Raw genomic sequence first — 138,057 nt, forward strand, 5'->3', positions numbered from 1 at the left:
TCATAGGACTAACAGCACTGACAATAAGGAAAAGGATCCAAATAGTTTCTCCTCACACTAAATTAATTTGCAAGCCCATTGGGCTTCCTGTTATCTCAGGGAAACGGCAGTAAGGTACTGCAGCTCCACCTAAGCTCTTCATACCCCATACAAGTCAAAGGCTGTCTTGGGCTTAGGGATCATGAAATGAGAGAGCTCCCCCTTCCTACTTGGTGAAGTAAGGAGGGGGGTCAGGAAAACTGCTACCATGGGCTTTCCAAGGGCAGACTTTGGACTGTTCAGGACACTGCTTAAGAGTGTCTCTTGGGAGACAGTCCTGAGGGACAAAGGGGTTCAGGAAGGCTGGACCTTCTAGAAGGAAGTCTTGGAGGTACAGGGACAGGCTGTCCCCATGTGTCATAAAATGAACTGTCAGGAAGATGCCTGGCCTGGCTGAACAGGGAACTCCTGCAGGGGCTCAGGAACAAAAGGAGAGTTGACCACCCTTGGAAAGAGGGGCAGGCAACTCAAGAAGAGTACAGGGATCTAGTTAAGTCATGCAGAGAGAACATCAGGAAGGCAAAAGCCCAACTAGAACTCACTCTCAATGGTTTTAAAGGTCTTTTCCAGCCTTAATGACTCTCTGACTACTTGGGAGGTTTACTCAAGTGATGGTCCCAGTATGCTTCAGTGTAGGTCAGAGCTTACTTTGCTAGGTCACCTTCAAGATAAAATCCAAGCTGCTAGCTTTTCAAGCAGGATTTGTGTCTTAACTATGCCTTTCTGCAGGCCTATTTTACTCTGCAAGAATATTTCCATCTTGCAGAAGAGCAGCACATTTTACTCCTGGGCACATCTGTTTCCTACTCTTGAAGCACACACTTCACATGCACTAAAAGTGCTATCAATTGAATTTATGAAACACTTAGGCACACTAAGTACCTATGTACATCTCTACTCAGCCCTTTAACAGGAAAGGGTACTTCATGAGAAACAGGGAGGGAGCTGAGTAGCAAAGCAGCTCTGAGAACCTCAAATGTCAGTCTCATGTAAAAAAAGAGCCGACACTGTCTCACTTCTAAGTGACATTAATAGAAGGCAAGATGAATTTTTAGAAACTTTTATTATACAAAAGATGATCCAAACCTAGAAGAGCTCTGCTACAGCTCTAAGTTTTGTCCTGTAACTTGTACCTCCACACATGCTTTTGCAAAAAGCCAAATAAAAGCCTCCTTAGTCCCACTTTCTTCTTACCAAGTGCTGATAAAACCCCAAAGCACCAAACCGTAGCTGCCATCAAAATCTGTCATTCTTTGTACTCCAAGAATTGCTGAAGTCTTTTCTTGTGTTCTGCAGACACTTGCACTGCACTACAAACAACAAATGAAGAACAGAAGGGTTTACATTAGAATAGCACACCACAAAAATAAAGCCTTGTGCCAAAATTAAGGCTACATTGAAATCAACAATTGCACTGCAGCTGATTTTTAGAAAACAGCTGCATGGAAAACCTACATTTCCAGGACAAAAGAAAAAAAAAGTACATTAACCCTTAAAGCCATCAATTCTTAACCAAAACAGCTTCTACTACTAAAAGGCACCTGTTCTAAGAAACCCACCCCATTTCCTTTCAATCCACAAAAGCAATTGTTTTACTTGCAAGAATAGCTTAGGTAAGACAGAATCCCTGAAAGCCATCTCTCCTGTGTATGGAGCACTTCCAGACTGACATTTCAGCCCTGCAGGAAGTTCCAGGCTCACATATTCAGGGCCCAAATATGAAAGTCTGCCTGCTGCAGCAGTAGCTGAGAAAGAGGCATCAGACAAGCAAGCAGCAAGAGAACTGGATTATTTGGACCCTTCCTAGGATTCTCAGGACAGACAATTGTCTCTACTTGATTTACTTTCTTTTCAAGAGATTTATTAAACAAGTGGTATTCATGGACTGCTTCTAAAGAGAATCACAAAATATTAGGGGTTGAAAGGGACCTCAAAAGCTCATCCAGTCCAACCCCGCTGCCAGAGCAGGATCACCTGTACCAGGTCACACAGGAACACATCCAGGCAGGTCTTGAATATCTCCAGAGAGGGAGACTCCACAACCCCCCTGGGCAGCCTCTTCCAGTGTTCTGTCACCCTCACAGGGAAAAATTTTTCCTCATGTTTCCATGGAGATTCCTATACCTCAACTTCCACCATTGCCCCTTGAGCTGGCATTGGGCATCACGCAGCAGAGCCTGGCTCCAGCCTCTTGGCACTCACCCTGCACATCTTTATCAACAGCAATGAGGTCACCTCTCAGGCTCCTCCTCTCCAAGCTAAAGAGCCTCAGCTCCCTCAGGCTCTCCTCATAAGGAAGATGTTCCACTCCCTTCATCATCTTTGTGGCTCTGTGCTGGACTCTTTCAGCAGTTCCCTGAGGTCCTTCTTGAACTGAGGGGCCCAGAACTGGACACAGTATTCCAGAAGCAGCCTCACCAGGGCAGAGTAGAAGGGGAGGAGAACCTCTCTGGATCTACTAACCACAGCCCTTCTAGTACACCCCAGGATGCCATTGGCCTTCTTGGCCACAAGGGCTCATTGCTGGCTCATGGTCAACCTCTTATCCACTAGGACCCCCAGGTCCTTTTCCCCTTCACTGCTCTCCAACAGCTCAGTCCCCAGCCTATCCTGCTCCATGGGGTTGTTCTATCCCAACTCTACACTTGCCCTTGTTGAATTTCATTCCACTTGTCCCTGTCCAGGTCTCCAGCCTAAGCCTAACTGAAGTGCAGCACATCACTCCTGTCTCAGCCACTCCTCCCAGTTTTGTGTCCTCAGCAAACTTTCTGACAGTGCACTCTGTGCCCTCATCCAGGTTGTTGATGAGTTCATGACAAGTCACTAAGAAAAACAGTCCAGAAATCTGTGAGCTTTCTGCCCAGAAACCTTTATAAGGGGGACCATATATCTAGGCAAGAATTTAAGGCTCCACAAATCAAAACCTAAAACAGCAGGTTAGAATAGTGACTCAAAAGGATTTCTGCCCAGACCTCCTTTTCACAGGTCCTACAATAATTAACAAGAAAGCAATAACTCAAACTGAATTTAGTAAGCAAGGAATGGTGGAATTCTTACTTCAGATGCTCTCCAAAGACAGTGGTTATCCGGTACAGGGCTGTTTTCAGAGCTGCTCGGAGTGCAAACCGTAGTGTTTTGTAGGATGTGTCCACCAGGCTGCCTGAAACCCTGGGGGGTTTGCTAGAAACGTGAGGCAGTTTGAAATGTCTGTCTACAACCTGATGGAGAAACACAGAAATGAAGTGTTCAGCTGTTTCCTCATGACACTAGCAACATGTTTGAAGACAGCAAAGAGAAAGCACTAAGCTCAGGAATTCCACCAAGACACAAAAATGTATTGGGAGACTGGGTCTGGCCTTGCATTTCCTGGCTATCAACAGGAACACAGAACCAAGCTCTGGGAAATGAGTTCTCTGCTAAGCACAGCACATGCTGCAGCACAAACACGAATCTGTCCTGTGTGATGACTTGTTTCTTTCACCAACAAGGGTGTTGGCTGTCGGTACCCCCAGCTCCTGTTCTTGGAATAACTGATTTGCCCTGGAGGGCTTTAAGAACCTCTAGATTCTTTCCAAGAATCTTCATTATAGCAGTGCAAAAACCAACCAACCAAAAAGTCAAAGTGCTTGCAAGGTTCTGCATCTGGGTCCAGCCAATCCCAGCACAAATCCAGGCTGTGTGCAAAGTCAGGTGAAAGTAGCCCTGAAGAAAGAGACTTGGGGGTGTTGGTTGCTGAGAAGCTCCCCAGGAGCCAGCAGTGCCCTCATGCAGCCCAGAAGGCAGCTGTGTGCTGGGCTGCAGCAAGAGGAGTGTAGGCAGCAGGGCAAGAGAGGGGATTCTGCCCCTTGACTCTGCTCTGCTGAGACCCCACCTCCAATCCTGCCTCCAGTTCTGGTGTCCCCAGCATAAGGACACAGAGCTGTTGGAGTGAGTCCAGAGAAGGCCACAAAGATGATCCAAGGGCTGAAGGACCTCTGCTATGAGGATAGGGTGAGGGAGCTGGGGGTGTTCAGCCTGGAGAAGACTCCAGCAGGACCCTTAGAGCTGCCTTCCAATACCTAAAGGGATCCTACAGGAAGACTGCAGAAGGATTTTTCATGAAGGTGTCTTGAGACAGGACAAGGGGGAATGGTTTGAAGCTGAGGGAGAGCAGGGTTAGACTGGATCTTAGGAACAAGTTCTTCAGTAGGAGCGTGGTGGGATTCTGGAATAGGCTGCCCAGGGAGGTTGTGGATACCTCCTCCAGGGTGTTGAAGGCCAGGTTGGATGAGGCCTTGAGCAGCTGAGCATAGTTGAGAGGTGTCCCTGCCCATGGCAGGGTGGTTGGAGTAGATGACCTGTGAGGTCCCTTCCAACCTGAGCCATTCTAGGAGTCTATGAACATGATTATGTCACTAGGAAATGTGTAGCCTTGGAAACAAATCTGGATTTAAAAAATACTCATTACACAAATAGCAGTCATTTGAGAGTAATTGTCAGTACCAGTAGAGAAACACTCCAGGGATCTTATCTGCTGTGATTTGCAGCATTTCCAAATGTTCCAGGTTGCACAAGGCAAATAAAGATTAAGTCCTAACTATGTCTCAAATATGGTACTGTAATTGCTGCATCCCTGAAATAATGTCTTGAACTGTACACATAGATCCACTGTGTTAAATGAAAGATTGCATTAAAAACCTGCTTTTCACTTCAACATTTAAAAACTCCAAAGTAACAAGGTTTTTATGCAACTCTTTCATATAGTGGCAAGTAGCTCTGTTATTTAGGTTAACTGCACAAGAGTTGTTGCAGTGTAACTTGTATGTTATGGCTGGCCAGCAAAGTCAAAACATCAAACTAACAAACTCCTCCTCTTCTAAATTCCTTCTCTAGTAAGCAAAAGTGAACAGGTTTTACCTCCTGAAGTGTCAGTAAAGTATTCAGGATAGCTGGCAGTGTAGTTTGGACAACTCCAAAATGGTCTTCAGTAAAGGAGGCTGCTACCAAATGAGACAGACCTTTAAGGAAAAGAAAGAAAGAAAGTTTGCTACAGCTACTGAATCCTCAGCTTCTGAAGTTGTATTAACCAAGAGCATCGTTTACCCTGAAGATTCTACTGATGTGGTGGAATTTTTCAGGATTTACTGCAAGCAGATGACAGCTTTGGCTTGCTCCAAGGACTAAAGCAATCACTGCTTTAACAGGTGTACAACAGATTGAGGCTGACAAGGCAAGAGACATTATACAGAAAATGAATTTGAAGAACGCATTGCCTCACTTCCCACTGCTCTGCTCAGAGCTGTACTTGACAGGACCTATTTCACAATTCTAGCCATAAACATTTTCAGATCACTTAACTTTCTTTGCTCAGCTTCTATGAGAACCCTCTGCTACTTCAAAGGAAACCTTGATTTAGCTTTAAATCCCTTCTCAGTTTGCTGATATATTTTACAATGACAGCCTAGCCCTCTGCCCTTGGATAAACCACCAAAATATATCTGACTTTTGCAGACTCTGTGCATGAATCCCACGTCCTGACTCTCTATGTCCCAACTTATGCCAGGCTGTGTCAGTTTGAAGGGGAGAAAGAGTCAGAGAGTCACAGAATCATTTTGGTTGGAAAAGACCTTTAAGATCATCAAGTCCAACCATTCTCTAAATCTACCAAGGCTGGTGCTAAACCATGTCCCTCATCACCACATCACTCTGCTTCTTTTCAACACCTCCAGGGATGGGAATTCAACTACCTCCATGGGCTTCTTGTCCCAGTGGTTGAGAACCCTTTCAAGGAAGAAGTTTCTGCTCATCCAACCTAACCCTTCACTCATGAAACTTGAGGCCACCTCCTCTTGTCCTCTCACTCGTTCCTAGGGAGAAAAGACCAACCCCCACTTCATTCCAACCTCCTTTCAGGGAGTTGTAGAGCTAAATGAGGTCTCCCCTCAGGCCTCCTTTTCTCCAGACTAAACACCATCAGCTCCCTCAGCTGCTCCTCACAAAGACCTGTTCTCCAGACCCTAGTTTCAGTAGCCTGTTGTAGCTCTATGCTTCAGTAGCACTTTACTAATGATGGAATCTGCCCATAAAACACCTAACCTAGAAGAAAGATCAGCTTCACATTCAAACCTCATAAAAGTTTTTATCAGTACTGCTATTTGCTCATGAATTTGAAACAAACAAGACAATCCCACAGCACAAGAACATAGAGTCCTTGTTAATTCTCTGCAGCCCAGCTTTTTCCATTGAAATTTTAACTGGGTGCCTCCCTTAACTCTCTGTGATTAACAGAGAAAGCCTCAGAGACTTCAGTCAGAAAACCTGCTGCAAGAAGACACCATCAATGTGTTACCGAAAACAATGTGAAAGTGCTGCATGGGTTCACATGGGAGCAGAGCAACAGAAATCAGGCTCAGCAATCCCTACAGAACACAAACCAAGAGGTTTCATGTGGGATCTCACACCCAACAAGCGACTGACACCTTTGTGCACGTTGGTATCTGAAATGCAGGCAGGTTTTTGTCAAAACAGATTGAAAGATTTTTCTTCTGCCACATTTATAAAGCACAGAGTCCCAGAAACCTGGAATCAGATCTTCAGTTGTTGTGGTTCCACGGAGCAAACAGAGTGGATTGTTTGGGAACAGAAATTGCTTACCTTCCAAAGCCCAGATGTGCATTTGGGCATCAGAGAAGACAGCTTGGATGGAGGCTTCTGTGTGCTGAGAAGAAATCAAAGCATTCTGAGTGCACTTTATAAACATCACCAAAACTGCAGGTTTCGATCAAGGCATTTTACATTTGATAGGGTGATGTCCCTCCCCTGCAAGGCTTACAGATCTCAGGGAATACCCAGATCTTTCAGGAAACTGGAAATCTTTTGGAACAGGAGGTGCTCACAAAGCTATAATTTGGACTTAAAAAGAAAAAAAAATATTAGCTAGGCAGTTTTCAAAGGCCATAGGATCACAGGGTGTTAGGGGTTGAAAGGGATCTCTGGAGATCATTGAGTCCAACCTCCCTGCCAGAGCAGGGCCATAGAATCTAGTGCAGGTCACACAGAAACACATCCAGATGGGTCTTGAAAGTCTCCAGAGGAGGAGACTCCACAACCTCTCTGGGGAGCCTGTTCCAGTGCTCTGTCACCCTTACAGTAAAGAAGTTCCTCCTTATGTTGAGGTGGGACCTCTTGTGCTGTAGTTTATATCCACTGCCCCTTGTCCTATCACAGGGTGTAAGTGAACAGAGCCTGTCCCTTCCTTCCTGACACCCAGTCCTCAGATATTTATAGACATTTATTAGATCCCCTCTCAGTCTTCTCCTCTGCAGACTACACAGCCCCAGGGCTCTCAGTCTCTCCTCATCAGGCAGTGCTCCAGTCCCTTCAGCATCCTTGTAGCCTTCTCTTGGACTCTCTCCAGCGGGCTCCCATGTATATACACAGGAGAATTCTGCTAGGAAATTCACAGCATGTACAAAGCTTATGGAAAGCCCTAGATCAAAATAAGGGTTTCTAAACCATTACTATAAATGAAAGGTACAGAGTGCCACTGCAGAACCTCTGCACTCAGGCATTTCCGGTCCATGCTGCTCAGTCACAAAAAATACAATCAGTTACCTTGCTGAAGAAGTACATTATCAGTACTCGTCTGGACAGGAAGTTCTTGATCTAAAAAACAACAAACAAACAAAAACTACATACCAAAACCCCAGAAAGATTGAAATCATCGTCTGTATTTATCCAAGGTACATATGCTTGGCCCTCCTCTGCCCACCATCTTCTCACAGCATCAAGAGATAGAGATAAGGGGGGTGGAAGAAAGGATTTTTAGGTCAGCTAACTGGAGAGGAAAGAGTTCATTCTAAAAAAATGGGAAGTTCTTCCAGAAGAGAGAAGACCTAAGGTGCACTGGCTGTAATCTACCTGCAATGCAACTCTTACTCTACCTGTTCTTGCTTGTTCTGAAACCATGTGTAAATAAATCTTGGCTGTACTGCCTCACTTCCAGCTCTTGGAGCAGAGAGCACTGAGCTGGATTCGTGGTGGGAACCATTCATTTGCAGATCTGCAAGAGAAATACCATGGCTTTTGAAAAAACTGCCTGCTGGCACTTGGATCCTCAAGACACAGATCTCCCCATGGTGGGGAGCTTGGAGTAAATGATCTCTAAGGCCCCTTCCAACCTGACCCATTCTAGGATTCCCTACTACACACGACTACAAGCCTGAAGACAGTGCTGGGGGAAGAAGTCTCTACCTGAACCTGACGTCCACAGTTTTGGTCCCCTTCTCACAACATGAGGGCTTTGGCCTGAGCCATGCCAAGAAGAGTTTACATCCAGAGTTCCCATCTTGGAGTTTAAAGCAGGTGAGCTGAAAGGTGAACCAACATTAGAGCCAGGCGATGTCTTTAAGGGCATCAGGGGTGATTTAACCAGCGAAGACATGGAGGCTCTGAGAACAACATGAGATCTCTGGGACTGGAAGGACACGAGTTCTGGCACAAGGGCCCCTAAAGGCAAAGAACACACTACATGAGGACAAGCAGGCTGGCACATGTAAGATAAGAGACTGTCATTTGATTGCTATTTCAACTACTACTGTATCATCCCAGCTTTCATTAGAGGACATTGTGTCCACTGTGGTCTTGCAAAGTACAAATCGAGATGAGTATGGGAAGTTTGAATAGTTCAGCAGTTTGAAAACACCAAGTGATGAGAAGAATCCTTGTGGATTTGGTTTCCTCCTTTTGCTAGCCACTTACTACACCCTGGTACACAGCAAGGGAAAATGTGCTTTTAGGTTTAAGTACCATAAAAAAGGCTACCTAGAGAAGAATGGCAATTCTGATTCTGCTTACTACACAGGAGAAGACATGGCAGTCTCAAAGGCCAAGAACAGCAGCACAGAAGGAATTCAGCTGTGACATAACCAGCAGTCCCCCAGCTGTTCCTCTTGTATCCTAGGCACTGGCTGCCAAGAGATTCCATTACCTGGCACCCCTTGTGCTAACACAGCTCTGCTGCCAGGAATGATGCCCAAGCCTGGCTCGTGAAACACTAAAATGTTTGCAGGCTGCACACAGCTGAAGAGCCAGGCTGGCTTTTGGAATTCTACACTGGTATTAAGGAATGGCACAAACACATTCAAAGATGCCACAACAACAAAACCCAAACCTGATTTTACCATCCTGAACTAATCCTGACAACAGTGATGCAAGTTACAGAGCATCTCTTGGCAAGGCTGAAGTTCTCCCTGGACTAGATTCATCCACTTACTGAAGTTAAGAGTCTCTCAATTTGTGCAAGTGTGGAAAAAACACTGTATTTAACATAACACTATGCAAAGTAAAGAAAGTAAACCTCATCTTTCCAAGTTTTCTAGCTCTTTTGGGACTGTTTCAACAAGAATACCTAAAACGAAATTGAGGGAGAGACTTTTTTTGTTTGCATTTAGGTGCAGAAACCCCCATGACTGGTTTTCCCCATACAACTGAATTCAGAGTATGTAATCTGTTGGTATTTTCATGCTTTACAAACTATTATGAGCATTTCCTCACATACCTGGAGTCTGTGGAGATACTTTCAGCTCCCCCGCTGGCTGCTTTGCTCTGCCATTTGCTGCAGCAGCTTCCTGCTGTGCAATCAGCCTCTGGGTCAGATCACTCAGAAGACTCAAGCACTCCCTTGATATTGCAGTCCAGTTGTGTGGGTGCCCACCTGGCAGTGTGCACACAAAAAAAAAAAGGAAATGCAGCAGGCGTGTTTAACCCAGGTGCTCATCCTTCTCTCTGTTCTGACAGCACCTCTGTCTCTCAGCATAAGCTTCAGAGCTTACAGAACCACTCCAATTATGCAAAGCCACAGTGCATTTCCACTGTGCCATCTTATTTGTACTGAGGGGAAGATGAAAACACAGGCAGACTCTGTTCTCCCATCAATATCACAGTATATCAGAGGCTGGAAGGGATCTCAAGAGATCATCAGGTCCAACCCCCCTGCCAGAGCAGGATCACTTAGGGTAGTCCACACAGGAACGCATCCAGGTGGGTTTTGAAAGTCTCCAGAGAAAGAGACTCCACAGCACCCCTGGGCAGCTTGTTCCAGTGCTCCATCACCCTCACTGTAAAGAGGTTTCTCCTCATGTTGAGGTAAACTCTTATATGGTATCTTCAATAGGTAACTCTAAAAAAAAAAAATCAGTGAAACCCACTAAGCAAGTGGGAAAACCACAGGCAGCTCAGCTAATCAGATCTGAAACCACTGAACTTAAATGAACAATGCAGCAGCAATGGTTTGGTAAACAGTTCACAGGATCACAGGGTGTCAGGGGTTGAAAGGGACCCAAAGAGATCAAGTCCAATCTCCCTGCCAGAGCAGGACCATACAGTCTAGCTCAGGTCACAGAGGAACACATCCAGCTGGGCCTTGAAAGTCTCCAAAGGAGACTCCACAACCTCTCTGGGGAGCCTGTTCCATTGCTCTGTCACCCTTACAGTAAAGAAGTTCCCCCTTGTGTTGAGGTGGGACCTCCTGTGCTGCAGCTTACATCCATTGCTCCTTGTCCTATCACAGGGAGCAAGTGAGCAGAGCCTGTCCCCTACCTCCTGACCCCCAGCCCTCAGGTATTTACAGACATTTATTAAATCCCCTCTAGGTCTTCTCTTCTCCAGACTAAAAAGCTCCAGGTCCCTCAGCCTCTCCTCATCAGGCAGTGCTCCAGTCCCCTAATCATCCTTGTAGCCCTCTGCTGGACTCTCTCCAGCAGGTCCCTGTCCCTCCTAAACTGGTGAGCCCAAAACTGAATGCAGTACTCAAGATGAGGTCTCACCAGGGCAGAGTAGAGGGGGAGGAGAACCTCCCTGGATCTGCTGGACACACTCCTCTGAATGCACCCCAGGATCCCCTTGGCCTTCTTGGCCACAATGGCACATTGCTGTCCCATGCAGAACTTGTTATCTACCAGGACCCCCAGGTCCCTCTCCCCAGGGCTGCTCTCCAGCACATCACCTCCCAACCTGTACTGGTGCAGTTTATTATTCCTCCTGGAGTTCCTGAGGAGGGGTACCAAGAACTTCCTAAGCAGTTTTAATCGACCTTCTCTGCCGTATGTTTATATCCAGTAAGAGCCTTGAATACAAGTTGAAATTACAGCCATTGTTGGCTTTCACAGCTCCAGCAGTGCCTTTATGATTGATTTCACCTCACTAGCATCTCAACATCAGGCTTCACACCCATCTGTTGAGATGGCTCAGTTGGGATCATTTGACTGGAGGTGTCCAGAGGATCCTGCTTTCCATACCCTAAGACCTGTGTTTCCTTGTGGCTGCCGCTTAAAATCAAACGACAGGCACCAGAGTTTGATGAGTTCCATAGATGAAACAATGTGAATAGAGATCATAGAATGGCTCAGGTTGGAAGGGACATCACAGATCACCTACTTCAACCTCCCCACCACAGGCAGGGACACCTCTCAACTACGCTCAGCTGCTCAAGGCCTCATTCAACCTCGCCTTCAACACTCCACAAAGGAGGCAGCCACAGCCTCCCTGGGCAGCATAGTCCAGAGTCTCACCATCCTTGTATTTAAGAACTTTTTCCTCAGATCCAGTCTAACTCTGCTCTCCCTCAGCTTCAAACCATTCTCCCTTGTCCTGTCTCTAGACACCATCATGAAAAGTCCCTCTGCAGCCTTCCTGCAGGATCTCTTCAGCTATTGGAAGGCAGCTCTAAGGTCCCCCAGAGTCTTCTCCAGGCTGAACACCCCCAGCTCCCTCACCCTATCCTCATAGCAGAGGTGCTCCAGTCCTTGGATCATCTTTGTGGCCTCCTCTGGACTCTCTCCACCAGCTCTGTGTCCTTCTTATGCTGGGGACACCAGAATTGGAGGCAGGATTGGAGGTGGGGTCTCAGCAGAGCAGAGTCAAGGGGCAGAATCCCCTCTCTTGTCCTGCTGCCCACACTCCTCTTGCTGCAGCCCAGCACACAGCTGCCTTCTGGGCTGCATGAGGGCACTGCTGGCTCCTGGGGAGCTTCTCACCACCCAACACCCCAAAGTCTCTTTCTTCAGGGTTACTTTCACCTGACTTTGCACCCATTGTCTTGAAAAAGGCATCCTAGGGATACTTATACCAATGAGGCCTTCTGCCTTATGTAGCACAAGCCACAGCATGGAATAGTTTATAACAGCATTTGAGTGACACTTAAAAAATATCACCATGAAACAGTTTTTATCGTTACCTGGCTGACTAAGGCTAAAGACTTCCTGTCGTCGAACAGGAGAGTACTGGGAAAGTAACATCAAGTCTTGTAAGGCTAAAAACTGCAAAGAAAGGAAAATGTCTTGGTGCATGCCAAGTGCAGTGCATTCCTCAAACAAATGCGGGAATATGCAACACTCTTGAATGAGTTCACATAGACTAACAGCAGACACACAACAGAAAAAGGAAGCAAGCAAAGGACTGCACACAGCTCTAGAATCACTCTGGATGGTGCTGCTGAGCTCCTGAGAGCTTCAGAGAACTTCACTGCCAAGTCATTTCTTTGGAGTTAAGAAGATATAACACCATTTTTTATCGTAACAGCTCAGCTAGAAAGGATCTAGGACACTGAACAGTCTAAGGGCAGAACTGTTTTTCAAGGCAGAGCTCAGCTCCCCAGTGTGCCATGGAGTACCAGACACAGCCCTGCTTTTTCATGGCACTGAGTAGTTCATGTGACAAACCAAAACCAACCCTCTGCTTCCCACTGTGCAAAGTACCATTATAAATGACACACTTCAGTAAGGGCTAGGATTGTAAATTAGAGTTCCTCTGCCTTTACCTGTGCTCAGCTCTTCCCCACCCACCCTTTGATACTGCAGCAAAGCTTCGAAAAGGATTCAAATGAATTGCAGCCTCATCAGAGATCTGAAGAAGCAGTAAATGTGCATTTCACAGATGCAGGAGAATATCCTTACCCTTATTTACATAACACTTCTTATGTGAGCTCTCCAATTTCTAATTATTATCATCAGTAAATCCCACTAATGATTACCATAGCCAGGCCAAAATTACTCTCCTTTACTCACAGACTTTCAGTAGCTTTTTAGTAGTGTCTGTTTTAAAGAAGAAATCCAAGTTCCAGCACAAGTATGTAAACAATTTGTTAATTTCAAGGGAGAACACACACCTAAGAACTCCCATGTAAGTAGCAGGACCAAAGTATTAAGAGCATACAAAGATATGAAACAGCTGTTAAACTCCAAGCTGAAAGAGCTAAAAGAGCTGAATGTCAGAAACCTTCTGTTTTGGCATCAGCAGCACTAAGGTGTTTCTGCTGCAGACAAACAGATCTTGCCTCAAGCTAAATCAGTCTGCCTTCAGCTCAAGCTCCACAGTGTGGTAAGCACCAGCAGATGTCACTAGTCAACAAATTATGTGCAATGGCTTCCTGAGTGCTCTGACGCAGCTATTTCTACAGAACTACAGCCCTCAAAAAATCACTCAGTCCAACCCTGCTGCCAGAGCAGCATCACCTAGGGTAGGCCACACAGAAACACATCTAGGTGGGTTTTGAATGTCTCCAAAAAAGAAGCTGGCATCACAGTTACAGTAACTGGCACCTAGAAGATCTGATGACATGCTTGGAGAAACACTCTCTCAGCACACACACCTAGCTGGAGGATGGTGGGTATTCAGTTACCTTTATAATGAGGGGAGGGTTGCTGTTCAGGATTTTAGGCAGGCACTGGTCTGTTTCCTCAGCAAAAGTTGGCTGGACCGGAAAGTGATGTGTCTGAAGAGAAACAACAGAGGCTGTGTTACACAGAGCAAAACAAGAGGACTTCATGAAAGACCACACCCAAGTTGTTACTTGGCACGTGAATGATGGACAGCAAAAACCCAAACCCCCTGCTTCAACTGACTGTACACTAACCTGAAAATTTTCACACAGAAACAACAAGACTTTACTCTTTGCATTTAAAATTGAGAGATCTTAGAAAACCCAGAGATCTTCATCTTCATATACCTTCCAGGTATAATTTGGAGCTAAAGACATCATTGTAGAATCATCATAGCATGGCTGAGGTTGGAAGATATCATCTACTCCAACCTCCCCACCATGGGCAGGGACACCTCTTAACTAGACTCAGCTGCTCAAGGCCTCACCCAACCTGGCCTTCAACACCCCCAGGGAGGAAGCAGCCATAGCCTCCCTGGACACCCTATTCCAGAGTCTCACCACCCTCCTACTGAACAACTTCTTCCTAAGCTCCAGTCTAACCCTGCTCTCCCTCAGCTTCAAACCATTCCCCCTTGTCCTGTCTCTAGACACCCTTAGGAAAAGTCCCTCTGCAGCCTTCCTGTAGGATCCCTTCAGGGATAAATTCCTCTAACCACATACCTGGGAAAAATTAGTGACACCATCACCAGAAGCATGACTGAAATCTAAACTGTATTGTCTCTTGCTAACTCTGGTGAAGAACTGAGGGTTCTTTTCCCAATGAATTAAAGATGCTTTAATTTCTTTTGCACTGCTTTACTGCTAAATCAATGAATTCTGATACTCATATTCTGTGTTTTCATACAATTTCTGTTCTTGTGCCTACCATATTTAAGCTGTAAATAGCAGTACTTACATTGTAGCTTACTAATTCTATTGAACACAAACCAGTTTGGGCACAGCTTTACCTGTCAGTCTTATGTTACTGCACTCATTTTACTTATCATTGCTTTATTCTCCTCTGTTTCCAATTGCAAAATTGAAATTTGAGGTAGCAATTGCTATTAAAGTGTTAATAAAATGACTTCATGTGGACTAAGCTTACAGTTTCATTCCTGACTTTTCAGTTAATACTATGCAAATACTTGCAAACAGCTTTGGAAGGTTTCAGTTGTTTTTTTTTCAACTCATAAAAAATATTTATGAATAAACAAATCTTTTGATCAACAGCCAAAAGGGGAAAGTCCACTTTATACCTTCAGAACTGGATGTTTCTTTTGTCTTCCATTTTAGAAGCAATACAATAATTGCAGCCAGTAATAACTGCAGACAGGAATTAGTGGTCACTGGTGCTTCAAATATTGTCCTTTGAAATAGGCTCTTCACACCCCAGAGCTGTTGATGGAGCCACAGGTTCTGACACATCATTGCATCAGCCATACTTGACTTATTGTCCATCTTTTGTCCATGCAGACACAACAGGACCAGCCCTTTTTCATTGAAGCTAACACTCCAGCAAGCACTGTCTGCCCTTTCATTCCATCAGAGTGCCTTGGTGCAAAGCACTGATTCAGCAGCTACCATTGCCTTTTTTTTTCCTAGTTACCTGCAGCCTAGAAACATCTGGGTTTGGTTTGGTTTTCTTTTTAAACAGCAGGTTAGATGAACAATTTCTTCCTCTGTATTCTCACAATGACACATCAGGACCTGTCAAAGATCAAGTCTTCTCCAATTCTTTGATGGCAACACTTTTTCTCTCTCTCTTCAATCATGGTCTCACATTCATTATGATGGGATTCATTACATATTTAAATGGGATGGGTTTAGCCATATGAATTTGTACACTTCTTAATTCTGTTCTAAAATTACAAGTATTTTAAGTCCCAGGATTGCTGAAGTCTGTTTTAATACTATAGCCTGAATGACATGGCTGTGCTTGCAGAACTCTGTACTTCCCTGGTTAGCCTGAAAATTGACAGCATTTTGCCCTCTTTCTTATTGTAAAACTGGATTGAGAGCCATACAGTTTCTGGTATTATCTCCCTAAGTTTTCAGCTACTCTCACACTCATACAAAGCCTTTGCATGGACACACATGCAGAGACCAAGCTCATCAGACATGTACGGATCCTGTCCTGGCTCACCCGTCTTCACACCTGAAAATGACAAAGAACAAACTGCAAACTCCTTGAAGCACAAAGTTCATCTTTGTTAGGATGGGTGGCCCCAACAGCCTCTGCACAGACTTAGCATTGTACAGAAGGGGGACACGACAAAAGAGAGGTGGCAAGAACGAAGCATTAATGTTGTAAGCAGCACAGGCTTGTCTTGCTGTGAGATGAGAAACGAGGGTCAGTTATTGCTCAGCCTTCTCTCATCTGTTCAGTCATCAGGGATTATCTGTAGTGCATGCTTTGAAAATGCAAAAATTCAGTTAATTCCTAGTAAAACTGCTTTTGAAAAGACATCTATTATCTGTGAAACACTGATGGTAGCCCTTTAGCACCATCACCAAGTACTAACCTCTGTAGCATAGATTTTGAAGAGCAACCAGGCAATGTGCCAGGTAATCAGAAGGAAGATGCCACATAACCAAGCATGGTAAAACAAGGAGAGATCCAATAATCCAGACAGAGCGTCAAGAGGATGTAATTTACTGCAAAGAAAACAACCAAGACGACAGAGGTATTTTTGTTACGGGTGATGTCTACAGTAAGCTGTTACAGCAGCAACGATTACCAAGAATAAAGTTGTGTGTTTTGCAAAAGCAGGTTCCCAAAGATCTTTGAGACACCAGTTCTGTGATTTTTCAGCAACTGATAAAATGAAATTAAGAAATAGGACATAAGTAACAATGATTAATACTTTAATTTACTAAAATGGTAAGACTTCAGCTTCCCTATCTTACAACAAATGGCAAAACAGAAAGGTAAAGATAAAAGCAAATTAAAAACAAAGCAAAGCAGATTAAATCACAGAGGTACACCATTTGGAGAGACTGGCCTTTCTAATGCTTGGGAGACATTCGCAGGTGACAGAGAGGCTTCTTAGTGGTCCCTTCAAGGGGATGTTGGTGTCTCTTGGATCCATTTCAGAAGCACTCAATGCTCCCCACATTCTGGATGGTGAGGCCAAGTGCTACCCCACACAACCAACCAGCTGCTAAGCTGGACTTCAGCAAAGGGAGCTGTCAGCAATATTCTCCTGAGAGTTTTCAACTCCTACCTGTCTGTATGAAGATCCATTGTGGTACTTATCCATGCCTTTGGGATATAACCTAGGGGATCAAAAAACAAATAGGTCACTGCAAAATGCGCAGACAACAGGGCAAAAAGAAACCAGTGGAATTCCTGTATAGAATTCCTGTATAGACAAGAGACTGCTCTTTTAACCCAGGAGCACCAGGAGGCAACTGACATTGGGGTTGGTTTGTTGTTTTTTTTTTTCTGTTTGCATTTCTGGGTTTTGGTCAGTTGGGTTTTCTCTTTCTAAGAAATAGAAGCAAGAGAATAAATCCTGGAACGGCTTAAGTTGGAGACCTCAGGAACCATGTACTCCAACTTCCTCACCATGGGCAGGGACACCTCTCAACTAGACTCAGCTGCTCAAGGCCTCACCCAACCTGGCCTTCAACACTACCACAAAGGAGGCAGCCACAACCTCCCCGGGCAGCCTATTCCAGAGTCTCACCACCCTCCTACTGAACAACTTCTTCCTAAGATCCAGTCTAACCCTGCTCTCCCTCAGCTTCAAACTATTCCCCCCTGTCCTGTCTTTAGACACCCTTAGGAAAAGTCCCTCTGCAGCCTTCCTGTAGGATCCCTTCAGCTATTGGAAGGCAGCTCTAAGGTCCCCCTGGTCTTCTCTCCTCCATGCTGAACACCCCCAGCTCCCTCAGTCTATCCTCATAGCAGAGGTGCTCCAGTCCTTGGAGCCTCCTCTGGACTCTCTCCAGCAGCTCTGTGTCCTTATGCTGGGGACACCAGAACTGGAGGCAGTATTGGAGTTGGGGTCTCAGCAGAGCAGAGTCAAGGGGCAGAATCCCCTCTCCTGGCCTGCTGCCCACACTCCTCTTGCTACAGCCCAGCACACAGCTGCCTTCTGGGCTGCATGAGGGCACTGCTGGCTCCTGGGGAGCTTCTCAGCAACCAACACCCCAAAGTCTCTTTCTTCAGAGCTACTCTCAACCCACTCTTCACGCAGCCTGGATTTGTGCTGGGGTTGGCCAGACCCAGATGCTGGACCTTGCCAGCTACAGGCCAGCAGTTCTCTGTTTTGCTATGCAGGCCATTTCTTATTGCTAACACTGAGTTATTTGTGTTCCTAACAAGAGGGTTAACAGCAATTTAATATTAATTTTCACTACAGCTCAGGCAGCAGCAAAGTGCTTTTAAAGACTTAATGGAAACTAATAGAGAACCACCACACCTCTTATTTATTCCCAAATGTAAACAGAGTGGAAGCAATTCTGGCATATTTTGACATCCTTTAGGAGCATAATTACAACCATAACAACAACCAAAAAAAAAAAATCCTGATTTTTAAAAAGCCCAGTGCAATCAGCATAATTTTAAACACCAAACTTCCCTTTCATATGGGAGGGAGCCTTTGTCTCCTCAGCTCCCTCCAAATACTATAAAGGGCACTTGAGAATAAAGCTCAAGTGCTGATTTTTCCCTTTTAAAACAGTGAAAATAAAGCAATATTCCATATACTGAAGTCATGCCCACTGCTGGTATGTCAGGTTCAGCTCTGTGATGCTGCATTTCCAGCAGCAGGCAATGGAAGGAACAGTTCATGGCACAGAGATGTTTACCCAAGTTTATAAAAAAAAAATTACAAAATTGGGAATATTTAAAGGAAAAATGGAACATAAATTCCAGACTATAACAAATTTATTTTTTTTAATTGCATTCTGTTTTCAGGTTTATCATCTTTTTGCCACAAATCAAGACAGGTATGTACACTGTAGCCCAAAGCATCAGGTTTACCACCAGCTGATTGGAATTTGGGCAGCTCCTTTTACATGCTGGTCACTTTACAGCTGCCTGTAACAACATCACAATATCACAGTCTCACAGTATCACAGAGGTTGGAAGGGACCTCAACAGATCATCAGGTCCAACCACCCTGCCAGAGCAGGATCACCCAGGGGAGTCTGCACAGGAATGCATCCAGGTGGGTTTGGAAAGTCTCCAGAGAAGGAGACTCCACAACCTCCCTGAGCAGCCTGTTCCAGGGCTCAGTCACCCTCACTGTAAAGAAGTTTCTCCTTATATTGAGGTGAAATCTTCTCTGTTCAAGTTTGAACCCATTGTTCCTTGTCTTATCACTGTGAACCACCCAAAAGAGCCTGGCCCCCTCCACTTGATACCCACCCCTCAGATGTTGATAGACATTGCTCAGATCCCCTCTCAGCCTTCTCTTCTCCAGACTAAACAGCCCCAGGGCTCTCAGTCTCTCTTCATACGGGGGAGATGCTCAAGTTCCCTAAGCATCCTTGTGGCTCTCCAGCAGGTCTCTCTTTCTCTTGAACTGGGGAGCCCCAAACTGGACACAGTATTCCACGTGTGGTCTTACCAGGGCAGAGTAGAGGGGGAGAAGAACTTCCCTAGCCCTGCTGGACACACCTTTCTTGATACATCCCAGAATCCCATTGGCTCTCTTTGCCACAAGAGCACATTGTTGTTCCATGGGGAACTTGCTCTGCATCAGCACTCCAAGGTCTTTCTGCACGGAGCTGCTTTCCAGCAGGGCAGCCTCTAACCTGTACTGGTGCCTGTTATTATTTCTCCCCAGATGTAGGACCCTGCACTTGTCCTTATTAAACTTCATGAGGTTTGCCTGCACCCAGCTCTCCAGCCTGTCCAGGTCACACTGGATGGCTGCACAGCCTGACAGGCATCAGCCAGCCTCCAGTTTTGCATCATCAGCGATCTCCTGCATAGATCACCAGAGACAATAATCTGTGTTGATACAGCGAGCAAACACAGACCTCAGGTTAGAAAACTACCACTCCCTTCTCATTAGAATATTGTGATCTTGGTATAATGTTATCAGCCAAACAGATTTTTTTTTTTTTTACAGCTGTTAATCTCTTTGGGGAAGAGATAATTCCATGTACTAAAGAAGCACGTGTGAGGCTGTAAGGACTGCCATCACACAACTAGTGCTGTACAAAGCCTGTGCCTTTTCTTACTGATTATAGAGATGTTAAATACCTTTCTTTGTTTAAACATGTCTGTCTTCAGCAAGTCACCTGGAAGGCTTTAAAACTGTATAAACAGCCTGTTTATGATTAGAGTTTTCAAAACACAGGAATTAGAAAAATAGAAAAAGGAAGAGAAACCCTTACCAAAAAAGTAGTATGTGACACAGAAGTTCCTAACAAAATAGAGGGATTCCACACAACTGTGTTTAACCAGCAGAGGCAAAGATCTTCTGAAACGCAGGTACTTGTATTGCTGAAAACAAACACACACCACCTTAGGATTCTGCATTAAGTCATAGAACCATAGAATTGAGGGTTGGAAGGGACCTCAAGGATCATCTAGTCCCAACCCCCCTGCCACATGCAGGGACACCTCACACTAGATCAGGTTGCTCAGAGCCACATCCAGTCTGCCCTTAAAAACCTCCAGGGATGAGGCTTCCACTACCTCCTTGAGCAACCTGTTCCAGTGTCTCACCACCCTCACGGGGAAGAATTGCTTCCTGACATCCAATCTGAATCTACCCACTTCTAGTTTTGCTCCATTCCCCCCAGTCCTATCACTACTGACACCCTAAAAAGTCCCTCCCCAGCTTTCTTGTAACCCCCTTCAGATACTGGAAGGCCACAAGAAGGTCTCCTCAGAGTCTTCTCTTCAGACTGAACAGCCTCAACTCTCTCAATCTGTCTCCATAACAGAGGAGCTCCAGCCCTCTGATCATCCTTGTGGCCCTTCTCTGGACACCTTCCAGCATGTCCAGATCTTTCTTGTAATAGGGGTTCCAGAACTGGACAAAGCACTTAAATGGTAAAAGAAAGGACAAGGTATTCAAAAACCTGAAATCTAGACAAACCTTTAAAAATTAAACTACATATTTTCCTGGTGTCTTTGTGCCATTTCATAATAATCCCCAGTTATCCCTTTTCCTACTTGTAGCAATGGAGGATGGAGTAAATTGATGCTATACACAGGGGAACAAACTAGAAGAATGCTGTCTAATGTCAAATAAACAAAACAAAAGAACACCCCAAGAGGGCTTATTTAATCTACTAGTGTTCATTTAGAAGTGCAGCATTAAAATCTAGGGTAAATGCAGACAAGCATGAGGCAGGCAGCAATCCTCCAAGCAGCAAAACCAGTGCAACACTGACAGCTTTCTCCACGCAAACAAGTTACAGGTAATTCCAAACAGCTAAAACAACCGATCTGACACTATAAGCAAATAAACCCAAAGTAGTTTCATTTTTCACTGGCTTAATTGCATTTTAAAGAAGGCATAATTAACAATATTCAAATTATGTTACTTTAATTACTACAGCTACAGCACTGCTCAAACGATGCTTGGATTGCTGATAAATGGAGTGGTAACAGGATCACAGGATGTTAGGAGTTGGAAGGGGCCTCCAGAGATCTTCCAGTCTAACCCCCTCACCAGAGCAGGACCATAGAATCTAGTGCTGATCACACAGGAACATATCCAGACAGGGCTTCAAAGTCTCTAGAGGAGACTCCACAACCTCTCTGGTGAGCCTGTTCCAGTGCTCTGGTACCCTTACAATAAAGAAGTTCTTCCTCATGTTGAGGTGGAACTTCCTGTGCCATACTTTACATCCATTACCCCTTGTCCTATCACAGGGCACAAGTGAGCAGTGGCTGTCCCCTCCCTCTTGACCCCCAGCCCTCAGATACTTATAGACATTTATTAGATCCCCTCTCAGTCTTCTCCTCTCCTGACTAAACAGCCCCAGGGCTCTCAGCCTTTCTTCATCAGGCAGTGCTCCAGTCCCTTCAGCATCCTTGCAACCCTCTTTCAAGCAGATCCCTGTCCCTCCTGAACTGGGGAGCCCAGAACTGGATGCAATATTCTAGGTGGTGCCTCACTAGGGCAGAGTAGAGGGGAGGAGAACCTGTTTTCCACTACTACAAACAGCTTTGTTGGAAGACACCTTTTGTACCTCCTCACCGTTTCACACCAGTACAGCTTTCTGTAGTGCTGTTAGAGGCCCCTCCGAAGCAACTAATGGAAGTTCAGTCTCCATACACACAGGAACCAGCTTTGGATGTTGAATTTTAAGCAAGCTTTAATATGCTGTTTAGATTTTGGGACGCAAGCTTTAATGTGCTGTTTAGATTTTGGGTGAGCTGGTTAGTCAGTTACAACTGATGGTGTGCTTTATGTTTTTAAACTCCCAAGATCTGCAGCTTTTAGGTGACCCTTATCAGTTTCAGGAGTTAATATTCAGTTTATGGACATTGCCTCTTTCCTGTAGCTGACACTTTCTGCAATGAGCCACTTCAGCCAGCTTATAGCATGCATCAGAAAGGTGCAAATTTTATAGTCACAGCATTTCTGTGTTCATTTGAAAGGAGCTGAGCAGGAGGGAAGAGGATGAACACTCCCAGCATTTAAAGCTGAGTGTATGCTTCATCTGCCTTCATGCCAACAGACAACAGCTGCTGCTATGTTCAAAAATACAAACAACCAAGGCTTTTTTTATCACAGCTTTACTCAGCCATGCCTTTCTGCAACGGTGTTTATGCTTCTTACCTGTATGATTGGAAATGGCAAATAATTCATATTATTAATAAAATAGAAAAGGCTGTAACTGTATCCCATGAAGGCTCCAGAAAGAAGAAAAAAGAGGTGATATTCATTTAGGCACATCTGAGGGACAACATCATCTAGGCTAAAACAGAAAACACAGAATTAATTCTGAGTTTAAAGAAATTAAAATCATTCCCAGCCTCAGGAAGTTGAAAGCAGAGGTTTGATTCTACTTTCCTGATCAGCAGATGTGATGACATCTCAGTGAGATTTTTCTGTAGTTACAAGCTCACAGGATATTATGTGTTGGAAGGAACCTCCAGAGATCTTCCAGTCCAACCTGCTCACCAGAGCAGGACCATAGAATCTAGTGCTGATCACACAGGAACACATCCAGACAGGGCTTCAAAGTCTCCAGAGGAGACTCCACAACCTCTCTGGGGAGCCTGTTCCAGTGCTCTGGTAGCCTTACAGTAAAGAAGTTCTTCCTCATGTTGAGGTGGAACTTCCTGTGCTGTAGTTTACATCCATTGCCCCTTGTCCTATCACAGAGCACAAGTGAGCAGAGGCTGTCCCTTCCTACCTGACCCCCAGCCCTCAGATATTTATAGACATTTATTAGATCCCCTCTCAATTTTCTCTTCTCCAGACTAACCAGCCCCAGGTCTCTCAGCCTTTCACAGAATCAATAAGGTTGGAAAAGACCTCAAGGATCATCAAGACCTCAAGACTACTAAACCATGTCACCAAGTGCCATGTCCAATCCCTCTTGAACACCTCCAGGGATGGTGACTCGACCACCTCCCTGGGCAACACATTCCAATGTCTAACAACTGTCTCTGTGAAGGGCTTTCTCCTCACCTCGAGCCTAAACCTCCCCTGGCGCAGCTTGAGACTGTGTCCTCTTGTTCTGCTGCTGACTGCCTGGGAGAAGAGACCAACCACCTCCTGGCTACAACCTCCCTTCAGGTAGCTGTAGACAGCAATCACAGGGCAGTGCTCCAGTCCCTTCACCATCCTGTAGCCCTCCATTGGACTCTCTCAAGCAGTCCCACCACCTATTTTTTTTTTCTTTATGCATGAGAATGCTTCTGGTATTTATGAAGTATTTCACATGAACCAGAAGATCGAGACCTAGTTCCAGTGACAATCAATTTGTCATCTTTTGGTTTTCCATTAACAATCCTGGCAATTTAGTTTTTCTGGCCCATTGATTTCTCTGTGCATTGTAACATTTACAACAGAGAGTGCTTCTTGTCCTTTAATGAGGGTTATCAACACAGAATTTTTGACAGAACTCAGATTTTAGCCACCAGTAAATGCATTTTACAATAGAACTTCTTCGCATAATTCCTCATAACACACAAGAGAAATAATTACCTGTCTGAGGGTGTGCAGGGCACAGTGAGAAACTGGAACCTTCCTTTTGTCATCACTGCAGCACACCATGCAAACAAGATCCCCATTGCAGCATGAACAATTGAATGGATAACTTGATGAGGGTGAATAATCTTTCCAATCAGTGCTAATCGAGAGCAGGGTATTGATGGCACAACTGTCAATAAAAGCTGAAAGTGAATTTTCATTTCTTGGGGGATAAAACCTTTCATTTAAAAATAAAAAAAAAGGAAGGGAAAAAAAAAAGAAAACCCCAACACTGTCACCAAAGAACTTTTCGCAGTTTGAGTCAGTCATTTATTGATAAAATAATCAATCAATGAAGAGATTCAGCTAAGAAGGTCTCAGGCAGAAAGTAAGCAGGAATCTAGGATCATTCATTTAAGAATAAGCTTTGTATATTGTCTACATTAATTTTAAAGTATATTCAATACAGACCTCTTTAAAGGCTCATCCTATTTAATCAGGTACCACAGTTCAGTTCAGTAATTTACATAACTCACCTGCATAAAATTCAGCATTGAAGATGCTTATTACCAGTAGCACCAGAGACATCAGGAAGATGCAGAAGATGACATAGGAGCTATATAAATCATTGACAGAATCTAAAACAGAAAAAATATTGTTGCTCAGAAGACTGCAGTGACACATTAAGTAACAGAAAAGAACGCTCAGGCAGTTAGCAATAATCCACTAAGTGGATTAATGTGAAATGGACTCTAATCTCCTACCAGATCTGACCAGCTGCACAACACTGCTGCATAAAAGCAGATTCACGTTTCACAGAAACTATTTTACAACCTTGTAACTGCTTTTCTTATAAGTGAGGACTGGGAATTTTGCTTAAACCATATATTTCAAAGGGAATTAAACTAATAAAGCTTCCTTTCACTTAATAAAAGCTGCAGCCACACAGCCCCACTTAAAAGGTAAGACATTCCTCGCCAAGTGAATTGCTTTTGAATATATAAAAGCCTGAAAGAACCAATCAAAGGGGTTAAGGATTCAAGTCTCCCTCTAAATGATCACAGGTATCAAGCTTACATCTGAACATCACACTAGAAGAAAAGCCATTCTCACCATACAGAGAGCCTATCTCAGGAATTTAACTTGTGATTTAATGCACCAAAATTAGAGGAAACTTAACTTAATTAGAGGAAACTCTTTATGCAAACCACAGCTGCAGAGGGGAAAAGAGAAGTGTGCCCAAGCACTTAGAACAAACAACTAAGTGGCTGCAATTATTGTATTGCTTCTAAAATGGAAGACAAAAGAAACATCCAGTTCTGAAGGTATAAAGTGGACTTTCCCCTTTTGGCTATTGATCAAAAGATTTGTTTATTCATAAATAATTTTTTTATGAGTTGAAAAAAAAACTAAAACCTTCCAAAGCTGTTTGCAAATACTTGCATAATGCTAACTGAAAAGTCAGGAACGAAACTGTAAGCTTAGTCCACATGAAGTCACTTTATTAACACTTCAATAGCAATTGCTACCTCACTGAAGTCACTGAACCTAATTTTTTTTCTCTGAAGGATAAACTTATGTGAGTTTGCAACAGTTGGTTCTACCTAGGGAGAATTGTGGCTATTATAAAAACTCACATTTCAAAGCCTGAAGACCAGTTAGAAACACACAAAGTAGAAATTTAATACAATGCCACAGTCACTCCTTGTTATCTGAGACTGAGCCCAAAACAACAGATAAAGGGGAAAATCTGCAAATAAAAACACGTGACTGTAAAAACACAAAGCCATCAAGGAGCACCTTGTCAAGCAGACATTGTTTTATTTTGTAAACGGGATAAAAATAATATCGCGTCACTGCATGTAACAAAGCACTAAATACTCTTTGCTGTCGTCACCGGCAGATCTGAAAGGCAAACGGAAGTTCGCACCCACGCTCTTCTGGGCCCTGCTATCCCAGACACACAGTTCTCTCCGAGAGCCCCTCAGCAGACAAGGCCCAGGCTGCTTCCCGCCCACCTCCACAGCTACAGCTTATAGCACGGTGCGCACCGCATTTCACGGTCCCCAGCCACAGAACACCTACTCGAGATCCAGCGCACCGGGTGGAAGGGGTCGAGGCCGCTGAGGACGATGAAGGCAGCGGTACAGACGGGAAGCAGCACCACGGACCAAGCGACGGCAGCCGCCACTCTCCAGCCCAGCACCTGAAGGGGAGCAGAGTATAAGGGGCCGCGGGGAACGGAGGAGGACGGAGACCACTACAGCCCCTCCTCAGCCTCTTCACTCACCTGGCGGAGCAGAGTCCGCTGCCGGCCCGCTCCCACCTCCATTAGCCGCGGCCCACCCGCAGGCCCTCAGTGCCGTTCAAAGTCTGCGCCGTTCAACAGCCACCCCCGAAGGCCTCACGCCACTTCCGCAGCACGCCGGGCGGACTAGCCGCCAGCAGCCAATGGGAGATGTGAACTCCGGTTGTCCCGCCCCCCCAGCGGAAGTGGCGTCACCACTGGCGTAGTGGGAACACAAGTCCCGGCGCGGCTGCTCCTCCGGCTCCCTGTGCAGTAGGAGGGGGCCAGCAGCTCCTAAGTGCCGGTCTGAGGGACAAGGGACGACGTTACACAGCCCCAGGAACAGGTGACTGAGAACAGAGAGCGCAGCCTGAGCTAGGAAAGCAGCGAGGACGGCGTGAAATGCTCTCAGGGTGGCATTTGCTGCCGGAAACGCTCAGTTACTGCACCAACCTGCCCTGAGGTGGGTTCAACAGTACCGTGGCAAAAATCTTCTCTCACCTCTGCCCCACCTTCATGCCTCTTACCAAACCCTCCCACCAGCTCTGGAGAAAGAGTGTGAGATGTTTCATGCACAAATTGCCTTCAGAATACTTTATTCAGAGGCAAAATAGTGTGTTGAGCATGGTAAAACTTAAATAACTGCTGTGTAGGGATTAAGATCAAATGTTTGCTCTCCTTACAGAACCAGTCAGTCTCCAGGGAGCATGGAGATGTCTGTATGCCCATGGGACATCGCTGTCCTTTCTTCCACAAGAAAAAAAAAATAACCAAAAACATCTCCTGTTCTTGCGCTTTTCATGGCATTCAGTGAAAAAATAATCCAAAATAGCATTACTGTACAGACGGAGAGATCTGTGCAGATGGCACTGTGATCTGAAAGAGACAAATAACTCCTTTGAGTGTCACAGCTCCTCACCAGCATCAGAGGACACAATAAAGCACATATGTCTACCTAAACACTAATATTCATCACTACCATATTGAATCTCAGGAGGCACCTGGGACAAGAAACTGATTTTGCAGAAGGCAAGCTTCTAAAATCGATCTGCATGATTAGATTGTGTCACAACTAGTAATTTTTTATGATCATTTTTGTTATGCATATTTGGCCATTATGTTTTGGGGTGTTTTCAATCTAATACAGCTTCTGGTCAGTAAATGCTCTGATTTCCACATACAGGCTTGTGGCTCGTGTACTTTTAGACTACATCTTAGGAAGTTCTTCAGTAGAAGGGTGGTGAGACTCTGGAATAGACTGCCCAAGGAGCCTGGGGATGCCTTCTCCCTGGGGGTGTTCAAGGCCAGGCTGGATGAAGCCTTGAGCAGCTGAGTCTAGCTGAGGTGTCCCTGCCCATGGTGGGAAGGTTGGAGCAGATGATCTCTGAGGTCCCTTCCAGCCTAAGCCATTCTAGGATTCTACTTGCAGTGGCCTGGCCTCTGTGTGTCTGTCAGCCTTATCCTGGACCTGCTCCCTGTCCCCTCCCTCCAGCAGTATTCAGATGTCATCTGCTGCTGGCAGCACTCCCAGCTACCAGGAAGCAAATCCTCAAACCATCCCACACAAGGAATGTGGTCGGTCAATAGGGATGGTGCAGGCTCTGAGTCAGCCCTGCTCAAATGTCCTATATACAGAGCTGCAGCTGTGAAACACATTGTCACAAATAGCATGGGGGAAAAATAAAATCCAAGTTACTTTTAATATTAAAATGAAAGGAAAATAAGAGGGTAATAGTTTATTGTTTAAGTTTGATGTGTGCAGTACAAATTCTAACACTCTTAGGCTTTTGTAAGAGATTGGGGGGAAAAAAAAAATCTTGGAAATGACCTATGAGACTGAGTAGATTACTTAAATGTGTATTTCTTCACCAAGAGTAAATCCCAGAGAAAAGAACAATACAACATCTTTGTCCTCAATCTCTTATGGTTCTATGGCTATACTGGAAACTTTTAACTGGAAAAGAAGGTAATAAATGAGATTTTTATACAGGCATCATGTGGCAAAATTGGTCTGGTAAATCCGTTTCCACTCAACCATAGTAATGGGGACAGGCTTCAAGATCTTTCTGGTATTTACAGAGGAATGATCAGTTTGGGTTCTTACCTTATTTACTGACTCTTTGTTATTACTGTTCCATTTTGAGCAGGGATAATAGGTGCAGGGACATCCACTTCAGGAGCATCAAAAAAGTATGCCTACATGTATTACAGAGGAGAAAAAGCTTGTTTAGAGTGAAACAAACAGGCCTCATCCTAGCTCTTTCTTTCCATGCCCACTGTTCACAAGGTACAAGCACAGCAGTGAAATGGCAAATTTGGGTCTTTTTCTGTTCCTATCAGATTAGAAATGATGCTCTAACTGTGCTTTAAATATATCAGCAGCTAGGGCTTTTGAGAAAGATCCATCCTAGAAGGGACTGGGCTGCAGGTATTCATTTGACAGTCTGCTGTGTTCACTGATGAAATTCCTGACCATTTCCACTGACAGAAGCCCCACTGAAGTCAGCTGCACATCTCCTCCTAACCCAAGAGTTTTTCCTCCACCTCCCTGCATGCTAAGCTATGGGAAACCAAATCTATCTTCTATCTACTCTCAAAGCTGGGGAGAACCAGAACTGAAGCCTGGATGACATCACTCTGCCCGCTGCAACAAAGACAACTTAAATACTCCTCATTACGTATTTCTGTAGCACTAATGTTTTCATAATGTTGAGGTTTTTAGGAAGTCCTAGCAGGTTTACATTTTTTATAATGTTGAGGTTTTTAGGAAGTCCTAGCAGGTTTACATTTTTTATAATGTTGAGGTTTTTAGGAAGTCCTAGCAGGTTTACATTTTTTATAATGTTGAGGTTTTTAGGAAGTCCTAGCAGGTTTACATTTTTTATAATGTTGAGGTTTTTAGGAAGTCCTAGCAGGTTTACATTTTTTATAATGTTGAGGTTTTTAGGAAGTCCTAGCAGGTTTACATTTTTTATAATGTTGAGGTTTTTAGGAAGTCCTAGCAGGTTTACATTTTTTATAATGTTGAGGTTTTTAGGAAGTCCTAGCAGGTTTACATTTTTTATAATGTTGAGGTTTTTAGGAAGTCCTAGCAGGTTTACATTTTTTATAATGTTGAGGTTTTTAGGAAGTCCTAGCAGGTTTACATTTTTTATAATGTTGAGGTTTTTAGGAAGTCCTAGCAGGTTTACATTTTTTATAATGTTGAGGTTTTTAGGAAGTCCTAGCAGGTTTACATTTTTTATAATGTTGAGGTTTTTAGGAAGTCCTAGCAGGTTTACATTTTTTATAATGTTGAGGTTTTTAGGAAGTCCTAGCAGGTTTACATTTTTTATAATGCTGAGATTTTAGGAAGTCCTAGCAGGTTTACATTTTTTATAATGCTGAAATTTTACAAAGTTATAGCAGATTCATATTTTCATACACAAAACTCATAATCATACACTATATATGGAACCTTCAGTCATTTTAAAGAAACAACTAAGCACAGTACTCATTGGAATAAGCTGTGAGTGGATACACCTTGCTGATCCTGTGATGAATTCCAGATGAATTCAAACTGCTTTGTGAGTGATTTTGTGCTATTTATTACTGAGTGTGTTGCCAGCACTGTCAAAAGTCAGACCAGCATCAATTTTTTCTGTGTTTGAAATAACTGGAACTTTTAGTTTGGAGGTTTTGCTGTATGATTTGTTCATAACAGGTCAAATAAAAGGCGAGGAGGTGTCATACCAAGCAGCCCACAGACAGCAGGGTATGCAGCAGAACAATGGTCCCCACAGTGACCAGCGCAACCCTCCGGTTGTCATCTCGGACAGCAGGCCAAAAGGTCATCACCAAAACAGAGCCCGAGAGGCAGAGGGAGAAGATCATCAGCACCCAGCGCACCACTTCTTGTGGAATGATCCACAAAATCTGTGAGAGGGAGTAAAACCATCGTTAAAGAGACTGGGAAACATGTATTCCTTTATGTCACCTTTTATTCTCTGGCATTTCCTCACTTCCAGACAATTTGTGCAGTAATTAACTCACACCTTATCTGTCTGTTATCTGAGGAAAGAATAACAGCAGTCGCAGATGTAACAAGAGCATGTCCCTCCAAGGCCTACTCCTCATCAGAGTGACCCAGGATGGTCCCTGCCAGAGAAGCTTGTCCCTGGAGCCATCAGCATTGCCATCCCACACACCACTGCCTGGACCCTAGGGATGTGTGGTGGGTTGAAAACTCCCCCCAACATTAAACTTCCAGACCAGCCCAGTTGGAAGCAACTGAAGCTATATTTACAAGCAAAACTACAATCTACAATGAAATGCAACGAATATGTACAAAATATACAATATTTACAGGTATTTACAATTTATAAACAGCACAAGAACCCCTCTGGCCAAAAAACAGGAAAGCTGCTACTAGCTTCCCACACCCTGCCCCAGTCCTTATCCCGTTGGACACAAAGGGACAAGAGAAGAGAGCAGACAGTTATTTTGTTATACTCAGCCACAACAAAGAACACAGCCAAGGGCAGCAAAGCCAAGCAGAAGCCAGAGCCTAGTTTCTGCTAGAGCAAGGAAGTCAAAAAGAGAAAGAGTAGCCTACACAACCATGTTTGTAATCTGTCCAATGGGACTGTTTAGAACATATCATTATTTTCCTTTTTACTCCCAATAGTGATTTGTTTACATTCTAGCACTTTCTGTTCAAGATCTGCAGAAAATTTTCCAGGCAAAGCCTGAAACTACTACAGGACATGATTTCTGAAGTTGGCTCAGCTGCCTGCCTGCCAGGCTTGCCAGCAGCAGCGTTGTTTGCATTTGCAGCCCCTGGGGAAATGTCCCTGGGCTTTTCCAGGATCCATCAGAGGTCTCTACACCAGACAAGTCAAGTAAAAGGAGCATATGATTTGCCCAGCCCAAACTTTGGAGTAATCAACAAGAAACAGCCAACTTTCTAAGCCAGCAGCTTTTCCGAGGGCATGCCCTCAGGGTGCGCTCTCCAGGCCATACTTACCGCTGTGGGGACGTAGATAAAGAGGGAGTAGCCATACACACACACGATCTCCAGGAACGAGTAGGAGACAATGTTCATAACTTTGCTGTTCCTCCACATCAGGAATCCCCAGAGAGCAAGGGGGACAAGCCAAGCATAGGCATAAATCGTTGTGGCTGCTATGGACACTATAGAAATGGGACAAAAGAGAGAAGTGCGGCCAGCAGGTCGAGAGAGGTGATTCTCCCCCTCTATACCACTCTCATGAGACCCCCCCCCGGAGTACTGTGCCCAGTTCTGGAGCCCCTATTACAAGAAAGATCTGGAACATGTCCAGTGAAGGGCCACAAGGATGAACAGAGGGCTGGAGCTCCTCTGCTGTGAGGGCAGGCTGAGGGAGTTGGGGTTGTTCAGTCTGAAGAGAAGGATCTGAGGAGACCTTATTGTGGCCTGCCAGTATCTGAAGGGGGCCTACAAGAAAGCTGGTGAAGGACTTTTTAGGGTGTTGGGTTGTGACAGGACTGGGGGGAATGCATCCAAGCTAGAGGAAGGGAGATTTAGATTAGACATGAGGAAGAAGGTCTTCACCATAACAGTGGTGAGACACTGGAACAGGTTGCCCAGGGAGGTGGTGGAAGCCTCATCCCTGGGTGTTTAAGGCCAGGCTGGACGTGGCTCTGAGCAACCTGATCTAGTGGAAGGTGTCCCTGCCCATGGCAGACGATCCTTGAGGTCCCTTCCAACCCTGACAATTCTGTGATATGTCTAACTTGGAATACCAGCCAGAATCAAACATGTAGAAGTTCTTAGCTACTATTTTGCCAACACTCCAAGCTAGTTTAAAAGTAAAGACTCCAAAAAGGATCCTTACGATATTTTAAATTCATTTCTTCTACCTGTGTACAAAATGCTCTTGGTTTCAGTGTGAAAGGAAGAGCCACAGAGGAAAGAAAAACTTAGTTAAAAATACAGAATTGGCTACTAACAGCTACTGAAAATTGAGAACAGAATGCAGATGTGCTGAAAAAATTGCAAGGGAGCACAGAGATGAGTGTCAAATCTGACATTAATCAAGTGATTGGATTCCCAAGTGGCAGTGTTCCCCTGAGCAGGCTGTGGATTTTGGAGACAAAGAATAGCCATGTTCCTCTGCAAGGAAAGCAGGCTCCTTTATACTACAAAGGTAGGTATAGACGACTGGCTCCTCACTCTGAGTTCTTTAGAGCGTGTATCAGCTGAGCATCTTTTGCTTATTTTTTTGTTTGCCAGAAGGTGACAACTTACAAACCTCAGTGGGTGTTGAGAGTAATACTTTAATGGAGTCATTTTCTGTCTGGGGCCTGCAGGCTCCTAGGAGGCCACAGATCCAGAAAGGTACCTATAAAAGCACCACAGTGGCCACTGCTTGGCTTTCACTCTCTGCCCAAGGGGGCATTCACTAAGGCTGGAGAAATAACTGCTCCTGCTTGCTCTACTAAAATCCTGTAATTATGCTCTGGAGTTCTGCAGTTACAGCCCACTTCACAAACTCATTTCACATCTCAAAAAAGGTATAGAGAGCAATCCCTCAAAAGACTCTGCTAAATCTAAGATGTGACCTGTTTTTACATTACTTCTACATTACTTCACTGGAAAAAACAAACAAAAAACCCCAACAACCTCCAAACACACAAACACAGGACTGTATCAACGACTTACAAACCTTTTCTGAACTCGGGCACGTAGTGGTACGTTGGTTTGCCGAGGTGGATGAAGAAATTGGAGAGATTGCCACTAACAGCAATGGTAAAGACAAGCGTGGCACATATCCAAAAAGGACCTTAAAAGGAAACAAACAAGTTCAGTAGTAACTCCTCTGCACTCTTGGGTTTTTGGTCTTTTTTTTTTTTTTTTTAAGGCCAGGAAGTAAAAAGAAATACAAATGTGAAACTTTTAGCACAGAACTTCTTACACCTTTTACATACCATAAAGGTCAGGATTGCTGCGGATGTACAGCCTTACAAAGTTCTTCCCCGGCACTGGGAATACTGAGCCTTTGATTCTGTCCAGGACCTGTGAAAACACACAGATCTGTCTGAGTGAAAGTGCAAAAAGCAAAAAACCTCAGTGTCTGGCTGAGGCAGAGCTCAGACAACAGCTTTCCTCTGAAGTGAAGTATTAACCTGGTAGGTGTCCACATCAAAGAATGTCTGGTAGTAGTCGAATGTCCAGAAAGGGGCACTTCTCTTCTGTCCTGCGAGCAACTGCACAGTGGGAAAGGCAACGTGGAAAATGTTACAAGCACGAAATTTGTGCACTATTAGTTCCTTTACACAAGAGTTAAGTGGTATCTGTACCTGGAGAGAAAACAAACCTAACCAGGTGGTGCTTACTACGTATTATTTAACGTTTTCCCTTTCCTTGTCTAGTATTTGTTAGCAGCAGCTCATCTTTTACCTCAAGCTGAATGTTTGTCTAGGGTTCTGAAGAGCAGCCTGACACCACCTTCCTTCATATCACTAATGGCTACGTTCACTGAACCATTCAGACAAGCCCTGGCCCTTCCAAAGTTTCCTGCTCTTCTGCCAGAGTCACCAACCCCACATCAGAACCAGCAGAAACAAGCACAGTGATGAGTTTGCAGCTGCTGCTGCCACACTCATCTCCGGGCACATTTGCTTAGTTTAAATCTCTACCATTTCAGGACCATTTCCTAGACTGCAAACCACAACAGCTGAGAGCCAACAAACAATTGCTCCCTGCCAGCTCTGCCAATGAGACAGGTAACCTGTGACAGAGAAGCAGCGGAGTTTTAAGTCACCCAGCATAAATTCCTGGTGTCCTCTAGAAATACTTCGGTGCTGTTAGCACCATTTGTCTATGTGCTGATGGAGGCAGCATGGGTGTTAAGCACCTTACCTCTGTTTTATCGGAGTCATCTGTCCCCAGTAGTTCATCATCCTCCTCTCTCCCTGGCTCCTGCAGGCGGCTGTGCTGATTCTTGGGGATTTCGACTGGCTCATCGATGCTTATTGTGGTAGCATCAGGATTTGCTGCAAGCAAATTAGCTGCATCGTCAAATTCTGCAAATAAGTACATTGCAAGATGGGCTATGATCGAGTTACCAACAGTTTTGTTCTTGTGGCTCAAAAAACTACATTAAGACACTGCCCAAGAAAAGGTAACTCAATAGGTTAGGCTTGTTAAATATGAGCTGGTTTGTAAAACTCAAGGAGACGCAGCTGAAGCTCAACATTTCGTTATTTCATCAAATGTGAGGCCCTTTTTCCTGCTTATCTGCCTGCATTAAGGTACACCAGCACCACTGAATCTGCCTTTCCTTCCTGTGATCAACCCCGACCCAAGGGCCAGCATGGGCTGGGGGAAGCTACCTATCTGAAGAGTATGTAGAAATGGGTAATTCTAATTTTCTCCAGGAATTAAATTTTTTCAGACCTGAATTCACGTATTGAAAATTAATGAATTCTGAAACCACAGCCCATTCTGCCTGCTTTCAGCTTCCTCTTCCCACCACACAGGATTTCGGTCAGCAGTGGTTTTAGTTCACCAACACGAAAATTTCATCTCAGGAAACAGAGGCTATTCCTGAAACTAGTCGCAGAACTTCGAAGGAAGCGGCTACTGCGAGAAAGCCCAGAAATGCTTGGAAGGCTCCACACGGCTGACGGCTCCATCAGCTGGGCCCCAAGCCCCAGGGCTACCCCGGCGACATGCGCCTTTACCTTGAAATTTCAGGTCATCCGCAGCCGCCATTCATCCGCTTGGTCGAAAGACAGGTCCCCGAGGCCCGGACCCTCCTGAAAGAGCAGCACCGCTAATCCCACACACCCCACGCCGATCGCTTCCCCTTGCGCCAGCCACGCTGCCGCTGCCCCCACTCGCCTCTGCCGCTTCACGTCCCTCGGGCCGCCCCCTTCACCCCGCCCAGAGCTGGCCGAGGCTCCGGTGCCGGACTAGGAAAGCCCCCGCACCTCCGAGTCCCGCAGCCCAACCGCTCCCGGCAGCAGCCGCTCCGCTCCCTTAAAGACCAGCAGACGCCGCGCAGCGACAGCCAATCAGCAGTTCCGCTACTCCCCTCTTCCCCCCGGCCCTACGGCTCCTAGGATACGTACAGGCCACGCGTCGTGCACCGGCCAATGAGCGGCCACGCGGCACGTCGTCTTCCGCCTCCACCCCGCCCCCGTAAAGAGCCAGCGGCGAGCCGGCGCGGCCCGCGGCTGCTCGCCCCGGAGTCCCGAGCCCTGCGCGGCCGCCGGCGCCGGAACGGGGCAGCGGCTCCTGCCGTTTTAAGTGCTACATATACATGCTGGGGAAGGATCTAGGCCCCAAGTCCTGTGAGGAAACGGCCCCAAGTTGTGCTACAGGAGGTTTAGGTTGGTTATTAGGAAAAATTTCTTCCCCAGAAGGGGTGTCAAAGCTCTGGAAGGGGGTGCCCAGGGAGGTAGTGGAGTCACCATCCCTGGAGAGATTTTACAGATGTGTAGAGGGGGTGCTAAGGAACATTGTTTAGAGGACAGGGTGGTGCTGGGTTAATGGCTGGAATTGATTTGGATTCTATATGCATCAACCCAAGGCCCTGAGCATCAGCACTGATGGTCCTGTGCAAAAACGTGCAAGCTCCTAGCCTTGCATGCACAGGGTCTAAATGTGTGACTGCTGGCAGCATCACACCCTTTGATACTGCTGGTAGAATACTTACTTTTAGAATCAGTCATTTTGGTTGGAAAAGACCTTTAAGGTCATCAAATCTTACTGCTAACTCAGCACTACCACGTCACCACTAAACCATGTCCCTCAGCACCACATCTACACACTTAAATACTTCCAAGGATGGTGACTCCATAACTTCCCTGGGCAGACTGTTCCAGGGCTTGACAACCCTTTTAGTGAAGAAATTTTTTTCTAATATCCAGCCTACATCTTTCCTGGCACAACTTGAGGTCTTGCTCTTGTCCTATCAGTTTTTACTTGAAGAAGAGTCCAACATCCACCTGACATCAGCCTCCAGGGAGCTGTAGAGCATTTAGTCTGCAGTTCAGACAAAACATCCTGATTCACCTCCTCTCATTAGTAAAATATATATTTGTGAATAAACCTTAGCACTGTGCAATTAGCACTAAAAATTTGTCCATTAATGCCTTTGGTGCAGATGGAGCTGGTGAGGCTGACAGGCTCCTTGCTCACACAGAAAGGTGACAGCATGCAAGGCAGGGCAAAAATTCAACCAAACACGTGATAATTTTTCCTCCTCCCCTAATCCTCTACCTTTGCCCCTGCTGTTGTGCTGCATTCCCACCAGAAGCAGTCAGACCTCCTCCACCACCATGTATTCCTACAAAAACTCCTGCGAACATTGTTGTGGGCAAAACACTGCTGATACTGTTCCCCAACGCCATGAAAAGATACATCCTAAAACTGGGTGAAAAGAGCAAAATGAACAAGAACCCAAAGTTCAGCTATGAAAACTGGGGTCCTACCTTTTTTAGTTTCAAATATTTGCTCTTTGTGCTGAAGGTGAAGTGGAAGAGGCTGGAGGATGAAGCCTGCTCCCAACACACCAGTGGTGACTTCAAACGGGGAAGTTTGTCACCTCTTGGATTTCATGCGAGGTGAGTCAGTCAGCTGTATGGATGGGTTTGGCTTGCTGAGATGAGATATGAGAAGAAGCTGCTGAGGGAACAGGAACAAACAGCTGGCAGGAGGGAGGACAACATGGCAGAGAAAACTCACAGCCAGCCTCATTTGAAGGGAAAGACACAGCACATTCTGTCTGCCCCTTGATTTTCAAAAACAACCTGTGTTTATCATCCTGGCTACAGTATCTCTTCACACCAATAAGCTTGGGAACCTCTTGCAAAAGCTGGCTCTGCCTGGAAATATAAAGCCAAGGTAACTTTAGGGAGAAAAGACTCAGAATCAGAGCCATGGGTAGTGATTCACAAGTGCAGGTTGTCACTCCCTCCCTGTACATACAGAACATCCCCACCAGCTCTCTTCACCAGCCTAAAGCCTAGAAAGCACACAGTGGTTTCTCCAGACTGAAAGTGACTAGAAATCAAGCAGGGGAAAAAAAAGCTGCTGCTTTGTACTTTGCCCCCTGCCTCCCACTGATATCTCTGTAGAAGGTGGAATTAATCATTAAGCTGCAGTAGTCCTGACCCCCACGGGAGGGATTTTGTGCTTCTCCAACTCTGCTCTCCTAATTACATTTACATTTATGTAGAAAACAGGATGCAAATTTGGCAAAGAGAAATAGGAGATCTACAGGAAGGGCCCCCCTTTATTAGATCCTTTAGGATGTAGATCTATGTTAGTAGAAGGTTCTGAAGTTAAGCCCAGCCAGAAGGAAGATGTTGAACAAATTTCAGGTAATTTAGTATAACCAGAGATTAAAAGAGATGCTTTAAAGTCCTGCAGGTTCTCTTAAATGGAGGCCTTGCAAACAGATGCTAACACCTGGGGGCACATCCTGTGCTGATTTATAAGCAACTGCATAAACACTTTTGCCAGAGGCTTGTGCAACATTAGTTTGATAAATAATAATATGTAACCCTGGTTCTGTTTGGACAGGAAATTGCAGAAGCACACTGAAAGTATGTGATGCATGACTGAAGAGTCTGCGGCTTCCCCTCAGCTCAGCTAGAACCTGAACCTCTGACAAAAAAAAAACATCAAGACATGGCCACTAGGTTAATGAAAAGGCACCAGGACTCTTTGTTTCCCTGTCCATCCCTCAACTACTGTCCTCCACAAAACTTTGCAGACAATCATGATTAGCTTTTCTGAGGATTCTTAAGGATCTTGGCAAGGGTGTGATATGCTACACGCTGTATATCCATCGTTTCCCTATCCCCCACTGTTGGTAACTTCACAACTGGTGAGGACAGGAGAGACCTGCATGATGCCTCCTGCCTTTACTGAGCTCTACAAAGGGAAGAGTCTCCCTCAGTGAAGCCCATGGATGGATGTGGCACAGGAGAGAGCCAGGCTAGGAAAAACAAAGCATCTTTATGCCTGTTTTGCATAGCTGCAGATGTTCTACTACCTATTTTGATGTCCTAAGAAGAAAGTCATGGGGCTCCCAAAGAAACTGTGACAGAGGCTCAAGTCAGTGCATTCATTCACTCCTGTTCTCCCTCCCACCACTGAGTTAACCACAAACTGTCCTGTTTTTTCCAGATAACAGACCTTTAATCCTGAATTTTGGAAGTTGCACCTGACCTTCATTTATGTTCAAATTTGATGAGTTCAAGAAGATCATCAGAGATTTCAGTTCCATAGCAGATTTCCTTATCATCTACATTGAAGAAGTTCATGCAGAAGGTACAGTACAAACATTCCAGTGATGCCTACCAAAACCTCAGACGTGTGTCATTACCTTCAGGAAGGAAAGTAGCTTGGGAAAAGAGAGCACTGCAAAGGGGAAAGAAATTTGCCTCAAATCAGAAGTGGCAACATCAAATCTGGGCACTAGTTTCTGTCTCTAATTCTCCAAAGATTTAACTCACACATCTGACCCTACACCAAGGTACTGAAAATCCCTGAAGGTGAAGGAGTAGAATCACAGCATCCTAGAATGGCTGAGGATGAAAGCGACCTACTCAGGTTGGAAGCACTGCTGGGCATCTCAGGGTGTGCTGCTCCTCAGCTCAGGAGCTTGTTCTCCTAGCACTGGAGCCTGGCTACTTAAAATTGGAAGAGAGGCTAACACAGCAAATGCTCTCTCCTGTGCTGATGTGCATAAAGAGGTGGCTTCATTCACTGACAAAAGCTCAAGTGACTGACCTTAAGCAGACTTAAGAGAAATCTTCCTTTCATTAATAACTGCATCTCCACTACGGCTTCAACTGCTGTTCCTTAAAAAGAGCTATGAGTCTCCCATGGAGTGTTAGAGCCTCTCCATCTACAAGCTGAGGCTATTTAGAGTCACAAGGATGATTAGGGGACTTGAGCATCTCCCCTATGAGGAGAGCCCTGGGTATGTGGTCTGGAGAAGAGAAGACTGAGAGGGGATCTCATAAATGTCTATCAATATCTGAGGGGTGGATGTCAAGTGGAGGGGGCCAAGCTCCTTTGGGTGGTGCACAGTGATAAGACAAGGAACAATGGATACAAACTTGAACATAGAAGGTTTCACCACAACGTGAGGAGAACTTCTTTACAGTGAGGGTGACAGAGCCCTGGAACAGGCTGCTCAGAAAGGTTGTGGAGTCTCCTTTTCTGGAGACTTTCCAAATATACCTGGATGCATTGCTGTGCAGACTCCCCTGGGTGATCCTGCTCTGGCAAGGTGGTTGGACTCAATGATCTCTGGAGGTCTCTTCCAACCTCTAACATTCTGTGATTCTGTGACTTCAGAGATCATCTCCTCCAACCTCCCCACCAAGGGCAGGGACACCTCTCAACTAGACTCAGCTGCTCAAGGGCTCATCCAACCTGGCCTTCAACACCCCCACGGAGGAGGCATCCAGAGCCCCCTGGGCAGCCTATTCCAGAGTCCCCCCAATAATTGCAGTATTCTCTTAAGATAGTTTGGGGATATGACACACACTATACATCTCCACCTTTAACGACTATTCAACATATTCCTTGCTAAACCCCCTTCTTATGTGTTTCAGATGGATGGACTTTCAAAAACAACATTGTTATTAAAGATCACAGACACCTCGAAGACAGAAAAATGGCAGCCCAACTACTTCAGCAGAATAATCCTTTATGTCCAGTGGTTTTAGACACTATGGACAACCTGAGCAGTTCCAAATATGCTGCACTGCCTGAACAACTCTATCTGCTTCAAGGAGGGAAAGTCATCTACAAGGTACAACAAAATCACTAAGCACTGAGAGGTTTATCCTTCAGAATAACTTCAGGCTGCTTTGCATGTGTCAATATTTCATTGTTTGAGAGCTAAGCATTTCACAGTTCACTCTAACTGTGGAGAGAAATAGACCTGCAGTAAAACCAGCCCGGGCCTTTATAATGTGCCTATCTGAGGCACACCTCAGCCTTGCTCAAATATTTATCTTCTGCCTCACTAGGAAACCTGGAACTGTGAGATCCAGAAACGCTTTCCAGCTCCAAGATGCAGAAGTTGTCCCTGTCCCAGTGACACAAGCAGGGTCAAGCTGTGTACACACCATCTCCCACGCGATGGCTGTTGCACAAAGGAAGCCCAAGCACACCTGCCCACACTGCTGTGCTCTAACAGGACTTGTGCCCTGTCTGCTTGAGCCTCACTGTATCATTTTATTGCCTTTGCAGGGAGGAGTGGGGCCTTGGAATTATCACCCACAGGAGATACATGCTATCCTGGAAAAAATGAACTAGAAAAAGGACTTTGGAGTCAAGACTACCTGGATTTAAAAAGTTCAGTCATTAACTTTTCATAGGCATAACTGTAAGAGGAAAGAAAAAAAAAAACCAAACACAAAACAAACCAAGAATTTAACAGCAGAGACAAGAAGAATAATGCACGTGTATCCAGCGAACATCTGTGATATGTTCATTACCTGTTATTTGCAAAAGGCAGCTGGCACACAAAGCAGCCAATTTCACACCATTAGGATTCTCTTGCACACAGACAATTTTCCTAACTGTTCACTTTGACTTCAGAAGGCTTCTGAGCAGGACAATCTCTTTCAACATTGGACAGTCACAGCCTAAAGCACAGAGGGCTGTGGCCTGATTGGAGACTGTATTTATAGAAACAAGGGATTGATCTGCAGTTATTAAAAAAATTCTATCGGAGCACTTCAGATGGCTTCAGGTTATTTCCCTCCCCATCCTGCCTCTCTCCCCACTGGCTTATTCCTAAGCATTAATAAATGTTTATATTCAGCCTATTAACCTCAAACAGTTGAGAAAGTTACTAATTCAAGAACTCTTCAAGGGCCTGTTTGACAGCAAGAAGTAGTATCTCCTATTTAAGCATTTCATACTTTTTTTTTCTATTGAAATTCAAGGGCAAGGGAAACATTTTAGAGGAAATCAAGTTCTAATTCCTATATTAAGGAAGTCTGATATAACTATACTAGTTGAAATGGACTTGAGTTATGTTCAAGAGTTCTAGGGCAACAGTCTTAAGTTATAGAGCTGGAATGCTGTTACTGCAGTTAACAAGAGTACTGCACCACACATGGGCTCCATGACCTTAAAGGTCTTTTCCAACCTTAATGGTTCTCTTCTAGTTGAAGATCACAGAATCACTAGGGCTGGGAAAGACCTTTAAGCTCATTGAGTTTAGCCATACTACTACCATGACCACTAAATTATGTTCTGAAGCACCACAGCTACAGCTTCTTGAGTACCTCTAGGGATGGTGACTCCACCACCTCCCTGGGCAGCCTGTTCCAACTCCTCACCTTGCTCTCACTAAAGAGGTTTTTCCCAGTGTCCAATCTAAACCTCCCCTGGTACAACTCAAACCCATTTCCTCTCATCCTGTTGCTGGTTACAGGAGAAGAGACCAACATCAGCCTCACTCCAGCCTCCTTTCAGGTAGCTATAGAGAGCAATAATACCTCCCCTCAGCCTTCTCTTCTCCAGATTAAACAACCCCAGCTCCCTCAGCCTCTCCTTATATGGTGCCCTCCAAACCCCTCACCAGCCTCATTGCTCATCTCTGGACATGCTCCAGCACCTCAATGTCTTTCCTATCCTGTGGCACCCAGAACTGAAACCAAAATATGACCCCAGCAGGGCCCAGTACAAGGGGCCCCATCATTTCTCTGCTCTTGCTGGCCACACTGGTTTTGATCCAGTCCAGGATGCCATTGGCCTTCTTAGCACACTGCTGGTTCATGTTCAGCCACCCATCAGCACCCCCAGATCCTTTTCCACCAGGCTGCTTTCCAGTCACTCTGCCCCAAGCCTGCAGCATTGCTTGGAGCTGTTGTGACCAAAGTACAGAACCCAGCACTTGGCCTTGTTAAACTCCATCCCATTGACCTCAACCCATCCATTGAACCTGTCCAGATCTCCCTGCAGAGCCTTCCTCCTCTTGAGCAGCTCAACACTGCTGCTCAATTTAGTGTCGTCTGCAAACCTGCTGATGGTGCCCTCGATCCCCTCATTCAAATTAGTAATAAAGATATTAAATCATAGAATCATAGAATTGTTAGGGGTGGAAGGGACCTCAAGGATCATCCAGTTCCAACCTCCGGGCCATGGGCAGGGACACCTCACACTAGAGCAGGTTGCCCAGAGCCACATCCAGTCTGCCCTTAAAAACCTCCAGGGATGAGGCTTCTACCACCTTCCTGGGCAACCTGTTCCAGTGTCTCACCATCCTCAAGGGGAAGAATTTCCTCTTAACACCCATATGAATCTAACCATTTCTAGTTTTTTTCCATTCCCCCTAGTCCTATCATTACTTGACACCCTAAAAAGTCCCTCCCCAGCTTTTCTGTAGCCTCCTTCAGATACTGGAAGGCCACAAGAAGGTCTCCTCAGAGCCTTCTCTTCTCCAGACTGCACAACCCCAACTCTTTCAGTCTGTCTCCATAGCAGAGGAGCTCCAGCCCTCTGATCATCCTCGTGGCCCTTCTCTGGACACATTCCAGCACGTCCAGATCCTTCTTGTAATAGGGGCTCCAGAACTGGATGCAGTACTCCAGGTGGGGTCTCAACAGAGCGGAGGAGAGGGGGAGAATCACCTCCCTCGACCTGCTGGCTATAAATAGAACTGTCACAAACACCACTTGTGACCAGCCACTAGCTGGACTGAACTCCCTTTATCACAACTCTTTGGGCCCATCCAGCCAGATGTCCCTACTCTCTGCAGGGAGGTTGAACCTTCCAGGGTCTGTTCCAACCCAGTGCATTCCATGATTCTGTTCCACATATTAAATCAGTGGGGAATACATACCACCTCCATACCTTCCAAAAACAATTTAATACATGCTCTTCGTAATAAATATTCTCTGCACTACAGGTATCAAAAAGTAACTTCCTTACTTAAAAAAAAAAGTGACATACAAATTGAAGCTGGATTTAAGTGGTGCCTGCTGTGCCCTCTGCCATCACCTGGTGCACCGACACAAAATGATCAAAGCCAGATTTGATGATGAAACGCAAGTAAGTGGCTTGGGAATCAGGAAGCTGTAGAAGGAAAAGAAAAATTACTGCACCCTCTGTAGGAACTAACACAAGTACCAGTTACTGCACCCTCTGTAGCAACTAACACAAGTACCAGTTACTGCACCCTCTGTAGCAACTAACACAAGTACCAGTTACTGCACCCTCTGTAGTAATTAACACAAGTACCAGTTACTGCACCCTCTGTAGTAACTAACCCAACTACCAGTTACTGAATCCTCTGTAGTAACTAACAAGTGCCAGGTACTGCATCCTCTGTAGTAACTAACACAAGTACCAGCTACTGCACCCTCTGTAGTAACTAACCCAACTACCAGTTACTGAATCCTCTGTAGTAACTAACAAGTACCAGCTATTGCATCCTCTGTAGTAACTAACACAAGTACCAGTTACTTCACCCTCTGTAGTAACTAGTACAAGTACCAGTTACTAAATCCTCTGTAGTAACTAACAAGTACCAGGTACTGCATCCTCTCTGTAGTAACTGTTGTAGATTAAGGGAAACTAAGAGTGAATTGGTATAACCATAAAGTCCTCCAGAGGCTAGAGAGTCCCAGGGGGACAGGTGGCTTGTCCCAGGATATTGTAATCTGTTACTCTGTTCCATTTCCCTGTAACTCTCTATTTAAGGCACTGTACAGCCAATTCTCTCTCTCTCTTCTCTCCATCCCAGGCCATGTGCTGTTATCTTTATGGTTTGTGGGGAAAGGCTTTCTCCTGGCCTTGGCTGGCAGGGAATTTCCAGCTACACCACTGGGCCTGTTGAAGCCTTCGTAGACCTGGGGCTAGTGGGGTCAGTTTGGCTGCCCTTGGGCCTGCTGAGGCTGAGGGGGGTGGAGGTTTTTGGAAGGCTCTGGAAGGTTTTGGCCTGGTAAGCCTAATTTGTGAATGTACTCCTTTCACCTGAATGCCTTTTGTATATATTTGTAAACAGAAATTCTATTTAAACTTCCAATCCAGTGTGGAGCATTTTTATTTCACTCCTTGGGAAGTGATAAAATATCTTTTCTGTCCTTTTGCCCTGGGCAGCTTGTGGCTCAAAACTAGGACAGTAACACAAGTTCCAAACAACATTTGCAGAGGTTTGTTAAACAGATGGATCTAGGTATTTATTTGTCTGTTCAAATTACACACCAATCAAGCTCTTTTAATACATCTAGCCAGCTTCAGAGTTCCTTTAGATGACAGGAAATCATAAAAAATCCCATCCCTGCCAAATACTGCAGCCTTAACACACTTTTCACACAGTTAGGAGCAGTAAGCAGGTGCAACTTCATGCCATCAGCTACAAAGCAGCAGTTGAGAAGTGCAATTTTCATGCTGCAATCTACAAATCCCTGTACCTAGCATCAACTTAGCTCTAAGTGTAAATACAGACATGTTTTAGTTCCTCATGCTTTCTCTCCAGTTAAGTCTAGACACTCCATTTCATGAACCACTACTGATGGCCACTGGAAATACTCACTGGAAATTCTTCCATTTGGAGCTGTCCTTCTGTGTGTTGCAAATCTAGAAAATACATTTTAAAGCAAACAATGAAGAACAAGTGCAATGCTGTGAAAAGTTTTCACTGGGCTTCAGAGTTGAAGACAGTTTAAGAACCATGAGTTTACACTGCATACAGAAATAGTTTTTTGTTACAAAGTGGTTTAAGATAATACTTCTTGCAAGATCTCAGGGTATATGAACCCCACTCATCAGATTGTTTCCTAAATTGTGACCCAAGAGGCATTAACAAAGAACAAATAAATCCCCACCCACCAAACCAATGCAGGAAATGGCACTTTATTATACAATTATACTTGGTTTCACACTATCACAGTATATCAGAGGTTGGAAGGGACCTCAAGAGATCATCAGGTCCAACCACCCTGCCAGAGCAGAATCACCCAGGGTAGTCTGCACAGCAATGCATCCAGGTGGGTTTGGAAAGTCTCCAGAGAAGCAGACTCCACAACCCCCCTGGGCAGCCTGTTCAGTGCTCTGTCACCATCACTGTAAAGAAGTTTCTCGTCATATTGAGGTGAACTCTTCTATGTTCAAGTTTGAACCCATTGTTCCTTATCACTGTGAACCACCAAAAAGATCCTGCCCCCCTCCACTTGACACCCACCCCTCAGATATTTATAGACATTGATCAGATCCCCCCTCAGTCTTTTCAAGACTAAATAGCCCCAGGGATCTCAGTCTCTCTTCATAGGGGAACATTTTAATTTTTGGAACATAAAATTAAGGGCACAAATAGTGCTTTTAGCTCTTACATAGCATTTTGTATCTTCAAATTGGTCCAGCTCTTGATTTAAACGTGATTATTACAATAATGTCTAATAAAACAATCTTCAAGCCAGATTTGACCACTCAGCAAACAGACATGGGGTTAAAATGCCTCCCTGAAAAAGATCCAATATTATTCTCACAAGATTTCTGCTGCTTCAGGTGCAGAATCTTACCTTTTTCAATGCACTGCTCAAAATCTACTGGGTCTTTGGATACACTTCTTTCAATTCTTAAGGTCCGCACTAAAATACAGACATTTAAAATATCAAGAGAGATTATGACTCTTCAATAACATTGATAGCTTTGTATGGTATTTTTATTGATCATGATATTTATCAATCACTTTTCATTTATAAAGCCCTTTAAAAGCATTAACTAACCCATTCTTCCTTTAACTTCTGGGATAGGACTGTCATATACCCACCATCCTCATGTGCCAGGCTGGACAAAAAACGTTTCCATGGTCAAGCTCCTGTCTCCATGCTCTGACCTTGTAACAGTCCTTTCTGGCTTAGAATTGTTATTTTCCTTCACATCATTTAAACAAAAAGTAAGGATAAGATAGTTCTGCCCTACAAAATTATGAAAATCAATAAATAATTGAAAGCCTAAGTACTGTAATCCTGTCCATTGCCTTAGAACAGTCATTCGTGTGCAAGAGAATGGTGAATTATAAGCTCAGCACAAGGTGCTGCAAGAAGAGAATGAGTGCAGGTGGGGGTAGATTTCCCATCTTTTTCTGATTTATCTATGAAAACCTTTTGATGTAGAGGGCAGCTACATGAAGCTTATGATAGGCTGTGTGTCTGTTATAAGAAACTACCTCCAGAATCACAGGATGTTATGGGTTGGAAGGGACCTCCAGAGATCTTCCAGTCCAACCCTGCTGCCAGAGCAGGACCACAGAATCTAGTGCAGGTCACACAGGAACACATCCAGACAGGGCTTCAAAGTCTCCTGAGAAGGAGACTCCACAACCTCCCTGGGGAGCCTGTTCCAGTGCTCTGTCACCCTTACAGTAAAGAAGTTCCTCCTCATGTTGAGGTGGAACTTCCTGTGCTGTAGTTTACATCCATTGCCCCTTGTCCTATCACAAGGTGCAACTGAGCAGAGCCTGTCCCTTCCTTCCTGACACCCAGCACTCAGATATTTATAGACATTTATTAGACCTCCTCACAGTCTTCTCTCCAAATTAAACAGCCCTAGGTCTCTCAGCTTTTCCTCATAAGGCAGTGCTCCAGTCCCTTAATCTTCCTTGTAGCCCTCCATTGAACTCTCTTGTGTAGATCCCTGTCTCTCCTGAACTAAGGAGCCCAAAACTGAATGAGGTGAGGTCTCTCTAGGGTAGAGGGGGAGAAGAACCTCCCTTGATCTGCTGGACACACTCTTCTTAATGCACCATTAGCCTTTCTTGGCCACAAGGGCACGTTGCTGTCCCATGGATAACTTCTTGTGCACCAGGACTCCCAGGTCCTTCTCCACAGAGCGCTCTCCAGCAGATCACCTCGCAGCCTGTACTGGTGCAATTTATTATTCCTCCCCAGATGCAGAATGTGACACTGGTGTGAGAATTTACACAAAAGACACAAGCATACATTTTTAACATGTTACATACTCCAGACCACCATACATGAAGCCTTACCCAAGTAACACTGGATTGCCACTTTGCTGATTGCTACACACTCAGGAAAACCAATAATAAATTCTTGGGGGAACATGCCTGTCGTTGTCCAAAACGTTTCTGAACTTCTGTGAAGAGAACAGGACAAAACCCTCACCTGCAGCTCTCCAGCTACAACTCTCTTAAAACAAATTTATCACAAAACAACGAAAAAGCCGCTGGGGGGTATTTTAAGCAAAGCCCTGACATTGGAGATGGTCTCTGGAGACATATGTTCAGGCTCTGTACCCGAGCAGGACCACGGTGGGGGTCACAGAAACAGATTTCAACACGAACGGAAAGGCAAAAGACCGCGCCAAAGGGGGCAGGCTACGGTTAAGGGCCGCACCGAGCTGGATATCCAGGGACAGCGGCCGCCCCAGAGGAGCCGCTCCCGCCGGGACCTGCGCCCCGCTCCCGGCCCCTCAGCGCCCTGCTCACCCGTCCGCCATGTTCTCGGCAGGGTGCTGCTCGTCACTGGAGGTGGCCAGGACGACGGCAGCCCCCGCGGAGCTCAGGCACCAGTCGGTGGCCCTCATCTCAGTGCAGCGGCCGGCAACGGAGCAACGGGGAGGGGGAAGCCGAGCCTGCCGCTACCAGGCAACGGCGTCCCCACCAAACCCGGCCGCTCCCGCCGTTCCTCCCGCGGTAACTGCGCCGTGCTTTGCGCGTCAGCCTCAGCCTGAGCGCGGGGCAGCCAGAGCCCTTCACAGCCCCGCTGCCCCTCCTTCTTGGCCGGTGCCGTAGCCTCCTAAGAGTCCCACACCCAGGCCTCCCTCACAGGAGGTCTGGGAGCGGGGGACTTTCCCCAACGAGAGCGGGAGAGGTTAACGAAGCCCTAGCGCACGCCGCCACCCCTCAGCGACACCTCTGCTCCCGGCATGCCCCGCGCCGCCCCGGCCCGGTCCCCGCCCCCGGCGCGGCGCCGCCCGCGGGCGCTGCGGGACGGGCGGCGGGAGCGCCGAGCCGCGGGCTCGCTGAGGGCGCGTCGAGGCGGCCCCTCTCGGGGCAGGTAGGTGGAGACCGGGCCGGTGGCCCCAGTGGGGCACGGGCAGCGGGGCGCTCGCCTGCATGCCTCCTGGCCGGGGCGGGGACCTCTCCCCTTGCGCCCCTCGGGGCTGCGCCCGGTCACGGCGCGCTCAGCCCCCGGCCAGGGCCTGAACCCCTCTCCCGCCCCCGCGTAACTAGAGCTGGTATCCCCGGTCCCTCTCTTGCCGGATAGCGCCCGATCCCTTACCACGCTCTTTCCCCCTCAGGCAGAGCCTGATCCCCTCCGGCTCCGCCGGACCGGAGCCCCGAGCTCCTCAGGACCCCGTGCCTCTCCTGCGTGCTGCCATGGCAGGGTCTGCACCCTCCTGCCCCACGCCAAGACTCCCGCTCACCAGCCAAAACCCCCTGGAACCGGCCGGTCTAGGCTGGGGAAGGGACACTGGGACCCTGTTCATTCTTCCAGGGAGGGAAATTCTGGGGGAGGCTCCCTCGCCCTGCTGCAGTCAGCCATTTGCCCTCCTGCTCGTTCCCTACGCCAGCAGCAGGGACAGGCCAAGCTGTGGGGACACTTGCCACACAGCAGTCCCAGGGGCCCTCCCGCTTCCCGTGCCTGTGGCGGCCTGGGATCCAGCCCCAGGCCTCTGATGGACACCAGGCACGGAGTGGCAGGGCCCTGCCAGGGCAAAGGCCCTTCAGCTCTGCCAGCCCTGGGTTCAGTTCTCACCCGAGGGGTGTTTGTAGGTTGGTGGCAGACAGCGCACACCCCTGCGTCGTGCAGCCTGCCCCATCCTCACACTGCAGGGTTATGTGACTGGCTCAGGACACTGAGGAGAGCTGCCAGTGTTTGGGGTCTTTGCTGAATGGTGTTTTCCTCAGTGGTTATTCTTTACCTGTCTATGGTTTGTTGTTGCAGAACCGCACGAGGGGAATGTCTTACTGTCTCCACTCAGAAAGCCATGTGGATACTGGGCCAATATATGTGCGTGAAAATGGGAAGCTGCATTTGGTAAATCAGGCTGCAGGCAGCATACACAATGTCGCTCCAACAACAAGACCCTTCAGGCTGTTTTCCAGAGAGTTTTCCGTGGAGCTTTGTATGAACAGGGAGGACGACAGGGCAAGGAGGCAGAGGACTGATCATTTCATCTTCACCTACACGAGGGAGGGCAATCTCCGGTACTCGGCCAAGTCTCTCTTCAGCCTGGTGCTGGGTTACATTTCTGACAATGTTGACCACATTGACTCGTTGATTGGGTTCCCAGAGCAGATTGCTGAAAAGCTCTTTTCAGCTGCAGAAGCAAGACAGAAGTTCACGGAACCAGTGACAGGACTGAGAGCTCTGCAGAAGTTTACTGAAGCTTATGGGGGTTTGGTGCTGTGCTCCTTATGCTTGCGAAATAGGTGAGTGAGTTCAGTAACAAATGCCACCATCACCTCTAGTGCCTTTTGCTAGCACACTTGAAGGTTCCCTTGAATTATTTTTGTTCTCTTGGCTTCGTGACACCACCTAATTCTAATGAAATTACCTGGGGCTTCTCTCACTCTTCTGTTTGCTTCCTTGTGTCCCATCCTTTCTTACAAGTGCAGCTTCTGGTTTCAGACTAAGACAGTAACCATAACACAAGTAACAGACTACATCTCTGTTAACTGACTGGATTTTATGTGAAGGATTAAACCTCCAACTAGTTTTAAACAATAAGAGTCAGCTCTTCCATGCAATCTGTGTGTTCAGTGCCTTCTCAGGTATTTCAGGGGATGTTTTTGTAATTGCTGTTCATAAGCATTTGACCACTTAGCTGACTGTAACAGATAAAAATACACTCTTGCAACCTGTCTAGTCTTATTTACTATAAGTTTGCTATATCCTTTCATTTTGGGGGCTCAGAAGATCCAGTCTTGTGGGTAAGCTACAGGCTTTGAAGTCAGGTAGGTTTTCTCTTAAGTTATTGTGGTTCCCATCCTTGAGTGTACTTTAAGGAGGTTCTAATCAGTCCAGCACCAGTTTTCCATCTTCTCAATGTTGTCTTTCACTGAAAGAGAGTCTTGCCAAGCTTAAACCTGGATTATGTTTCTAAAGCCTTACTCCTACTTAAGCAGGAATTAGTAATATAAGCAGTCTACCTTCTGGAAAAAAAAGATGGTTTTCCAGTTTAAAATCAAAGTACAGGCACATTCATCTGAAGTGCCAAGGATCTTCTGAGCACAGTAGGAATGCTTGACTAGAGGTCGATCGTCCTTTGTTTTATCTTTTAAACCCCCTGCCTTTTTATGTCTGGTACAGACACTGTTATGGGCTTCATTCAGAAATGAACTCTCTCCTATCTTTTGCCATCATAGAAAGCTGAGTTAAGTATGGAGTCTTTGAAATCCAGGAAGATGTTAAAGCATTTCCTGATGAATCTTACTTCTAAAAGAGCCTACTCTTTTCTACACACCTGCCCTGAGCTAGCAGCGTGTCTCGAGCTGGCTTGTGCTCTGCTGTATCTACTGCCTTCCACAGAGCTGAACTGCATGGCAGAGGGATCTGCTGGGATGGTCTCATAGGGATAATCATAGTGGGAGGGTACTAAGGCCCTCTTATTTGCATGGCCAGAGAGGTGTTCCTTCAGGGCTCAAATTACTGAGCACCCCTCATTTCAGCAGTGAAGGTGCTGACCTTGGGGTTTGTCATGCTTTGGGGAACACATTCAGGAGAGCTCAGTGAATTTGGGGCTTGAGTTGCCTCAGGGAAAAACAAACGAATGCAGGGGAGATGGGGGAGGTAACGACTGCTCCGTGCTCATTACTGCATATTTATGCATGCCATTCTTCAGTGGCTTGTTCCCATCTCTAAACCTCCTACTGACTAGTTCCAGCACAGATGTTTGCATGGCTGCAGAGGGAATGAGATCAGGGAACCAGTGCAGCTGAAAAAAATAACTCACTGTGTAACTGCTGCCTGGGCTGTAGTCACAACCCTAGCTGGAGTCCTGTGGGTGTCCTGTAGGACTTTTATTATCTCTAGTGACGTATTTTATTTACATAAATGAAAAGTAAAATGTTACCATTTGACAAGCCATCCTGATATATTTGAAGTAGATTTTTAAACCTGCATGAATGTGGGTTTGTCTCCACACATCCCAGCTTCTGAGGAAGAGCAGTGAGTGAAGCTGATTTACAGTAGACTATAATATGGGGTATGTATTATTCTGAAATAACAGGATAAGAAGTCCCTAACAAGTCTCTAACTATGTTTGCAAGTTGAAGTCTTCATTGTTAGTCCAACATTTTGAACTATACATAATAAGGTAGTTTGGACAGCTGGCCAGTTAATTCCTGTTAGTTTCCACAGAAGTACTCGAAAGAAACAACTGCATTAAGCCTGTGACATCTGAGGACAGAGGTGCTGCCTCATGTGCCTGAGCAGTGGCATTTGATTTGTTTTTCTTTCCCCTCTTTGCAGGTACTTGGTTATCTCTGAAAAGCTAGAAGAAATCAAGTCTTTCCGGGAGCTGACATGTTTGGATCTCTCCTGTTGTAAACTTGGAGACGAACATGAGCTGCTGGAACACCTCACCAAAGAGGCTCTGTCTAGGTACCCATTTCTTGGCACATAACCAAAAATGACACTTTCTTGGGTTTTTTTTAACCTGCAGTTGAAAGAATGAGCCTGTGACTTAAAAGTTTCACAGGCACCAACATGTCAAGTTTGAAGATTTTGGTTGTTCATAAAACCCATTGCTGAGGTATCAGTATCAGAGAACATTAGAGGTTGGAAGAGACCTCCAGAGATCATTGAGTCCCCCCCACACACCCCACCAAAGCAAGATCACCTAAGGTAGTCTGCACAGGAATGCATCCAGGCTGGTTTTGAATGTGTCCAGAGAAGGAAGACTCCACAACTTCTCTGGGCAGCCTGTTCCAGTGCTCTGTCACCCTCACTGTGACTGGAGATCTGGGAGTAGCTGCTCACAGAAATGCTCCTGTTGAGCTAGGAGGGGGGATGCAAGAACATTTGTTAGTCCTCCTAGGCCAGGTTTCTTCCTTGCTGCTTTTCACTACAGTGAATAAAGCAGACAGAAGGGTTGGCGCAGGAAGACCTTGGCCCTCCCAACAGCATTAGGAGATTTTGCAGAGCTGTTTAAAATGATGACCCTGAGCTGTGTGTTTGTATCTCTGCTGCCAGCATCAAGCGGCTTCTCCTGAAGGACAACTCTCTGTCAGACGCAGGCCTGCGCAGGATGACGGCACCGGTCCGGGTGCTGAAAAGGGGACTTGAGAACCTCATGATGCTAGACTTGTCTTGTAAGTACTTCATGGCTGAATACCAGCAGGAACCTGTGTCCTTTCTGATAAAGAGCTTATCCTCCTTAAGTACAATTAATGTGATGATTCCTGCGAGCCAAGTACTCACCCTCAGATTTCACCAGCAATCTTCCAGAAGGCACAGGTCATGCCTGAAGTCTCAGCCTTGTTACTTACATTAAGATTTATAATAGCTTGAGGATTGGTACTGTAAATACTTGTATTTTGATCATTAGAGGGAATCACAGAATGGTAGGGGTTAGAAGGGACCTCCAGAGGTCATCAAATCCAGCCCCCCTGCCAAAGCAGGATCACCCAGGGCAGGCCAACAGGAGTGAGGTGGGGGTTGGACTCTTCTCCTTAGTATCAGGTGATAGAATAAGAGGAAATGGCCTCAAGTTGCAGCAGGGAAGGTTTAGGCTGGAGGTTAGGAACAATTTCTTTCCTGAAAAGAGTGGTCAGGCATTGGAACAGGCTGCCCAGGGAGGTAAAGTCACTGTCCCTGGAGGTGTTCAATAAATACATGGACATGGCACCTGAGGACACAGTTTAATGGCCATGGTGGTGTTAGGGTAGAAACCTTAAGTTGAAAGTTAGAAAAATCGTTTTTGACTCACTTTCAGCACATAAAAGCATACTACAGAAAAAGGCTTCCTTCTCCTTGTTCCAGTGGTAACTTTTGGAACCAGTATTTTCCTGGCCTTCTGACCATCTTTCTCCTCAGACTGCAATTTAACTTCACTTGACCTTACAGGTAACCCTAAAATCACTGATGTGGGAATTGGATACCTTCTTTCTTTCAAGAAACTGAATTGTTTGGACATTTCTGGGAGTGGTCTGAAGGTAAAAATGCATCTGTCTAAGTTTAGTGGGCAAGGATAAGGAGCTGTTCTTCCCTTCATTGCTTCCTTTCCCTTGTCCCCAGGACGTTGATGCTGTCATTAAGCGGATCCAAACACAAATTGGCCTGGTTCACTCACAAGTGCCTCTGAAAGAGTTTGATCATAGCAACTGCAGAACAGAGGGATGGGCAGAGCAGGTAGGGGGAGCTGAAGTCTGGTTTACTCTCTAGAAACTGTCCTCAGAGACTATTAAATCACCAGATAAGAAAGAACAAGGGACAGAGAGTTGCTTCTGTCCATTTTACAAGACCCATTTTAATCCCTTGAACTGTTGTTGCAGACAGTTCTGCAGTGGGAGCAGGCAGTTATGGAAGCCACCAAGCCACAGGACAACTTGAGATCCAGCACAGCAGCTCTGCGCTTCTGTATGTAACTCCATGGACACCATGCAGCTTATTTTCTTTAAACAAGTAGGAAAATATTCCTTGTAGCAAAGTACAAGCAGCATCTCAGGTGTGCAATTGAAGCCATTTGTGTAACTGCATTGCTGTGAGTTTCTTCATTTGTTAACTATGCTGGCTGACTCTAAACCACAGCCTAGCAGCATGCTCAGGGTAACATATAATTACTGAGTTTTCTCCTGCAAATTCTGAGTCCAAAATAGAAATGTTCTCTTTCCTGTGCACTTTTCAGCAAGGCAGAGTCAGTATTCCAAGTTGGCTTGGCCAAAACAATTTATAACACAAGTACGCATTTCACAGCATGATCCTGGTTTTACCAAAGCCTAAACTGACTTCTTTTTTTTCCTCCCGCTGTAGATGGCAAGACACACAGAATAGAGGAAGCAGCCAAATGCAAACCAGTGGAAGCAGACACAAAAGCATCAGGGAACTTGCAGTTTTATAAGGAAAAAGTTCAGAATTGCCATTTCCCTTTGAAAAAGGAGGTTTCAGGCAGCCATGAATTAAAGAACCATAAAAAAAGAGCTTTGGCTGAACAAGAGAGGGAAAGGACTTCCAAACAGAAACATCTGTGCCTTACGGTGGAGGACTGGGATCTGTTAAATACCTACTGAGTCAGGAAGAAGTAGGCCTTGGGTTTGTTGTTTTCTTGCTGCTGACATGGAGAGGGAGGAGAGCAGAACTGTTGGATCTGTCTGCTGTGATGTGCTTGTGGGTTAGCCTATGCTTGGGGAGGGGGAGAGCCAAGGAGAAGGGTGAGGATGCTATTGTATATTTTCAATACATAATGATTTTTTCAAATAAAGTTTCTGTTGTCATCCTTGGCTCATTCCTCTGACAGAGATCATTCACAGAAGGAGCTGGCCCTCTCCATCCTCCTGTCTTGCCTCCTGAGGGACAGAAGACTGATCACTGCAGCTCGTCTGAAACAAAGCTACACTGTGCTTGTCAAGAGCCCTGGGACTTTAATAATGCTGGTAGAACATAAACCTCAGCCTGTAAGCACAAGGCTGTGCTGACAGAGCTCTGACAAAGGCAGGAAGCAAAGAGGATAAGCACAGGCCGCAGGGGAGGAAGGCAGAGAGGCAATAACCCCTCAGTAACAGTTACTGCAGAAATCCAGAGCAGAAGTCCCCAGTCTCCCTCATTTTAGCCCAGGAAATGAAAGCTGAAATTGGGTTATGGGAGAGATTAGACTCTCCGTGTAATATATTTTCCCTTACAAACACATTCATACAATCCCAGAATGTTAGGGGTTGGAAGGGACCTCCAGAGACCATTCAGTCCAACCCCCCTGCCAGAGCAGGATCACCCAGGGCAGGTCACACAGGAACACATCGAGGCAGGTTTTGAAAGTCTCCAGAGAAAGAGACTCCACAACCTCTCTGGGCAGCCTGCTCCAGGGCTCTGGCAACCTCACAGTGAAAAAGTTTTCTGTTCCCATGGAACCTCTACTCCAGCTTGCACCCATTGCCCCTGATCCTGTCACTGGACATCCCTGAGCAGAGCCTGGCTCCATCCTCCTGACACTGCCCTGCACATCTTTATGAACAAATGAGGTCACCCCTCAGGCTCCTCTGCTCCAAGCAGAGCCCCAGCTCTCTCAGCCTTTCCTCAGCAGGGAGATGTTTCACTGCCTTCAGCACCACTGTAGCTCTACGCTAGACTCTCTCAAATAGTTCCCTGAGATCCTTCTTGAACTGAGGGGCCCAGACCTGGACACAGTATTCCAGATGCAGAGCAGAGGGGCATGAGAACCTCAACAGCCACCCCAGATTTCTTCAGTAGCCCTCTAGCACTGTGGAGCTCTGCTGACCTGCCCATGTAAGATGCAGGCCTGGGAGAACTGTGCACTCCTTTCCTTAAATTTCTTCCTGGCCAGCAGACTCCCTCTGTCAAACACACCACTATGTAAATTCTGTCCTAGGAGGACTCAGACGCACCACTAAGTCCTCAACCCACTAGCCCTGCTCATTGCTCTCCCTCCATGAGGCACACAGCCTCATGGAACAGGGCAGGGACCAGGAACAGGGCAAAAAAAGAAAACTGCAGGAGGTGACTCACTCTGAAAGAGATGGGCTCAGCCAAGCCCCTGCTTGAACTGCCCACAGTGTCCCTGGCTGTTTCCAGGCTGCTTTCTGAGTCTTGCTGCCCATGGACTGCTACTTCCCACCTCTCTCTTGGCTGCTGTCTTCCCAGGTGTAAATGCAGAGCAGGATGAGTCCACAGTTCCTCTTTCCTAACCTGAGGCTATCAGTCACAGCTCTGGCGTCCCAGGAGCACAACTGCTACAGAGACATCACCCAGAGAGCAACCCTGAGCTCTACCCTGCAGGTACCCAGTGGGTCAGTTCCCCAGACACCAGTAAACATTACTGGCTAGCTTAGATGCAGAGGCCACATTCCTGACCCCATTTCTTTGTGGTTCAACTAATTACAAAGCTAAGTGATGCCAGAAAGGGAGAGGAATATTGTGTGGGGCTTCCTCTTTGCAGACAGGGATGTCCTCCATGTGCCCTAAGCCTGCCTCTGTTTCCTCCCCCTCCTGCTGAAGGACATAGAAGGTGGCACAATAACCTTTCCTGCCTTGGGCCAGACATTTGCCTTCTTTATCACATCTCACAATAACGTTAACAATTCCTAGATCTCACCATCGTCCCAATTGCTATCTCCTGCTTTCTGCTGCAGTGGAGAAGCATCAGCATTCCACACAGCAAACAAGCACCCAGCTCCCTACTCTCACACACTGCATGTCCTCACCCTTTCCTCTTCACCCTCACCAGCATCTTGAAACTTGGCAGAGGGGAGTTGTGGTGAAGATCTACAAATATTGGATGGGAGACGGAGCAGCTGCCATACAGGTCAGCCTAACCAGCATCTTCTTCCCAACCACAGCAGACATCAGGGGCTCCAGAAGTTCTTGGCTGCCCCAATCTCTTTGATACAGAGCAAATGTTTTTCTTTACCCACCACATCAGCTGGCTCTGTGCTCTGAGGGTTTCTGTATTTTTGAACAGCTGTTCAGTTCAGTCCTTACCAACTACAGTTGTTCTGTTATTCATACACAGCTCCCATCATGAAGGATAAGATTATCCTTGCCTTCCTTTCCCACCTTTTTTTGACCACTGCCCTGTAGAAGTCAGCAGCAGTTGTAGCCCACCTGCCCCTTTCCCTGTGAAGGGAGCTTTTGTTGCACATCCTCCCACTTCAAAGCCAAGGAACAAGCAAACAGACCATGACTAGAGACAACTGGGACCAGAAAGAAGCTCTTCTTCCCCAGGAGGTGAGGTTGACCCAGCAGCACTGCCTCTGAATCACCCCTTCTTGAGCAACTCCTACACAATGCTGCAAGACTTCCTTGCTGGTTGCCCTAGAATGTATTTTAGGGTAACAAGAGGAACAACAGCAACTACAGTAAGCCAGGCTTTATTCACCAGCCCCAGCCCAGCCTTGTTGAAGTGTCAGCTGTCTGTGACTGCAGTACAAACCTGCATCTCCACTTCAGGCTTTGGCTGAGACTGGAAGGTGGCAAGTGAGAAATGTTTACCTACAAGACTCTTAATCTCTCTTCCCAGATGCAGCACTGAATGCTCTGCAGTAATGTTTTACAGGCACAGAGAAAGCAACCATCCATCCCAGGCAGGCCTGGAGAAGGACAGGTTGTTCAATTCAGCTTTCAAAGTTTCCTGTAGTACCAGTTCCACTGTGCAGAATTTGCCATCTCACTGCAGGTGAAGGATGAGTCACAACACTGCAAAGCTACTTAGGAAAGATCTCCCAGATCCACAGCTGTAGCCCAGGAACAAATTAGAGCAAACATTCTCCACTGATACAAATCATGGTGGCAGGCAGAGCTGCACATACAGGGTAGAGAGAAAATGAGTGAATAGGGGTTTGTTTTTAAAGATCTGTGACTTGGGATGGTGGTGGAAAGATCACCTGAGGTTCATTTTGGGCCTAAAAAAGGAAGTGCCCTCACTGTAAATGTGGGGTTATTTTTCAGAGATGATGTTTTAGACACAGAGCAGACTTTCAAAGGAGCAGAGAAAGAGCACATCTTTCTGAATTTCAGTGGCACATCTGTAGCTGCATCCTGAGCAGTGCTTTGAAGGTTTATCTGCCTGATCCTGCTTGGGTGGCAGAAGAACAAAACCAGCAAGAAGCAGAACCTGTGTCACCCCACACTGCCTTGGGAGCAGCACTTGTTTTTTCTGCTGCTCTCTCCTCCAAGGCTGCAATGTTTTTTTGCCAATTTCAGTACAAATACATGACAGCCCTGTGGCTGTTCTCAGGCTGCTCAGCTGCTACTCCAAAACTGCACAGCCCTGAGAGAAGTGCATTTTACATACATGCTGCTTTCCTGCCCTGGCTTGCAGGGACAGCTGCGTGGTCACAGGGACCAGTCGTTTATTCCACAAACCCTGAACCATCTCCACTTCAGTCTTCCTTGCCATTATGCTCCTCTGCATTGGCCTTCAGGGTTTGAGAGCAGCACAGGGAATGGCCTCTGTAGCAGCTCCCCATAGTGTCATCTCAGCACAGCTGAGATTTCCAGGGAAGCGTCTTGGGAGCATCAATGTAGAGCCTTCAAAGCCACTGCTGAAACCATCTGCAGATGTGCTCTGAACACAAACACAAGCTTCTGCTCCTGCTTGTGAAGATCAGGAGTGTGAAGATGTGTTAGAGGGAAGTGCTAACCTCACTCAGCTCCTATTCTTTAGGGTAGTCCTCAGTGTACCTTCACCTGTCTGCCTGCAAAGGCATCAGCATGTCCATGCATGAGAAGCCCTTTGCCCAGGGTTGGTCAGACATGGTGTCTGTGTTGGCAGCAGCTGGTGAACGTACCCAGCAGCCTGCACACAATCCATCAAAGCAAGCTCCAAGACAGGCAGGTCATCCTGGGAGGAACAACTAGGTGTCATCTATTTGTTTTAAGAAGCTACTCTAGAGAAAGGTGCTGATGGGCAGGTCTTGCCTGAGGTTCAAAACCAGGGGAGTGACTTAGGAGCAAACTTCAGGCTCATTTTAGCAGGAGAAGGACCTGGATGTCTCTGAAGCTGCTGAGGCTTGCTTAGTCCCCTCAGCTCAGAGACAGACCCACCTCCTGACCAGCAGCCAAAGCCACTTTGAAAGATTACTGCTACCCACACCCAGCAAGCCACAGAGAGGAAGCAACTTTTGAGGCTGGGAGCAAAGCATGGAGCATTTCCCCTCTTGGTCATCACCAGAGGCCTTGGCAGCTGATGGGATGGAGCCCACGCAGTTGAAAAGTTCTCTGCCCAAGCAGAGAAGACTCCCCCTTGCATGAGAGGAGAACTCTTGAAGTTGTCCCACAGCCAGCACCTAGCCTGCAGCATGGGCTGCAGTTTGCACCTCAGCCTTGCCCAGTGTCACCGCATGGCAGTCTGAGTACTGCTGCTGCTGAGGGTCTGCTGGGGCTGGAGCTTCCGAAGCAGGTGGCAGAAGGAGGAGGACACAAAGGCTTCAAGACGACAATGCAGGAAGCACCCTGCTGTCTCCAGTGCTGCTGGGTGCCTAGAGTTCAGGGTGTGCAGAGATACTCATCAGACGAGCCGAGGCAGTGCTGAATGCCGTCCCGGCACAGCCTCCTGGGGACGCAGGAGCAGTACTCATAGAACACTGAGCTGCAGCTCCACCACTGCAACCTGCACGGCGGGCAGGCGGCCACTGGATGGAAAACAGGCAACAGAAATGCTTCTGACTCACCCTTTCTTACCTGGGCAGCTACCCTTCCACCCCCAGCAGCCTCTGCAAAGTCACTGGTGTCTGTGAAGCCACCAAAGAGGACACTCGCTTGGTGCTACTTGTGGGAGACAGCCACAGAGCATGAGATTGGGATGACCTTCATGACAAGTCATCCTGGGAGGAACAACTAGCTGTCATTTATTGGTTTTAAGAAGCTACTCTAGAGAAAGGTGCTGATGGGCAGGTCTTGCCTGAGGTTCAAAACCAGGGGAATGACTTAGGAGCAAACTTTAGGCTCATTTTAGCAGGAGAAGGACCTGGATGTCTCTGAAGCTGCTGAGTCTTGCTTAGTCCCCTCAGCTCAGAGACAGACTCACCTCCTGGCCAGCAGCCAAAGCCAGTTTGAAAGATTACTGCTGCCTACAGCTAGGCAGCACAATGAAACTGGCCCACACCCAGCAAGCCACAAAGAGGAAGCAACTTCTGAGGCTGGGAGCAAAGCATGGAGCATTTCCCATCTTGGTCACCACTAGAGGCCTTGGCAGCTGATGGGATGGAGCCCACACAGTTCAAAAGCCCTATCCCAGCTACTCTGTGGTTCAGTGGAGGATCCCAGCCTCCAGGTGTTTCCAGCAGCAGCAGTGAGCACCATGCCTGTACAAACTGCTTCAGACCATGAGCAGAAAATGCCTTTTGCCCAACAGCAGCCAGAGGAGACACTTACAGCTGCCCCTCTCATCAGAGCAGTCCCCGCAGTCGTTCATCCCATCACACCTCTGATCAGCATAGACCCAGGACCTGGGGTCACTGCAGTGGAAGACCAGGAATTCTGGGAGGCTGTGGGGCAGGTCCCCTGCAAGGACAGACACACAGGACATGCTCAGCAACACCAAGCAGGTGCACCAGCTAAAATGGGGGTGGCAGCCAAAGGCTGCTGTCATAGGGAGTCATAGTATCACAGCACATTAGAGTTTGAATCATTGGCTCCATCCCCCCTGCCAAAGCAGCATCACTCAGGGTAGTCTGCACAGGAATGCATCCAGGGTTTGGAAAGTCTCCAGAGGAGACTCCACAACCTCTCTGGGCAGCCTGTTCCAGTGCTCTGTCACCCTCACTGTAAAGAAGTTTCTCCTCATGTTGAGGTGAAACCTTCCATGTTGAAGCTTGAACCTGTTGTTTCTTGTCTTATTACTATGCAGCACCCAAAAGATCTTGGCGCCCTCCACCTGACACCCACCCCTCAGAGTCCTTTGGTCCTACCCTGTGTGGTGTCGGGGTATGAATGACACCACAGATGGGGAAGGGATGCTCATGGCTGAGCTGAATGCCCTGGGCTTCTGCTTTAATGACTTTTTATTTTTCCAGGGTAACTGGACAATAATTTACCCATGTAACCATCCAGCTTAACTAGCAGAGGAACACTGCATCATGGTTTAAAGAAACCATGGGAAGATCAGAGGAGCTTGGAGTCTTGGATTCCTGCCACTCCTGCTGCTTTTTGGGCAGTGCCATCTCTCAGCATCTGCCCTACAAAGGCTCTGCCAGGTTGATCTGCTCACATAGATGGCCAGAAGCATGGAGGAAGATCAGAGGGACACCAGCTGCTCTGCCTCACAACAGGGGAGGGGGAGAGTCACAACCAAACCACTCACCACAGAGTTTCTCCTGCTCATCCTCCCCATGCCTGCAGTTGCTGATGCTGTCACAGACCTGGCTGGCTGCGATGCAGGTCTCTCTGTCATTGCACAAGAAGCCTGTCTGGTTGCTGGAGGCTGTACAGAAGCGGTTCACTGAAGGGAAAGCAACAAACACTTCATTGCTCAGCATTCTCACAGCATGAGGGACAGATCAAGGGGAAGAAAGGGAGATTTCTTAAATTCCTTTGTTCTACAAATAACCGGGATTAATCTCTGGTGGGATCATGGCAGAGTTTGAAAACTGCACTAGTAGTCTGAAGTGTGACCATGCCACCCAGAGTTACCACAGCCCTATGGAGCAGGACAGTGAAACCAAGGAACAGTTTGGTGCAAGGCTGGCACAGCCTTGCATCACCCTGATGAGCCATTTCCTTCCTCCCAGTCTGCACTGGGAAGCACCACTTCACCCATGGTGAAGGCTGGATGTGGCTCTGGGCAACCTGATCTAGTGGGAGATGTCCCAGCCCATGACAGGGGCGTTGGAACTAGATGATCCTTGAGGTCCCTTCCAATCCTAACAATTCTATGATTCCATGGACAACTTGAAAGCTTTTCTCAGAAACATCATTTTCTGCCTCCCTTACCAAAAAAAACCCTGACTCCTGGGATACCAACCTGGCACCTGCAGCAGGAGTCCCAGTGCCACGGCCAAGGCCACGGCAGCAGTGAGGACAAGCAGTATGGTGGCAGAGATGCAGACACACTTCCATGTGCAGCACACCTGGGCACTGCATGGCTGCCAGTGGTCTGTTGGGAGGCAAGAGTGAGAGGTGAGAGGCTGGGGATGGGTCTGGCAGGGCTGCCTGGGGTGTTTTGGAGGGGAATGGCATGAAGCCACAGAATCACAGACTGGTAGGGGTTGGAAGGGATCTCTAGAGATCATTGAGTCCAACCCCCCTGCTAGAGCAGATTGCACAGGATCATGTCTAGGTAGATTTTGGAAGTCTCCAGAGAAGACTCCACAGCCTCTCTGAGCAGCCTGCTCCAGCACCCTGAAAGTAAAGCTACTTCTCCTTAAGTTCAAGAAAAAGCTCCTGTGCTCTAGTTCGTACCCACTGCCCCTGCTTCAGCTGCTCTGGATGCTAGTAGAGGGCTGCTGGGGCTCAGGGGCTGATAGCTGAGTTTTAGTAGCCAAACCCCAACGTTAAACAGGAAATCTCACTGCTTGCAGCACAGCAGAACCCCTGCTGCAGCTGCAGAGCACTGACAGCCAACAGCACAAATGCCGCATCTCCATCAGACCTCACCTGACACACAGAGTGGAAGGGAGAAGGCGGCCAAGCCTTTGCCCACTCTGTAGAACAGCACTGCCCTTATCATGGAGCAGCCAAAAGACAGAGGAGGGCAGTGTAAGGCTGGGAAAAGTGCCCTCCCAGAGCCCACAGCAAAATTCCAAGAGATAAAATTGCATTTACAGCACTTCAGGCTTTCAGCCTGACCAGGACTTTAACTCTCCCACCAAACAAGACTGAATTACCATCTCAAAACGGTAAGAACTGGCCAAAGAGCAGCCCCTGCCCTCCCTAAAGACATCTCCAGGAAACTAAAGGCAGTGACCTTCCAGGGACTGCAGCTTTCAGAAAGTCAGGTACATAAACCCAACCAAATCAGGAAGCTAAGGGCCAAGCCCAGAGCCATTGCACCACAGCAGCAGCACAGCAAGAGCAACACCAATCAGCTGCCCTCAGCTCACCACTGCTTTGTCTCTAAACCAAGAGGCTATTTTCTTGCATTCCGTCCTATCTCCAGACCAACAGATAGAAAAGTTAAAGTGATCACATGAGGAACACATAAGCAGTCACTAAAGACAGCCGTGTATCACTGGATTTTGGTGCTGCTGAACTTAAAGAGCTTTGATGGAAAAGTTAGAACTTGTCTTAGCTGTGCTTCCTATTCACTTGGTTGTTGTACAAACACAAGTCACAGCCTTTGCTCAATGGCAAAGGGATCCTGGCTGCAGAAACCACTCCCTTGGTCATGTCTGAGCAGGAATGAAAGGCAGAACATTTCAGCTTCAAAGCCAAGTGGTGAATTGCAGCATGTCTGTGTCTGCAGGACAGCAGCACCTCTGACCAGAAAGCACCACAGCTGCAAACAGACATGAGCATAAAATAATGGTGGGGATGAAATGGTGCTGCAACCTGATCTACAGGTTTGCTATTGATTCTGTCTGACCTCACCTTCTCCCTTCTTAGTATGGGCAAGGCTTGCTGAAGCTTGGCTCTTAAAACATATAGAAAGCCTGTAGCAAGCTCATGAGGAGCTCTTCTGTGACAGGCAAGGATTTCCTCTCAGGCTACTATATCACAAGACTGCCAACTCCAGGCCAGCAAAGAACAGCTTCAGTTCATTAGTTTTATAGTCTGGAAGTTTCATTACACAGAAAAGGGGGAGAAAAGAGAAATCAGTCTCAACAGGCCATAAATACTGTCTGTATTTTATATTACATGGATAGTTTCCATTGATGTATGCTTTAATAATAAATGCATTAAGCTCTGCATTTTCCTGGTTACCTCTTTCTTCAGAGGAGGACTTGGTTGCATCAAAAGTAGCTACAGTACCATTTCTCTAAAAGGAAAGGAACAAAAGATGGTTTACAGAAGCAGCACACAGTAATCACCACCCAAGGGATGCCTTCGCAGCTCCCATCCCATCTTACCCTCCAATACAGACCTCATTCCTTTATTTTTTACACATGGGCAAAAAATTGGCCCAAGTGGAAATGTGGCCCAGACTGAGCTCAGAAAGCCATCCAGCAGATCACCTTTTCAATCTTAGCTACCCATTTGTAAAACAAACAGCAGTGCAAGCCCAGAGCTTTATATCAACACTTCCCTTTTGTATCAAATGAGGTTAAGTAGCAAGGACTGGAAACGTCACAGCCAGCAGTGATAAAGCAGTGATAAAGAGGCCAAGCAAACAGCACTATCAAGAACAGGTGTACTTTAGGAAACAGCTGCACTTAAGAGCTTTCCCAAGGGGACTGTACCTGGGGGTGAGTTTTGTTCATGCTTCTCAGAGCTGCAGCCTTCACAGCAACTCAAAGGATCACAGGGAGCTTTCTGCTCCTTCACAGGAGTGATGTTACCAGGATACAAACCCCAACAGAGGGAGGAGAGCAAGGAGTGTGCTGCTGCCTGGGCACACAAGCAGGAGAGGACAGGGAAGGCAGCACCAAGCCTGTGCTCCAGCTCTGGCTGAAAGTGGTGTTCCCGGTTTGCCTCTCATTCCTCCTGCCTCCATCTTGGTTTCCTAACAGGATATTAATCGAATCATTGAGGACAAAGAGATTCTGGATGCCAAGAACCCTGATGCCAGTTCAGAAGATGAACACTGATCTCTGGCTCTCACCAACTGCATTTACCCCAGTGCTGGTCAAGGAGAATCCTCCTTTGTGATGGAAGCTGGAGGGAACAGGTTTAGACTGATGTTAGGAAGAAATTCTTCACAGAAAGAGAGACTGGCCATTGGAATGTGCTGCCCAGGGAGGTGGTGGAGTCACCATCCCTGGAAGTGTTTAATGTAAGACTGGATGAGGCTCTTAGTGCCATAGTTTAGTTGATTAGATGGTGTTGGGTAATAGGTTGGACTTGATGATCTCAAAGGTCTTTTCCAACCTGTCGAATTTTGTGATTTCTTCCTACAAGCCTCCTTTCTCCTCACCTCCTTCAAGACAGAATTGACCACTGACTTCATAGCAGCCTGCAGGACAACTAGATCTCAGCAGAGCTGTGCAGGATACAGCCCTCTGGAATAGCTTCCTTGCCCAAGCAATGAGCATGGGCAGAGCAAACCCTCCAGGGTCCTCTTTTACTCACATACTTGAGTTCCCAGCCCTGCAGTGAGCCTTATCAGCTCAACCTGCAGCTGACATGAACTTACAAACAGCTCACAGTCTTCTAAACCTGCTGCAGGTCTCAGCACAGTACACACAGAGTGTTTTGCAGCAGGATAAAATGCCATGAATAGGCAGCTTTGCCGTGGGGGTAGGAAGGAGAAAAAGCACTGGCATGAAATGCTTGAGCAGCTTATATGTTTCTTGCTTGCAGGAGGGTCCACAGGGCACAGAATCCTAGGATGGCTCAGGTTGGAAGGGATCTTAGAGATCATTTACTTCAACCTCTCCACCACGGGTAGGGACACCTCTCAGCTAGGCTCAAGGCCTCATCCAGCCTGGCCTTGAACACCTCTAGGAAGGAGGCATCCACGACCTCCCTGGGCAGGCTATTCTAGAGTCTCACCACTCTTGTACTGAAGAACCTCTTCCTAAGATCCAGTCTAACCCTGTTCTCCCTCAGCTTCAAGCCATCTCCTTTTGTCCTACTGCTAGACACGCTTATGACTCAAGTGCCTCCAAACCTCCTAGTTGCCACTTCACAGATCACAATCCCTCCCCCAAGTACTACCAAAACTTACCAGGGCTTCAAAGGAGAAGCTGGCAGCTCTGTTGTCTAGAAGTTGGCACTGAGACAGCTGCCTCAAACTGATTCAAAGCACCAAATAGTACCTGACATGGAGGAACAACAGCTGCTTCCCTCTCCAGCCCCACACACCCAACTCATTCCCCATTACAGTGAGTTAACAGACACCTCTTGACAAGAGCTTCTGCCAACTCTGCACTCACCTGTTCACACACTACCCAGAAGCTCCACCTTTGGCATGGCAACACCAATTTGGCCAAAGCAGAAGCTTCTCACAGGTACTAGGTTCAACTTGATGCTAGAAAGTTGAACTTGATGCTAGAAAGTTGTTCTAGCATGGGGAGGGAAACAGGCAGCAAACAGTCTACAAGTCTGGACAGCTGCTACAACATGGAAGTAGGACTGACTAAGGGTTAAAACCTGCCCATCTTAACTGCTGGATCTGTTTCTCTTTAAAGAGGAAGTTTTAGTTCCTAATCAGAATGGATAGAGAAGGACTATTTTGAACATTCAAGAAGCTTATTAGGTGATTGTGAGTCTGCCAAGAGCCAGGTCAAGCAGGCCAGCTGTGCATATCCTAATGGAACAATCGATGATGGAAATGTTTAAAACATGGAGCAAACCCACTCTGTGATGCAAACACCCCTAAGAACTGACATCTATCACCACTTATTTCCTACTCCAAGATTATCCAGGCAGCTGGTTTTAGAGCAGTTACTCCACATCAAACAGAATGCGGGGGGGAAAAAAAAAGGTTGATGAAAATGAGATAACAAACCCAAGCAAGCCCTCCTGGGGTCAAAACAACAGAAAAAAATCTTTGCCAAAGATCAGACAAGCTGAAGAGTGAACACAGATCAAGACATCCAGTATGATACGAGGCTACTGTTAATTCAAGCACCTGGAAAAAAAAAAAACCAAAACAAAGAAAAAACCACCCCCCAGCCCCCCTGAGTATGCCCTGGCTGTTTCTGCCAGCAACGAACTGCACACCCTTGAGAAGGCTGCTTCATTTGTGTCAGGATGATTCCATTTAAAATCTGACACAAGCTCAGCTGAAGACATGCCTAAAGAGACTGGAAAATGCTTTCCTCCTGCAGCTTCAATAATTTAAGGCTCTTCATTTAAACAGTGGCCTCAGGCAGAGCTCAAACCCAAATTGCAGCCTCTGATAATGAAGACGTTGGGCAGGCAAACATTTAACCAGATCTGAGCAGGACAAGCTGCTTTGCAAAGCCAAATGCCAAGCTTGCTTAAAGAGCCCATTTAGATCCAAAATCCTCATAAACAGCTCAATTACTGCAGCCCAGCCAGGATCTGCTTTTACTGAGGGAAGATACTTTGACAGGAGCTCACAAGTACACCACTTAAATTCCCCAGACTCTGGGCCTCTCTAGAAACAGCAGTGCCAAGTGACAGACTGCCACAGGCACAGGGCTGCCCCAAGACCCAACAGCATTCCTGAATCCTGGCTTCACTGCACAAATCACTTAACTGAAATGTCATTAAAAGACAAACAAGAGAGGAAAACCTTGTGTGGAGTCTTATGAACAAAAGACAAAGCAGGGAAGGAGGACACAGAGCTGTTGGAGAGAGGCCACTGGAGGCCACAAACATGACCCAAGGGCTGGAGCACCTCTGCTATGAGGATAGGCTGAGGGAGCTGGAGGTATGCAGTCTGGAGAAGAGAAGACTCTGGGGGAGCGAAACCTTAGAGCTGCCTTCCAATACCTGAAGGGATCCTACAGAAAGGCTGCAGAGGGAATTTCCATAAGGGTGTCTAGAGACAGGACAAGAGGAAGCTGAGGGAGAGCAGGGTTAGACTGGAGCTTAGGAAGAAGTTCTTCAGTAGGAGGGTGGTGAGACTCTGGACTAGGCTGCCCAGGGAGGTTGTGGATGCCTCTTCCCTGGGGGTGTTCAAGGTCAGAGTGGATGAGGCCTTGAGCAGCTGAGTCTAGTTGAGAGGTGTCCCTGCCCATGGCAGGGAGGTTGGAGCAGATGATCTCTGAGGTCCCTTCCAGCCTGAACCATTCTGTGATTCTGAGTTTTCACCCTTCCTTGTAGGCAAATGCAACACCAAATGAAAGCAGAAGCTGTTGAACTCAGAGCTAGAACATAAGCAATAAAGTCAAATGTTTTGAAAGTTCAATGAAATCAAACCACTAAGCTGACAGAGGTTGTGCTCTATACACTTGGAACAGGCAAGCAGCCTTGTTTTCAGGAAGCTGTTGCTGCAGCTGCTGCAGCTAGACACAGCAATAAAGAAATCAACATTTCAACAGAACTGAAAACATTTCCCTGCCAGCAATTCAGTCAGAAAACCTGGGATTGCTGAAGTCTCTTTTGGGAAGACAATCTCAGCCACCAGTGCTGAGGGGACAGGCAATGCCCAGTGAAGTAACCCCCTTGGTTACAAGCACATGTAAACACCTGCTGCACAAATGCCATCTAGTACTGCTTCAAGGGGAACCCTGGCACCCAGCACCAAAACAGGGCTGCATCCTGAGGTTTGCACCACCTGAGCACATCCTAACTGAATCATACTGCTGCAAACAGAGGGATTCTCACTCCTGAGATCCTACAAAGCTCCAAACACACCACACCAGCAACCCCCACAACAAGCCCTTTCCAGCAATGCCACCTACACACAAACATACTTGCCAATGGCTGCTGGCACCCAAATTGCTGGGATTTGATGTTGTCCCACTGAAGAATTTAGCCTGAAGAGGTACCACCAATTTAAGACTTCAAATAGCAATTCCTGCAACAGAAGCAGCGTGCTTAAACCAACATCTCTTCACACTCAACTCGTTGGCAGAAAACCCACTCCAGTGCTTCCAGGTTTCGGTTCTCAGCTGCGCTGCAAGATCACTCTGCAGGCACATTCCTGCTTGGTGGCCCTTCCAAAGCTCCATCAGCTGTAGTTACACAACCACCAGCTTAAAGCCCAATTAAGAATGTTCACTGAACCAGTCTGAACCAGTTTTAAGTGAGGGAACACCATCCTGCACCCTCCAGGACCTCTAGGGCTCTCACTAGAATTCGAAGCCTGAAGGGGTGTTGGGGTTTGTCTGTTTTAAACCTTCAGAGGAGTTTGTGTAATCAACATGAGGAGCTGGAGATCATGTACCCCAGCCAGCTTTCAAACACTTAGAGAGACCCAAACCAAACCACTCACATCCCCAACTTGTCAGTGCAATGGGAACCAGCATGTGGCCATCTCCTCTAAGGAGAGAGCTGCAAAAGAAGTATTAGAGCCATAGAATCATAGTTATAGAACAGCCTAGGCTGGACAAGACCTTAGAGATCATCTAATCCAATCTCCCTGCCATGGGCAGGGACACCTCTCAACTAGACCAGGTTACTCAAGTCCCCATCCAACCTGGCCTTGAACATCTCCAGGGAGGGGGCATCCACATCCTCTCTGGACAATCCATTCTGGAGTCTTGCCACCCTCATAGTGAAGAATTTCTTCCTAAGATCCAATCTAAACCTATTCTCCTTCAATTTAAACCCATTTCCCCTTGGACACTCTTGTAAAAAGTGCCTCTGCAGCCTTCCTGTAGGTTCCCTTCAGGTACTGGAAGGCAGCTCTAAGGTCCCCCTGGAGTCTTCTCTGCTCCAGGCTGAACAACCCCAGCTTCCTCAGCCTATCCTCATAGCAGAGGTGTTCCAGCCTCTGGATCGTCTTCGTGGCCCTCCTCTGGTCTTGTTCCAACAGAGCCATGTCCCTCTTTGCAGTGGGGGACACCAGAACGGGACACAGAAATATGAGGACATTGCTATGGTGAAGCCAATCATGCAGCAAACCCAAGTCACGCTGCCAAGGAGAGGAATGCTACAGGCAGGCTTTCAAGCAGAGCCTGCTGTGGGCAATGAAGAACCACAGTCAAAAAGCTCTATAGCCAACATTTTCTATACAGTCGATTTTATTTGTCCTCATTTTCTCAGGAATCAACTTGTTTCTGTAAAATGAAGTTACAAGACTAGAGCAAGTTAATCAGGAACAGAAAGCAGAATTTCTTCAGGGAACACAGGTGCTAACTTCACAAGCAAGTTAAGAGGTAAAGGCTAAAAATGGTTGACAAAAGAACTGACCATGTTACGCTCCTTGTGTGAAGGGATATGTCCAGAAGCTTTTAACAAAGTTTCCATCTTTCACAAACTGAGCTCTAGCCTGCAGTACCTCACAAAATCTTTCCCACCTTGGATATTGCCACACTGTAGGAAAAAAAAAAAAATATTTCTCTCTTTTGTTTGTTTTGTTTGTGCATGGGCATTAACAAGTACAAAAAAAAAAATCAGCAGATAATTTTATAATATTTTCTTTTAACTACAACAGAAAGTGCAACACTAAAAAGACATCTCCTGCCTACTTAAAATTTCATCTACCTTTACCTTTACAAAGCTAACTCTGAATGTACACATTACATCCTAGAACACACAAATCAGTCTGAAAGTGTCCTGGCAGAAGTATGGGAAGCATGCTTACAGCTCTGGTAAGCAAAAAGACACATAGCAAACACCAGTGAGAAGTGATTATGTCTGGAAACAAACAGAAATTCAAGAGGCCTGAATCTTCACTACTGGTTGAAAACAAAATCCCATGACATCTGTTGATTCTGCAGCTTTATTTGCATTGAAGGACTGTCTGCTAAGCTGCTTATCTGAAGAACCACCACAAACAATCAGGAGCTGCTAGCTCTGTTAGAATCAGTCTATTGGATCCACAGAAGACCTATTTCTTAAATTGCTGATTGAGCCAGATTGACTTTTGTAGGAAGAGGTCCTGCTTCTTCGTGCTCTTCACTCTTGCATCTAACCACCACAAGTGCAGAGGAGGGGTATCTGTTCAGTTTTTGTTCATTCATGTATTCCAAATCTCCATAGATGCTCAGCTTCTGAAACATTCAAACAATTGACTTTAAGACAAAGACTCTCCATACTGTGAATAAAACACAACTCGTTACATGGCTGCACTCCTGATGGCTGCAGCCCTTCAGCACAAGCTAACTCAGGCTTTCTGTATTTCTGAATTTCTGAAATTCATGGCTGGCACTAGATTGGAGTTAAAAGAAATGTATTAAATCCCCCAGAACTCCAGCAGGTAGAGTGCTTGTACTGTGCAGGTACTCTGAGAGCCTTGCCTGTGGCAGAAGTGCAGGGACCTCTCTGGGCACGGATGTCAGTTCAAACAGTCTCCCTCTGATCAGACTCTCTTGTGTGCGCTTCTCATTACTGATTCACCTGGATCAAACCTATAATGGATTCCACCTTCCCCATTCCACTCTCAGTATGGTTTTACTCTCAAAGAAATTAGAAACAGGCTGTATTTGTTCTGAGTAATCTGAAGGATGTCAAGAACAGAACACTACCAACCAAAAGAGATAGTATCTGGGCTGAGGAAGGCTCAAAGCACCAACTGGACCCAGGAATAAGGAAGTTGCCTACCTCTAAAATCATCATTTAAATAACTAGTTGGATAGCTACATCCACAAAATAAAGCCCCTCTTTCTAGCTGAACCTCCCCCCAAAATGTTCCTTAGTCTCTAGAAGGCTGCAGCAGAACAGTAAAATAATGAATACAAAATCGCCTGAGTCAGAAAGCAGCCTTACCTCCGAGGGAACATACTGCTCCACAGCTGTGGCTACCGTGGCACAGCAGATCCACAGCAGCACCAACACTGACAGCACCAGCGTGGTGGTTAATATCCAACTGGAATTTCTGAAAGGAAGAGAATGTTACTGGATTTCATATACTGAGTACAAGACAACAGTCTAAAAACTTCAGCTCCATTTTCAGTGTATTTCCTGCTGATTCACCCATCTCCAGCTCTTCCAGCTATACAGCCCCCTTCAGACTCCTGGGTACTTGAAGGCCTTATTATTATCTGACTTGAAAGACACAAAAGACTTGCTGGATTCTATTTATTTGCCATCAGCATCCTCCAATTCAGTTACCAACACAGACTTTTTTTTGTCTTTTATTTGGGCTGCAGTTCACTGATCCTTCAGGTGTAAACTTTTAAAGGAGATAGTAATCAGAACAAGGGAAAGAATTCCTTTGCTCTGCTGAGACCCCACCTCCAATACTGCTTCTAGTTCTGGTGTCCCCAGCATAAGTGAGACCAGAGGAGGGCCACAAAGATGATCCAAGGACTGCAGCACCTCTGCTATGAGGATAGGCTGGGGGAGCTGGGGTTTTTCACCCTAGAGAAGTCTCTGGGGGGACTTTAGAGTTGCCTTCCAATAGCTGAAGGGATCCTACAGGAAGGCTATAGAGGAACTTATCATTAGGGTGTCTAGAGACAGGACAAGGGGGAATGGTTTGAAGCTGAGGGAGAGCAGGGTTAGACTGGAGCTTAGGAAGAAGTTGTTCAGCATTAGGGTGGTGAGACTCTGGCATAGGCTGCCAAGGGAGGTCGTGGATGCTTCCTCCCTGGGGGTGTTGAAGGCCAAGTTGGATGAGGCCAAGTCTGAACCTGACAGATTTGTAGCACCTTACAACACAGCAAGGGCCACTATGCAGAACGTTGTTTTCAGTTCTGGGCCCCTCAGTTTAAGAAGGGCCTCAGGAAACTGCTTGAGTCCAGGGCAGAGCCACAAAGATGCTGAAGGCAGTGAAACATCTCCCTGCTGAGGAAAGGCTGAGGCAGCTGAGGTTCTTTAGATTGGAGCAGAGGAGCGTGAGGGGTGACCTCATTAATGTTTATAAAGATGTGCAGGGCAGTGTCAGGAGGACAGAGCCAGGCTCTGCTCAGGCATGTCCAACGATAGCACAAAGGGCAGTGGGTGCAAGCTGGAGAAGAGGAGATTCCACAGGAACAGAAGGGAAACCTTTTTCCACTGTGAGGGTGCCAGAGCCCTGAAATAGGCTGTCCAGAGAGGCTGTGGAGTCTCCTTCTCTGGAGACATTCAAAACTTGCCTGGATGCATTCCTGTGTGACCTGCCCTGGCAAGGGGGTTGGACTGGATGATCTTTTGAGGCCCCTTTCCCACCCCTAACAATCTGTGTGTGATGCTAATTCTCCTCCTCAGCAGGTACTGCCAAGCTAGAACATACATACGTGGAAAGACACTTGAAAAAGCTGTCGGTTTCTCGCTCTTCAAAGAGGCCTCTGTAGGGCTGGGAACTCCCTGGGCGCAGGTCTGCTGAAATACAACAGCAGAAAGAGCAGTCAGGAAAGCACAAGAGAAGACCCAAACACCACACAGTTTGTCAACACAGATAGGCCAAGAGGAAGTTTTTCAATGGCTCTAGCTTGCATTTCCAGCGAGCCAGACTTTGCTGTACAGCCTGCACAGCGAACAATTATATTTCAGCTTGCTAAAAACCTGCTTCCACATGCCACCTGCAACTGCTTGCTTTACTTTCCCTTGCACTTTTGCATTTGCTCTTCCAAAGCACAAAGAACAACTTACAGGCTGTTTTACCCAGTGACAAGGATCCTCTTGAATATGCAGTTTCCTGCTCAAGCTGTGGAACGTACTGTACTTCTGGCTTTGACTAAAACAAAAGGAGGAGTTAGGAGATGCTGCCTGCAAGATTCCACTCATCTCAATAATTTCCACTTTCCAGAGCTAATATGGAAGTTATTCTGGAGTATATTAGAAGGGCTGTGGTTAGTAGGTCAAGAGAGGTCCTCTTCCCTCTCTATTCTGCCCCAGTGAGGCTACATCTGGAATATTGTGTCCGGTTCCAGGCTCCTCAGTTCAAGAAGGACCTCAGGGAACTGCTTGAAAGAATCCAGCACAGAGCCATAAAAATGATTAGGGGAGTGGCACATTTTCCTTATGAGGAGAGCCTGAGTTTGCTGGAGCCCTTTAGCTTGGAGAGGAGGAACCTGAGAGGTGACCTCATTCATGTTTACAAAGATGTAAAGGCTGAGTGCCAAGAGGATGGAGCCAGGCTCTGTTGGGTGATGCCCAACGACAGCACAAGGGGCAATGATGGAAGTTGAGGCACAGGAAGTTCCATGTGAACATGAGGAAAAATAATTTTCACTGTGTGATAGAACACAGGAACAGGCTGCCTAGGGGGGTTGTGGAGTCTCCCTCTCTGGAGATATTCAAAACACACCTGTCTGTGATCTGCTCTAGGTGATCCTGCTCTGGCAGGGCAGTTGGACTGGATGAGCTTTCCAGGTCCCTTCCAATCCCTAACATTCTGTGATTCTGTGAAGTTAATCTTAAGACATGCACCATTTTCTCAAGTTTGATTCACCACCTCCCTTAGTCCTAAAGGTAGTGAAGCACTAGCAAAAGTGAAACACTTCTGACTGTTTACAGTCCAGTATTTTCTGTGACTGGAAGGAATAGAGTTAACCATTTAGCAGCCACAACACCTTAACCTCAATCAAAAAAGCAGGCACCTGGAATATGACAATTTTGCCATCATCTGCTTGAAGGTAGAAAGTCCATGAAGATGTTATGAAGCTCTGAGCTGAATCCATCATGTCACTCCAGAAAGACCTCACCAGTGTCAAAGGAAAGAGGAGATGAATTCTTGGCATCAGGGACATTAACTGCAAGCACAACAGTCACAGGTTTTCCATTTGATTTAGGTGGAAAGGACAGAAGTCACATTCTTGCTCACCCCTCACCCCATGCATAGATTTCAGTCCTTGGGAAGGAAGATCCATTTTCCATTTGCAGAAATGTAAGAAGAGAGAAGACATGCTGAACAGAAAACAAGTGGGTGGTATTTGAAAAACATGTCAGCTACTTACTTGCTCCTGCCTTAACTCAGCAAATGGCAACTGGTTCTGGCATCCAAGATGGCAAGCATATTGTTCATCAGATTGGGAGTATGCTTCAGTACAGGCTGCAAGGGAGAAGTTCCCCAAATAAGATAAATTCTGCACTTCAGTTAAGAAAACATTTTCAGTAAAAGCTGGAACAGAAACAAAGCAGCAGCCAAAGGACTGGCAGTTCCTTTTTGTAGGGAAAGGCACAGCAATCACTCCAAAGGCAGCACTTGCTTGGAGGACTAAGGAAGGTTAAGGAATCAGAGCTCAAGACAGATCAGCTGGATGAAAACTGAAAGCAACCAGAGCAAGTAATCTGGCCAAACTCAGGGATACAAATTTTCAGTCATCCTCCCACTACCACTTCAGTTTTCTCTCTACATATCAGATAAAATATTCTTTTTTACCTCAGAGAACAGAGATGGAATCCCAAAAGGAAGGACCATTAATCCATTAAACACCTCTGAGGTCACAGCATCACAGGAAAACCAAAGGAGAATCTTCCTACTAGTGTGAGGAGCACATAAACTGCGCTGAAAGTATTATAGAATATTGTTTTTTAATGAAAAATTAAGCCAATTCTGTTTTACAGGTAGCTTCTATGACTTGTTCTCTAAAGATCAGAAAGACCAAGAAATCTGAGTTATTCAGAGAGAAAAATGTAGATTATACTGCTCATGGAGAAATCAGGCAGACAAGACATGGGCATAGCTCTTCCTCAAAACTCTAGAGCTGAGGTGGACAATGCTGCAGCTGTACCTGAGCTAAAGAATCAAACTGAGTAGCAGCACAGAGGACAGCAGCTCTCCCAGCTTTCCATCACCATAAAGGCCACAGAGCTGGCATGAAGCATGGCATCAGCAGCTAAACATTTGAGTATTGAGCTCAGCACCTGAACAGCAATTCCATGGTAAAATTGCCACCAAACTAATGTTTGTAGGTATAAAGAAGCATCAGAAGACAGAACTGAGATGATCAGCCAAGATGCATCTTGCCAAGCACAGAATACTTAGTCAGGGCACCAAGCAGTCTAACAGATTACAGAACATAAGCCAGCAGACGACAACAGCCTCAGGAAGGAGGGTTAGAATAGAAAGTAAGCAACTGTTCAATTACCTCTACATGTGCTCTAGTGCTTCATTACCCTTCTTATGGCACTGTTTCCTGCCTGGTTTGACAACTAGACTGACATGCTGTATCACAGCTACACACAGTGTATGACAGACTACAGCATTAGCCCATTCCTGGAGTATTTAGTGAAGTTTTGTGTCACATCAGCATCTTTGCGTGTCAGGCTCTCTACTTGCCAACCTTCCCTCAGCTCTCTGAGCTAGCCCTAGCTACTGAGAGGATGAAAGCCTCCTTTGAATGATGGCTTGGCACTTAATTGTAGTGAAAATACAGACAGAGAGCTCCTGCCTTTCCTGTTTTGGGTGGTTATGTCCCAATTACTCTCTGAATAAAACTGAATCAGCTGCCTCAATATTAGATGAAAGCTCTATACAATTCCAGCCCCAGTATTAACTGGCCTATGGTGCACAGAGCTCATCTTCACTGTGACATTTCTGCTCTAACCCAGATAATCTGAGAAAATTAGTCACCAGGATTTAATGACCTACTTCAAGAAAAACACATACCTCATTCCCAAGAGTTTAGCTGAAGGTAATCCTCAGGAGACCACAAGTTACAAGGCAGACTGCACATTAGGATGTGTTCTTATTCTGTTTGAAGAATTCCCTTCTATACAGCAGTTTGTCAGGAATTGTAAATGGGACTGATTGCCACATGCAATTATTAAAGGAAAACTGTGAACCTGACTGCATTTTCCCCGAGCCATTTTGTGTTTCCTATGACAAACTACAGTACAGTGAAGCATTTCCTGTTTATTTACAGAGATTGATGATACTTCAAGAGCACAGGAGAATGGTAACACTGAGGATCAGGAAAGGAGAAACCCAAAGACAACAACCAACCATTCCCCAAGGCTTTTTTATGTGCTGTACATAAACTTTAAGAAGCTGTTAAAACCAGAAAGCAACTGAAGCAACCCCACCAGTTTAACACCACCCTCTCAGATGTTCCTACTCTTCCCTCAGTCATGCCTCTGTGTTACAGGCTGTGGAAGGAGTCCTGAAGCCCTTACCAGAGTCACATTCCAGCTTGGTCCGATTCAGGTCGATGCCATCATCCACAAACTGACAAATGGAGAAGAGTCTGCAGCCTCTCTGGCACGCGTACAGCTCCTCTTCCTGGGGAGGCACAAGAGAAGGCTGTCACCCCTCCATCCCATAACACATCGTCAGAAACCAAAGGCTTTTGGTTGTTGGTTTGTTTTGGTTTTGGTTTGGTTGGGGTTTTTTTCCCTTTTGGTTTGGTTGTGGTTTTTTGGGGGTTTGGTTTGGGGTTTTTGGGGGGTTTTCTGTTTGTTTGTTTTCCCCCTTTTATGGAAGTACTATAAAAAGCCATCCACCAGAGCATCAACCTCCACTCCTCTACTAGAGCTAGAATCAGAATGGTCTGGGTTGGAAGGGACCTCCCAAAAGTCTAGTCCAGGCCTCCTGCAGTCAGCAGGGACATCCTCTGCTAGATCAGGCTGCCCAGAGCCCTGTCGAGCCTCACCTTGAATATCTGCAAGGTCAGAAGCCTGACCCTTGAGTATCTCCAAGGTCAGAAGCTTGACCTTGAGTACCTCCAAGGTCAGAAGCCAGCTAAAGATGATACTAAGAATGATCCAAAATAAAACCAAACACACCAATGGATTTATTTCAAGCAGAGCTCCTCATTCTTCACTGGGTAGACCTGCTTTTCTAACTCCAGTCCAACAACTCTCAAGCAAAGCTGCTCTGTATTTTCTATAAAAGTATAGAGTTTAAAAATAGCTGATGCTGTTGTGAAAAGTCTATTGATGTTTAACCCTACAAAGAATTCTTCCAGCTCAGAACTTAAAACAGTAAAACCCAATGGCACAGGAGAAAAAAAAAAGGAAAAAAGAACTAATTTTGGCAGTGTATTACAATGTATCTACCAGATACTGATCAGAACCACAACAGCTGTAAAAATGAGATTATCTTCTGATGTACTGCACCAGTACCCTGGTTAGCTACTTACTGAGCAAACCAGTCCCACAAACACACTTCTTTTATTATATTGAACTGAAGGGGAAAGTGCAGTTATGAACATGATGCAAAACACTGAAAATCTACACCTGATTCCAATACCTGAAGGGATCCTACAGGATGGCTGCAGAGGGACTTTCCATAAGGGTGTCTAGAGACAGGACAAGGGGGAACGGTTTGAAGCTGAGGGAGAGCAGGGTTAGACTGGAGATTAGGAAGAAGTTCTTCAGTAGGAGGGTGATGAGACTCTGGAATAGGCTGCCCAGAGAGGTCGTGGATGCTTCCTCCCTGGGGGTGTTGAAAGCCAGGCTGGATGAGGCCTTGAGCAGCTGAGTCTAGTTAAGAGGTGTCCCTGCCCATGGCAGGGAGGTTGGAGTAGATGATCTCTGATGTCCCTTCCAACCTGAGCCATTCCTGGACTCTATGATACATCCAGTATGAAACACTCAGCATTTCTTCTGCCCACAGCACCAAAGGGATGGATGGATGTGCACTTTCCACATATGGTGCTGCCCATCTTGCACAACTACATCCAGCCTCTATTATCTAGGTGCTTCTGCTTCTGATAACACCCTAGCATCAGTCAGGCCCATCAAACCCACTAACCACCACTCAAAACAACTGCAGCCAGTTGCTGTACAGCTGGCAAACAGACTCTGAACTAATCTAACAAAAACCAAACACACCACACCTTACTGGATAAGCTACTGTAAATTAAGTGGCCATTGTCACAGAGCACTAGAACAGGCTTCCCAGAGAGGTTGTGGAGTCTCCTTCTCTGCAGGCTTTCAAGCCCTGTCTGGACGTGTCCCTGTGTGACCTGTGCTCTGCCAGGGAGGTTGGGCTCGATCTCCAGAGGTCACTTCCAACCGCTAACATCCTGTGATTGTCTCTCACCACAAACTCACATGCATTAAAGGCCTAAACGTAGGAAACTATGAATTTAAGTTAAAGGTTCCCTCTGACAACATGGATTAGATCATTATATTGCTGCAGAAAACATGTTTTGTAATTTCATATCCAGACAGGAATGGCTTTAGCAGACATATTTCTATGGCAGTCTTCCATGGGAGTCTCAGTGAAGCTTGCTTTACTTTCCAGTGACAACTAAACCAATTCCCTTTTGTGACAAACAGACTAAACTCAAAGGAAGAGATGAGTCTGTTATCTGACAGCTCCATCAACACTCACAGAATTCAAAAGCACAGTGTAAAGTTCTCAGAAATATCAGCCTTCCTTGAACAAGTCCTGTAACAAAACTAGGAACGTTTTACCAAACCAGAACGGGAACATACTGAGATGATATTTAGTTCTAAATTCTCAGGTTTAGTTCGTTCCCCTCACTGTCATCACAAGTAGGTACCTAAAATGCCCTAAATACAGACATTAAGTTTAATTCTATTCCATTCAACTCCTAGCTACTTCTCTCTGTGGGGATTCCAGCACCAGCTAGAGTCACAAGCTCACAGGATGTTAGGGGTTGGAAGGGATCTCTTCTTGGAAGGGATCTTCCAGTCCAACTCCTCTGCCACAACAGGACCATACAATCTAGCACAGGTTGCACAGGATGGGTCCTTGAAAGTCTCTAGAGAAGGAGACTCCACAACCTCTCTGGGGAGCCTGTTCCAGTGCTCTGGGACCCTTACAGTAAAGAAGTTCCTCCTTGTGTTGAGGTGGAACTTCCTATGCTGTAGTTTACATCCATTGCCCCTTGTCCTATCACAGGGCACAGGTGAGCAGAGGTTGTCCCTTCCTTCCTGACCCCCCCAGCCCTCAGATATTTATAAACATTGATTAGATCCCCTCTCAGCCTTCTCTCCAGACTAAACAGCCCCAGGTCTCTCAGCCTTTCCTCGTAAGGCAGTGCTTCAACTTAAGTGCCACATAAAGGCAGACAAAGCTCTGTCACTGCTTCCACCTGGCTGCTGCCCTTGCGTGAAGGCTGCTCCCATCATTTAGAGTTCAACCTGCTCCATAGCCGCAGCTGATAATGAAGCACATTGCCAAGGAAGAGCCAGGAAAGAGGAGATTTTTGGTGCTAGATTTTCCAAAGTCAGCAGTTCAAACCTGTACAAAACTTGAACCAACAGCAAGCTCTGAAGTATGAAATTAGATTCCTATCAGACATTATTTCAGTATTTTATCATTAGATTAAGAAAATTCCATAGAAACAAATCAAAATACAGGTTGAAGGTTCTGATAAGCTACTCATAGATTTACACTTCACCCTTCAACATCCAAGTGTCACACTGGCACCCTGGCTCAGGATCTCTGGCCTGTCATGAACAGGGCACTGCTTTAGTGCCCAAAACATGCAAGAGCCCAAATTACAGCTGCCTCTTTATGAGCAGGAAGAAAAAAAGCAGCAGATCCTCCAAACCCACAAAAGTACCCTGCACTAGCAGAGCTACACTTTGGAAACAGCGTTTCTTTGGCAAGCTATAACCTAACCATCTATTTTCAAACCAAAGTATCTGTCTGTAGAAACCACTGCATTCTCTGCTTTGGGGTGACGGAAATCTAAGCCAGCTGAGACTTGCCACGGAAGAACAGCAACGGGCTGCTAACTGCACCTGAGCACTGCGAACATCAGCTTCCTGCACGTTTAGGTCTACTTAAAGACAGGTCTAACATTGCTTGAGAAAACACGCACAGGGGCCCGCCTCGAAAACGGCTTCTGTCCCACAAAATCCCACAGGCCTTTCCCTGTCGCTCTGGAGCATAACAAGCGGCTGCGGAAGAAGAGGGGCAAGCGACAAGCGAGGGGACAGCCGCGCCGGGGAGGCCGGATCCGTGTTGCCCGTCAGCACCGCAGCACAGCTCCCGGGGGAAGGAGATGGCGAGAGCGGCCGAGCCTGGGAAAGGGCCGGCCCCACCGAGCGGTGGCAGGGGAGCCGTGAAGCAGAATCCGCCCGTACCTTGGGGTAGGTGTGCAGGGAGTAGGTCAGCTGGCAGGCGCGGTGACACGACGCCGTGTTACCCAACACGGAGTCAAAGGCTTCAGACGAGGCGGCAGGCAACGGCCCAGCTGCCCGAGCACTGCTGCTGCCGCTCACCAAGAGCGCCAGCGCGATAGGCAGGCAGAGAAGACTACCCCGCCGCGCCGCCATCTTCCTGCTCCTCCCTCAGGCCTCGTGACGACAACAGCGCCACCGCACTCTCGCGAGATTTGTTGCCTCCGCTTCTGCGCAATGTATGCTGGGAGACGTAGTCCACTACGTGGCACTGCCCCAATTACCCAATGGGGGCTTCCCTGCGGCGGGAACTACCGGCGGAAGCAGTAGGGTTTCCGGGAGGGAAGGCTGAGACGCGGGCGGTAGTGCGGCGGAATGGACCGGTTCGTGGTGCGCCGGCCCCGCTGCCCGGAGAGCCCCCGTCGGGCCGGGCCGGCTCCCCGCGCCTACCGGCAGGCCACCATCGAATCCCTCAAGGCAGGTCACCGGTACCGAGAGGGAGTGGGAGGGGTAGCAGGGCTCGCCCCGGCCTTCCGGGCCTGAGTGGGGTGGTCTTCACGGCGCCGGATTGTACCGGGAGTAACCGCAGAGCCCGCTGCCCTCGAGGGCAGGAGGTGAGGCTTTCCGGCCTTGCACCGGGGCAGGGCCACGCTGTTCCTCGGAGGCTGTATGTAAGGGTGGCGGGAGCACCCCGGGAGGAGCCAGGCTGACCCTGAGGTGCCCCGGAGAGGAGGGGCGTTGGGTCTTTGCCAGGCTGCCTTCCTGCCTCTGCACGGAGCTGGGCACTAATGACAGCAGGAGGAAGGCTTTACAACCCACCTCTAGTTCCAGTTCTTTATCGAGATCTCGCTGTTGAGGCAGCATCCTTACAAGAGAACAGGGCAGGTAAATACTAGAAAGGTGCAGAGGTTCTTCTGCACTCAAATTGGTTTCCCTAAGTCAAGATGATTTAGAACTTGTCTCCTCCTGCCTGCCTGTTTGGTGTGGACACAACTGGAGCACAGCCAGGTGACACCACCAGTTTCAATATTGCCAGCTGACTCCTACAAGGAGAGCCCTTCCCTCGGGTTATATGGTGGTCCTGTGCAAGACCTGCCTAAAAGCTGAGTCACTCTTTGCATCTGTTTGTTTAAAAGCAACAGGAAAACATTTGCTGTGCCAAAGAGCTTATTAATGTAAGGCAAAATGCAAGAGAATAGAGCCATAAAGTACCCCAGCTGTCTGACCACTGCTGAATCTCTGTAAGATGCCTCGCTCCCAAAATAAGGAACTTGCAGTCAGTTCTGTCAAGGTCTGTGGCAAAAAGAGGGTGAAAAGCACTGCTGCTGTCCAGTGTACTCGAGTTTGCTTTCATGTTCCTTAATGCTTCATTTGCTTTTGGCAAGGGGGTTGGACTCAATGATCTCTAGTGATCCCTTCCAACCTCTAACATTCTGTGATTCTGTGATTTCCCTCCCTGCTGGCACTATTTTAAGTTTAAAGCCAATCTGAGCAGGATTCAGATTCTGCCAGGTTTCTAATGAACTGCCTCACTCTAACTCCCTTTTCCTACTAAGAGACATTTAAACAACACACTCCTTAAATTCAGAATACATCTAGCAGACATTTGCTGTTAAGTGCCCAACGTTTGGCAGACCAAGCTGAAGCATCCGGCTTTGTTTTCTGGTGAGTTCAATCCTGATTTGCAGTAGGCTCAAAGCTCAAGCAAGTACCCATCATGTATTCAGTGCTCTGGTTCATGCCATAATCAATAATTCATGTGTTGGTGCCCACTCCATTAGCTGAGATGAAGCCAGTATCCTTATTTATAACAAGGATATTCCACTTTCCTAATAGCTTTTCTTTTTTTTTTTTTTTTTTTTCAGAGAGTTGTGGTTGTTGAAGACATAAAACAATGGAAGTCTATGCTTGAGCTTCCTGGGCAACAGAAAGAGAGTCTGATTGAAGCTTTGGAGGAGCTGAAGAAGAAAATACCTTCCAAGGAAGTGTTACTTTCAACAAAAATAGGTACATCTTGTCAGCTCTAGACTGTGACTGTCAGGCTGTCTTGTGTCTGCTTGGCTTGTCAGTACACAAGTGACTTAACTTGCAGGCTTTTTAAGAAGCAAATGTAGCTGCCAATAAGTAGTTGTTACTACTTACCCTGCAGCTTTCAGAGCTGGTATTGAAAAAGTCAGTCAGCCTCTAATTCCTCCCAGCTTGGGGCTTATTACCAAATCCTGCATCACCCTTTCTGTGGTCAGATTGTCGCAGAGCTCTTCTCAGGCACCTGCTTGTCTTACTCCTGCCTAGCCAGGACTCATTTACTTGACCTGGCTGAATTCTCTCAATATGCAAGAAATTCTCTTCAGATTGGCCCAGAAGTGCTCACTGCATCCTCGCACTGAAAAGCCCCCAGCCCACAGGCAGCTCCATGCAGATGACATCCTGATGCCTGCCTCTTCCCTAGGCCCTGGGGGAAGGATAATGTGAGAGCACATGGTCCCTGTCTGTGCTGGGCATCCTGCCGTGAAGGACAGTCGTGCTGGCCTTTGTTTGTCGTCAGCACAGCTGGGCCTCTATTTGAAGAGCCCCCTTTGCCTGAGATAAGGGAGATGTGACCTGCCCCTTCCCCCGTGCTCAGGGAATGTCTCCTTTGCCATGCTCAGCTTACTCGGGCTTTTCCCGAGTCCTGGTTTTCCCAGTGCCTGCCTGAAGGCGGCTGGGCTGCAAAAGCCACGGAAGCCTAACAGTGACACCTCCTGGCCACCAGTGCTAGTGGTCAGAGAAATCCCCACCGGCAGAAGGGCTCCTTTGTCTCCTCTCAGGGAAAAGACTCTTCTGCTCCATAGACTGGAAAGATTCTGATTGCAGTCACTGTGATGTTTGTATGTTCACAGAATGGCTGAGGTTGGAAAGGACCTCAGAGCTCATCTACTCCAACCTCCCTGCCATGGGCAGGGATGCCTCTCAACTAGACTGTCTCAGCTGCTCAAGGCCTCATCCAACCTGGCCTTCAACACCACCAGGGAGGTTGCAGCCACAGCCTCCCTGGGCAGCATAGTCCAGAGTCTCAGCATTCTTCTACTGAAGAACTTCTTCCGAAGCTCCAGTCTAACCGTGCTCTCCCTCACCTTCAAACCATTCCCCCTTTTCCTGTGTTTAGGCACCCTCATGAAAAGTCCCCCCTGCAGCCTTCCTGTAGGATCCCTTCAGCTATTGGAAGGCAGCAATAAGGTCCCCCAGAGTCTTCTCCAGGCTGAACAACCCTAGCTCCCTCAGTCTATCCTCGTGGCAGAGGTCGTCCTGCCCTTGGATCATCTTTCTGGCCTCCTCTGGATTCTCTCCAACAGTTCTGTGTCCTCCTTATGCTGGGGACACCAGAACTGGAGGCAGTATTGGAGGTGGAGTCTCAGCAGAGCAGAGTCAAGGGGCAGAATCCCCTCTCTTGCCCTGCTGGCCACATTCCTCTTGCTGCAGCCCAGCACAGAGCTGCCTCCTGGGCTGCATGAGGGCACTGGTGGCTCACGGGGAGCTTCTCATCAACCAGTACCCTCAAGTCTGTTTCTTCAGGGCTACTCTCAACCCGCTCTGCACCCAGCCTGGATCTGTGGCTGTTAAGGTGCTCTAGGCACCAGCAACAGGGGTTTTCAGCTGAAAAACAGCATTCTTTGCTGGCCAGTCCTAGAAGCTTTCAGCAGATCTAGCCTCTCGGTAGGGGATTAGCACATTCCTGTCACCCTAAGTACCTTCCCACACTGTGGTGGCTCAGGTAATTTTCACATGCACAGATCAATTCTTTGCTAGTTGCTCAGGCAGAATCCACTGCAGAAGGCAGGGAGTGAGAAGTGCAGGCTTAATTCGTAGTGATTTTCTATTTCCCTGTCTGTCAGCAGTGGGGGAGTTCTGCAGCAGTAGCAACGTGTGGCTGCTGTAGCGGCGGTCCGCTCTGGCCAGCCCTGAAGGAGCTGTTGCTGTTTTCCAGGTCACACAGTGAATAAGATGCGCAAGCACTCAGATCCCGACGTGGCCAACCTCGCCAGAGACATCTACACAGAGTGGAGAACCTTTATCAGAGACCATTCAAACAGGCCCTCAATAGAGGTCAGGAGCAATCCCAAGACGGAGGCTTTCCGGAGGAATGCGCGGAAGCTGCTTTGTGAAGCCCTGGACCTAGAGGTAGTGTTCAGATCCCATTTGTCTTTGGCTCAGAGAGTTATTTCCTGGACAATTAAACCTTTGACCAAGTAAAATTAAAACCTGTAAGCCAAGTTACAGCTTCGTTATGAGGACAGACTGAGGGAGCTGAGGGCTCTTCAGCTTGGAGAGGAGGAGCTTGAGAGGTGACCTCATTCACGTTTGTAAAGATGTGCAGGGTGAGTGCCAAGAGGCTGGAGCCAGGCTCTGCTGGGTGATGGCGAATGACAGCACAAGGGGCAATGGGTGGAAGCTGAGGCATAGGAATTTCCATGGAAACAGGAGGAAGAATCATTTCACTGAGGGCGACAGAACACAGGAACAGGCTGCCCAGGTGGGGTTGTGGAGTCTCCCTCTGTGGAGATATTCAAGACCTGCCTGGATGTGTTCCTGTGTGACCTGCTCTAGGTGATCCTGCTCTGGCAGGGGGGTTGGACTGGATGATCTCTGGAGGACCCTTCCGACCCCTAACATTCTGTGATTCTGTGAAGTTAAACCTTTTTCAGCCATAGCTACTGTGAAGCTGGTCCTGCCTGCAAGGTAAGGACAAGTCCAAATGCTCTCCTCCCATTTTTTCAGGGATTCACTGCATATCTCTGTTTACAAAGAGTTCCAGGCAGGTAATTCTTGGGTTTGTTGTTATCATTTGTGCCCCCAGCACAAGGAGAACATGAACTGTGGGAGCAGGTCCAGAGGAGGCCACAAAAATGATCAGAGGGCTGGAGAACCTTCCCTATGGGGACTGGCTTGAGAGAGTTGGGGTTGTTCAGAGTGGAGAAGAGAGGGTTCTGGGGAGACCTTGTAGCCCCCTTCAGGCATTGGAAGGCTGCTCTATGGAAGCTGGGAGGGACTTTTTACCAGGACTTGTAGTGACAGGACAAGGGGCAATGGCTTTGAGCTGGAAGAGGGCAGATTTAGACTGGAGATTAGGAAGAAATTCTTTAACAGTGACGGTGGCAAGACACTGGAACAGGTTGCCCAGGGAGGTTGTGGATTCCCCCTCCCTGGAGGTGTTCAGGGCCAGGTTGGATGAGGCCTTGAGCAACCTGGGCTAGTGGGAGGTGTCCCTGCCCATGGCAGTGGGGTTTGAACTAAATGATCTTTAAGGTCCTTTCCAACCCAAACTATTCTGATTCTATTAACCAAGGATAAATGCTAATTGTGAGGTGGTTTTGCTCTCATTTACACAACTCAGCAACAGTAGTTGTGTATCTGCTGCAGGTGGGCTCTACAAGAGGAGGAGGATGTCGATAAACCAAAGGTTTTCCTACTCTTTAACAGCTACCAAAGCAACACTGGGACCTTTTTGGGCGTTTTATATTTCAAGTAATCAAACATTTGTAAATTAAAATCTATTGCAAAGAGGTTAACAGTATATAAAGTGGTGCTAAATATCAGATCCCTCAGGTATCTTTAAGTAAATGAAGAGGGCTTTGCTGTAAGGCTTAATGACTAGTTTGTTTGGTCTATGAAATGCCATAATAATTATCCTTTTTCATTTACTCGTTCTTTAAATGGCAAGTCAAGTGATGAGCACTCAAGAGTTTCAAAGCTTTGTGCTTGCTAGCTGAGAACCTCTCCAACTTCCAGTCCAGGAGGCTCTGGGGAGACCTGATAGCAGCCTTCCAGTACCTGAAGGGAACCTACAGGAAGGCTGGAGAGAGACTGTTTGCAAAGGCCTGCAGTGACAGGACAAGGGGCAATGGCTTCAAACTAGAGAAGGGCAGATTTAGGTTAGGTATCAGGAAGAAGTCTTCACTATGAGGGTGGTGGAGCACTGCAACAGGTTGCTCAGGGAGGTGGTTGAGGCTCCTTCCCTGGAGATATTCAAGGTGAGGCTCGATGAGGCCCTGGGCAACCTGATCTAGTTGGGGATGTCCGTGCTGACTGCAGGGAGGTCAGGCTGGATGACCTTTGGAGGTCCCTTCCAGCCTGGACCATTCTATGATTCCATCTCGACTTGAGGATAGCTGGCTGTGGGAATGCCTCAGGAAGGCAGGAGTTCACCTTTGTCTGCTGCTGGGTCAAGCTTGGTTCTTGGAAAGCACATCTATGACTGCTGATGAAGACTGGTAATAAAGCCTCTACCTACAGGACAGGCTGTGGTACCCCCCTGCCACAGAGGCACCCACAAAACAGACAGCAACAGCCACTGAAAACTCTGGATTCATTACACTTAAGTCTGCTCTCCTTGTGACAGTGAAATTACAATTTCAGCTGTCAGCTGAGAAAATACTGTTGCACAGCTAATGGAACTGTTTGGAGAGATGGACCAAAACATGCACACACTCAGGAAAGGAAAATCTCCCCACTGGTACCCAGATATACTCACCAAGGTGGAGGACAGGAAATCTTATTGTAAGGGGGAGAAGTTCCCACTGCAAAGGCTGCTTCTGGGGGAGAAGCTCTCACTGCAAAGGTTGCTTCTGTGTGGAGAGAGCTCCTCCCTCTAGCAGAACTCCATTTAAATCCTTGCAGGTTTGGCTGTGGTCAATTGCTTCATTAGTTGGGGGTCTGAGTCCTCAGAACAAACAAAAGAACTCTAGGGGGGCACTAGAGACAAGAAGCTGATCTTTATCAGGTTCTCGCAAGCCTCAGCCCCCTGTTCCAGGTCTGCAAGGACCCTGTGCCTGTGGGGGGTCAGTTTGTACCTGCCATACGCCCTAAAATGAGTAGTGTTGGCTGAAGCAGTACTGCGTCTGAGCAAGACTCACCTGGGATCACGGCAAGGCAAGCCACCCTTCTAGCTTGCAGCTGTCCCTGTGTGTGGAAGTGGAGCTTACAGCAGCAGATGAACAGCATGCACAGGCAGGGGAGCCACAGAAGTCCACCAAACCGGGAGCAGGGACACCTTCGAAACTGAGAAAAAGGAGAAAGGAAGGTGGGGCTGAACGGATCCAAAGAGCTTCTAGAGCTGCCCAGCAGAGGGGCACTTTAGTGATGGGTAGCAGAAAGAGAGTAGGCAGAGGAGCTGGAGGAATGCTGCTTGGCACAGTGAAGTCTGCATGCAAAGCAGGGGAGATTCCCCACCACAAAATGTAGCAGTGAAACGAAAACCATTTCTTGATGGGTGGGGGAGTTTCTTCCTAAACTCTGTGAAATGACAGGTTTTGGCACACATTGAAGCAATAATTACACAATTAACATTTAGCAAATCCCTTTCTGCATTCTTAATTACCCCTCCTTCTACACGGGGAGAGCCCACATCTCCCTTTATAGCACCAGGCAGAGCTGCCAAGCATTTGGCTTACTGAATCAAGTGTAGAAGAGCATCCAAGGTACCTTCTATCAGCGACATCAAAAGTGAGCTGCTTTATGGAAACAGTGCAAGGCAGCTTCTAATTGCAGCTGAGCTTGATACCCAAAGCTAACTGCAGATTAAGCTTCCTGTTGTGATGGCAAAGTCCTGCTACCCAGCTGGAGATGTGGATGTGTTCCCTGCTACTGACCACGCTGCCTCAGTCCTTAATTGCTAGGCTGGAATTAAATCGCTCTTCCTCTCACACTTCAAGTAGATTTCCTTGAATCTCAGCTGATTAATGAAGAAAATACTGAGAAGCACCAAACTCCAATCAGCTGGGTCTCCTTATTTGTGGTAGTTTTAGGCTGTGCCTGGAAGTTTTTCTACAGATCTTGAACAGAAAGTAGTAGAATGTAAATAAGGATTGGATGTAAAAAGGAAAATAATGATAGGGTCTAAATAAATTCCATTGGACAGACATCTAACTGTGGTGGGTTGAAAATTCTCCCCCAACATTAAATTGCCAGACCAGCCCAGCTGGAAGCAAATGAAGCTGTTATTTACAAGCCAAACTACAATCTACAATGAAATGCAATGAATATGTACAAATATGCAGTATTTACAATATTTACAGATATTTACAATTAATAAACAGCACAAGGACCCCCCTGGCCAAAGACCAGGGGAGCTGCAATGGCTTCCTCCGCGCTGCCTCCCCCTTACCCACCCTGTACAGCAGGGAAGAGAGAGAAGCAGAGAAGTTAATACCAAACAAAACAGTGCAGCCAAGGTCAAGCAGAAGCCAGCAGAAGCACACAGTTAGTATCTCCCAGCCTGAAGTGAGAAGAGAGAGAAATTGTTTTGGGAACCAAATCTTCTGGCAGATATCTCTCCAATGGAATTGTTTAGAATTATCTTTCTTTTCCTTTTTACACCCAATAGTGATTTATTTACATTTTACTACTTTTCTGTTGAAGATCTGTGCAAACTTGTAAAGGCATAGTCTGAAAGTACCACAGTATTTACAGGTATTTACAATTTACAAACAGCACAAGAACCCCCCTGGGCAGAAAAATGGGGGAGCTGCTAATTGCTTCCCACTCCCTGCCCCCCCCCCCCCCCTTCTTACCTCCTGCCCTGACACAAAGGGACAAAAGAAAAGAGCAGAGAGTTATTCTGTTAGGATACTCAGCCAAAACAAGAACACAGCCAAGGTCAAGCAGAAGCAAGTTAATGTCTCCCAGAGCCAGAAAAGCTGAAAGAGAGAGAACATTTAACAAACTAAGTCTTAGGGTAGATATCTGTCCAATGGGATTGTTTAGAACTATCATTATTTTCCTTTTCACACCCAAAGGTGATTTATTTACATTCTACCACTTTCAAGATCTGTGGAAAATTTGAAAGGTACAACCTAAAACTACCACACTACCATAGAAGTTAGATCTGTAAACTAAGTTTCTCTCTCTTTTTGGCTTCCTCGCTCTGGCAGATGCTAATTTCTGGCTTCTTCTGGTTTTGCTGACCTTGAACGTGTTCTTGTTGTGGTTAAGTAACTAACAGCAACTTTCTGCTCTTTCTCTTGTCCCATGTACAGGGGGAGGGAAAGGAGCAGGGAGTAGGGAAGCTGTTAGTAGCCCCCTGGTTTTGTCCAGGGGGGGCCTTGTGTTGTTTATAAATTGCACATCTACTTCAAAATTGTGTATTTTGTACACATTCGTTGCATTTCATTTCTAGATTGTAGTTTTGCTTGTAAATGCAGCTTCATTTGCTTCCTGACTGAGCTGGTCTGGCAATTTTATGTTGGGGGGCGGAATTTCAACTCACCACATTATTAAGTGCAAAGCTCTAATTCTGTGCTTGGTTGTTCTCAGGTGGATCACCCCCTGGCCGAAGCCCTGGAGCGAGAGGCGTTCCAGGGCTGCCGGCGCCTGGTAAGCGTGCCCTACCGCCGCACCGTGCGGGCCCTTGTCTTCTGCCTGAGGCACCAACCTGAAACCCGGGCACAAGTCAAGGCTGGCACGCTCCCTGTGTCTGCCTTTGTGCAGAGCCAGAAGAAGTGAGGTGTCCTGCTTGATTCTGGGAGAGAATTTTGTGTGCCTGCATCTCCGTGGACCCGGGAGCCCCTCCTGCAGTGTGAGTGCTGACAGCACGGCTCGCTTGGCACCATCCTGTGAGCAGGGCTGCTAAGACAAGAGCTGCTCATGGTAAAAGTGGGGCTGCAAATCTGACTCGATAGAATTCCACCTGGGCTCATTGCAAGAGAAGTTTCTTCTCCTCTGCTGAATATTTTCCTGCTGCAAACCCATCCTTGCTGACTCACCTGTTTCTCGCACCTCGGTTTAGCTCCATCTCTGATGTGAAGCTTCACTGCCTAACACAAAGGAGCAGCTCTGTGCTGATGGGAAATTCTGGAAATTCAGGGTAATGGAGCTATGCACACTCTAGTTAACCCTAGATCAGCCACTTCTGCTGCAGCTGGGCTACCAGCTGGCTGTTTTGCCAAGCTGGGTGACGTCCCTTTAGCTGCCTTCCAGAGCTGGATGTAAAATGGGTGTCAGTAACTTGCTATCCACCATTCCATAGGCTCAGGCATCCTGTTGTGGGCATTTTCTAAAGCCCTGGGGTGAAAATCAAAATGCCTTGGAGTATAGGTGCTATCATTCAGACTTCCATACCTCACTCATGATTTAAATGTGGTGCTGCTTCTAACTGTAATGTGGAAAAAAAAAAAACTTAATGGGTTTTCTAAATAAAATCAGGTTCTAAGCAAAATATTCCTTGGAAAGGGCTGCTTAGTTTTTTAACTCCAAGAGAAGCATGGTTCAGAATGACTGTGTGAACAAATTTAATCATCAAACTATTGTTTGAATTCCTTCTGGTTATTTAAAAAAATGGGAATCTTACCTCTTATATTTGCTCTGCTTTCTTTAGTGCCCCAAGTCACATTTTTCTCCATAAGAATCACAGAATGTTAGGGATTGGAAGGGACCTTTAAAGATCATCCAGTCCAACCCCCCTGCGAGAGCAGGATCACCCAGGGCAGATCACACAGGAACACATCCAGGCAGGTCTTGAATATCTCTAGAGAAGGAGACTCCACAACCCCCCTGGGCAGCCTGTTCCAGTGTTCTGTGACCCTCACAGGGAAAAAAATTTTCCTCCTGTTTCCATGGAACTTCCTATGCCTCAACTTCCATCCATTGCCCCTTGTGCTGTCATTGGGCATCACTAAGCAGAGCCTGGCTCCATCCTCTTGGCACTCACCCTGCACATCTTTATAAACATGAATGAGGTCACCCCTTAGTCTCCTCTTCTCCAAGATAAAGAGGCCCAGCTCCCTCACTCTCTCCTTGTAAACTGTCACTAAAGCTGCGACAGGCACAGTGTTGCTCTCCTGGCAGGCAATAAAGTGCTCTCTGTTCACTCTGCCTGTGTGTATGGAGACAGGGGACTGGTCACAACCCTGAGTTACCCAGGTAACAGAATCGTGAGTACAACCTGGCTCATCGCTGCTGTGGGAACTGAAGCCTTCATGGACCATAAGGAAGTCTCTTCTGATCAGTTGTGGTCAGCACTCATTTCAGAATAGTCACTGAAGGAAAAACGCAGGGGGAAAGCTGTGAGCTAGTCTTTATTCAGATCTTCACCCCAAACCATGCCTGACTGACATGTGGACCTGCTAAATACTTGTCACAGACTCACATCACTGACACTGTGGAGGAAGTGGAAAAGATTCCAATCTCTGCAGGACAAGGGAATGCTTTAAGGAGAAACAAAACAAAACCCAAGAACAAAACCCCACAAACAAAAAAAAAAGGTGGAGAAGGAAGACAAAAACAGAGATGAAAAAGCATGAGGCCAAAAAAAAATGCTTCATTTTTCCAAAGGATGATGCTGAATGTGCCACCAGGATACTCAATACCTGACAGTAATCAAGTTTTTAATTATTCCCTTGAGACCAGACTCCCCCCCTTGCAGCAACCTCACCCACACAGCTGCATTTATTTCTGCCTTAGGGTACCTACTGAAGCAGTTTGCTACTCCTCGGCTCTTCTTTCCCTCTCCTGGCCAGTGCAGCCAGTGGGGAAAGCGAGGCCATGGATGGCCAGGTCCCAGCACTGCAAGCTGCTCTGCACTAGCTGTCTAGGTCACCTCAGGAAATCCTTTGAAACAGAGGATCTGGAAGGGCAAGGCTACCTGAATCCTATTATTCCACTGCACCACATTGCTCCCAGGGCTGGGCTGGCTTTCAAACACCTGCTCTGCTGTAGTTTGCCTGTGGCAAACCCACTCACAGGATGTTCTGCAGGACCACCACCAGCTTTTGGGTTCTCACACCAAGCTGGTGGAAGAAGGGGCCCCTCACACATCCTACAGTCTGTCCTCCCTGGCTTAGGCAAGAATTTCTCCTAAATCCTGCTCCTCTGCTTTTTATCTGCGTGGTGCAGACCAGCCACAGGGTACTGGTGACGCATGTTCCAAAGGCAGGGACTACCCACAAGCTCCTGTCTTCGTGCTGAGAAAACCTTTTCAGATTAAAAGGGAGGAGGAAAGGGCTGTGTGAGGGCTCCCTTGTGCTAGGTTTCTCTGGCATGGTGCTTTTGAAATTGCTGGTTCCCTTCTTACGCCGTCAGTAAATGAAGGAGGCACCCAAGCTGAAGAAAAGGTTGGGTTTACCTTTTTTCACTCACAGATTTCCTTCAGTGAAAGAGTACCTAAAGCCAGCAGACCACTAGAGACCTGCTTCACCCAGCAAAGAGAGGAGGGAAGCACCTTCTGGAGGTGGGTGACATCTGCTCTTCTCTTCATATGCTGCTGCTGCTTGGGGAACACAGGGTGAGCTCAGGGCAGTGCTGGGATGGATGGAGGAGGAATTCACTCCTGCCAGAGCTGACTTCTGACCCTGGCTTCTGCAGAGGCACCAGAAGCCAGCTTGCTGTGTTCCCCACCAGCAGGCACAGCTAAGGAGAGCTTTGTCCAGCTGCAGATTACTTGGGCAAAAAAAGATGGGAGTAGACAAGACCCTCCCTGTCCTTCAGAAAAGACAGCACACAGCAGCTCACCATTTTCATCTTTTAAGAGGCTCTTCAAAGGTTTCTCCACGAAGAAGCCAAACTTTTAGATCTCACTTGCTTCCCTAACACGAAGGGCTTACCATGCTAGCCCTGGATTAAGAGTTGTTAAGGCAAGGGGCAGCCACAGATGCCTTGTGGAGCCCTGATCATTTGAAGGAGGCTCCAGGAACTTCCCTCCCAAGGTGTTAGCACACCATGGGGCAGGAGTATAGGATGAAGCTGGAACTAGGGCTGGAGCAGAGGAGAGACAGAGGAAAGAAGAAAGGAAGAGGCAGAGGGAGGGAAATACATTGGGCAGTTCCCCAGCCCAGCTGTTCACAGCCAGCAAACCCTTGCTCCTCCACACAGGGCACAGAACCAAAAGCACCGAGTCTCCTTTACTGCTTTAAATGGCCACAGCACTGCCAAAGCGTTTTTAGTGCTAAGGAGTGAGACTGCCCACAGCAGAGATCACACTGTGGAGGATACCACGAGGGCTGGGGAGCCTGCTTACATTGGTTCAAACACCTCTCTGCACAGCAGCTGATACAGCAGGATCAATCCCCTATTCAGGTGGGGGAACTGTCATGTCATGGGGGGCGGGGGGGGAAACTGAGGCACGAAGGGATTCTGACGTGCCACAGGATGTGAATAAAGGGAAGCTCACAGAATGAACCAGGTTGGAAAAGACCTTTGAGATCATCAAGTCCAACGTATCACCCAACACCATCTAATCAACTAAACCATGGCACTAAGTGCCTCATCCAGTCTTACTTTGAACACTTCTAGAACTACGCTGCAATAAATGACGCTTTGATTCTTCTGTTGGCAGTCCCCTGAACAACACCTACAGTCTCTGACAATTAGACTAGATTATGGGATAATTCTTGCTAGTTATCTATTATTATCTAGCAAGCAGTTATTTGCCTAGAAAAGGTGTTCCTGTAATGGACAAATGCTGTCCTTCTAGCACAGCCAGCCCTAATGGCAAATAAATAAAATAAATTAAAAATAATTAAAAAAAAAAATAGAGTAAGGTAAAGTAAAGGTAAAGTAAAGGTAAAGATAAAGTAAAGTAAAATATAAAATAAAATAAAGCCTAAACCATTTCTTTTGTGGGCACTATTTTGCCCAGGCTGAAACATTCACACTGCAGACACTGCACTCCTGGCCCCAGGCAGAGGGAAGAGGAGGAGGAGGGCTGCAATGGAAGAGAAGGCTCCAAGGAGACCTTATTGTGGCCTTCCAGTATCTTAAGGGGAGCTACAAGAAAGCTGGGGAGGGACTTTTTATAGTGTCAGGTAGTGATAGGACTGGGGGGAATGGAGCAAAACTAGAAACTAGATTGGATGTTAGGAAGAAGTTTTTCACCATGAGGGTGGTGAGACACTGGAACAGGTTGCCCAGGGAGGAGGTAGAAGCCTCATCCCTGGAGGTTTTTAAGGCCAGGCTGGATGTGGCTCTGAGCAACCTGATCTAGTGTGAGGTGTCCCTGCCCATGGCAGGGGGGGTGGAACTGGGTCACTTCCAACCCTAACAATTCTATGATTCTATGACAGAGCCAGCCAGCAACAGGAGGCAGGGTCAAATCCTCATCCCCCCAGACCTGCTGCAGAGGCACAGGTGTAAACTCAGAATCCAGCTGTAAACTCCCCCAGACATGAGCCTCCACAAGCCTGACCACTGCCGCCTGAGCTCTGCGACTCTGGCTGGGGGCTGGAGCTGGTTCCTGCATCCCCAGGGTAGAGCTGTCCCTGTAGCAGGCTGGCATTGCCCACTCCTGCAGGCAGGGCCAGCTGCCTCCCCATGGGGTGAGACTTGCAGTCAGAGGGGCTGCAGGATTCTGTCTGCCTTATTGCTGGGCTGCATCACAGGACTTCAGTTCCTGCAGAGACACCTTAGGGAGACTAGATGGCTGAAGGCTGGGCATGATCAGTGGATGGGGAAGGAAAAACCCCAGGAATGAGGTGTGAAATCCACATGGCTCAAGAAAATAACTTCAGGGCATTCTACTGCTCCCTCATCCTGGCTCTCCAAAACTCCTTTGCCATTTTACACCAATGCTGCACTTGCCCAGTGCAGCAGCCCAAAAGCACGGGGCCCATCTGCACCTCCCACCAGTGTGACACACCAGTACAACCTCCCCAGTAAACAGAGAAATGTGGGGGACAATCTGTTTAGCATGGTCTGCTGTGACAGGACAAGGGGTGATGGTTTGAAACTAAAAGAGGGAGATTTAGGCTGGAGAGAAGGAAGAAATTCTTTATCATGAAGGTGGTGAAGCACAGGCACAGTTTGCCCAGAGAGGTGGTAGACAGAAGCATCCCAGAGCTCTAGCTGAAGGTGTCCCTGCTCGCTGCAGGGGGCTGGACTAGATGGCCTTTAAAGGTCCCTTCCAACCCAAAGCATTCTGTGATTCTAAACCCTGGCTGAGATTTTCAGGATAGTTTAGCCCAGCTTCTCTCTGGTAGAAGCAACTTCCCCAGGGAGGGTGAGGAATAAACCAATTGATCTCCTGGGGGCTCTTTCAGTCCTGTTTTCGATGATCTACAATTTCCACCAACCCTTCTTCACCAGGCCCCTGTGCAAATGTTCACAGAGAGAGAACAGCAAAGCCTTTGTCTCCTCCAGAGACATGCAACTCCACATCCATAAGCAAAGTCAGGAAATGAGGTGGCTGCTTCCAGCCTGGCATAATCAGACCATCAGGCTCTAAATAAATCATCAGATGAGCAAGGGGAGCACTGCCCACAATCACCCTGCTCCCTGCCTGCCCAGTCAGCACCAGAAGCTAAGGGCCAGTGCTGTGGGCATAGTGGAGGGCAGGAGAGCTGGTGATGGATTCCTGATATCTGCTTGCAACAAATCTAAGCAGCTTTACATGAGAAAAAAGGTTTTGTTCCACAAAATTACCTGGCCAGGGCCCTCCTCCAGGCTGTGGGCTTACACCATGCCCTTCCCCTGCTGGCCTCCCTCCCTAGCCCAGGCAGGGGACTTTGCACCCACTCACCAGGATCTTCCCTGCTCTTGGCTGTCCCAGCGTGACCTCCACTTCACCCACAGGGAGGAGGATGAAAGTGCTTGCTGAAGGAGCACTGCTATGGGTGCCACTCCAGACCATGCCATGATGAGGAGGTGCCAGTCCTGCAGGCAAGGGGCTGGGTGCTGCTGGGTGCTGTAGGCTCCTTGTCAGGCACAACTGGCTGCAGCATTCACCTGTTTCAGCAAAAACCTAGGCCACCAGGAAGGTTCATCATTCTTATTTTCTTCACTTGTCAAACCTTGTAACTATGGTCCCCAGCTGACAGTGATGTACCTAGCAAGTAACTGGCAGCAAGGCCCTGCACACAGCAGGGCTCTAGCCTTGTTTCCCATCTGTGCACACAAGATGCTCTCAGAAAGCAGCATGAATGGAGTTTAAGAGTGCTGGGAAATATTGCACCCAGAAATTTCACATGTGCCAACATGTGTCACCAACAAACACCCAGTCAATCCAGGTTCCCATAAGAAAGGCTCCTTGCCAGGAAGCATGTGAAAGTTTGTGCCTATCTCCCTCTTCAGACACCCTCTTAGGCATCTCTGGGTGGGTGCAAACTGGGAGGAAAAGCTGTTTAATCACCAGCCTTTTCCTTTACTGCTGCTTCCTCTGATGCCCTGATGTACAGACATGTCTTGGTGGGTGCAGGACATGGGTCAGGAAACCCTTTCAGTTACAGGGCTGTCCTGCCAGCCCCTGAAGAAGGTCCCACCAGAGCATCCAGCAGCTAGGGAGGTTTGCTGCGTAGTGTGGTACCTCACAGGACCAGCTGGTACCCTTCTTAGGGAGGATTCATGCTTACAGAAGCACAGAATGCTAGGGGTTGGAAGGGACCTTGAAAGATCATCCAGTCCAACCTCCTGCCAGATTAGGATCACCCAGGGTAGGCCACACAGGAACACATCCAGGTGGGTTTTGAATATCTCCAGAGAAGGAGACTCCACAGCCTCTCTGGGCAGCCTGTTCCAGGGCTCTGTCACCCTCACAGGGAAGAAGTTTTTCCTTCTGTCCCCATGGAACCTCCTCCGCTTCAGCTTGCACCCATTGCCCCATGTCCTATCATTGGATCACTGAGCAGAGCCTGGCTCCATCCTCCCAACACTGCCCTGCACATCTTTATAAACATGAATGAGGTCACCCCTCAGGCTCCTCTGCTCCAAGCTAGGTTTAGAGATGGTGCTACCAGAAAACTCCTGGATTACCCACAGCCCTCAAACTACATTTTTTGCTCTTGAATGACTATGTTTGGACAATTTAAGATCTCTCCCTGCACCACAGTGTGTGATACACAGGCTGGGGTGGGTGGCTCCTACACCCAGCTCCCAGGGCTGTGTTCACCCTGCTTGTGCAGCAAGATTTCCTGGTGGCTTCACTATGAGCTGGCTCTGACTCATGCCAGGCTGCTCTGTGATAGCTACCCACTGAGTGATGCTGAACAAGAACTTCCTTTGTGTTGGTACAGCACAAGAGGCAGGCAGGGGTTATCTGGCCATCCAGCAGTCAGGAGCACCAGGGCTCTTGGGAGGAACCCAAATTTTCTGGAGGTGCAGGTGACCACAGGACTCTGTTTTCATCCTTTCAGCTGCAAGGATTAAGGGTAGAGGTCTGGTGTGACTGAGGTCTCAGGGTCCAGCCCCTCCTGCTGAGGCTGTCTTTAGAAGGTGACCAAAACCTCCACACTCCAACATCTCCCCAGGCTCCGCAGCACCATGACCTGCCAAGCTCCAGCAGGATTTGCCCACACTTTGAGACTCCAGGAGCGCTGCTGGTAAGAAGCTCAGAGCAGTGGACACGTGGGCATGCTGCAAAGGACAAAAACACCTTCCTTCACTGCAGCTCCTGACAGTTGAAGTGTTCAGGTGAGTCCTGCAAGGAATGAGGTGGGTTAGGCAACATGAGAAGATCAAACGAACTGCTCCAGGGCACCCAGCGGACTGCCTGCAGACATCCAGAAACACTGCCTGGGAGCATCTCCATGAGCTCCATCTACACCTGCCAAGTGGAGATAGCTACAACACAGCTCTATGGTAGCCCTGAGCGTGGGCAGGAGCACGGAGAAGGTTTGTCAGGAAGATGGCTGTTTGAGGAGGGTTTGTACCTTCAGGAGCCCAGCCAGGAAGAATCAACAGGGTGATCTGCAGCCAATGGCAAACAAAGTTTTTTTCCTGAAAGCACCAGCACCAGAGGCAAAACAAATTGAAGCAGGTGTGGGAAGAGTTAGGAAGAGCAAGAATTGCATTCCCCAGCCGAATGGACAGATTGAAACAGAGGAAAACAAATTGGGAAGGGAAAAGGCTGCCTGCTGCCCAGATTGTTCAGGTGCTGGGAGGAGGTGGAGCTTGGCTTCAGGATCTGTTTCAAGGCCTGGGAGCTGTGTCTCCATCTGAGTGGCTGTGTTAGCACTCAGCCTGGGCTCAGAGTGGATTCTGGGGGGGTTGTTTCCATCCTGGACAAGGCTGGGATTGCAAGGCCTGGAGGAGCAGCATCCTACAGAAGCACCAGTCCCACCACAGCAATCACCATGAGGAGCCCAGCCAGGATACAGATGCTGATGAAGATGATGTCACTGGTGTCCTGGCTCTTGATGTCCTGGGTGACTGTCACTTCCCCCTCCTGCTGCGAGACATCCAGCAGGTTTTCCGCGTGGCTGAGCCTGGCTGGGTCTGGGCCGGTGATGAGGGTCGCAGAGGCTTCCTTCCTCTTGGGCTCACACTGCAGCTCGTACTGGTGGATGTCCTCCCGGTCGCCCACCGAGAAATCCACGTAGAGGGTGCTGACAATGACAGCTGTGTTGTTGCGCTTCTGCAAGACAAGGGCCACAGCTCAGCAGGGCTTTCTGCTGCTCCTTTCACAGAATCAGCCAGGTTGGGAGAGACCTCCAAGATCATCAAATCCAACCCATCACCCAACCCTGCCTAATCAACTAGACCATGGCACTAAGCGCCTCATCCAGGCTTTTCTTAAACACCTCCAGGGACACTGTGGTGGGTTTGGAAATTCCCCACCACCACTCAATATTAACTTTACTAGACTAGCTCAGTTTGGAAGCAAATGGAGCTATATTTACAAGCAAAACTACAATCTACAATGGAATGCAATGAATATGTACAAATATACAGTATTTACAATATTTACAGGGATTTATAATTAGCAAAACAACACAGGTACCCCCCCTGACTAAAGACCAGGGAAAGTTGCCTCCCTGCCTCCCCCTCCCTAACCTCCCTGAACAAAGGGAAGAGAGAAAGAAGCAGGTTAGGTTAATACCAAAACAAAGCAATGCAGCCAAGGTCAGCAAAAACCTCTTAGTACATCTCTCCCCAGTGAAGAAGCAAGAAGAGAGCAGAACACACTGCCACTCTGCTAAAGACTCTTTTGAGAACCAAATCTTATGAAATCTATCCATCCAATGGAATTGTTTAGAATAATCATTATTTTTCCTTCTTACACCCAATAGTGATTCATTTACATTTTCATCCTATTTTTCTGCTCCAAATCTGTAACAAACGAAAAAATAGCCTCAAACTACCACAGACGCTGACCCCAACACCTCCCTGGGCAGCCCATTCCAATGGGCAATCACTTTTTCTGTGAAGACTTCTTTCTAAGATCAAGCCCAAACTTCCCCCTGGCACAGCTTGAGACTGTGTCTTGTTCTGCTGCCAGTTGCCTGGGAAAAGAGAACAACCCCCACCTGGCTACAACCTCCTTTCAGGCAGTGTAGACAGAATCACAGAAACATTCAGGTTGAAAAAGACCCTCAGGATCACCAAGTCCAACCGAGAACCCTACTCTACAAGGTTCACCCCCAAACCCCCCAAGCATCGCATCCAAATGACCTTTAAACACATCCAGGGTTGGTGACTCAACCACCTCCCTGGGCAACACATTCCAATCCCTGAACACTCTTGCTGTGAACCCAGGATAAAAGCAAAGCAGATAACCACTACACACTATGGAACCATAACCACTACACTATGGAACCAGTAAGACAGCAGTAAGGTCTCCCCTGAGCCTCCTTTTCTCCAGGCTAAACACCCCCAGCTCCCTCAGCCTCTCCTCACAGGGCTTGTGCTCCAGACCCCTCACCAGCTTTGTTGTCCTTCTGCTACAGAACTGAAATCCCCCTCCCAACACTGACAATACCCAGGCTAGCTCAGTCTGGAAACAAATGAAGCTGTATTTACAGGCAAAACTACAATCTATGATGAAATGCAATGAGTATGCACAAATATACACTAATCACAACATTTACAAATATGTACAATCAACAGAAAAACAACAAAGCCCCTTGGGCCTCCTCGAGGGGCAGTGCTTCTTTCCCAAGGGGCCTTCCCCAAGGGGCCTCCCCCCAGCTTTTCCACAGAGAAAGCAAAGAGGGAAGAAAGCCAAGAGGCCTTGTTAGACTTAGCTTGTTAAGGTCAGTATGTGGGTGTGTGTGTTATCTTCAGCCAGAAAAGAAGCAGGCAGACTAAGAGAAGATGGACTGCGAGACTGCCCAACCTTGTTTTGAGTAGAGATTCTTAACCATTTCTATCTCTCCAATGGAAGTGATTAGAATAATCATTATTTTGCTTTCTTACACCCAAGTGTGATTTATTAACATTTTTTCACTTTCTCTGCTTGAACTTTGTGAAGAAAAATTAAAAGACACAGTCTTTAAAACCACCACACCTTCCCTAGACACATTTCACAGGGCTTGGGAGGGCAGTTGCCCATGGATCACACCAGCTTCTCCTGGGAAGATGGGAGATGGACTGGGAACTCATCTCTGCAGCAGGGGCTAACCACCTACTCAGCCTGCTCTAAAGGCAGGTTTGCCAACTGCTTACCTGGGATTCAGTGCCGCAGGTGTTGAACCTGGCGTGTATCTTGAAGTTCCCACCTACCACCTGGGCTGCACAGGAGGGGTTCCCCAGATAAATCCTGCTCCTCTCCAGCTGGGCCAGGGCCTGCACAGGGATCTGGATGTGGAAGTCTGTCCGGGTGCAGCTGACGTTCATGGGCAAAACTGTTGGGACAGAAAAGGTGAAGGTTGGTCAGGGATTTCCCCAGGCTGCAGCAATGCAGTAGCTCAGTGCAGAGCCCTTTTCAACAGTCACTGTCCCCAGCACACTGATGACACTGGCAGTAGTGGGGACAACTGGCCTCATGACTTTGCCATGCATCTCACAGGGCCTGGTGTTGCTGTTGTAGGTCTCACATGATGAGGGAGCTACGCCCACAAGGCAGAAAGCAGGATTTTAGGTATCACTATTGCGGCCCTGAACCATGCTGAGGTCAGACAGGGCTGGCTGCCCTGGGGAGAGACACCACCACACCTCTCAAGCCTTGTCCTCCTTCCCAGCTCCCTGAGCGACATCCAAGTGCCAGGAAACACTGTCATGCTGGCACTGCCATGGGCAAGGAAGGATTTACCCTGTGAGAGCAGCCACTCTTCATTGTTGCAAGTTCAGCAAAACATTTGAGTTGCTGCCCAGGATTAGATCTCAAGAGCTTTGCTGATGACTTGCTCTGGGCACAGAGCTCCCCTGCATATTACAACACCTCTGCAAGAGAGACAGTGCTGAAATGGAGCAGATGCATCTCAGAGGACCCCCACCTGCCACAAAGTGATGTAGCTGCATGGCTGCCACATGGTCCCTCAGCAAGAGTGAGGTGGGGCCCTGGCCTTGGGGTGTCCTTCCAGCTCAGGTCTTGTCCCAGGCATCATCAGTCTTATGGGTCTTATGCCCCAGGTCTTATGAGGAGCAGCTGAGTGGAGTTGTATAACCTGGAGAAAAGGAGGCTAAGGGAAGACCTTCTTGCTCTGCACAACTCCCTGAAAGGAGGTTGTAAAGAGGTGTGGGTTGGTCTCCTCTCTCAAGTAACAAGTGATAAGACAAAGACAAAATGACCTCATGTTGCACCAGGGTAGGTTTAGGTTGAAAGTTAGAAAAATTTCTTCCCCAAATGGGCTTGTCAAGCCCTGGAACAGTCTGCCCAGCAAAGTAGTGGAGCCACCGTCCCTGGTGGTGCTTAAGACATGTAGATGTGATGCTGAGGGACATGGTTTAGTGGTGGACTTGGCAGTGATGGGTTAATGGCTGGACCTCATGATCTCAATGGTCTTTTTCAGCAGAAATGATTCTATGAGCAGCCTTCCACCTCCCCTAGAATGTTATTTTTGATGGGGAGCTAGCAAACACCACTCAGGGGGAGCTGCTGTTGAGCTGCTCATGATGCTGAGAAGTGAGGCACTGAGGAATCCAGCTCCTCTCCAGCACTCTCCCTCTGGCACCATATTTGGCCCCTCTGGATGCAGAAAGCATCCATGCAAGGAAAGGAGCAGCGAGGAAAAAATGCCCCCTTCTTTAAAGTTAATCCTCACTCAGCTTGAGCCAACCACTTGGGCTGTATGAATTATTGAGTTCTTCCAGCTCCCTCTGAATCTTGGCCTCCTGAAACTGGTGAGATGCAATAAAATCAATACCCAAACCCAGTGTCCCTTTGCTTTGCTTAGTGCATTATAAAACCATTAGAAGATTCACCAAATAACTGAAGTGCATTAGATCAGGAGGAGGGGGAAATTGATTCTCTCCCCTGGCATGAAGGCTTTCATTCAGATGGCCATAAATCACACATGCCCAGCCCAAGCCATGCCCTTCCATGGACCTGAAAGGAAAATATCTGCATAGCTGAAGAGCTGTGGATAGAATCATAGAATCCTTTTGGTTGGAAGAAACCTTTAAGATCAAGCCCAACTATTAATCCAGCACTGCCAGGTCACCATTAAACCATGTTCCTCAGCACCACATCTACATGTCTTTTAAAAATCTCCAGGGATGGTGTCTCCATCCTGGGCAGCCTCTTCCAGGGCTTGACAAGCCTTTTGGTGAAGAGTTTTCTTAATCCAGCCTGATGCAGCTTAATATTTCTTAATATCCTTTGGTGCGGCTTGTCCTGTCGCTTGTCACCTGGGAGACCAACCTCCACCTCATTTCAGCCTCCTCTCAGGCAGCTGTAGAGAGTAAGAGGGTCTCCCCCAGGGTGTGGACATGGAGGCTGAAAGGAAAATACCTGCATGACTCAAGAGCTCTGGATGTGGACATGGTGGCTGAGGTGCCCCTTTGCCACCAAGGGCTCTGAAGGAAGGCAATGGTGAGGAGAGGTTGGTGGCTGCCATTGTGAGCACCACTCTGTTGGCAGGGTGCTGGTGGCTGGGTGTCTCCTTCTCTGGAGACTTTCAAGACCCAGCTGGATATGTTCCTGCGTGACCTGTGCTGCATTCTATAGTCCTGCTCTGGCAGGGGGGTTGGACTCAACGATCTTCAAAGGTCCCTTCCAGCCCCTAACATCCTATGATCCTATGTGCCATGCAGGCTGTTAATGGCAAGCAGGTGCCCAAACTGCCAGGCAAATGGAGCAGGCAGCCTCAGCTTTATGGAGGAGGCTTGGCTTCACCTCTAGCCTTTTCTCCTCCCCCCAACACACATCCAGCAGCATGCAGTGGGGTGCAGGAGCCTTGGGCAGCTGGAAGAAGTCACATTCCTCTCTGTGATGAGGCTTCCCCTGCTTTTCAGCTAGCATTCCATCTATCTGTCTGCAAGCTTCTCTGCCAGGAATGAGGTTTCTTCATGACCACACATGATGAGGCCAAGATTCCTCCCCCTGCACACTGCTGTAAACCAGTAAGAAGCAGCACAAGGACAGGGACAGACCTGCTGTGCACACCAAAGCCCTGCTAGATGTCTGGTACAACCTCTCTCCCTCTTAGGCCATGGAGGCTCAGGACAAAACTTCATCCCATCTCTTACTCCTAAGAGCTACACCCCCTCAAATTCCTTCTGCTATACTGGAAAGGAAGAACAATTTTGCTGCTGAGGGACAAAAGCTTATGTACCTGGGGCCGGGCACCCCCAGCTCCTGTGCTGCTGGTCCTGCAGCCCAGCTCTGGCTCCATCCAGCCAGCGAGGCTGCCCCTTCCTGAGGCATCCCTGACACACAGGTCAGCTCAGATGTAATTATCATGAAATATAAGGAACATCATAAATTTGCTGGCTTTGGAGGTGCAAAGGTTGGCAAATATATGAGGAAGGTTACAGACCACTCCTCCCATCAGCTGTGGATGCCCTGGCTGGGAGACAGGGCACAGCAGTGGTGGGGAGGTGGCTGGCAGGGCTGGCCGGGTAGATTTTGGAGCGCTGTGCCCTTGGGGGTATTTTTTCCTCCGTGCTGCTGCTAGTAGAGGAGAGAAGATAGTTTATATCTGTCTGCTCCATGGGGAGCAGGGAACAGGGCTTTCTTGGGCTTTGGTTCCTTGAAACGCCCCTGAGTTTTCTCTCCTTCATGCCCTGAGAGGAGCAGGAGCATGGCAGTGGCAGAGGTGCAGGGAGGAGAAACTGGAAATCATCTCCTGAATGCTAACCACGATGTGGAGCACATCTTGCACTCTGAGACAGCTAGAAATCATCCACCACCTTTTCTACAAGCCACCCCTATGGAGCCATGTGCAGACAGGTATCACAGAATCAAGCAGGTTGGAAGAGGACTCCAAGATCATCAAGTCCAACTGATCACCCAACCCTATCTAATCAACTAGACCATGGCACTAAAGTGCTTCATCCAGGCTTTTCTTAAACACCTCCAGGGACCTTGACCCCACCACCTCCCTGGGCAGCCCATTCCAATGGCCAATCTCTCTTTCTGGGAAGAACTTCTTTCTAAGATCAAGCCTAAACTGCTCGCCCTGCACAGCTTGAGACTGTGTCCTCTTGTTGTCACTGGTTACCCAGAAGAAGAGACCAAACCCCACCTGGCTTCCACCTCCCGTCAGCTAGTTGTAGACAGCAATAAGGTCTCCCCTGAGCCTCCTCTTCTCCAGGCTAAACACCCCCAGCTCCCTCAGCCTCTCCTCACAGGGCTGTGCTCCAGACCCCTCCCCAGCTTTGTTGCCCTTCTCTGGACACATTTCACAAGGGCTTGGGAGGGCAGGTGGCCACGGATTGCAGACAGTTGTAGACAGCAATAAGGTCTCCCCTGAGCCTCCTCTTCTCTAGATACCAGCACTGCACGGTCCTTCTGGCAGTGACATGGTCTCAAGCACGTCCTGATGGAAATAAAAGCACTGAGGAGCACCCAAGTGAGACTTTACCTCCCGCGTAAGCAATGGAGAAGCCTCTCTTGGCTGTGTTGCGGTCGGTGTGGAGGACCAGCAGCAGCTGGTTGCTGCGGGAGGTGAGGGGGGCCAGGCTGTCCCGCCCACACCACTGCCCCACCAGGGACCCGTTCTCGCTGCCACCCTCGAAGGCAGCCAGGTGGTCATAGTCACAGCTGCCTGTCAGGCTGCTCCGGCCCTCCAGCTCCATGTCCAAGAAGAAGACCTTGATCCGGTAGCCCGGGGGCAGCTGGATGCTCCATTGGCACCTGAGGTTGTTGGGGTAGAAGTTGGGGTATTGAGGGCTGGAGAAATTCCCTTTGATGGTGGTGAACACCTCCTGGCACTCGCCTGCTCGGAGAGAAAAGGGGCAAAAGTAAAAAACGAAGGCAGATGTGAAGTACCCTGGGTGTGGATGAGCAGGCACTTAGCTTATTGCTAAAGGATGCCCTGCCCTCCACCTCACTGCTCCCCAGCCTTGCAGCATTTGGCTGATGGACACCCATCAGTTTTGGGGGATGGCAATACCCAAGGTAGCCACAGTCCTACATGGGCAGATGAGCAAACCCCACATCCTCAGGCAATGGCATTGGCAAGGGAGAAGGGTGGCTCTTGCTCAGGAGAAAGAACCCAGGGGCTGGGAGAGCCATAAGGAAGCCATTCACATTGTGTGATGGCTTGCACTTCACATAATCATCTCTTAAGCTTTCCTCCATGAGGGACATCACCACCACCCTGGGGACCTACCCCCACGTCCTTCCCACCACCCCACCCCGTTGAGACTCCCGCACCCGAGTAGAAATGAGCCTTGAAGCCCCTGCCACCGATGTTGAAGTCTGACTTGAAGAGGACAAGGAGGTGTGGGGTGGAGGAGACGGTGCGGGGCGGCCAGCTTCTGCCACAGTAGCGTCCCAGGTGGGGGGCGGCGGCAGTGGGGCCATCGAAGAGGGCCACATAGTCAAAACTGCAGCCCTGGCCCCCCTCCACCTGGAAGTCAGTGAACACCAGGGTGAGGGGGCCAGCGCTGGGCCTCCCGATCCTCCAGTGGCACTCGGCGTCGTTGGGGTAGCTCTCAGGGTAGCGGGGGCTGGTGATCTCCCCAGACAGCCCTGTCAGCTGCCCGCCGCAGGCATCTGTCAGGAGGCAGAGACAATGAGGAAGGTGGAGGAGAGCAGGAGGAGGATGGATGCTCCACCACCACCATCCCTCCCTGCTACCTTTCCGGTAGGCAGCAGCAAAACCATGCTTGGCCACGTGGCGGTCAGAGCGGAAGACGACGGCCATGACGTGCCAGGCGGAGGAGAAGGGCGGCGGAGGGCTGTGGCCACAGAAGGTGCCCAGGAGGTTGCCTCGGTCCCGGGCAGCCCCATTGTAGACCTGGAGGTAGTCGTAGGCACAGGTGTCGTGGTACTCCAGCTCAAAGTGGCTGAAGGAGAGCAGGACGGAGGAGCCCTCGGCCACCACAATCAGCCACATGCACTCCGTCTCGTAGGGGTACAGCCCTGGGAAGTTGGGGCTGGAGAAGTTGCCAGCGGGTGCTGAGAGCACCCCTCCACATTTGATGCCTGGAGGACACAGAGATGGGTGTAATGTTCCTTTCCAACACCTAAAAGGATGAAGGCAAGGCACACAGCACTGGCTCCATCCCCCCACTGGCACTACCTAAACTACCCAGTGCCCTGCAGACCCCCACTGGGTTGGCCACCCCTTCTCCATAGAGGGCACGTGCCCTCCACCACCACCTTCTCCCACTGTTAGCCCTGAGCATCCCAACGGCATGGCTGCAGCAGAGCTCAGCTGTACCCATGAGCTTGTCCTGCCAGAAGCCCTCCATCTGTTCATTGCTGGGATAAAGAAAGTAGGGATTGGGTTTGGAAGGCTGGGTGCTTCCAGGCTCACTGGTGCCCTGACCGTCCAATCCTTCAGGTTTGTGTCTGCCCTGATGATGCTTCCTCCATATAATGGTGGTATTGGTGAACTGAAGCTGGGAGAAACAGGGGTGAAGGGCTTGATGTGCTTCACCACGAGTTCTGCAGGTAGGGATCGATTTCCTAATGAAACCTTTATCCTGAGACACTGATATAATAAAATAAGGCAGAGAGGGGGGTGGCTGCCACCTGCCCTTGGGTCTGATTAGGGTTGGGGTGAAGGGGCTGATGCAGTGGGCACATACATCATGTTTGGGAGTGACTCAGACCCCAAGTAGCCCCTGGGAGACATGTGTGGGCTCCCAGGCATGGCTGGGTGCTCGCTGCCATCAATCTGGGGCAAGTATATTGCAAATCAATAGTCAGCCAGCGTGCTGCTTTTCATCACACTGCCTGCTGTGGTGACCTCCTGGTGAGGGGGGGCTCCTCTGGGTGCAGATGGGTAAGGGGCTGGTGTTTGTGTGTTGGCACAAGCAGCAAAGCTGGCCAGACCTAAAATCACCCTGCTAACTACCAGGGGTAGGCAATGAAGAAGTATGGGGCTGGTACCACAGGAAGAATGTTACTGAAATAAACATCCCTGGGCAACAAGAGCATGGGGATAGGGGTGGGGGGTTGAGTAGCCATGGGGCAGGCAGATCAATGGGTTAAGGGCTGGGAGCCTTAGGGTGTTCCAGGAAGCCCAGATGAGTGCAGGCAGTGGGTTGAGCAGGAGCAGGCTGCTTGCCCCCCATTTTGATTTCTGCCACAGCCCTTTTATGAGAAAGGCTCTGCCCTTTTCAGGAAGGCATATTGCTCATTAGCAAGGTTACTGTGCTGGGCTGGCCCCCACTGCCCCTCACCCCACTGTGTTGTCTTCTCACTCTGCCCCATGTCCCAGGCAGCTGTTATCCCAGGCAGGGCAGGAGTGTTACATGCCCAGCAGTGCACATACGTGTGTGTGCATCTTGTGTGTAGCTACAGGAGTTACCAAACCCTTCAGCAGAGCACCTGTGCAGCAGGACAGGGCAGCCCCACCTGCAGCCTTCAGTGAAGCAGAGACTCCAGCATGCCAAGGCAGTGCCCTGCACGGCAACTGCAGACCCCAGCTCCGCTCCCCATGCCTGGCCTGAGCAAGCCCCTCTCCTTGCACAGGCTGAGAGCTGGGCCCTACTTGCACCCCAGAGCCACTGCAGCAACCACAAACAGCCCTCCCCTCCCCGGGAACAATGGGTGCCCATCTGCCCTGCAGTTCCCCCTGGGAGCTGGGCTCTTACCTCCGCTGGGAGCATCCCCGAGAGCACCGCAGAGCACAGCCAGCGCTGCCAGGCAGCCGGTCCCCCAGCACCCCATCCTCTGGCAGGCAAATCTCCCCTCACTGGCACCAGAGCATCCTTTTGGAGCTATCTGGGAGGAAAAGAATAAATAAAGAGAGAAATAAATAAAAAGCACCAGGACTTTAGAATTAATAGCAGAATGAATAATTCATCACTTGTTTGAATTAAGAGCAGCAAGGTAACTTGATCTATTCCTCCCTTCCTTCACTCAGTTTTAATGATCTGGATCAAATGTCCCAAGGATTTACACTATAGCAGATACCTTGTCAATACATTGTATTTAGGACCAATATTAATCTTACAGATAGGGTGTGCAGAGGCAGTAAGTCTGGGCTGACAGTATGCCCTTAAGGGGCAATGAAAATAATTTAGCTTGCCAGGCAAGGCAGCCAACCAGAATGGGCATTTCAGACATAGCATGGAAAAGCACCTCAGGAATTAACATGATTTATTCTGCAGCACCCACTGCACAAAGCCAACCAGTGGCAAAGGCTGGAGAAACAGGGCATGGGATTTGAACACAGCCACACCTCCAGGCAAGAGCCTGCACCGTGGGATACTCAGCCTGAGAAAGCAGCAGCTGCAAGCACTGAAAAGAGCAAATCTCACTTCCCCTGAGGAGAAGCAGAGGGCAAAACCCATTGATGGTTACAGAATCTGCCAAGGCCCTGGAGAACAACCACGTTCTTCCATGCTGCCCCACACTCCTCCTCACCCAGGCTCTTGGATGCACCCAGCTGGAGGTAACCAAGCCCTTGGTTCGGTGGGGCTGACGTGCTCCTTGTGCTGTGCTACATTACCTGGAGCAACCCCAAACCCAACAGCTGTTGGGTTCCTTTCCCCTGCCCTGGAGAAAAAAAACACTTTCCTGCTGCCATAGCCCACACCCAGCCAAACACCAAGGCAGAAAATCCCACGAGGCCTTCCCTGGTGCAAGCAACCTGCGCTAAAAAAGTCACCTTGAAAGCCACCAGTGCCTGTAAATCTCAGGCTGGGAGACAAGTTGCATTTATTAATTAAGCAAGGAGGATCGATGCCCGAGACATTTCCTGTGGATTAATGATGCACTGGGAGGAGCTGATGGCCTGAGGTGCAGCTAAGGACCATTAACGCCAACTGGTTGTGAATCCCCAGGAAATGCTCCATGCCAAGGTTGTTAAGTGCCTGCCTGTATTTCTGGGTGATAATAACAACAACATTGGTACAGGTTCTCCCCCCACTGCCCAGCCTTGCTGGAGCCATGCTGAAGGCTGCTGGGATCATTGGGGCATCCCAGACAAAAGACCTCTGTTCTGAGCCCAGCTGAGTCAGAGGACATGGAGGTGTCTGTCCTGGTGCTTTGGGCACTGTGTCACCATACAAGTAACAGGAGTTCAAACAAGAAGATGCAAGGCAGCCCTCCCTGTCCCTGAGAACTGTGCAAAGCTCTGGGAGTCAGCTGTGACATTGGCACATCTCCCCCTCGACCTCTTAGAATCACAGAATCCTAGGGGTTCACAGAATCACAGGATGTTAGGGGTTGGAAAGGGACCTTGAAAGATCATCCAGTCCAATCCCCAGCCAGAGCAGGATCACCTATACCAGATCACACAGGAACACATCCAGGTGGGGTTTGAATAACGCCAAAGAAGGAGCCTCCACAACCTCTCTGGGCAGCCTGTTCCAGTGTTCAGTCATCCTTACAGTAAGGAAGTTTTTTCTCATGTTGAGATGGAATTTCATCCATTGCCCCTTGTCCTACCACTGGGTATCATTGAAAAGAGCCTGGCTCCATCCTCTGACAGCCACCCTTCAGGAATTTACAAACATTGATCAGATCTCCTCTCAGCCTTCTCCAGACTAAACAGCCCCAGGTATCTCAGCCTTTCCTCATAACAGAGCTACTTCAGTCCCTTCATCATCCTCGTGGCTCTCTGTTGAACTCTCTCAAGCAATTCCCTGTCCCTCTTGAACTGGGGAGCCCAGAACTAGATACTCTTCCAGATGTGGTCTGACTAGGGCTGAGTGGGGGGGTGGGGGGTCATCTTAGAGACACTGAAGACCTGAATTGGCTGCTTCCCTTGGAGAGATCTGTCCCTGTGCCCCGTACAGCAAATGCAGAGCCAGCAGGAGAGGTCTGGCACCACAGCCCATGGTACAGGTGTCTCTCCTGGGGATTCCCACAGCACGTCCCTTGCTCAGCCAGGAGTGCTCAGCCCTCCCAGCCACAGTCCACTGGACCTGGGGACAACGTGCTCCCTGCTTCTCCATCACTGCACGACTGAGCAACACATTTATTCTCCAGCAACACCCACTGTCCTCCAGCCCTCCACTGCCAGCCTCAGTGCCAAGACACATCCCAGCATGGATCCAGTGCTGGGCACACCAGTACCTATGTGGCAGCTTTCCTCCATCTCTCCAGCTGCGCTCTGCATCGCAGTACCCTCAGGAGACGGGGGGCCTGGGCTGTGCAGCACAGCAGCTGTGTCCCCCTCCCAGGAGACACCATCCATCAACCACTGGCACATTCACCCTCTCCTGACCTGGGGACAGCCCTTCCCCAGCTGGGCCTGAACCCAGCAGCACAGAGCCAAGATGGAGGGTGGAGGGAGGCCAAGGGCAAGGAGAAGCAGCAGCAAAGTGGACAGAGGAGGCAGGCAGGTCCTTCTGCACAGAGGTCTAGTTGGAGGTGGCCTGGATCAGCCCAGGGTGCCATGGCTCCAGTCAGAAACACGTTGGGTGATTTCAGGGTGTGCCACATCAGGGCTGCCTCTGTTCCTCTGTGGGCAGCTTTACAAATCCTGAGTCAAAAAGGCATTTGATTCATTTAAATAGAAAGGATGTGATCAGGACTGTGAGACTTCAGAGGAGATCAAAGGTTTAAAAATGGTCCCCAGGAGAAACAAGAATTATTTAGGCAGAAAATAATGAGATAAAATTAAGAAGGTATTTAGGCTGCACATGAGGAAGAAGAAAGGAAGCAAAGTGAAGCAGAGCAGAGCTTCTCTCCCAGCACACCTCCCAGGAGGTGGCCAGAGCCCTGGGGCACCCTGCCAGCGCCTCCCTGCTCTGGCCTGGCAGCAGCCACCCACCACTGCAGGGAGCTCACACTGCCCCCAGCTCCACAGCCTGCCCAGTCATCGACAGCAGCACCACCATTTCCCTGTGGAACTGCCATCACCGAGTAATTCCTGGGCCTCCGAAGGGAAGGAAACCTCTCCTCTTCCCTCAATAAGGAAAAATACTACCCGAGAGCTTTTCCATCTCGTGTTCCTTTGCAGGAACTACACAGAAGCCTCTGAAAGGAGCTGTCGCCACGGGGGACAGGGTTGGGATGAGGGAATTCGTGTGAGAGTCAGCCTGAGACATGACAAAAGGCAGGAGGGGGAAGGGAAAGGAGGGCAGAAAATAGAGAACAAAGTGTCCACAGGCAGTTTAAAGCCCACCCCCCTCGAGTTCCTGCTTCCAAGGACATCATCTCCCCCACGGAGAACGACTCGCAGGGACCCCGGATTCCCTCCGGCGCGCCGAGCCGGCAGGCATCACCTCCTGCCGCTCCGCCGGCAGCCTGCCTTTGCAGGATTGCAACCCGCGGCACTCACAGCCTGCGCCGTCTCTCACCACCCTCCCTTTGAGCCGGGAACAAAGGCGGGAGGCTTCGCAGCAGAACGGCCCGACCAGCTGGGGAGGGCTGCACGGCGGTAGCCCATATGTGCTGAAATACGCAACCAGACTGGGGGGGCAGCGAGAGACACAGCCCCCAGCTTGCGCACAGCAAGGCGTTGCCTTCCCCAAGCCAGCGTCAAGTTCGACTTCAGGCCTTTGCAGAAAGCTTGGGGAGAGTTTTAGCAAAAATCTTAGGCAGAATAGTTAAAGCAAGGGGAACAAGAAGGAAGGTGTTCAGGGCATGTAATATTTGAGGAAACTGTTTTGTCCCTGTTCCTAGCTAGGGCCAAAGTGGGGAGAGCGAGCGGAGAAAGCAGCTCCTGGTTTTATCAGCCCCACGCTACGCAGAAGCACCTCCACTACACACGGGCTTATGGTGCCTGAAGCATGCCAGGCAGAAAGGGATCTGGGGGTACTGGTTGACAGTAGGATGTACATGAGGCAGCAGTGTGCCCAGGTGGCAAAGGCGGCCAATGGCATCCTGGCCTGCATCAGGAAGAGCGGGGCCAGCAGGAGCAGGGAAGTCATTCTGCCCTGTACTCAGCACTGGTTAGGCCACACCATGAGTCCTGTGTCCAGTTCTGGGCCACTCCATTCAAGAAAGATGTTGAGTTGCTGGAACGTGTCCAGAGAAGGGCAACAAAGCTAGGGAGGGGTCTGGAGCACAGCCCTGTGAGGAGAGGCTGAGGGAGTTGGAGGTGTTTAGCCTGGAGAAGAGGAGGCTCAGGGGAGACCTTATTGCTCTCTACAACTACCTGAAGGGAGGTTGTAGCCAGGTGTGGTTTGGTTTCTTCTCCCAGGCAACCAGTGACAGAAGAGGACATAATCTCAAGCTGTGCAGGGGGTAGTTATCCTAGAAATAAGTTCTAAGAAGTTCTCAAAAAAGTCCTTCCCAAAAAGAGAGATTGCCCATTGGAATGGGCTACCTAGAGAAGTGGTGGGGTTGACAGCCCTGGAGGCACTTAAGAAAAGCCTGGATGAGGCACTTACTGCCATCGTCTATTTGATTAGATAGGGTTGGGTGATCGGTTGGACACGATGATCTTGGAAGTCTCTTCCAACCTGCTTGATTCTGTGATGGGAGTGAAGAGCTTGCCTTGAACTGAATGTAGACAATTTCCCTGGATCTCTCTCAGCCTGGGCAATCTCAGCATGGGATGAACTGGGAATGGAATGGAAAAACACAAGGGTGTGCAGGAAGGCCAAGTTTCCAGGTGTAGTTGGTAAACATGGAGTTCTAAGAAGGTAAAGGAGTTGACAGCAGATGTCTCAGAGGAAAGGCAGCAGCATCTTGGTCTGGAAGAGGAGGAAGGGATGAAGGCACTCAGGCTGGGTGCTGTGCCAGGGCAGCTACAGGGTTGCTTCCTCCAAGCTCTGTGCTCTGTCCCCTGCCCCATGGGAGAGCACCCCAGCGAAGCTCTGTGAAGCCTTCACACCTCAGGTGGTGTTACTGTAGGCTTATGGCATCCTCCTGGGCACCTGTGAGAGGCCTGTGTGTGTCAGTGTGAGCTGAAATTCCCCCCCCGCCACTGACAATAACCAGGCTAGCTCAGTCTGGAAGCAAATGAAAGCTGTATTTACAAAGCAGAATCTACAATCTATGATGAAATGCAATGAATATGTACAGATACACAAAATTCACAACATTTACAAATATATACAATCAACAGAAAAGCACAACCGATCTCCCTTTGCTTCCCCCCAAGGGGACCCTTCCCAAAGGGGCCTCCCTCTCCCAGGTGCTTCCCCCCCAGACCCCCCTTGGACAGAAAGCAGAGTTAGTTAAAGCAGAAAGTTGTTAACTTAGCTTCCAAGGTCAGTACGTGTTATCTTCAGCCAGAAGAGAAGAAGAAGAAAACAGCAGCCAGACAGCCCAGCAACTGCCCCGACTGCAGAATGCAGAATGTGCAGAGTTTTGGGTAATAGTTCTTAAACATTTCTATCTATCCAATGGAAGTGTTTAGAACAATCAGTTATTTTGCTTTCTTACACCCAATAGTGACTTATTTACACTCTTTCACTTTCTCTGTTCTGAACTTTGCAAGGAAAAATTAGAAAGACAGTTTCAAACCATCACAGTCCACCCCTTCTAAACAATTCCATTGGCTGCTACTACCATTTATCTAATCTAAAATAATATCTACAACAATAGGTGAATAAAGACCATAGTCCATTCCAGCTATCTCAGATGTAGATGATTCAAAAGAGTCAAATCACAAGAAAAACAGCAAACAGCTTGTTTCCTCGTAGATGGAGCGAAGGAAGGAACAGGGACTCTCAGGTGACTCAGGGCTCTCAGGGTTCGTGCACTGTAGATCTCATGGACTCTCCTCTTGGGCGCGATGCTGTATCTGCGCAACACTCTGAATTTAACCTCTCTCAGCCAAAGTTAGATTTCTTTGTGGAATACACTGAACTTCACCAATTTCTTGCATTATCCAATAGGTGTGATGAGGACCTTCAGCAGAAACCACCCCTTGGACAGATTTGGCCTCTCCTGAAGGAGAAAATACCCAAACAGTTTTGCCTAACAGATTCTTTTCTCAGATAACAGGAACTCTATCACCTTCCTCCTTTCGCAACAAATCTGATTGGGCAGGTCCAGCTCGATTCACTGAACCTCTACTATTCACTAACCAGGTTGCTTGTGCTAAATGTTTCTCCCAGTTTTTCAAAGATCCAACCCCATGGCTTTGAGAGTGGTTTTCAGCAAACTGTTGTAGCGTTCGATCTTCCCTGCAGCTGGTGCATAGTAGGGAATGTGGAATATCCACTCGATGCCGTGCTCTTTGGCCCAGTTTTTTTACAAGATTGTTCTTGAAATGAGTTCTGTTGTCTGACTCAATCCTCTCTGGAGTTCCGAGTCTCCACAGGATTTGTCTTTCCAGACCAAGAATGGTGTTACATGCAGTTGCATGAGGAACTGGATAAGTTTCCAGCCATCCAGTGTTTGCCTCTACCATAGTCAGCACATACTGCTTACCAGATGGAGAATGAGGTAGAGTGATGTAGTCAATCTGCCAGGCTTCACCATACTTGTACTTGGACCATCGGTCACCGTACCACAAGGGCTTGATCCGCTTTGCCTGCTTAATAGCAGCACAAATGTCACAGTCATGGATGACTTGTGTGATAGCATCCATGGAAATGTCAATGGATCTGTCACGAGCCCATCGGTAGGTTGCATCTCTGCCTTGATGTCCTGACGAGTCATGGGCCCACCAAGCTAAGAACAGCTCACCTCAGTGTTTCCAGTCAAGATCAGGATCAGGATCAGAGTTTGTGTCCACCTGGGAAACTCTTGCAGCTAGATCTGCCTGATGGTTGTGTTGTTGTTCTTCAGTAGCTTTGCTCTTAGGAATGTGAGCATCGATGTGTCTCACTTTCACTGGGATTCTCTCAATGCGAGCAGCAATGTCTTGCCACAGATCTGCAGCCCAGATTGGCTTTCCTTTCTTCTGCCAGCCATTCTTCTTCCAGTCTTTCAGCCAACCCCACGAGGCATTGGCTACCATCCATGAGTTGGTGTAGAGATAAAGCTTTGCCCATCTCTCACGTTCAGCTACGTTAAGAGCTAGCTGGACAGCTTTTACCTCTGCAAATTGACTGGATTCTCCTTCTCCATCTCTCGCTTCTGCAACTCTGCACATTGGACTCCACACTGCAGACTTCCACCTTTGCTTGTTCCCAACAAGATGACAGGAACCGTCTGTGAACAAAGCATATCTCTTTTCATCATCAGACAGATCACTGTAAGGAGGAGCTTCCTCTGCACGAGTTTACTCTCTCCTCTGGAGGTTTAGCACAGCTTGTGCCTTCTGGCCAGTTTGTGATCACCTCCACCAAACCAGGCCTTTCGAGATTTCCCATTCGAGCTCTCTGTGTTATCAGAGCCATCCACTTAGACCAGGTAGCATCTGTTGCATGATGTGGTGAAGAACCTTTGCCTTTGAACATCCAATTCAGAACTGGCAATCTAGGAGCTAGAAGAAGTTGTGACTCAGTTCCGATCACTTCAGAAGCAGCTTTCACTCCTTCATAAGCAGCTAAAATCTCTTTCTCTGTTGGAGTGTAGCTTGCCTCTGAGCCTCTGTAGCCACGACCCCAGAAACCAAGAGGACGTCCTCGTGTCTCCCCTGGAGCTCTTTGCCATGAGCACCAGGTTGGACCATTGTCACTTGCGGCCGTGTACAGAATGTTCTTAATGTCTGGACCAGTTCAGACAGGTCCCAGACCCATCGCTTGGACTACCTCTCGCTTGATCTGGTCAAAGGCTGCTTGTTGCTCAGGACCCCATTGGAAACTGTTTCTCTTTCGAGTCACATCATATAGAGGTTTCACAATCTGACTGTATCCAGGAATGTGAAGTCTCCAAAATCCCACTATGCCTAAGAAACGCAGAGTTTCTTTCTTATTGATGGGATTTCCCATGGTGGAGACTCTGTTTATCACATCCATTGGAATGTGGCGGTGACCATCTTGCCACCGCACCCCCAGAAACTGGATTTCTCTGGCAGGTCCTTTCACCTTGTCTCGCTTCATAGCAAAACCGGCTTGCAAGAGAATGTCAATGATTTTGTTACCTTTCTCGAAGACTTCTTCAGCAGTCTCACCCCAGATGATGATGTCATCGATGAACTGAATGTGTTCTGGAGCTCCACCTTTCTCCAAAGCATCATGGATCACTGCATGGCAGATGGTTGAACTGTGAATCCACCCCTGGGGCAAACGATTGAATGTGTACTGAATGCCTCTCCAGGTGAAAGCAAACTGAGGCCTGCATTCCTCTGCTATGGGAATAGAGAAGAAAGCATTAGCAATGTCTATGGTAGCATACCATTTGGCCTGCTTGGATTCCAGCTCATACTGGAGTTCCATCATGTCTGGTACAGCTGCACTCATGGGTGGAGTTACTTCATTCAAGGCACGGAAATCAACTGTCAGACGCCACTCTCCATTCTGCTTTCTCACAGGCCAGACTGGACTGTTGAAAGGTGAATGAGTTTTGCTGATGACCCTCTGGCTCTCCAGCTGACGAATCAAGTTTTGAATGGGCACCAAAGAGTCATGGTTAGTTCTGTATTGTCTGTGATGCACAGTTTGAGAAGCAACCGGCAGCTTTATATCCTCTATCTCATGTTGTCCCACAACTGCAGATTCATCTGAAAGCTCAGGTCTAATAGACAACTTCAATTTTCCTCCATCAATTTCTACAGTTGCTATTCCAAAAGCCCATTTGTAACCCTTAGGGTCTTTAAAACGCCCTTCTCTCAGAAAGTCAATTCCCAAAATACAAGGTGCATTAGGTCCTGTTACAACAGTATTACTGTTTCTTCCACTGCTTCCCAGTTAAACTTTTATCAACCTCTATCTTAAACAACTCTTGAGATCCACCAGTGACTCCCTGAATAGTTATAGATTCTCCCCCTTGATAATTTGATGGTATTATGGTGCACTGAGCTCCTGTGTCAACCAAGGCCCTGTACTTCTGAAATTTTGAAGTGCCAGGCCACTGGATGTACACATCCCAATAGATTCTGTTATCTCCATTATCCCTTACCTCCCCCTGGCGGAAGGCAGGGCACCCCTAGTTGTGGGGATTACCTCCACATGTACAGCTGGCACAACGTCCAGCACCAGAACTAGAATCACTGTTGGAGCTATCAGAGTTGTTCTGGGAAACTGAGGAAGTGACAGCTACCCTCCCGGTATTGTTACCTCAGGATCTGCCCCTCTGCAGCTCCCGTAACCTCTTGAAAAGATCAGAAGTTGGTTGACCATCCCATCTGTTCATGTTCTCACCAAACTGATCACGCAGAGTTATCCAGATACTGCCACGTGATTGCCTCTGCTGTCTGTTTTGGTTTGACCTATTCTGGAATGGCCTTCTTGGAGCACATCTGTTTTTGACAGTTGAAACTTGTATCCATCTGGAGGAAGAGGAATCAGAATCATCCCCCTTCATCAAGTTGGATATGGAGGTTTTAAGTTCCTCCTTCAGCTCTTCCATGCAATTCTTTATTTCTCCAGACACAGTTTCAATGGCTGAAACCAAAGAAGTACGTGCGAGACTATCCTCCAATTGCCTCATTTGGTCAGTGAAATGGCCAACAGTGGGAGGCGCTCCACCATAATTTCTTGCCACAATCCTGCTTGCCAGAATAGTAGCATAATTAGGAGGAGCAAGCTTAATGAGCTTTTTGGCAAGGCCTGTTCCAACAGGAATTTCATCAGGATTCAGAGTCTTATGATCTCCATACATTATTTCTCTCACAGCAAATTCTCTCAGACGCTTGATTCCCTCATCTATTGTGGTCCAAGGCTTAGGGTTCCATGGTAAATCATCTCTGCTGGGGTACCTCAGCGAGACTGCCAATAGGAGGCGTGCCCACAGAGAAACCTTACCAATGCACTTGCCTAGGTGCCTGTCTATGCCAGTATCCTTTGAGAGCATCCCCAACTGAGAGGCCGACTTGTTGCCTACCACCAGTGCTGGGGCTCCCATAATCAAAACACCTGGCTAGCCAAGACAGGACTCATTATCTCCTCTAATGTAATCCTTCCTCACATGTCTAATTTCCTGTCTGGGTGCATTAGCTGACTGTATGTCATCCTCATCATCATCATCATCCTGAGGTCGCTGCCCCCATATTCCTATTGTAATCCTCCGTTGAATTTCCTTGAGTTCAGAGGCACTGCCAGCAGTTGCTAATTTCACTTTCTCTGTTCTGAACTTTGCAAGGAAAAATTAAAAAGACAGTTTCAAACCATCACACTGTGACAAAACCAAAGAGCTGTCTGAGAAGAGGTCCCCTTTAATGAACAACATTTAGGAGACATGAAAAGCAACCAACCATCCTCCCCAGGAGAGATAGGAGCTACAAGCCAAATGCTTTCTCACACTGTTTTAGGCCATGCTCTCTCTCTCTCCAGGCAGCATGTCAAGTGTTAAGGATGCGGCCAGGCAATGCAAGCTGTGCACAGCCTGATGAAGTCCTCAGTGGGCATCATGTATAATTCCATCTGCAGGTACGACCTTTTGTTGTACATGGTTGGAAGGGCACTTTTCAGAGGAGATTGGTACCTTCTTGTCTGCCTTCTGGTGTAACTGAGGCACAGAGAGGTTGACTCGACTTGCCTGGCATCACCCAGCAAGATGACACCACCAAAATGAACCCTGTGGACTCCAGAGTAGCGGGCCAGTGTTCTGCTGCTCCTGCAGCCAGACAGTCATCTCCTTGAGGACTGAATCTCTCCTCTGGACACCTAACAGGGCACAAGACCAGTGCAGACTATCAGGGATTGCAAAGCAAGATGTTGGCCTTCATATTACAGCACAGCTTGTGGACTTGGAAGCCTTTTAGTACCCTGAGGAGATCTCACAGTTGCATGTGAAGACTTCCACTAACATTAACCATGCTGCTCCCTGAGGTGTGGGTGACTGTAGAATCCACTTTGGAACAGTTGAACCTTAAAACATTCTCAAGAGTGAGAATCATACTGGAGACAATGCCTTGATCCCAAGGCCTGTGAATGAGTGTGTACAAGGAACTCAGCTGACCAAGATGACTGACTCTGAGCAATGTCTGCAGGGAACAGGCACATCCAAGGCTTAACCTAAGATTCCTTAGGTCAGGAATATCCTGCTAGAAGACAAAGCATGAATTTTCTTCAATTCCTGCAGCTTTCAGGTATCTCTTCATATCTTCATTGAACGCATGAGAGCCACAGATCAATGCAAATGGCTTCCTCCGACAGGAATTTGTTATTGTCTTCAGCAGGCCCTCATCAAGATGCCCAATGGAGGTGTTCTCCTGATAGCTCCAAGGAAGCTTTTCCAGTGATGTTTCCTGAGAAGGCAAAAGGCATGCAGGATGCCATGTTAAAAAGGACAATTAATTGCTTACAACAAATTTCCCTCTTCACCTCTGAGTACTTCATGGGATGTCTGTCACCCTTGTGACTTCATCTGGGTTTGACAGACCCATCCCAAGAGCTACCCTCCTCTTCCAGAGCCCAGGTGTGCTGGGGCACACCCATCCTGGATGGGGCTGAGAAGAACCCAGCCACAGGTGGACAAAAGAAATTTAATCTGGGGAGGGCTTGGCCCCTCCCCTGCTGGGAGAAGGTGGTCCCCTGACTCAGAGGTGGTCTATTCCACTTCCCCTTCCTGTCCAGCAAGCCTATAAAAGGGGCGGATATCTTGCTGCTCTTTCCTTTTTTCCTGCCTCGTCTGCTCGAGAGGACTTCCTGCTGCTGTTGCTGTCACTGTCTCCTGCACCGGACCACGTGGCTGGGACCCTTTCTCTCTCTCTCAACTGAATCCACCGACATCCAGGGGAACACAAGGCCATTCAGGCTTGGTTTTGTATATTTTTTTTCCCCACTTACCCTCATCCCTCACCTCTGTGAACCCCCCCCCCCGTTACTGATAGATACATATATATGTAAATTTTTTTTTTCTTTCCCTTTTGTGAAAAAAGAAAAAAATTTACTCCTCCTACTTCCAAATTGACTTCAGAATATTTCTTTCACGAATTTTTTTTTTTTCCCCTACCCCTTTTTTTTTTCCTTTCTTCTCTCTCTCCACCCTGCCGAGAAAAAAGGGAGAGGGGCAGGGGGAGGAATTTATATCTATTATCATTTGAGCTCCTAAACTCAGAGCTCAAACTACCCCACCAGGTCAAAGCTCTCCCTGCGATGAGACCTGGCCACTCACTCAGAATGGACTGAAGAAAGTCAGAGCATGACCAGCACCAACAAATAACGCAGAACCTTCTCCTTTGAGAACCACTTCCCACTGTGCCTTTTCTATTCCCAAATCCCAGGCTTATTCCTCTTTAGTGCCTCTTCCATTCCCAAGCCTCTTTCCAGTCCAGTCCCATCTTCCTCGATCAAAATTGAAGGAAGCCAGCTGGGCTCCCAAGACACCTGACCTCACAAGGAATGTTAGACCCCACGGTGTTAGATCCAGTAGGGACTCCCCTGCTGCTGTTAATTAGAAGCAGAAGGTGCTCAGATGTGGTGGTGACAGGCAGCAGGGTGAAATACTGAGACAGACAGACAGATAATCCCCAAAAGGGAGGACACAGGAGTCAATGCTGGACCACACCAGACCTGCTAAAAGCAGAACGAAGAGGAAAAGATGCACACATGGGGCAGGCAGTGTTGACGGGGGTCAGGTGGGTTTCTTGTCATTCACTGATTGAATTTCAAAACCTCCTCAGGCTCTTGAGACAGTACTGTCCTGCAAGGGCTAGGTCAGCTCTGCCACCACAGACAATCACCACTCACACTACTATGAAGGAGCCTAAATCACAAACATTTTTTTCTGTGCCCCATCTCACTGTGCCAAGGATGTATGTGGAACATAATGTATGAGGCAGATCCACCATGAGAGATACAAAAACATGATTCATCTGAGGAACTAAAAATGCAATGGGATTCATTCCCTCAGCATAAATAATTCTTTCTATATCCTCATTTCTGACAGAGATAATTTTCAGCTTCCAAATCTGTGCAGAACAGAGGCAACTTTGGGACCCACTAGAATGAAAATGACTGCTCCAAATGTAAGACCACTGAGAAATATGCCCTCATCCCACGGATTTGGCTGGAAAAGCAATTTTACAGAGAGGGAAACAACTTTAAGAAGTTTAAAAATGGGTCAGCCAGGAAAAATAATTGCTAGGAAGTCAGTGCTAACATACTAGAAGAAGAGAGCTCTGGCCATGAGCAATGAATAGAAGATAAGGAACACAAAGATGATCCAAGGGCTGGAGCCCCTCTGCTATGAGGATAGGCTGAGGGAGCTGGGGTTGTTCAGCCTGGAGAAGAGAAGACACTGGGGGGACCTTGGAGCTGCTTTCCAATACCTGAAAGGATCACAGGATGTCAGGGGTTGGAGGGGACCTGTGGAGATCTTTGCGTCCACCCCCCCTGCCAGAGCAGGACCATAGAATCCAGCACAGGTCACACAGGAACACATCCAGACAAGTCTTGAAAGTCTCCAGAGAAGACTTCACAACCTCTCTGGGGACCATGGTCGAGTGCTCTGTGAGCCTCACAGTGAAGAAGTTTCTCCTCATGCTGAGGTGGAACCTCCTGTGCTGTAGTTTACATCCATTGCCCATTGACCACAGGGTGCAACTGAGCAGAGCCTGTCCCCTCCTTCTTGACACCCAGCCCTCAGATATTTATAAACATCTACTAGATCCCCTCTCAGTCTTCTTTTCTCCAAACTAAACAGCCCCAGAGCTCTCAGCCTCTCCTCCTAGGGCAGTGCTACAGTCCCTTCATCATCCTTGTAGCCTTCCATGGGACCACCTCAAGCAGATCCCTGTCCCTCTTGAACTGGGAGCCCAGAACTGGATGCAATATTCCAGGTGAGGTCTCACCAGGGCAGAGTAGAGGGGGAGAAGAACCTCCCTTGAACTGCTGGACACACTCCTCTTAATGCACCCCAAGATCCTGTAAGGTATAGAGGAACAAGCAGCAACAGTTGCTTGCCTGAAATTCTCCAGTCTAGCAGCAACGTGGGAATATGTGGCAGATTTATGATGACGAAATACACTTGACTGGGAAGTAAGACTGGGAGCTGGGATTGTTTAGTCTGGAGAAGAGAAGGCTGAGGGAGACAATACTGCTCTCTACAGCTACTTGAAAGGAGGTTGGAATGAGGTGGGTATTGGTCCCTTCCCTCAAGTAACTAGCAATAAGACAAGGGGAAATGGCCTCAAGTTGCACCAGGGGAGGTTTAGCTTGGACATCAGAACACTTTTCTTTACTAGAAGAGTGCTCAGGCATTGGGAAAGTCTGCCCAGGGAGGTGGTGGAGTCACCATCCCTGGAGGTGTTCAAAACCATGTAGAAATGGCACTTCAGGGCATGGTGGTAACGGGTCAGAAGTTGGACTCAAGGATCTCAGAGTGATGCTGTTAGAAAAGCAGAGGAGGCAGAGGGCCATCCAGCACCCAGAACCCTCACACAAACACATTTCATAGTTGTTGATTTACCTGGCTTAGGACATAAAATATTCTGACGTTCCAGTAGCGAGCCAGATCCTGGAGAAGAGGTTTTAGATAAATGCTGTCAAATGTAGGGAAACAGCCCACAAGAGTCACAAAGGTTTCATCCTCTTCATCCCCAGTTATGGACTGCAGTATGGGAAGCATGGGTGCAAGGCCGGTCCCAGATGCAAGCATGAGGAGTTCTCCGTGCTAGCAACAGAACAGAGTTTGGAATGAGCTGTGGTGGCTGCAAACAGAGTGCTCATTGCCACTTCCTTCTTGCTGCCACACTGGCAGAGGGTCCCTCAAGAGACAGAACGTATCAGAAGGTCATGAAGTAATTTAACCCTCAGAATGGGGGTGCTGGTGGGCGAGAAGCTCAACAGGAGCCAGCACTGTACATTTGCAGCCTGGAAAGCCAATCACATCCTGGGCTGCATCAAGAGAAGTGTGGCCAGCAGAGTGAGGGAGGTGATTCTTCCCCTCTGCTCTGCTCTGGTGAGACCCTACCTGGAGTACTGCATCTAGTCCTGGAGCCCCTATTACAAGAAAGATATGGAGGTGCTGAAATGTGTCCAGAGAAGAGCCACAACGATGATCAGAGGGCTGGAGCTCCTCGCTATGGAGGCAGACTGAGAGAGTTGGGGTTGTTCAGTCTGGAGAAGAGAAGGCTCTGAGGAGACATTATTGTGACCTTCCAGTATCTGAAGGGGGCCTACAAGAAAGCTGGTGAAGGACTTTTTAGGATGTCAGGTAGTGATAGGACTAGGGGGAATGGAAAAAAAATAGAAATGGCTAGATTCAGTTGGATGTTAGGAAGAAGTTCTTCCCCATGAGGGTGGTGAGACACTGGCACAGGTTGCCCAAGGAGGTGGTGGAAGCCTCATCCCTGGAGGTTTTTAAGGCCAGGCTGGATGTGGCTCTGAGCAACCTGATGTAGTGTGAGGTGTCCCTGCCCATGTCAGGGGGGTTGGAACGGGATGGTCCTTGAGGTCCCTTCCAACCCTGACAATTCTATGATTCTACAATAACGTGTTTGTCTGCAGGGGATTACAGACAGCACTCTCAAGGTTTATGTGTCAAATCTAACCAAACTCTGCTTTATCCAAACCTAAATATTGATCCTCACTTTAGCCTTGATTTCAGCTCAACTCAATTTCAGTTTTGATTCTGCAGCACACTTTGCTGATCCACTGTGGGTTGTTTTCCCACTGGAAATGATCCTTCTGTTTATCTTGGATGCTGCAAAGTACAGCCCTGAGTGTTCTCTGGAGGAAATGGTATCCTCTCCATCCTGACCCACAGATCTTCTTGGTGCATTATCTCACTCTTCTCAGAGGGCTACCCGCAGTACAAAATGCTTCCCACCTGCAAGAGGGGATATCCACTCTACAGGCAATAGGGATATTCAGGCAGTAAAGTGCTGCGTGTAGGAAGACAGAAGGTCCCCAGCTGCCAGCCAGTGCATCAGTGTCAGAACTGAGGCTTCAGTCCCTATGAAGCCCTCAGAGGTCCTGTTCTGACTGGGCAGTTTATTGTGAACAGATCCAATCTGCCTGAATCTGAGTCCTGTGATACTGGCAGCAAAGAGAGACAAATCAGTTTTGCCCTGATAGTGATATTTGGCACCTATAAATCCTAAACTGTTCTACAGCAAGGTGTTTTAAAGCTTCCTCAAGTGCTTTGCAAACTGCAAGTACACAGATCACCCAGACAGTCCTTGAACACAGCCACTTCTAGGCACGACTGCTGTGTTCTGTCCCAGATGGTTCTCTGGAAGCTTTTAAAGAGAGAACAGTGGCCTAAAACAGCAGGGAGAGTATTTTGGGAAGCAGGACACAATGCTCTGCATGGAGCTCAGCCACTGGGATTTTTACAGCCTTATTTTTGTTGGGTTTGGGGGTGGGAGGAGGGGAAAGAAGCAAAACCCTAAGGCTTTTGGATCTTAATGTGTTTCAATTTTGCCCCTCATTTGAAAGGTCAGAATTAAGTAACTGAATTAGTATGTGTGAGAAGCCTTCTCCTGAAACTGGATCTGCCTTTCTTTGCAGCAAGGCTGGTATCAGCAGGTGGGATCAACATTTGCAGAGTGGCTGGGTGACACCACACCTCACTGGAGCTGCTATATACCCAAGAGAGGAGAAGATCAACACCTCTCCTTCGCTTCTGCTCACTCACAAAACAGCAACCTGCCTCAGACAAGGCAAAAACTGATCCAAGCTCAGTGCTAGTGCAGAGTGAGTTCCCTTTGTTCAACACATCAGGAGTGCCTAATGGAAGCGATGAACAGAGAGCCTGGCTAATACTTTCCAGGCTCCTGTTCACCATCCTCTCCTCATCCTTCTTAAATATTCACCAGTTCAAGAAGGTTGACTGCTAATGCTGCAGTACTGTCCAGCATACCAAGAAGTCCCTAAAATAATCACAGAATGGTTCAGGTTGGAAAAGACCTCAGAGATCATCTACTCCAACCTCCCTACCATAGGAAGGGACACCTCTCAACTAGACTCAGCTGCTCAGGGCCTCATCCAACCCGGCCTTCAACACCCCCACAAAGGAGGCACCCACAGCCTCCCTGGGCAGCCTGTTTCAGAGTCTCACCACCCCTGTACTGAGGAGCTTCTTCCTAAGCTCCAGTCTAACCCTGCTCTCCCTCAGCTTTAAACCATTCCCCCTTGTCCTGTCTTTAAACACCCTGATGAAAAGTCACTCTGCAGCCTTCCTGTAGGATCCCTTCAGCTATTGGAAGGCAGCTCTAAGGTCCCCCTGGAGTCTTCTCTTCTCCAGGCTGAACACCCCCAGCTCCCTCAGCCTATCCTCATAGCAGAGGTGCTCCAGCCCTTAAATCATCTTTGTGGCCCTCCTCAGGCCTCATTCCAACAGCTCTGTGTCCTTCTCATGCTGGGGACACCAGAATGGGACACAGTATTTGAGGTGGGGGTCTCACAATAGCATGAAATCATGAAAAGAGTTATCAATGTCTTCCCCTTGGATCATTAAACAAAGCTAGCTGCCATGAGCTGGCACATCCTATGTCTCTTAGGGAACTAACCTGGTTAGGTCGATATGGGAAGCCTCCAAAGGGCCCACGCCAGAAGACCACATCTCCTTTCTTCCAGGTTTTGATGTATTGTGACATTAGCCCAGCTTTGTAGCACTAATAAAAAACAGTGCACAAAAGGAAAGAATAATTAGACCCTGTTGGAAAGTTTCCCAGCTTAAAGTCAATTATAAAGTTATCTACATTTAAACAAGAAGGGCACAAAAAAAATCCAAAAAAACAAAACCCAAGCCCCTAAACCAAAACAAACCCCCCAAACTCATTTCATGCATTGAAAAAGAAAGATCATTCTATTTGAAAAATAACTCAAAGTTATACCCAAAACAAAGGCATTTAAATTAAATCACATTGGATCTATTCCAGCTCGACTAGAATGTAAACACAACCCACTCTCATGCAGTCTGAATTTCCAAAATTGGAAAAAGCTTATCAGAGTTCTTGCTTACAAAGCACAGAGAGATGAGTGTCTTGAATGCAAAGCACAGTCCAAGCCTGCAAGTGCTCTCCAAATCTCAGGGTATGGGGTCTGGAAACGCCCTTTGGGTACTGACAGTTTGCAAGTGCTCTCCAAATCTCAGGGTATGGGGTCTGGAAATGCCCTTTGGGTACTGACAGTTATATAAACACCTGTGGCAGTTTAGGCTGGCCTCAAACCAGCACAACACCACATAGCTCTTGCTTTATTTCAGCCTCTCAGATACTGTATTGATAGCATTAGTAACTCAAAGTCAGGTTTCTCCTTTGTAAGACTCTTGTTTTCAGAGCAGATCATCTGGATGCTAAGGGATGCCTTCCCATTAAAAAAAATTAGTTAATGTGGGCCTCATGTAACAAAAAATCATGAGTTAAAACCTGCCTTACTTTCTACCAGGCACAAGCAAGATCACCTAGGCTTTTGCCTGCAGGAATACTAACCTCATTTGTGACTGGTGAGGAAGGGTCAGTGCTTGCTAGAAATAGAGGAGCAAAAATGAAGGGCTCACCCAAGCAGCCTTGCTGCTCTGTGCTATATATATGTCTTAAAGGTCTGACCACTTGATGGGTAATGAGGACAAACGTGCAGGGAAGAATGCCCACAGCCTATGGGATCTGGATGGAGAACAAGGGCTGGTCCAACAGCAAGAGCAGATAAGCCCAACAGCTGTGGTAGACAACTGGTCTCACACAGTACGGATGCTGCTGCTAAGGCTGAGGAAGAGCAACACAAGCAGAGGTCAAAAGATGAGATGTGACACAAGCTCTGAAAGATTCCAGCCCCGATGAAAGGAGTGTGTTTTGGGGTCTCTTCTGCACAAGTGCTGGACAGAAGCCCAGCTCCACAGCCCAGGGCCTTGGCTGGCCATCAAGCTGCACTGCAGGAAAATGAAATTAGGCAACCACAGAGAACCTGAGGAAATGTGAATGAGTGTGTGCATACTTGTGCTTGCAAGCAGTGTGAGCTAATACAGAGAACACAGATCACAGCATCACAGTGCATTAGAGGTTGGAAGGGACCTCCAGAGATCATCCAGTCCAACCCTCCTGCCAAAGCAGGATCAGCCAGGGGAGTCCACACAGGAATGCATCCAGGTGGGTTTTGAATGCGTCCAGAGGAGACTCCACAAACTCTCCAGGCTGCCTGTTGCAGTGCTCTGCCGCCCTCACTGTAAAGAATTTTCTCCTCATGGGGAGGTGAAATCTTCTGTGTTCAAGCTTTTAGCTGTTGTTCCTTGTCTTATTACTGTGCACCACCAAAAGATCTTGGCCCCCTCCACTTGAAACCCACCCCTCAGATATTGATAGACACTGATCAGATTCCCTCCAAGTCTTCTCAAGACTAACCAGCCCCAGAGCTCTCAGTCTCTCTTCGTAGGGGAGGTGCTCAAGTCCCCTAATCATCCTCATGGCTCTCTGTTGGACTCTCTCCCTGTCCCAGATACTCCTTTCCTTCTCCTAACAACCTCACTTAAACAAGATACCTAAAGTATGAGGAACTATTAGCAGCAGCTGTTAGAATCAAAGGGTAAATGTGTAACAAACACATCCAGGCTCTAAGTTTTATGTTCTGGGCAGGTAGTCATCCCACCTGCATCAAAGGAACAGTATTTGATGCCTACCTTCTTCAAATATATATGGAAAACCAAAGCAAGAGAATAAAAAATCAGCCCCACTTACTGCTTATTCCCAACAGAGCAGGGTAATGGAAACCAAAACAATCCTTCTTTCACCAAAATTATTTCCAAAAACTGAAGTGAGAAGTGATTGAGTGGGTTTAAAATGATTTTTTTTCCTAAATAGAAAGAAAAAAAATAATTATCTCCTGGGGGAAAATTTCTACACCCAGTTTTCCATGGAGCAAAACCCTAACATTATAAAATCACTCAAAAAGAGGGTTATGCCCTGTAAATGGCAACTCCCTCACTCTTTAACTGTAGTATCACAAATGCAATGCTCTAATAACAGGAGGCAGAAGGGTTTGAACAGTGCTTGGATTGCATGGTAATAATAATATAGCACTTTCCAAAATTGCCTGAATAGTGTGAAATCCACCACAACCTACAGGGTGAGATAGAAAAACGGTTGCTTTATGCTGGGTGTTACCAACCTCCTTTGTCACTGCCAGAGAATAACTACAGCTCCTTTTGGGATGAAAGGTTCTATATAAAGGAAAGGTATCATTACAATCATTACTATTATTATTGAAATGCAAAACCTGGGAGTAATAAGCAAGCAGAGATGAAATTTCACTCATCCTGTGAACGTATCCTATTAACACGACTCAAATGCAACATTTCTCTCCCCCGCCACACACCCCAATTGCCACAAGAATGGTGAAATGACCCTCCCAGGGGTGTCCTACAGAAGCTGTACACTTTTCTAAACAACAGGGTTTGTGTTTCAACCTACAGTGCACAATAAACCCCAAAATGTGAAATCCTGGAAGACAGGCAGAGGATAAGTGTGGTCACAAGCAGACATGAGCAGGCAGTGTGAGCTTGCAGCCCAGAAGGCAAATCACAGCCTGGGCTGCATCAAAAGATGCATTGCCACTGGATCCAGAGAGGTGATTCTGACACTTTGCTCTGCTCTGCTGAGACCTCACCTGGAGCATTGTGTCCATGTCTGGAGCCCTCAATATAGGAAGGACATGGACCTGATGTAGAGGGTTCAGAGGAGGGCCATGAAAATTATCAGCGGGGTGGAGTACCTCTGCTATGAGGACAGGCTGAGAGAGTTGGGGGTGTTCAGCCTGGAGAAGAGGAAGCTCTGGGGAGACCTCATAGCAGCCGGCAGGACCTGAAGGAGACTACAGGAAGGCTGGAGAGAGGCTTTGCAAAGGCCTGCAGTGACAGGACAAGGGGCAATGGCTTTAAACGAGAGAATGGCAGATTTAGACTGGATATCAGGAAGAAGTTCTTTACTATGAGGGTGGTGGAGCACTGCAACAGGTTGCTCAGGGAGGTGGTTGAGGCTCCTTCCCTGGAGATATTCAAGGTGAGGCTCGACGAGGCCCTGGGCAGCCTGATCTAGTTGGGGACGTCCCTGCCGACTGTGGGGAGGTTGGACTGGATGACCTTTGGAGTTCCCTTCCAGCCTGGACCATTCTATGACTCTCTGCAAGGCACTAGGGACACCCAGCACTCTGCATTTTGCACCAATACTGAAGGCTGTGCCTGCCCTGAGGAGCCACCAGTGACACACAAAAGCAGTATCAGAAACACCTTCCCCAATGTGATATTCTCCACACATAGTCATCACTTATGAGGGCCCTGCAGACTTTCAGTCAGGCAAATTTCCAGCCAAGTTCTCCTATGAAACCCTTTCAAACTCAACCAGCATTTTGTGGTGGCCTCCAAAAGGGTTAAAATGGCCGAAGTGAGCCTGTACCACCCAGTCCACCCCAAAAGGTGCAGCCTGTGCCCATGGGCCACAGGGGTCCTCTCAGACTGCAGGCAGCTACAGAGCCCTGGCCGCAAACCAGAAACAGCTGCCTGTCTACATTTTTTTAACAAAATTAAGTGTTCTTCAAGCAAAACACAGAGGGGAGAGTAACAGCTGGGCAAAGGCTTCCCAAAACCAGTGGGTCAACTGGGCTGACAAGAGGCTGTGATTTCAAAGACAGACTGAAAAGGCAAAATGAAACCTGGGAAGTGAAACGGGCACCTCTTTCCATGCTGGTGGCCACAGGACTCTCAGGAGGCTCTCCCAAGTGCTTAAGAGGGCTCCTGTGGCAAAGCAGTTGTTTGTGTGTCACCTTCCTCTGCTTTCAGTTTTGTAGGAAAAAAAAAACCCTGCAGTTTTTAAATCAGCAAAGCACCACTGCTTCAAAACGCTACAGAAACGGTCCATGAGGGATTTGGAATTTGAGAGAGTCTAGCTTGAAGCATGACAGCCATGCTTGGTTCTTAAAGGAAATCCCTGCACCTTAGACTCCAATCTATGTGGCACAGGCTTACTTACTTTCATTAAAACTTCAAAGTACCCTTCTGCATTCCCTGGGCTGATTGGAGTATAGGCTCGCTGGACCTCCAATCCATCCACCACTCCTCTGAGGAGAGAAACAGAGGAACCCACTGTGAGTCAGGCCATCGACCGACCTTACCCAGCTCCTGCAGTTCTCTGGGAAGACGAGGGAGGGAGGCAGCAGATCCTCTTCTCAGCGGCCCAACCTGTGCACAGGTTTTCCTTCCAGCCTAAAAATACGGGGCAGGGGGGGGAACATAATGGCTAAATGCACCTTTTGTTCTCCTGGTGGTGGCCCCAGCTCTAACAAACATTCCCAACACAGACCTGGAAGGAGGATGTTTGAGATGTTTAGTGAGGAACAGTTGAAGGTGCAAGAGTGGCAAAGGCAGAGAAAGAGGAGAGAAAATACTTTCAGGGATAAGTTTGCTGTCTCTTTTGGGCTGGGGGTCTAACTTCTTTCTGTGCCTGGACAGCACCTGGCAATTCAATGGTGAGAGCTAGAGCACAGCCTCAATCTGAGGTCTCATCGATACATACTGTGTTTTCCTGTAAGCCTCCTCTTTCCATGGAATATATCTGCCCTGCTCTTTGCTGCTGACTGTAATTGATTGAAGTGACCAAAACCTTCTCCTCTGCTGCTTGATAAGAGATGGCATCAGCTGTTACAGCTGTACACATCAGCTGTTAACGTACAAATAACGTCAACAGATAGAGATCAATGGCATCATAACATGACTTTTTCTATCTGGCAATGATCACCACAGATGGCTGAGAGAGACATAAAACTTTTCCCAAGTGGCCCCTTTTTGGCAAGCAATAAACTACACAGTAGGGTTGTTCTGCCAGAAATCAGGAACCCCCTGGACATCCTGGTAACACCCTGGGCGCTGAGTTGCCCCAAGGTACTGGGTGTAAAACACCGAGCTCTGGGATTAAGTGCAGCTCATTGTCTTCATTCCAACACACTGGAGTAAATAATCTATTGTAAAATCTATTCCTTTTAGTCTTTTTTTCTGCAAATGGGTTTTCTTAATCACAACTGGTTCTTTCTGACCCACTGACGCAAGGATAATGCTGAAGAAAAATACAGCCCTTGGAACAGCTTTTACCATAAAATTAGCAGAGCTAGCGAGCTCACAAGTTCTTTCAACTGCATCATTGTGTGGAGGTACAGAAATTATGATTTGCCTGGTATGAAGCCTTTGTCTATTGACAAACCCCTCTGTACTAGGTTACATAATGCAGCCTGTTTAACTGGCAGAGAGAACAATACCTTAACACGATATGTTGTCCTAAACGCAGTCGCAGGCTGCTATTTCCCGGCAATTCAAATCTGTACTGGTAGGTGTCCTCTGTTAGCTGCTCCACCGAGCTTATGTTGAATGCAGTAAATGTATCTGGATTCAGCTCTGAATTACTGCTCTGCAAGAACAACAATAAATAATTACTTGCTTAGATAGTGTCTTTTTGTTATTTAATTTCTTCCTCTGGAAGCAAACGTGCCTGCTAATTCAGCGCCAGAAGATATTCAGGCCTCCATTAAACGCTGGGGCCCACCACAAATTCCAGCTCTCTGCTGATTCATTATCATGTTCTGCAGTGTGCACTTCAGGATCTTGCATTCCTCCCCCCTTCCCCTCTTTGTAAATTACTTTTTTTTCCCCCACACCTAACAGCAAGGTCATCTTATGATGACTCACTGCGGCTGGAAACAAACAGAAAGAATCCTGGGTGCTGCTTTGGGGGCAGCTCTGAACCCCCCCCACTGATGACCACTGTCAGCTGTTTCAACATTGATCATTTTTGCTTGACCCAGCATGGTTAATCTTATCTAAAAGGATACTGACAAGTTTAAAATTATGTTCTGAAGACAACTACTCCACAACACACAATGCAGCTTTTTTCTTTTTTTTATTTTTTTCTTTTTCCCCAGCCTCAAAATATAAGTCTTAAAAGTCAGGAAGAGACGAAAAAGGTCAGACAAACAGAGTTTCTCTGAAGAAACAGTCAGAGAAAATTGTGGTTCTTTGTACCTTCCACCAACTCCCACTTTGCAGAGAGGCTGGCTTTGGCTGGCTGGGGTAATCCAGGAAGGAGAGGCTGCAGACCCAGGGCTGTAACGCGACACCAGGGTGAATTCGACACTTGGAAAACCTCGTTACAGCAGGGAGAGGGCAGGCAAGGGGGAGGGTGGCTGTGAAGGGGAATTTTGTTTGGGGAAATTGCCTTTACAGCCTTCTCTTAAGGCACGGCTTTAATCTGTCCCTGCATCCCTCACCCATCACCACAGCCCCACACACTAACAAGTACGATCAAAGCACAGGCTCCAGGATGTGATGAAGATAAATTGACCTGCTCCTTCTTCTCCATGAGGAGGCTTTTGTCTTGCTTTGCTCTGGCCCTCTCCCATTGTGCAAGCTCCTTCTCATACACATCATAGATGCAGGGTTTGCAGCCACTGCTGCAGCACTGGGATGGAGAAGGTTCCTGGGGTTTGAGAGCCAGCCAGTCCTGCTCATTTCCACTCATTGTCTGTAAAACACAAGCCCTGCATCAAAAACAGCACGATGAAGAGTGGCAAATGCTCATCAGCCTAGCATTATTTGAAGGACTTAGAAAACCTCTCTCGAGCATCTTGCATATGTATCTCAGGGGACTCAGGGAACTGAAAACTTGTGAGCTGATCCAGAGCCTGCAATGCTCTGGTCCCTCAATTGCTCACTGCTTCTGCATTGGCCAGTGCAGGAGTGCCAGGCATTGTAGCCACTGCACCAGACTTGCACAGCAAGATCCCAGCACGCCCTTGGGCTCTGTTGCCCAACCAAAACTACCTCCAGCACCAGCAGGCACACCCTTACTCCTGCTCATTCTGCCATAGCAATTTCCTGCAAGGGGGTGGCTTGGTCATCTGGAGCAGAAAGACCTTACAAATCTGCAGCTCAGTCCACGAGAACAGGTAAGAAACCCCAGCCACCAAGATGTGGCCTTCTGGAGCACAGCTTTAAAATGGGGGAGAGGGTAGTGAGCTGAAAGTGGGGCTCAAAGCAAAATATGCTAAAGTCACAGGCAAAACACCACTTTGGTTATGAGCACATTTGAGCCTGGCTTTAAATGCAGACATACAGGAAAGGGCAAGAAGCACGGGCACTGTGCCCTTTATCCTTGCAATGTGACTTTTATCCTTGCATTACCCTTGCTTCAGGCAGAGCTGTATCTGCGCAATGCTCCTCAAACCGAAAACATGATGCAGACTTCTCAGGGACTCTCAAGGGTTGGCTTAACCCCATTCCCAGTGCATTTGTACCTCTGTTACTCAAACAAAAGGCAGGCCAGAGGAAATTACAAAGCCACGGGTAAGGAGGCTCTGGAGGGGAGCACTTAGCACGTACAGCAGCTTCACTTTCAAGGTGAATTAATCAACAAACCTTCACCTCTGCAACACGTTCTGGGGGGAGAAGAGGACCAAAAGGCGAGGAGTTCTGCTATGCACAGCGGCCACAGGGTCCGTGCCCCCTGAGTGGGCCTGGGTGTCCTGAGCAGCCACAGCTCCTCTGAGGGCTGTCGAGGCCCCCTCCTCAACTCCGACCAAGCCGCGAGTAGAGCCCGGAACCCCCAGGCCCGGCCAGTTACCGAGTTTCGAGCACTTACTACGCGTGCGCCGCGGGGGGCACTCTGGCACAAGCTGGGTCCCGGGGCAAAGGGCCAAAGGCGGTCGCACACAACGAACCTGCAAGCCCCAGCAGCCGCAGCCCCAACTCCCACCAGAGGCCCGTCTCTCAGCTGCCAGCCCGTACCCGCCTCCTGACTTACCAACACACCACCCGCCCTTCACCTATCCCGCCGCCACTGGGCAATTTGCCGACCCGCCCTCACCGCGGGACGCATGCTCGCCATTGGCCGCCGCTGTCATCAGTCACCAGAAGGAACTTGCGCGCGCGCGCCCGCCCGCCGCGCTCCCGCCGTGCCGCGCGCGACAAGATGGCGGCGGGCGAGCGCTGAGCGGGCGGCGGTAGAGGCAGCAGCAGGAGAAGGATGACGGTGGCGGGGCCGATGGCGTTGAGGCGGGCGGCGGCGCCGGCGCGGGGCTGCGGCGTTCTCACCCGCGGCATCATCACCCGAGCCGCGCCGCGGCGTCACCGCGGGCCGCTGCCGCGCACGCCCTGGACCACCCGCGGGCCGCCGCCGGACGTGCTGGCCCAGATGGTGGAGCAGCGGCCGGTGCGGGAGCAAGTGGAGCTGGACACCATCACGTACGCCGGGCGGCAGCACTATGTGCCTGGCCTGGCCCGGCCGCGCTTCCCGCCCTGGGATCGCGGCTGGTATGACCCCTGGCACTCTCCGGGGCCGCGCTACGAGGACATGCCGCTCTACAAGGAGCGCGGCTGCTTCGTCTGCCACCAGCGCGTCCGCATGCTGGAAGGTACCGGCCCGCCGCCCTGCCTCCGGCCTCTACTTGGCCCGGGTCCCCGCCTCTGCCCCCCCCCGCGCGTTAAGCAGGAGCCAGCAGTGTGCTCCCGTGGCCAGGAAAGCCGGTGGTATCCTGGGGTGTGCTGAAAAGAGTGTGCTCAGCAGGTCGTAGAGGATTCTTCCCCCTGCCTCTGCCTTAGTGAGGCCCCATCTAGAGGACTTTTGCACTCCCCAGTTTAAAAGAGACAGAGAACCACTGGAGAGAGTGTAGTGGAGGGCTACAAAGGTGATGAGGAGGCTGCAGCAGCATTCCTCTGACAAGGAAAGGCTGGGAGACCTGGGGCTGTGTAGCTTGGAGAAGAGCAGACTGAGAAGGCATCTTCTCAATATCTGAAGGGCAAATGTCTCTTCAGTGGTGGCCAGCAACAGGACAAAGGGCAGTGGGTGTAAACTGCAACCAAGGAAGTTCTGTCTGAACATAAGGAAAAACTTCTTTCCTTTGAGGATGACAGAGCAGTGGGCCAGGCTGCCCAGAGAGGTGGAGTGTCCTTTGGAGACATTCAGAACTCACCAGGTCATGATTTTGTGCAGCTTGCTCGAGGTGAACCATCTTTAGCAGAATGAGGTGGACTAGTTTTCCAGACATGCCTTCTGGCCCCTACGATTCTGTGATTCTGTGTTCAAGCACTCACCCTTCACCACCAGCCAAGATTTCTCCTCACACAGAGTGTCAAACCAGAGGTGCTGCAGAGCCCACCCTGCCTCACAAGCTAACTGCACTGTCAGCCTGTTGCCAGCCTGCCCAGGAGCCTCAGTAATAAACAAATTCCCTGGTTTTTATTCCAAGGAGTTCGGCAAGCACTGTGGCTCACCAAGACGAAGCTGGTGGCAGGCTTGCCTCCATCAGTGCTCAGCATCATGGACAACCCAGCTCACCAGATGGAGAACCACGAGGAGAGGGTGAAGCATGCCATCTCCCACGCACGGTTCTGGAACACGAGCGAAGTTGCTCCTAGGAGAGAGTATTATTGGTAAGTCCTTGGTCAGAGGGTGGTTATGGCTTTAGCATAAGCATCAGTCAGGTAACACAAGAGCCAGAGGTTTAAGTGTGTCATTAATCAAGTAACGTAAGGACCAGAGGGGTTTACGCTACAAAGAGAAGTCATGCATAGATCTGCTGTTGAGGGATTCACTTAGACCCTTTGTATCAGGTTGTTCAGCTTGTGAAAAAACCAAAACCAGCCACACCACAAAACTCCAGTTGTGGATGTTGACAGCAGTACCAACGTAAACACGTACTCTGCATTCAAGCTGCTTTCAGGCCAAGGTCTGACTTTCAGCTTGAGATCTACTTCTAGCTGATGCAGAATGTTAGTTTTTTTAAATAACTAATGATAAGCATTTCCTCTGCCAACAAGGACTGGTGTGGGTTGTTAACCTGAAGTCTTTGTTAGCTGTTTGGAAATGCTACGCTGCTTTAAGTTTTACACAGCAATGTTACAGCATTTGTGTCCCAGCAGCACCTGCCTGCCATTCTGATCCCGTTTTTTGTGTAACTCTTTTGTGTGTTTTCATTCTAAAGCCCAGTCCTGTTTGAAGACTTGTTACACTTGTGTCGGTTAATGGCCATGAAGTATCCTGCTCTGGCTAAAAGGATGTTGGCTAGGAAATACATGATAGCAGCTACATGGGAAAGAGGTCAGTGGCTTCTAGGGTGGAAGCATTTAGCTCTTCTTGGTGGTAGAAGAGGGGTAACAAAGCCACTATCGAGGCTGAGGACCTAGAGAAAATGAAACCCTATTACAAGAAAGATCTGGAGGTGCTGGAAGGTATCCAGAGAAGGGTCATGAGGACGATCAGAGGGCTGGAGCTCCTCTGCTATGGAGGCAGACTGAGAGAGTTGGGGTTGTTCAGTCTGGAGAAGAGAAGGCTCTGAGGAGACTTTATTGTGGCCTTCCAGTATCTGAAGTGGGCTACAAAAAAGCTGGGGAGGGACTTTTTAGAATGTCAGGTAGTGATGGGACTGGGGGGAATGGAAAAAAAATAGAAATGGGTAGATTCAGTTGGATGTTAGGAAGAAGTTTTTACCATGATGGTGATGAGACACTGAAAGAGGTTGCCCAGGGAGGTCGTGGAAGCCTCCTCCCTGGAGGTTTTTAAGGCCAGGCTGGATGTGGCTCTGGGCAACCTGATCTAGTGTGAAGTGTCCCTGCCCATGGTAGGGGGGTTGGAACTAGATGATCCTTGAGGTCCCTTCCAACCCTGACAATTCTGTTATTTCTGAACCAAGTCATTCTACCAGTTTTAAATAAGAATAGTGGCAGGGTGCTTACTCTGAGGAGATTGTTGAAGTGTTAGACAATACCATGACAAGGTGGCTGGAGAACCACAACCAGTGCCTCAGAACTGATGTTTGATGGTTTTTTGATGACCACAATCAGTATTGTTGTTCTAAGTATGTTAAGAAACTAGCACCAGCAATCGAGATTGGGATTTTAGAAGAAGAACCTCCAGCTGAACTGCTATTAAAGATGAGTTTGGAGGTGAGGGGGAGGGAGTGAGCCTTGCAGAACAACAACTTGCTAAAATGTTGCCTAAAAAAGAAACACAACTTTCCCTAATCTTATTTCAGCAGTGTTTAAACGTAGCTTAATTTCCCTCCCCAGAATCCATTCTCCTTCAGGTCCGTGGCCTGAATGGAATGCTTCTGAACTCTATGGCCCCAATACCACCAGTAGCCTCCAAGGAGGAGATGCTGGCCACTGAAGAACATGTTCTGGAGACCTTCTATCCCATTGCTCCTACCATTGATCTTCAGGAAGTGAATGTGTACAAAGAGCTCAACGACACAGGTAGATTGGGCTGCTGACGGCAATGTTCTGTCAGAACAAATGAAGAGCAGTTGGCCTGCAGTCCTCACCCTTCTGTTGGACACCTATAGGCAGGGAGTGCATGGGAATGAGAGAATACAGGAGCCAGGCACAGGCTGTGCACTGGAGGCGCTCCAGACCAGTGGTGTGTACATTGTGGCCTAAGCAGGACTGTGGAGAAGAGCTTAAATCCTGGCAAATCCTGTTCTAACAGTTGCTGAAGCTAGGAGAGGTAACAGAGGTTGTGATTCCTTGTCTTGCTGAATGGTTTGGAGGGGGCAGCCTCTTCTCCTGGGTGCCAAGTGACAGGACCAGAGGAAATGGTTTCAAGCTGCACCAAGGGAGGTTCAGGCTGGATATTAGGAAATATTTC

At 47.9% G+C, this 138,057-nt stretch overlaps 11 protein-coding genes across 12 annotated transcripts in view; 4 read left to right on the plus strand and 7 right to left on the minus strand.

Moving 5' to 3' along the window:
• Positions 1-1,216: 1,216 nt before the first annotated feature.
• On the minus strand, positions 1,217-25,976 carry NDC1 (NDC1 transmembrane nucleoporin). Its single transcript, XM_054384166.1, has 17 exons — positions 25,924-25,976; positions 24,375-24,476; positions 23,854-24,028; positions 22,477-22,615; positions 20,072-20,180; positions 16,942-16,993; positions 16,240-16,372; positions 13,697-13,789; positions 12,254-12,335; positions 9,578-9,733; positions 8,272-8,526; positions 7,962-8,080; positions 7,633-7,683; positions 6,673-6,736; positions 4,936-5,036; positions 3,097-3,257; positions 1,217-1,349 (listed from the first exon to the last, which is right to left on the minus strand). Exons 2-17 carry the CDS (start codon positions 24,424-24,426, stop codon positions 1,286-1,288), a joined length of 1,806 nt encoding a protein of 601 aa, XP_054240141.1. The 5' UTR covers positions 24,427-24,476; positions 25,924-25,976; the 3' UTR covers positions 1,217-1,285.
• A 760-nt stretch (positions 25,977-26,736) lies between these two features.
• On the minus strand, positions 26,737-36,626 carry YIPF1 (Yip1 domain family member 1). The gene is made up of 10 exons (XM_054383961.1): positions 36,587-36,626; positions 34,832-34,906; positions 34,008-34,171; positions 33,272-33,352; positions 33,074-33,161; positions 32,812-32,928; positions 31,131-31,297; positions 29,858-30,040; positions 28,230-28,321; positions 26,737-27,001 (listed from the first exon to the last, which is right to left on the minus strand). Exons 2-9 carry the CDS (start codon positions 34,860-34,862, stop codon positions 28,235-28,237), a joined length of 918 nt encoding a protein of 305 aa, XP_054239936.1. The 5' UTR covers positions 34,863-34,906; positions 36,587-36,626; the 3' UTR covers positions 26,737-27,001; positions 28,230-28,234.
• On the plus strand, positions 35,246-40,436 carry DIO1 (iodothyronine deiodinase 1). Its single transcript, XM_054384583.1, is given in 6 exon segments — positions 35,246-35,392; positions 36,321-36,652; positions 36,654-36,718; positions 38,289-38,432; positions 39,728-39,927; positions 40,371-40,436. Coding segments are annotated over 6 exon segments (954 nt in total).
• A 2,645-nt stretch (positions 40,437-43,081) lies between these two features.
• Positions 43,082-47,681, minus strand: IFT25 (intraflagellar transport 25). Its single transcript, XM_054384387.1, has 5 exons — positions 47,584-47,681; positions 47,125-47,231; positions 45,656-45,724; positions 44,671-44,714; positions 43,082-43,208 (listed from the first exon to the last, which is right to left on the minus strand). The coding sequence occupies exons 1-5, from the start codon at positions 47,679-47,681 to the stop codon at positions 43,101-43,103; spliced, it is 426 nt and encodes a 141-aa protein (XP_054240362.1). The 3' UTR covers positions 43,082-43,100.
• Positions 47,682-48,121: 440 nt separating this feature from the next.
• Positions 48,122-54,499, plus strand: LRRC42 (leucine rich repeat containing 42). The gene is made up of 8 exons (XM_054384292.1): positions 48,122-48,154; positions 49,046-49,533; positions 51,575-51,706; positions 52,298-52,416; positions 53,171-53,259; positions 53,342-53,455; positions 53,599-53,683; positions 54,077-54,499. The coding sequence occupies exons 2-8, from the start codon at positions 49,061-49,063 to the stop codon at positions 54,331-54,333; spliced, it is 1,269 nt and encodes a 422-aa protein (XP_054240267.1). The 5' UTR covers positions 48,122-48,154; positions 49,046-49,060; the 3' UTR covers positions 54,334-54,499.
• A 4,761-nt stretch (positions 54,500-59,260) lies between these two features.
• Positions 59,261-64,131, minus strand: LDLRAD1 (low density lipoprotein receptor class A domain containing 1). Its single transcript, XM_054384475.1, has 6 exons — positions 64,111-64,131; positions 63,635-63,689; positions 61,737-61,868; positions 61,077-61,214; positions 60,149-60,277; positions 59,261-59,406 (listed from the first exon to the last, which is right to left on the minus strand). The coding sequence occupies exons 1-6, from the start codon at positions 64,129-64,131 to the stop codon at positions 59,261-59,263; spliced, it is 621 nt and encodes a 206-aa protein (XP_054240450.1).
• Positions 64,132-69,470: 5,339 nt separating this feature from the next.
• TMEM59 (transmembrane protein 59) lies at positions 69,471-80,515 on the minus strand. Of its 2 annotated transcripts, XM_054384136.1 has the most exons (8): positions 80,324-80,515; positions 76,433-76,538; positions 74,272-74,366; positions 73,915-74,067; positions 72,965-73,049; positions 72,610-72,694; positions 71,159-71,267; positions 69,471-70,443 (listed from the first exon to the last, which is right to left on the minus strand). In XM_054384136.1, the coding sequence occupies exons 1-8, from the start codon at positions 80,513-80,515 to the stop codon at positions 70,288-70,290; spliced, it is 981 nt and encodes a 326-aa protein (XP_054240111.1). In that variant the 3' UTR covers positions 69,471-70,287. The 2 variants fall into 2 exon arrangements, with proteins under 2 accessions (XP_054240111.1, XP_054240112.1); XM_054384137.1 differs by lacking the exons at positions 74,272-74,366; positions 80,324-80,515 and having other exon boundaries at positions 76,433-76,445.
• Positions 80,516-80,734: 219 nt separating this feature from the next.
• TCEANC2 (transcription elongation factor A N-terminal and central domain containing 2) lies at positions 80,735-89,836 on the plus strand. Its single transcript, XM_054384505.1, has 4 exons — positions 80,735-80,836; positions 82,225-82,366; positions 84,324-84,517; positions 89,648-89,836. Exons 1-4 carry the CDS (start codon positions 80,735-80,737, stop codon positions 89,834-89,836), a joined length of 627 nt encoding a protein of 208 aa, XP_054240480.1.
• An 8,518-nt stretch (positions 89,837-98,354) lies between these two features.
• On the minus strand, positions 98,355-108,263 carry CDCP2 (CUB domain containing protein 2). Its single transcript, XM_054384485.1, has 6 exons — positions 108,188-108,263; positions 106,221-106,568; positions 105,795-106,136; positions 105,001-105,354; positions 100,700-100,878; positions 98,355-98,669 (listed from the first exon to the last, which is right to left on the minus strand). The coding sequence occupies exons 1-6, from the start codon at positions 108,261-108,263 to the stop codon at positions 98,355-98,357; spliced, it is 1,614 nt and encodes a 537-aa protein (XP_054240460.1).
• Positions 108,264-119,538: 11,275 nt separating this feature from the next.
• On the minus strand, positions 119,539-134,083 carry LOC128969569 (NADH-cytochrome b5 reductase-like). The gene is made up of 7 exons (XM_054384441.1): positions 134,056-134,083; positions 132,718-132,939; positions 131,681-131,829; positions 130,402-130,489; positions 125,953-126,057; positions 122,907-123,110; positions 119,539-119,742 (listed from the first exon to the last, which is right to left on the minus strand). The coding sequence occupies exons 2-7, from the start codon at positions 132,934-132,936 to the stop codon at positions 119,539-119,541; spliced, it is 969 nt and encodes a 322-aa protein (XP_054240416.1). The 5' UTR covers positions 132,937-132,939; positions 134,056-134,083.
• Positions 134,084-134,439: 356 nt separating this feature from the next.
• Positions 134,440-138,057, plus strand: part of MRPL37 (mitochondrial ribosomal protein L37) — a 5,782-nt gene continuing 2,164 nt past the window's right edge. Inside the window, exons 1-4 of the mRNA XM_054384584.1 lie at positions 134,440-134,827; positions 135,662-135,845; positions 136,397-136,512; positions 137,481-137,666. Of these exons, the coding sequence (XP_054240559.1) occupies positions 134,440-134,827; positions 135,662-135,845; positions 136,397-136,512; positions 137,481-137,666 (874 nt within the window). The remainder of the gene's footprint in view (positions 134,828-135,661; positions 135,846-136,396; positions 136,513-137,480; positions 137,667-138,057) is intronic.

The sequence above is a fragment of the Indicator indicator genome, chromosome 10 (assembly GCF_027791375.1).
Source record: "Indicator indicator isolate 239-I01 chromosome 10, UM_Iind_1.1, whole genome shotgun sequence".
Classification (NCBI taxonomy): domain Eukaryota; kingdom Metazoa; phylum Chordata; class Aves; order Piciformes; family Indicatoridae; genus Indicator; species Indicator indicator.

Bases quoted from the DNA above. Each gene is read 5' to 3' on its own strand.
- NDC1 (XM_054384166.1), bottom strand. From the start codon at position 24,426: ATGTCTCTGGTGCTACTGGTAATAAGCATCTTCAATGCTGAATTTTAT. The intron at 6,737-7,632 runs GTAACTGATTGT...ATTTCTTCTCAG, and splicing joins TAATGTACTTCTTCAGCAAG to CACACAGAAGCCTCCATCCA. The intron at 5,037-6,672 runs GTAAGCAATTTC...TTTTCCTTAAAG, and splicing joins GCACATCTGGGCTTTGGAAG to GTCTGTCTCATTTGGTAGCA.
- YIPF1 (XM_054383961.1), bottom strand. From the start codon at position 34,862: ATGGCGGCTGCGGATGACCTGAAATTTCAAG. The intron at 33,353-34,007 runs GTAAGGTGCTTA...CCCACTGTGCAG, and splicing joins ATGACTCCGATAAAACAGAG to TTGCTCGCAGGACAGAAGAG. The intron at 31,298-32,811 runs GTTTGTAAGTCG...CCATTTCTATAG, and splicing joins CGTGCCCGAGTTCAGAAAAG to TGTCCATAGCAGCCACAACG.
- IFT25 (XM_054384387.1), bottom strand. From the start codon at position 47,681: ATGAGGGCCACCGACTGGTGCCTGAGCTCCGCGGGGGCTGCCGTCGTC. The intron at 47,232-47,583 runs GTGAGCAGGGCG...TTCTCTTCACAG, and splicing joins GCCGAGAACATGGCGGACGG to AAGTTCAGAAACGTTTTGGA. The intron at 45,725-47,124 runs GTAAGGCTTCAT...TCTGTATTTTAG, and splicing joins GGCAATCCAGTGTTACTTGG to TGCGGACCTTAAGAATTGAA.
- LRRC42 (XM_054384292.1), top strand. From the start codon at position 49,061: ATGTCTTACTGTCTCCACTCAGAAAGCCATGTGGATACTGGGCCAATA. The intron at 51,707-52,297 runs GTACCCATTTCT...CTCTGCTGCCAG, and splicing joins ACCAAAGAGGCTCTGTCTAG to CATCAAGCGGCTTCTCCTGA. The intron at 53,260-53,341 runs GTAAAAATGCAT...CCTTGTCCCCAG, and splicing joins TTTCTGGGAGTGGTCTGAAG to GACGTTGATGCTGTCATTAA.
- LDLRAD1 (XM_054384475.1), bottom strand. From the start codon at position 64,131: ATGAACAAAACTCACCCCCAG. The intron at 61,869-63,634 runs GTAACCAGGAAA...GCCTCCCAACAG, and splicing joins GTCCTCCTCTGAAGAAAGAG to ACCACTGGCAGCCATGCAGT. The intron at 60,278-61,076 runs GTGAGTGGTTTG...CTGTCCTTGCAG, and splicing joins TGAGCAGGAGAAACTCTGTG to GGGACCTGCCCCACAGCCTC.
- TMEM59 (XM_054384136.1), bottom strand. From the start codon at position 80,515: ATGGCGGCGCGGCGGGGTAGTCTTCTCTGCCTGCCTATCGCGCTGGCG. The intron at 76,539-80,323 runs GTACGGGCGGAT...GTGCCTCCCCAG, and splicing joins CCCTGCACACCTACCCCAAG to GAAGAGGAGCTGTACGCGTG. The intron at 74,367-76,432 runs GTAAGGGCTTCA...TCTCCCTTGCAG, and splicing joins CAAGCTGGAATGTGACTCTG to CCTGTACTGAAGCATACTCC.
- TCEANC2 (XM_054384505.1), top strand. From the start codon at position 80,735: ATGGACCGGTTCGTGGTGCGCCGGCCCCGCTGCCCGGAGAGCCCCCGT. The intron at 82,367-84,323 runs GTACATCTTGTC...GCTGTTTTCCAG, and splicing joins GTTACTTTCAACAAAAATAG to GTCACACAGTGAATAAGATG. The intron at 84,518-89,647 runs GTAGTGTTCAGA...GGTTGTTCTCAG, and splicing joins GTGAAGCCCTGGACCTAGAG to GTGGATCACCCCCTGGCCGA.
- CDCP2 (XM_054384485.1), bottom strand. From the start codon at position 108,263: ATGGGGTGCTGGGGGACCGGCTGCCTGGCAGCGCTGGCTGTGCTCTGC. The intron at 106,137-106,220 runs GTAGCAGGGAGG...GCCTCCTGACAG, and splicing joins TGCTGCTGCCTACCGGAAAG to ATGCCTGCGGCGGGCAGCTG. The intron at 105,355-105,794 runs GTGCGGGAGTCT...CTCTCCGAGCAG, and splicing joins CAAGGCTCATTTCTACTCGG to GCGAGTGCCAGGAGGTGTTC.
- LOC128969569 (XM_054384441.1), bottom strand. From the start codon at position 132,936: ATGAGTGGAAATGAGCAGGACTGGCTGGCTCTCAAACCCCAGGAACCT. The intron at 126,058-130,401 runs GTAAGTAAGCCT...GTTTTTTATTAG, and splicing joins ACTTTGAAGTTTTAATGAAA to TGCTACAAAGCTGGGCTAAT. The intron at 123,111-125,952 runs GTTAGTTCCCTA...TTCTGTTGCTAG, and splicing joins TCCCATATCGACCTAACCAG to CACGGAGAACTCCTCATGCT.